This window comes from Ipomoea nil, unplaced genomic scaffold (genome assembly GCF_001879475.1).
Source record: "Ipomoea nil cultivar Tokyo-kokei standard unplaced genomic scaffold, Asagao_1.1 scaffold3016, whole genome shotgun sequence".
Taxonomy (NCBI): Eukaryota; Viridiplantae; Streptophyta; class Magnoliopsida; order Solanales; family Convolvulaceae; genus Ipomoea; species Ipomoea nil.
Window position 1 is genome coordinate 1,854,304 of NW_017619444.1, and position 115,593 is coordinate 1,969,896.

General features: G+C 37.4%; 1 protein-coding gene, 1 long non-coding RNA gene and 1 pseudogene across 4 annotated transcripts; 1 reads left to right on the forward strand and 2 right to left on the reverse strand.

Moving 5' to 3' along the window:
- Window positions 1–21,229: 21,229 nt before the first annotated feature.
- On the forward strand, window positions 21,230–24,703 carry LOC109163292. 3 transcript variants are annotated; one of them, XM_019312041.1, is made up of 3 exons: window positions 21,230–21,494; window positions 23,785–24,006; window positions 24,178–24,703. In XM_019312041.1, exons 2-3 carry the CDS (start codon window positions 23,824–23,826, stop codon window positions 24,412–24,414), a joined length of 420 nt encoding a protein of 139 aa, XP_019167586.1. In that variant the 5' UTR covers window positions 21,230–21,494; window positions 23,785–23,823; the 3' UTR covers window positions 24,415–24,703. The 3 variants fall into 3 exon arrangements, with proteins under 3 accessions (XP_019167586.1, XP_019167588.1, XP_019167587.1); XM_019312043.1 differs by having other exon boundaries at window positions 21,300–21,494; window positions 23,795–24,006; XM_019312042.1 differs by having other exon boundaries at window positions 21,300–21,486; window positions 23,795–24,006.
- Window positions 21,519–22,572, reverse strand: LOC109163293. The gene is made up of 2 exons (XR_002051245.1): window positions 22,535–22,572; window positions 21,519–22,487 (listed from the first exon to the last, which is right to left on the reverse strand). It is a non-coding gene; the product is annotated as an uncharacterized LOC109163293 (long non-coding RNA).
- A 9,577-nt stretch (window positions 24,704–34,280) lies between the features above and the next one.
- On the reverse strand, window positions 34,281–112,950 carry LOC109163269 (annotated as a pseudogene).
- Between the last annotated feature and the right edge of the window lie 2,643 nt (window positions 112,951–115,593).

A 115,593-nucleotide genomic window follows, 5' to 3' on the forward strand; every position in this document is an offset into this window, starting at 1 on the left:
TCGCATTTCCTTCCTGAGCACTTATTCGCACCTGAGTGCGTCCCTATATATATATATATATATATATATATATATATATATATATATATATATATATATATATATATATATATATATATATATATATATATATATATAATAAAGGAAAAGACTAGTAACGTCTTTACCCTCTTTGTCTTCTGTCTCTCATCCGAAATTCCCAATCTCTTATTCTCTCAACTTATCGCGAACCCCTAGTGCAGACGTCCAGTAGTCTCTGGCCAATCGCAACTGCACCGGCCAATCGCGTAGCGCTCACCGGCGAGAAAGGAGTTGCAGCCCTCTACTCCGCCAGGTGCCAACCCTCACTTTAAGGCCGAAACCCTCTCTCATGTCTTCCCGCAGCCCTCTCGCCTAACTGCCTCACACCAATTCGAAGTCGCTAGTCGTCGCTTAGCTAGGGGTGACCGCGGTTCCGGTTCTGATTCCGCAAATGGCCAAGGTTCCGGAACCTTATAACAAGGTTCCGGTTCCGGTTCACGAACCGACGATTTCGGTTAGAACCATCGGTTCTAACCGGATTTATTTAAAAAAAAATTAAAAAATATGCTTTTTTTTTTTAATTTTTGTTCTCTTGGCGCAAAGGCCAAAGACCAAAGTTTGGTCTTTGGCCTTTGCGCCAGACTTCAAGTCTCACGTCCCACTCTGCCCACTGCCTAATGCGGCAGTGTGGCAGACGGCTGCAGCTTTTAATTTTTTTATTTTTTTTTTTCCGGTTCTGGTTCCTTAATTACAAAAACCTTAACCGGAACCTTAGCTTATTGGTTCCGGTTACGGTACGGTTAGCACAGTAATGGTTACGGTTCGAACTGGTTCGAACCGAACCGTGGTCACCCCCTACGCTCAGCGCCTCAGCCTCCCGAGTCACGCCTTCACCGCCTCACAACCCTCACCCATCTCATATTCTCATCTCAGATTCTTGGGTTATTTTCCTTATTGAAATTTTGAAATTTGAATGTGTTATCAGTTATGCACTTATGCAGATTGGCACTTGGCAGTGTTGTATTGCTAAATTCTATAACTTCTGAACTTAAACTTGAACTAGTAGTTGCCCCCGTGCGTTGCACGGCCATGATATTATGATGCAATATATAAAGATTGTTATATTGAATATATAGGACCAATAAGATTTTAGATGTAATAAATAGACAAAATATAATTTATTAGCGTTCCATAAACAAAACAATTACACATTATTAAAGATTTCTTTGTAAATTAATTTGAATTTGACATTTACTTACCAAATAAGCTTTACTACGAAAGTTTATGCGAGAAAATAGTAGAAGAATGATTTTACGTACTTTTAATTATAATCTTAATCAGGGCCGGCCCTGGGCAAGTCTGCCCAGGGCCGCCGCACAGGGCCCCCAAATTTTGGGGGCCCCTTATTTAAAAAAAAAAAAAAAAATTATACTATGTATATATATCAAGCGAAATAGCGAATCACGGAAGCATGTGAAGCCGACAAAGTCAAAAACCTATTACCCTAAGCGACTAAGCCTTTATGTAGCGTATTGCGTACGAGTATTACGGCGGAGAGTGGCGGATACACGGAGTAGACGGACAGATCACAGAAGAGACGAGAGACAATTGTGTAATACTCTAATGTCTATGACTAGCACTCTAGCAGACTAGGTAATAGGTATGTGTTTATTACTTATTAGTTTTTTTTTTTTTTTTGAAAACTTACTTATTAGTTATTACTTTTGCTGTTTTGCAGATTCAATATTATTACTTCTAGTTTCAGTAATTGAGTAGTGCTATTAGTTTGTTAATTGTTACTTGTTAGTTACTGATTAAATGATTATGCAAAAATCAAAATTAAAATTAAATTTGCCAATTTGAGAATTCTCAAATTCAGTGAATAAATTATCACATAATTTAGTTTTATTGTTTGTCCAGGCAGTACAACTTAATGAATTGACAAAATTGACGTAAAGACAACAGATTCAGCTCGTGTGCTTCTGATTATTCAATTCTTTTTTTATCATACAAACTCTAAAGTTCTTTAATTCTCTTGACATGTAATTTAAATTATGTATTGTTTTACAATTCTTCTTTATTGTGTTATTTACTTATTTACATGACTTAATAATTCTGATTTCAGAATAATATATTTAAGAATTTATTTCTTGATTAATTATTTATTTATTCATAGAGTTTCTAAATAAATTTTTATTTTTCCTTTGGATTTTATGTCTTCTAGAAAATATTCATCTGAGTTTGAGAAGCGTAAAAAGAAAAGAAGAATTGAGCAACTAACTCAATCTCAAAAGGGGGCTCTTGAAAAATTCATTACAAAAAAAAAAACTCAAATAGATGAGCAAAAAGATGATGCCAATGAAAAATTATTAGATGCTAATCTTCATATAGAAGATCAAGATGATTGTAAGATTGAAAAAAATCTAAATGATAGTGTGTACAACAATGATAGGTATCACTGTGACAATGAAAATAATAAGAATACAATCTATAAGATGATTGTGGTTTTTTGTTTAGTTTCTATGGCAGATATGGATTTGAAGTCTTGTTGCATTTGAAATTTCCCGCCCTAGTGTTTGGCAGTTAATTTTTCTTTAAAAAACCCATGTTAAAAAATGTACATAATGTTATACATGAATGTACATAATTGTATAACAAATATACATATTGTTTTTTAAAAGATAATACACATAATCTAACATAATACATAATAAACATAAACTTTTAACCTAATACACATCAACTCTTAACATAATACACAAAAATTTCCTGATTCGGATGTACATAATTGTATAAAAAAAGTGTACATAATTGTATAAAACATATACATAATTGTATGAACAAATATACATAATCACAACAACTTCCTACCGCGCTTCCCAAAACGACCTCCATTTTGGGAGGCGCGCGGCGCACAGTGCTACGTGCGTCGTGGTGTAGAGTATAACGATTGCTATTATTTATATATAAAAATTACTTAAAAAGGGGGGCCCAAATTTAAATATTGCACAGGACCCTAATTTGTAATGGAACGGCCCTGATCTTAATACAAAACATATATAACTAAAATTATTAAGAAATAATAATTTAGCTGATCTTATAGAAGTTAATCATTATTACATTAACTATAGATACATATATTTGTGAACCATGAATAAAGTATACACTATTAATATTCTGAATTTACATTATTGCCATAATAAAATTTTATTATGGTATTTATTTATATTATAAAATAATGCATTTTTAGTAAATTTAAAACTATAGTCCACAAACATAAGTAATTAGACCAATATACAACTTAAATTTGTAAGTAAAAAAAAAAAAAAAAAAAAAAAAAAAAAAAAAAAAAAAAAAAAACTGTCCAACAATATATATTTACAATCAAGCTTATATATATTATGATGTAATATATAAAAGATTGTTATATTGAAGATATAGGACCAATAAGGTTTTAGATGTAATAAATAGACAAAATATAATTTATTGACGTTCCATAAACAAAACAATTACACATTATTAAATATTTCTTTGTAAACTACATTTTGAGTCTTTGTTTAAAAGACCTCTAGATCCCCCACAACTACATTGCATTGTTAATTGTTTTATCAATTTTCTACCCATGGAAGTAAATCAAAACATATTGTTAAACGACCGAATGTTTTTCAAGAAATGTGTACTCTTTTTATCTTAGTTAAAGAACAACTGCCCTATTGTAGGAGGTGGACTATTTGTAGGTGGTAACTTGATCTTTCCATGACTGCAACATAATGCCTACTAACATTACAAAATAAGTGTCAGTCATAACGTATTTCTTGGTGATAGATAATGATGTTTGAAATACTCCAACAAAGTGAGTTTGATTTTGATTGGACTATAATTCATTAATTTGAAAGGAACTTGTAATATTTTGTTGAACTAAAATATCAATTTCTACAAATACAAATAAAATAAATGTAATTCAATTTCCCCATCAGTAGTAAATAATACATTTAAATGTAGAAATATATACATCAAAGAAGTATATAATTAACATGTGAATTAACATATACATTCTAGATATAATTTACCTTTAATACACAAATAATATACAATATCAAATATTAAAAATGTATTATAAAATTATTAATAATTACACGTCTATAATCTTATAATCATATATATAATAAAGTCATATGGCCTTGTGAGAATTAAATGGTAATAATCAACATTTAATTTTCACAAGACCATAATAATATTGTTAATTATAATAACAATAACAATAATAATTGCAATAATAATAATGATAATAATTTCCACTAACAGTTTCTAATATATATATATATATATATATATATATATATATATATATGTGTGTGTGTGTGTGTGTGTGTGTGTGTGTGTGTGTGTGTGTGTGTGTGTGTGTGTTATATATTTACTTATTTATTTATTTATTTATTTATTTATTTATATTTCAATTTCTATTGACAAATTATTGTGTGAACGATGGTCCACATAATTGTATGGATCATGAATATCAAATACATTTTTAATATATTAAAAATACATTATTTTTATATTGAAAGTACCTTACATACATATATAATGTACCCTTAGTATATTTAAAATATACTTTTTTATTGCATGCAACCCCAAAGTTCATAAGTTTGAAATTAATATATGGCATAGCTAGGCGGCCTAATATTTAAGATTGTTGATGTGCATATTGAGGACTACGAAGACAAAGATGCGTTATTCGAGGATTCATCGGATACTATCCAACAACACTATCCAACTTAATTGACGTGAAGTAGGCTTAGTAACATTAAGATTATATTCTCGAATTATTAGTTCTCATCTTTTATTGATTACACACCTAATTCGGTAGTATTTGGAAGAAAAAATCAATGTTCGAACTAAGATTGTGATTTTGGTCTTTAAATGTCAATTGTATGTTGCTACATCTAGAGTTAGAAATCTCAAAGGTCTAAAAATTTTGATCCGTAGTGACTCTAAAATTGTAATTCAATTACTATTGTAGTTTACTAAGTTCTTAAAAATTTATATTATTAAATACTATGTACTAAATTTTTAATATAGTTTAAGATTTGTAGTAATCACCCACCTTAAATATTATTTTAATTGTAATTATATTTATGTTCATAATTTTATCATAGGAATTCACACATAATAATTATTAAATAACAAAAATTTTATATATATATATGAGTAAACCTCATCTAGGGTATATTTTTATTTTTGTGCATCGCACGGAACAAATACTAGTATGAAATATACTATAAAATGATTTGCCAATAATTCAATAATTATATAATTATAATTATAATTATTATATATTATATAATTTATATAATTATATATAATTAAATAATAACCATATATATATATATATATATATATATATATATATATATATATATATATATATATATATTGGGTAGATATATATGTTATCAATGAATTATAAATGAATTTTTGGCCCAATTACTAACCCAATCTTCAAGCCCAAAACCCAACCCAATGAATGAACAAATTAAAAATAATCCAATTCTATCGTTTCCTCCACTAACACCACCGAGGCAAATTATGCTATGCGCACGTGCGCACCTTGCAAGGTGCGCACGGCGCTAAAAAGGCGTCGTTTTCCGTGAAAACGACGCTGTTTTAATTAAAAAAAAAAAATTGTTCGAAACGCCGTTAACGGCGTTAACGGCATATTCGTTATGAAATTATGAATATACAGTTATGACATTATGAATGTACAGTTATAGAATTATGAATGTATAGTTATGGAATTATGAACATAGAGCTTCGAAAATTATGAACGTTCGGTATGGAATTATGAATATACAGTATGGAATTATGAATGTACAGTTATGGAATTATGAATGTACAGTTATGAAATTATGAATGTACAGTTATGAAATTATGAACATAGAACTCTGACATTATGAACTTACAATTATGAACATAGAGCTTCGAAAATTATGAATTTACAGTTATTGAATTATGAATGTACAGTTATAGAATTATGAATGTACAGTTATGAAATTATGAACACAAAACTGTGAATATATGCTCCTATAACGAAGCGGTTTGAAATTAAATTTAAAAAAAAAAAAAAAAAAAAAAAAAAAAAAAAAAAAAAAAAAAAGAGGGAAGATAACGGTGCCTGACGGCACCGTTATCCGTGCGCATGAAGCACGCTGGGCACGAGCCCACAGCATAACTATCCCACCACCGATTCGTCTTCTCTCTATTTCGCTAGCTTTCTCTCTGGTGATGTCCGAATCGCAGTTCTACCCTTGCTGTTCTTAGTCTCTATTTTCCGTTTTGATCAGTTTCTGAGATCTGTGTTTTTCTACACCCAATCGCACATCTAAACAGTTGATCATCTGCTTCAAAATAGCAGATCGGGAACTTTTACTACTGTATTTTCGTTTACAGCATAACACGATGATCTTAATGTTAAAATAGAGTTGGCGAAATCAGAGGAAGGATGTCGACTAAGCTAAGTAACTGATCCCTATCTCTATAATGCTATATTTGTCTTAGAGTTTTGCTATCCTTGACCATATTAGGATTTTTTTGATAAATTCTTAACATGCAAGAGAGAGAACAACACCGGACAAAAAAAAAATGGATCATTAACTCATCGGGGAAAGTATTGAGCGTGGGATTCGAAATAGGGAAATTTCCAAACTGGGATACCAATCAGGGAAAGTGCCTTTCCCTTAGGCGAAATTGATGTTTTGTAATTTCGCCTAAGTGTTTGGCAACATAAACATTAACGTATTTACAAAGCTATATACCGTATTAATTTAGTAATTGTGTATAATAATACCGTGTTAACTGTATTAATTTAGTAATTATGTATAATAATGCCGTATTAATTTTGTTCTCCTGTATAATAATGTTGTGTTGTTAATTAAATATTTAAATATAAAATTGTCGTGATATTTAGTAAAAAATTTATGAGTAGACAATAATACAAGTAAAAATAATAATTAAAAGTGAAACATAGGTACAGTATAATAAAATCATCGAAACGTGTAACAGGATTATTATTATACGTCTAAAGTGTAAAGTTCACCATAGACATGGTCATTAATGAAATATTTAACCGACCATGGATAAATATTTTCAACATGACATGTACCAATGACCAACAGGAGAACACTGTTGTCCTCCAAACTGAATAAAACGACATCGTCCTCGGTTGTATTAATATTAAAATGTGTTGTTATTTCTTCCCACTGTTCTGTGAAAAAAGTTAACGATGTGTCAAAATATAGGTCTAGCTTTCATGTTGAGATCTTGATAATTAATTTCTCTACTGCAATATTTTTTTGTTTAACAACATCAATCACAATAGCTAAATTATTTGAGGAGTTTGCATCAATTATTTATTCGTCCTTCTACTAATTAACATCAAATCAACAAAATAATCGAACACCTTAATTTATTTAACGTTTATTCTGCCTTTTTTTTTTCTAAAAAAATTGTAATACGATCGTTCAAACGTAAATACGTTAATTTAAACCTATAAATACATTGTTTTATAAGTAAATACGTTGATTTTTAAGTAAATACGACGTTAATACGTAAATACTGCACAAATACGATGGTTCAACGTATTTCAGAAATAGACATGGAAATTGTCTTTCCCTTAGGCGACATACCAAAAGTACAATTTCGCCTAAGGGAAAAACAATTTCCCTCTTTTGTATCCCATGTTAGACATTTCCTTTTCAGGAAAACCATGTTCAAATTCTTCCTCACCGGCAAAATGATTGTATACATAATTTTGCTATCCCTTTACTCCGTTTATTCCTTTTTTCTGTATGTTTACTTGTATATATATATATATATATATATATATATATATATATATATATATATATATATATATATATCAATGTTTGTATTCGAACAACTTTTTTCTTACTTTATATCTCATTTTGCAAAGTTATAGTTTTTTCCTTATAAGATTCTACTTTAGTGTTCATGTGTTGGTTCCTTTCAGTTAGGGTTTTCATAATTTAATCTAAATGCTTCGTAAATACTGTATTTATTTACTCGCGGATTTTGTAGATAATAATTTGCACAATTTTAGGGTTTGGTATTAAATCCTTCTTGTTTTAATATTTTTAACATAATTTTGAACATGCAATTTCTATAATTTAATCTCTCATATCTCTCATACATATATATTTCAGTGCAGGCAAGCAGACCCTAGGGTTATACCGTACTGTAAAATAAGCAGTTGATTGAGGTGAAATTACAAATTTAAAATGCATAATTGGCTTGCCTTTGTCTGATATGATATGCTTCCTCTTGCTACCTATGATAACTGAACATTTTATTTTACTCAATAGGGTTAATTTTTCTGTTGTTGTAATTCTGTTATGCTTGATAGATGTGTTTTTATAGAGATATATACTACTTGCAATGTTTTATTTTTTTCTCCTTGAACTAACATTTTCTTTCCAAGTTGTTGGCATATGATGAAATTTAAATTCCAATGCCATAATCGTAAACTCAGAATTCGACAGTATTGATAAATACAGTCATTGGACTATTCACTACAACATGCTTGACATATGATGAAATTATAATTCTGATGCCATAGTTTTAAGCTTTATTTTCACAAATCTTTACATTTGGCATATGGTGAAAATAGTATTCTGATGCCATTCTGACACTTTAATTGGTTTGTTTTATTCAAAATGATCTTTAGATTACACTGAATGATAATTAACTAATTGCCTAAATGTAATCTGTAATTTCATAATTTTGTTTTCTAAAGTTCATTTTTATTTGTTTGCAAGTGATTAATGTATTTTTTTTTCTAATCTGGCTCTGCTTCAATACAACTTTTGGAGTTGCTGGTAGTGATAGATCAATCTGGGGAATGGGGATCAGTAATTAATGATTCCTGGATGAATTGTGTATAGATACAATCAGATTAGTGTAAATCTACTTGTTTTCCCTATTTTTCATTTTTGTTGATTTTTGGGAAAAATCTTGACTTGTTTAAATCCAAAAAATATACTCAAAGGCTTAACTTAGAAACCTACCATTTTTGTTGGGGGGTTTGATAGCTTCTGTTGTTACTTGGATACATTCCTTTTTTCTCTTAAGACCTGCATATTTAAATAGCATGTTGAATTGTAGTATTGGATTAGAAGGAGAGCAGTGATTTACTTTTACATTAGAGGCAGAAGTGCTGCTTGTATTGGTGTTATGCTGCTGGTCTATTGGAGTGCCTGATAGTTCACTCTGTACTTTCATAATTTTGTTTTCTCAAAGTTGATTTTTATTTGTTTGCTAAGTAATACGTGTATTTTTTTCAACCTCAATGCTCAACTGATTGAAAATAAAGTTTTTTTTTTTTCTTTAAAAAAAAAACATCACTTTTTTTTTGGTGAAATGAGGTTTTTTTTTTCTTTCAAAATATGAAGTGTTTTCCTGATGATGGCTGTAAATATGAATGTATTTGAGACTTTACTATTTAGAAAGTATGCAAAATACATATTTGAACTCAATAAATTAAAGTCTGTTTGAGAATAAAGCTTTTTCTTTTTTTTTTTAAAAGCCTTTATTTTTTTTGGTAGGATTCAACTTTATATTTGTTCAAAATATGAACTGTTTTAATAATGATCGCTATAAATATTAAAGTACTGGATACTTTAATATTCGTGAAGTAGGAACATACTTCAACTCAAACTTCATTTGAATTATGTTTGAAAAAGTAGCCTTTTTTAGAAAAGCTACTGTTGCACCAGTAACAGTTGGATGTAGAGTTTTGTTACAATATAACCTCACCATCTTGCTAATCATCTTCCATCACTTCCTTAGACTGAAATCCTTGTCCACATCTAATTAACTTCAAATTGTTCAGGACAGTAATTAGACAACAGAGCTGTGTAATTTTTAATCTGCATCTCCTTGTGTACTTTTTTGATAACCTAAACCATTGAAAATATATTAGAAATCCATAAGTATCCAGGAAAAAAAAAAATATAATTCTACTTTGATGTAAAATTGTAATCTTTCTCTCCTTCCATTTTTTTTTACCTAATGTGATGGCTACCATTGATTTTGAAGTTATGGGATTATTTTGTGACGACTGCTTTGCTTATAAAGTTCAAAGCAGGTTCAGATTATGATCTAATCTGTAGCCCTATTTTTAAACTTTGATGATTAAAAATCAATTTTTGAAGTATATAAAAGATTAATTTATTCATATCTAACATATTTTTTAAGTTGTGATGCTTTATTTGATTTATTATTCTTCAAATCTGCTACTTTTTGCAATCAAGTTGATTCCAATTTTCTAAGTTTGATTCTTTTGATTTTTTTTACTCATCCTTAACATTTGATTCCAAAATAGAAAATGCAAACACATAAAAAATAGAAAGAAAAATATCATAAGAAAACATATAACAAACATATTAGGCATCAGAATAGGACAAAATCCTAAGTTTGCTTTTAACAGTGTATTACCATGTATGATTCATCATCTTCACATTCTTCTATCATTTTGAAATAGGATCATTTTCTTGATGAACACCAGGTGCAGAATGATTAACTCATTCACTCAACATGGTTACTGCTTCCTTTCCATCTATTCAGAGTTTTTGCATTGCAGTAAACTAACTGGATAGATTTCACTCTATTTTACCTATAAACATGATAAAATCAAAAAGAAAAACAAAAACAAAGAAATTACATGAATATAACAGAAGATAAAAATAAACAGCTATTACCAAATCCGAGTCAGTATGCTGAGGGCCAATCATAACCAAACATTCTCTACTCTTTGCCAAGATTTTTTGTTCTTTGTTTCTAATTTGCAGGTTGGTCGAACGGGAGAGATTGTGAACTTGTGAGTGAATATTGATATGAATGGAGCTTTATATAGATGCTGAAATTTGTTTTTCAATTTTGAATATTGTCTTGGAACTATGAAGGTTGTTGGAAACGTTTCAAGACCCAAGATTACATTCAATAGATTATTTTTTCGAAGCATTTTATGTATGCGTATATCTGTATTTAGCTTTTCATTAGAAGTCTTTCATTATTAGAAGTCTAATTATTTTACTTAGTAACCGAAATAAGTAGCATTGGAAGCCGAAAAGTCATGTAAACATATTTATTTGTTATATTCTATTAGCCAATAAATCTTAAAAATTTCAATGCAATATTTTGAGTTCCAAAACGGCACAGTTTTGTTTGGGCGGGAAATTGAAGCCATTTGATTGGCTGAAATCTTATGGCTTTAATATATAGTAAGATAAGATGTGTTATGTTTGTTTAATTGTTTATTTTAATGTGTTTTGTGTTTGGCACTTGGCAGTGTTATTGTTTCTGAACTTAAACTTGAACTTACATTAATTGCTTGTTTATTTAGTGTGTTTGGCACTTGGCAGTGTTATTGTTTCTGAAGTTATACTTGAACTTACATTAATTGCTTGTTTATTTAGTAATCAACTGTGTTTGGCATTTGGCAGTGTTGTAAACTTTCGGTTATTCGATCACCGTAATAACCGATCGAAACCGACATAATCGGTTTCGGTCGGTTATATATATGTGTTCGGTCGGTTTTGATCGGTCATGGAGGTCAAAAAAACACAGTCGGTTATTTGGTTATCGGTCGGTTATTGACCGTAACCGACCGATGCTCACCCCTAGGTTTCTATATAATATCCATCTATGTGGATGACATAAACATTATTGGGTCACACAAAGATGTTATAGAAGCATGGTTATGCTTGAAAAAGGAATATGAAATGAAAGAATTGGGTAAAATCAATCTGCATATCGAGCATCTCCCTGAAGGAATTTTTGTACACCAATCTAAATATGTAAATAAATTATTGGAGAGATTTTACATGGATAAATATCCAATAGTGGTCCAATCCCTGGAAGTGGATAAGGACCCATATAGACCAAAAGAAGATGACGAGGATATTTTGGGACCAGAAGTCCCTTACCTAAGTGCTATCAGGGCACTTCTTTACCTTGCCAATTGCACTAGGTCCGATATTGCCTTTTCAGTAAACCTGTTGGCTCGATTTAGTGCTGCTCCAACGAGAAGACATTGGAATGGCGTAAAACATATCCTCAGATATCTTCAAAGCACTAAAGATCTTGGTCTTTTCTTTGAGAAAAACCAAGACGCCCCACTAATGGGTTATTCAGATGCTGGTTATATGTATGATCCTCATAACGCTAGATCCCATACTAGATATGTTTTCCTTTGTGGAGGTATCACTATCTCATGGAGATCTGTTAAACAAACATTAGTAGCTACCCCATCTAATCATTCAGAGATCATTGCTCTGTATGAGACTTCACGAGAATGCATATGGTTGAGGTCATTGTTACATCGTATCCATAGCTCGTGTGGATTAGCGAGTATAGATGATACCCCCACTGTCCTATATGAGGACAATGAAACATGTGTTGCACAGATAAGTAGTGAATATGTTAAAGGAAATCTTACAAAACATATTGCATCTAAATTCTTTACCCACATGAACACCAGAAGAATGGTAAAATACTTGTTCAAAAGGTTCGTTCTAGTGACAATCTAGCAGATTTGTTCACTTAGTCCTTACCTACATCCACATTTGAGAAATATGTTCATAAAATTGGTATGCGTAGGTTAGGAAGGTTGTTATCTTCAGGGGAGCAACAACATCTCGGTGCACATGAATATCGGTCCAGAAGTTAGACAAGCGTTGCAATCCTGAAGATTAAACCCAGAAGGGTTATGGTTGTACTCTTTTTCCCTTAACTAATATGATTTTCTTAGTATAAGGTTTTTAATGAGTCAATCAATGCAACACATGATTATCCATATATCGTGTACTCTTTTCTCGACTAGGTTTTTCCCACAGGGTTTTTCTAGCGAGTTTTTAATGAGGCATGATTATGGAAAAATAATGTCCAAGGGGGAAGAGTGTTATAAAGCTACTATTTATGGACATTATTATTATTATTTGTATTTGTATTTGTAACGGCTGTAACAGTTTTGTACATTTATTGTAAGGATTACATTTATTTCCTATATATATCTTATACTCTTGTACTAAAGATTAGTAGCGGAATAAGAAATTTTTCTAGTTTTTCCATATCTCTCTGTTATTTACTTTTCCTATTGTTCCCCGCGTTCATCGAATTCAAGACTTAAGAGCTAAGACCTACAAACAAACCTGCAATATAACAAGTTTTAATTTTTAAATTTCCAGTCTCAAGAGTTTAACTTTTATATAATAATACTATTATTTTCTATGTGCGATGCACAAAAAAGTAGGTGCCCAATATTAGTACTTTATATTAAAATTTTAGATTTATTTAGATTTTAGATATTTAAATTCTTGTAAATAATAATAATAATAATAATAATAATAATAATATACATTATATATTGGAGTTATATGTTAGTTATTTTCTAATTAAAATATAAATATCAAATTTAATGTTTGACATTATTATATTAGAAAATAACTAACATATAACTCCAATATATAATGTATATTATTATTATTATTATTATTATTATTATTATTGTTGTTGTTGTTGTTGTTGTTGTTGTTGTTATTATTTGGACAGGAAGATAAAAGTAATTTTATGGAACATTTATTATGGAATCAAAAATAAAAGTTATATGACTAGATTTTTACAGAAAGTAATTTTAAAGATTCTTCAGAAGGTATATCATTACATTTATCTTACAAAAGGCATGATAAGCATTACAATATTTAGGACTTTTTTGACAAGTACATGTGAAAAATGATCTCTTTAGTTGAAATTTTGAAGTTTAAAAAAGAAAAAATCATGTCCATTTATCCTTCATGCTATGATGCTAATTTTCCATCAACCAATTAGGCCTTTTATTTATTTATTTATTTATTTATTTATTTATTTATTTATTTATTTATTTATTTTATTCTCCCCTTACTGTAATTGACCATCAACACCAACTGACATTTGTAACAGTCGTTATATCGTGGACCACGGTGCATAATTAATTATGCATCGCGCATCAAAACAACGTTGTTTCTTTAAGTAAAGAAATGACGCATTGTTAGTGTTAACGGAGTAACACTATGGTGTATCTAAACCGACACTGCCTCACGTATTATGTTTATATTATCAAATGAAACTGCATTTATATCAAAATGATACTGTAGTTGTGGTGAAATGAAACTGCAGTATATATAAAATGAAACTGAATAACATTTTACATATTTGAGTGTATATTGTACAATGAAGCTATAATTATATCGAAATGATCATGTAGTTGTATTTTAATAAAACTATAGTGTATATAAAATAAAATTAAATAACATTTTCACATATTTGAGTGTATAAATATCGAATGAAACTGTAGTTATATCGAAATGAAACTGTAGTTATATCGAAATGAAACTGTAGTTGTGTTGAACTGAAACTGCAGTGTATACAAAATGAAACTGAAGAACAGAGTTATTTTTTAAAGAACGGTGCGTAACGGCGCGAAACGGATTCCGTTTCTTTTCATTAAATAAAACGACGTCGTTTTGATGCGCGGTGCATAATCAATTATGCCAGCGGTCCACGATATAATTTGCCGCTTTGTAAATGCCTCTCCCTGGGATCAGAAGATACAGAAGCTTTGTCATATATGACGGGTTGTTGGGTTTGGGCTTGTCGGGATCGGATCATATTTGGTTCAAATTTATATTGACTAGATTTTAATATCAGAATTCTCCAAGTTATTGTAATGGGCTGGATTAAGTATCAGGCCTGGTTATTTTTTTCTCAAATTTTATAAGATAGGCTTTAACATAAAATATTTTGTAAATTTTAATTTTTAAATTGGATAAAGATTATTACTTTATATATCTAATTTAGATTTGTAAAAATAATCGTGTTGTAATAATGTATGTTTAATCATATTAAATATGATTAAATTTCAATTATTTTTTAAAATAATTATATATGCCGTGTAACTGGTAGAATTATTTTGCCAAATCATGTAAAATTTTAATTATATTATTATATAAATTTTGCTACAAAAAGGTCTAAAAAATTTTATTTGTAGTCTCTATGAAAATTGTAATTCAACTACTAATAATGTAGTTTACCAATAAATTCTTAAAATTTTGTAATTTAAAAACTTTGTATTCAACTTTTAATATAGTTTATTATTTTTAGTAATTAACCCTTAACTATGCACTTATTTTTAAATTTCAAATATTTATGTTCATAATTTTATCATAGCAAATCAACATAATTATTAAATAACAAAACTTAATAACATTAATAGTTTCTAATAACATAACATAATTTTATTATTTTAAAGGAATAAGGGTCAAATTGGCCACGGAACATAACGCATAAGTGCAATCAGGCCACTCGACCTAAAAAACATTCAATTAGCCCACTTAACAACGCAAATGTCTTCAATTTCACCACATAGCCGGTTTTCCCTTCTTGTTTCCGGTGGAGCGATGACATGACTGTTTACCTGGCATTAGTACCCCAACTTTATTTTGTTTATTTCCAGCGTGTAAACAAAACGACAATCAGCCCTTCATTGTCCGAAAGCAATCCCTAATTCGTTCGTAAGCAATCCCCAATTCGACAGCAATACCCAAATCGAAGAGTTTGAAGTGTTGAAGTTGGTTCGTTATTTGAAGAGGTTGAAGGCTTTCACTGCGCTTTTTCAATTTCTAGAGTGGAGGTATGTTTTTTTAAGTTATTTTATAGTTGGGTGTTGGATTTTTGTTTGAAGAGAATGAGTTATTTTATAGTTTTTGTGAAAAGCATACGACTTTATAGTGTTTCTATAGTGAAATCCTCACATGTTTGCTTTGATATAGTTTTGTTGTTGTACTATGTGGTCCATCCTTGTCATTTGGTCTTCAACTTTTAATGGAGTCTAAAAGGCATTCGCGTGGTCCCTAAATTCTAAGAATACAGTAGAATAATGATATTGTTTTTCAATGGAATATTGAGTCAGACTTGTGGTCCCTAAACCCTAAGAATAATGTAGAAAATTGCTTGCATTGTTGCTTTCAATATTGAGTCATACTGTGGTTCATAAACCCTAAAAAAATGTATAAAAGTGGCTACATTCTGTAATGGAGTCAGACTTGTAATGAATAAATTTTTTAATTCAATTGCTATTCGAAATGCTGAGAGTGGATTGCTTGTTGTTAGGTTCCCAAGTGATGAGCAGTGTTGAACTAATAATACACCATGGGGAAATCTTGTTAAGGATTTAAAAGTGCAGTACATAAATGGGGTTGTTTGGCATGTTGATATAGACCCTGATTTGTTTTCATACCCACACTTAGTGAAACTCATAAAGGAAGGGCAGTATGAAAAATAGAGACACTATATTATAAAGCAGTGCATGAGCAAATGGAGAAACTAAGAGTTTTGTGAAATTATGCAATTGTGTTAGACCTCAGTGTAATAGCAATTATATTTAAGTCATGTGATATATATATATATATATATATATATATATATATATATATATATATATATATATATATATATATATATATATATATATATGCAGTGTCTTACGGTGCGGCAACACCAATAGTTCAACAAATATGCACCACCAACGTTAGGAAAATACACCACAAAAAACAGAGTAAACAGAGCCCTGCATCACCAAACACACACCATTAGGTGTGAGTAAAAACACCATACACTGTTAAGAAATACACCATTGGGGGTGGTGAGTTATATGGTGTATTTTTTTGAGTCTGTTGTGTATTCTGTGATGTTTTATTGCATTTCATTGTGGTGTGTTTTTCTTACACTGTTGGTGCATATTGTTAACACTGTTGGTGTATTCTGGAATTCCGCCGCACCGCCGCACGGGAAGACCCCGCCGCATTTGAATTTATTACTGTTAAGTGTAAGGGAAAGGGAAAGGGAAAGGAGGTTAAGGGCAAGGTTAAGACCACCAAGGCTAAGGACAATGAAGCTAAGAAAACTGAGAAAGATATATGTAGTGATGACTACTATTATGACTCAGCAGACCCACCAACTCAAGAGTCAGAAGAAGAAGTAGTTACACAACATATGACACCTCCATCTAGGAAATTTAGGTTGCCATCTTATAATTCAGAGTGTGATTTCCCTGAGCTTGAAAAAGGCATGTTATTTGAAGATGCAAGGCAGTTTAAGACTGGCATGATAAAGTATGCAGTTCACTTCAAAAGGGATATATACTTTTACAAAAATGAGAGTATGAGAGTTAGGGTGAAATGTGTTTATGGATGTCATTTTCTCTGCCACTGTAGTTGGAAAGAAAGGTATAGGTGCAACAACAAATACAAGTTAAAATTGGTCACTCAAAAATGGTTGGAAGAAAAATATGAGGATATTATTGTGAAAGACCCAACAATGCAACATACCAAGCTTAGTGATCATATCCAAATTGAGTTGAAAATTAATTTGACAATGAGTATGGTGAGAAGGGCACAAAAAGCAGGGTTTTACACAGGGTGAATCTAGGGTATTCAGAACAGTTCAAGAGAATAAGAGATGCTCAAGAGTGTTTGAACTCTAATCCTAGAAGCACTGTACTTATCAAGACTGCTAGGGTAGTTCCAGAAGCACCAGCCATATTTCAGAGGACATATGTTTTCTTCCAAGCACTGAAAAGTGGGTTTCTCGCTGGGTGTAGACCTGTAATAGGTTTGGATGGTTGTTTTCTCAAAGGGTTATGAAGGGTGAGCTCTTAGCTACTGTTGGGAGGGATTCTAATAACCAGATGTATCTAATAGCCTAGGTAGTGGTTGAGATAGAAAATACATATTCTTGGAGATGGTTTTACAGTTATTGATTCAGGACTTGGGAATTGAAATTGGAAAATAATTTCAGATCAACAAAAGGTAATTTTAAAGTCATAAGAACTTATTTAAGTTACTGATCAACTGTATGTGGACACTAATTTCAGTTTGTGTTTGTTTTTCTGTAGGGTTTAGTGAATTTCATACAAGAGCTTCTGCCAAATGTGGAACATAGGAACTGTGCAAGACATTCATGCAAATTGGAGCGAGAAACATAGAGGAAATGTTCTGAAAAGACACTTTTGGATGTAAGCTAATGCAACCACTAAAGAGCAATTCAATGCAATGGTTGACTAAATGGGGTTAAAGGATGCACAAGCTAAGGCAGATTTGGGTAATTATCTTGCAAGGTTCTGGTGCAAGGCATGTATGAGAACTGAAGTGAAATGTGATTCAGTTGATAACAACATGTGTGAGGCCTTTAATGGAACAATTGTTAAGGCAAGGAACAAACCAATTGCGAAGATGTTGGAAGATATAAGGGTAGCTACCATGACAAGGATTGCAAGGTGTAGAAAAGAGGTGGAGAAATGGCCTGGTAACTTTGGATCTAGAATAATGAAAAAATTGAATGAGAACATAGTTGAAAGTATAGGTTGACATGTTGACTTCAATGAGGATGATGGCTATGAGATCAAGAAGGGAAGGCAATAATTCAAAGTGAAGCTACAAGGGAAAACATGTTCATGTAGATCATGGAACCTCACAGGTATACCTTGTGCACATGCATGTTGTGCCATCTTTGATCTAGGCAAAGATCCAGAAGCATACATTGATGATTGCTACTCCAATGAGGTTTACAAGAACATTTACAGTCTTACTATCCAGCCACTCAATGGGGAAATCAACTGGCCTAAGACTAATTGTGAAAAAAATATTAGCCCCTTTACCAAGGCTAATGACTGGTAGGCCGAAGAATAAAAAAAAGAACCAGAGAGCCTACAGAACCCCCAGTTGGAAAAATTTCAAGGCAAGGTCGAGTAATGACATGTTTCATTTGTAAATAAAAGGGACATCAAAAGAAAGTTTGTCCTGCAAAGAGTTCTATGCCAGCCACTGCTTCAACAACTGCCTCAGCCTCTAAATCTACCTCACAGTCTATGCAGCCACTGCCTCAGCCTCTGTTACTAGGAGAAGTAAATTGCCTGTGGAAAGATCTGGTGGCTTTGGTGTATACATCAACCCAAATACTGGAGCACAAATCTTAAATGTAAGTTAATGCATGGTTCTTAAATTCATGGTTATAAATAACATGATTAATGTATTAACATTTTTTCATTTTGTAGCCTGGAAGAAGAGGACAACAAGTGCTATCAGTTGGAGGGAAAACAAGTGCAAAAGTTGCCAAGAAGAAACAATATTGGAAACTTGGAGTGAAACATTCATTGCTTTTTGTCTATGGAGTGTGGAAACTTGTATTGACTAACTTGTGAATGACCTAATTTTTTATAACTGGCTTGTTGCCTAGTATTTTGCAAACTGCCTGGGAATATTATGGCTTAATGTTAATGGTTTAACCCTGTAAACTGACAGTGACTTAATGTTAATGGTTTAACTTCTGGTTCAGTATGGTTTATGTTTTCATATTATGGCTTCTGTTTAACATTTGAGTTGATGGCTTATGGTTAATGCTTTCAGTATGGTTTTAACATTTGAGTTGATGGCTTATGACTTGATACTTATAGTTTCATATTATAGCTTATGGCATAGCTTTCACTTGTAAGCATTCATAAATCAGTGAACACAACCATTCATAAACAAGTGAACAATTTGGTATTGTAAGCATTCATAAATCAGTGAACACACCCATTCATAAACCAGTGAACCATTCATAATTAACCATTCATATTCATAGACACTACATCTACAGAATACAAGCAAGTCCAGATTTATTCATAAACCTAACATTAAACCATACAATTGTAGCTAAAACAACTACAACTCCAACACCTACAAGTTTAACCATCTTTACAGTACCAATTTTCTTCATGGCTTCTTCAATCCTCCCTAATCTACTTTGGACCACCACAACTTCATCTCTTACACTTTCAACAATCATTTTAACTCCATTAAATCAATTTTGGTAGATTCATACTCCATAGCTCCCATTCCTTGCATCAAATCCTCAACATAAAGGAAAAGTCCACATCCATTGCCCTGAAAACACACGCAACACCCTAATGCACTGGAAAAAAAATAACAAACAACAAATATAAGAAATCTAACATTCCAATTTTGACAGCCAAAAAATTTTCTTCCACTATCTCGAGTTGTGCATAATGGGGATTTCAACCCACATTTACGGTACAAACATGGCTCATATTGAAAAGTATAATTGCGAGAAGGTATTTTTGGAGAACTTGAAGAAGACCTAGAATTCGAATAAGCCATTACAGTGCCATCTCTTCTACAACTGCGCCTATGGTTTCTTCTACACCGAGCTATTGTTGCCTCACCCTCTGGGGATTTCACAGACTAGATTTGGGTTACACGCTGGATAAGTAAGAAACACAAGGAGGAGTGATGTTAATGCCAGGTAAACAACCATGTCATCGCTCCACCGAAAACAAGAAGGGAAAATCGGCTATGTGGTGAAATTGAAGACATTTGCGTTGTTAAGTGGGCTAATTGAACGGTTTTTAGGTCGAGTGGCCTGATTGCACTTATGCATTACGTTCAGTGGCCAATTTGACCTTTATTCCTATTTTAAATTTGTAGTCCATGAACCACACGGTATATAGCTCAAAACAGAAAAATTATTGTATGGACCATAAATATCCGGTACATTTTTAATATATTAAAAGTACATTATTTTTTGTACTGAAGGTACATTATTTTTCTACTAAAGATACATTATATAAAATAATGTATCCTTAGTATATTAAAAACGTACTATAAAAAAATGTACCTTACATACATAAATAATGTACCCTTAATATATTAAAAATGTATTTTTTTATTTATGGTCCACACAATTGTGTGGACCATGGTCCATGCAATAATGATTGCTCAAAACAATAGTGGTGCTAGTCTGGACAAATTATTGTATGGACCATAACAAAAAGTACATTTTAATATATTAAATGTACATTATTTTTGTACTAAATATACATTATACAATATAATGTACACTCAAAACAAAAATAATGTACATCTCCTAAATACAATGTACATCATTTTTGTACTGAATGTATATTATTTGACAGTAGACAAAATATGGTCCACACAATAATGATTGGCTAGTCTGCCAATAGCCCATAACAAATTAATATTTAGTCGAATCCAAGCCCAATAAAACTCAATAGACAATAGCCCTACCCTCCTCCGCTTCTCATTTCTCCACTCTCCGGTCTTTCCGTCTTCGACTTTCGGCTTCTCCACTCTTCCGCTTGATTCGCCCTCAATATCACAGTCACACTGCTTTCTCCCTCATCTCTACCGCCTCACGCCCTCCGCCCTCTGCCCTCTGCCCTCGCTCCTCGCATCCTCAGACGCCAAACGGTAAGACCTCACTACGACACTCCCAGTCAGCAACTTAGCGGCGTACGTACGAGACTCAGCGATCGCAACTCGCCAACCACTCCGTTTCAAGGAATCAAGGTAAATTTTAATGTATTTGGTTGGTTTAACAATGAAGTCTCTGACTCTCTGTTCATGTTTAGTTTAATTATTTGTCTTTAGTTTAATTTTTTTGACTTTACTACTATTTCTGCTTCTGCTGACTGCTGCTAGCTTGCTACTACTAATTTTTCTCAATTTTCTGTATTTTTAGCATTGTTAAACCATAATTAATTTTAAGACTATCATCACTGTAGGTTTAAATTTATGATAGCTCTACATTGTTTCTAATCCTGGGTACTGGACAATGTTTCTATCATCATTCAATTCAAATCATATTAATGTACTGGACACTGGGTTTAAAACATTGTGTCTACTTATTTCCTTTGGATTTGGAATTACGTAGTAGTGCAAATTTGAATTTTTGATTATTAATTGTGGAATTATTTGTTATTCTTTCTGTCTTTTGGTTACCAACCGAAACCTACGGTCGGTTTTCTGGTGGTTATAGCATTCGATTTTTTATTATTGCTATTCTCGCTTTAATTTCTTATCTTTTTGTCCCGATTTCCGTTTCAATTGCTTCATTTCCTTGGATTTTTCTCTTCGGAATGGGTGAGATTCAATTACACTTTGAGATATGCTCTTTGTTTAAGAAAGGGCAAAGAGATGCCCTTTTTTCTGCAATTGGAACTAAAGGGATTAAGGATCGGATCAACAATCCTATATTTCATATGAGTGATTAAGGATGGGGATAAAGTTGAAATTTAAGAAACTTGATAACATTACAACTTACAAGTGCTCCATAGGGAGGTGGCTTTAGGGAAGACTAATAATGGGTGGTAGCCAAATAAAGGAAGATGCATGGGTCAGGGAGTGGTGGGATGAGTCTGATAACCAAACATGGGTAATTAAGCATCCCACATTAGTCTGGTAAACCAGAAAAACCTTGGAGTGATATAAATCTTACATGAATGGTTGTCTTCATTAGGAAATGTTGAGAATTCAGGTTCTTAAACCGAACCGAACTAATTCCTAACCAAAACCGAACTTTTTCAAACCAATATGAAACTGAACCAAACTATAATGTTAAACCGAATGGTATCATTTTTTTTAAACCGAACTGAATACTGAAATGCCCACCCCTAAATGCTCTATATAAACCTCAAATATTCAGTATAAACTAGTTTTTAGTAGACTTGAGGTGAAACAACACCTTCTAAAATAAAAATATGAAACAGTTCCCATTGTTTGATTATGGATGCTTGTATTCTTAGGTGTTATTGTTATCTGATTTTTATGGGTGCTAACATTTTTGTTGGAAATGGCTCATTTGTAGCCTGTTAATTATGCTGCTAAATTCAGTTAACTCATTTCATTAGCTTATAAATTTCAGATTGGTTAGAGTTGAAGATACAAATTTCAGTTTGGTTAATGGTTTGAGAAATTATAAAATTCGGTTTTGTTTAATTAATTGAGTTCAAAATTTACCAAGTGTGATTGTATAGATTTAGAAATTCTGGATTTCAGACGAATCTGACCTACATCCACTTCAAATGAGTTCTTCCTTTCGTTTGGCTTTTTAGTTTTACTTTCAAGTCTATAATAGTCATGTAAAGTTTCAAAACAAGATTATTTGGTTGTCTTATGATTCTGCCAAAGTTATTTCAAAGTATAATGGTGTGTGTAATCGTGTGTATAATAGTTGGGAGTGCATGGTGCAGTTAATGTGGGGGGAAATGCTTGAGGTCAATTTGTTATGATTTTTTATTTAGCATTTCTGTATGCTTGCTATAAACAAAGTTGGGATTATTTAAAAAAAATTATAAATATAAACTAAAGCGTCTTGGAATATCCTGTTATGAATATTTTATTGTTTCGTAATGGTAGCAAATGGTAGTTTTTCTCGTGGATGTCTGGAGCAGGATAGATGTATGAATTAAACTGATGTAAAATTAGTTAGTAGGACACTATTGAATATTGATACAACTTTTGATTGCATTATGGTGGATAGGTGAATAAGATTTTGTAATTGAAAGTGCATTTTGCCTGCGGACACATTTAGACAAATCCTTGTACTGGAATGGTAATTTTTAAAACTATATTTAGTTATGCACTTATGCTTACTTGATTTGGTGTGATTTGTATTAGTTGTATTTATTTGATTCAATGATTGTGATTCTCAAACTTTAAATGTTAGGAAAATACATTTACTGAAAGTCTGGTAGTGTTTTCCCTATACTTGCTTGTGCCTTTAAGCTTTTAAATGTTTTGCTATTACTTGCATTCTCTGTATGTTTGAATCTCTGAAGTCTGATAGTGCTTGAAATAGGTTGAGAAAGGTTTTTGAGTGAAGAAGAGGAGCACCAAGATGCCTCTTTATGACTGCATGCTTTTGTTGAAACCCAATATAATTAAGGAGGCGATGATAGACTTGGTTACTAAGGTGGGGAAGCATGTTTACACTAGAAATGGAGTACTCACAGATGTAAAATCTTTTGGAACTGTTCAGCTGGGCTATGGTATTAGGAAACTCGATGGCAGATATTATCAGGTTTGTTTTTTTTTTTTTTTGTTTTTTTTTTTTTGTTTTTTTTTTTTTGTAATGAAAAGAATAGGCGTGAAAGTAATCTCAATGGAAGTAATCCATACTCGAGCATTTTATAGTATATTACGATTTATGAGTTTCTCCAACATACTCGGTGCCTGTATTATTGTATTTCAGGGGACACTGATGCAAATGACAATGATGACACCTCCTAGCTTCAACAGTGAGCTGCAATACCTCAACAAGGAAGACCGTTTGCTCCGCTGGCTGTTGGTCAAGCACCGAGACTTCAAGCCCGGGTTGGAATATTTTGGAGAAAAAGATTCTAAGTTATCTATCAAAGTGTATCAAGTTATGGGTGATGATAAAGACGACGAAAGCGATGAAGACTCAGACACAGCCGACGAAGCGTAAAATGGCTGTTTACGTGTACGCTTCTTTTGTTTTCTGAATCCAGGTCTCCCTTTCTGCTTGTACTTGTACTTAATGCAGTGACACTTGGGGCATTTTAGTTTATGAGTTAAGGTTGCAGTAGAATTTAGGCCATGACATAAGAAGATTTGAATGTGACAATTTGCAGTACACAAATTAGAAGGGATTTTGCCCAGTGTTTTTAGAATAAGAAAAGTCTGAGATCTTGATATTTTGCTTCATAGCACTATGTAAGATCAATGCGTATATGCTTAGAGAATTTGAGATTGGATTGTATGTTCTCAAAATATCACGATACTTGTTATCTTAGTTAATTAAATTTATTTAGAAAAAAATCTATTACTTTTTTTCTCTTTATTTAATACTAGTATTTGCACCCGTGCGATGCACGGAATGTACTCGTTATAATATATGAATTATAATTTGCTTCATATTTGATAGTGTAAATTTTAACGTTGAATTAATGTTTGTATGAATGTTTCGGAATTGAATTAATTGATCACATTATCTTTATGTGTAATAATTTAGCTATAAAAATTTTTGTAACGGAATATATACGTAATATGTGGATATGTAACAATTTTGTTATATTGGTGCAAGAAGAATACATAATATAACTGTTTTGAATTACACATTGTTGAAAACCTCTATATAGACGGCATTAGTAGTAGAAAAACCTTAAGGCCATCAGGATGAGTGACTCGGGAAAAAGCCACGTACAATTGACCATGATTAAAGACTGGTTTTTTCAACAATAAGCGAACGTGAGTTAGTGTTTGACCCTGGCTTTTGTTGATAGTCATTACATATGCTAGCATTAACGGAAATTGTTTATGCTGTAACTTGAACGACAATCTCGCATCAGAAGGGGTGAGAGACATTCGTGGTATAAGAACTTTGTTTCCTTGCTGCGTTCCATTAACTATTCTTGCTTCGACAATATGATCCATCAATCTTGTAACGATGAGGCGCGTATCGTTGCAAAGACCAAGAGAGTTGTCTATGTTCCGCAGTAACATAACATGTGCACCAACATTTATTGTCAATGAATGATTAGGAAGTCCAGACAATCTCAAGCTATTTAAAAATTCAGGACTGTGTACTTGTGAGAGATTATCACCATCTGATTCTACCTTACACAAAGAGTCACAGCTTAAATACGTCCGAACTTCTGTAGTGTTCATGTCACGCATATACTGATTAATTTGATCAACATCTAAAGTCAATGAGATGATCGCTCGTCCTTCTAGGTGCGACTCTTCTAGCATTCTATACTTCGCTGTTGGGAAGATGCTTTCAGCTATAGTTGCAATTGGATCAGGTCCACACTTCAACATAAACCTTGGTGGAATATCGATCTAAAACAAACCATTGTTTACAAACCATGTAATCCCATCTCCGATGTCTGCAATCCATCTTGAGAACCAATCAATCGTTTGTCTATCTTCGTTTGAAGCTAAGCTCTGTAGTCTCATGTTCTTCGTGAGTCTCAATACCTTGCAATTCCTCCAGAGGTATGGAGAATTAATAGTGGCTCCCACAACCATTGGTCTTTCGTTGCTTTTGGAATAACTGGAAGAATCTGTCTAAAATCACCGTCCAATACTACTGTCCTTCCACCAAATGTTTTATGATCACTACCAGGTATGGTGAATCTCAATATATCCCTCATGGTTTTGTCTAAAGGGTCAAAATAGTATTTGTCTATCATCTGTGCTTCAACCCATATTATCAATTTGCTCCTGATTATAAGTTCGCAAAGGTCACTACGTTGCGAGATATTGTAGGTAGAATCTTCATTCACTGAAAGTGGTATAGCAAATCGAGAATGCGGCATCCTACCACCTGGCAATAGCAAAGATGCTATTCCACTTGAAGCAACGTTTAGAACAATAACGATTTTTTTTTTTATTTCCTTTTCCATTTTTCGTGAATTAAGGATCTTTTTTTTTTCCTATTTTACTGCTAACTTTTTTACTAATTATTATTAATATTATTAATTAGAACGGAGTAACTTTTTTCCTTTTCTATTCTTTGGGCGGGAATGCAAGAAATGATGATTTTGTTTTTAATAAGAGTATAGATAGACTATAGAAATTTTATAAATATATATCTTAATAATAAAAATTCAGTTACATTATATGATTTTTATAGGGCCAGTAACATTCAAAAATAATAATAATAATAATAATAATAATAATAATAATAATAATAATAATAAAAATTCAGTTACATTATATGATTTTTACATAAAATAGAAAAACATGTTACTTTATATAGACTTTATGGTAAATTGTAAGATATGCTAAAATTAAAATTACCTAATTAAAAATAAAAGATTTTCTTTCATGCCTCAACATAATCACATGTTATTTTCATCTATAATCAAATCCATATTCACCTTCATTTTTTTTTTTATTTTTTTTTAATATTATCATCTTCATTTTCCTAATCATCCATTTTAATTTGTAGGAAATCAGGATACCACATCAAACTGGAAATTACATAGGAGGATTTATTATTATTATTATTATTATTATTATTATTATTATTATTATTATTATTATTATTATTATTATTATTATTATTATTATTATTATTATTATTATTATCATCATTATTATTATTATTATTATTATTATTATTTTAATTCCATATCCTTATTATTATTATTAATTAGTCATTTTTTATATGATTTTCCTTTTTTACTTGTATCCTTGTTATGATTTTTTTTCAACAATCTTGTCTTTCCTTTTCCATTTTCAATGAATTAAGGATCCCTTTTTATTTTCCTATTTTACTGATTATTATTAGTATTAATTAATCATTGAATTCCGTTTCCTTTTCTATTTTCAGTGAATTACGATTTTTTTTTTATTTTCTTATTTTTACTGTTAACTTTTGTACTGCTTATTATTAGTATTAATTAATCAGTGAATTTTATTTTCTTTTCCATTTTCCGTGAATTAAGGATCTTTTTTTTTTATTTTCATATTTTACTGCTAACTCTTTTACTGATTATTATTAGTATTATTAATTAGTAACTTTTTTCCTTTTTTATTCTTTCGACGGGAATGCAAGGAAGGAGAATTTTATTTTTAATAAGAGTATAGATAGACTATAGAAATTTTATAAATATATATTTTAATAATAAAAATTCAGTTACATTATATGATTTTTACATAAAATAGAAAAACATGTTACTTTATATAGACTTTATGGTAAATAGTATGATATGCTAAAATTAAAATTACCTAATTAAAAAAAAAAGATTTTCTTTCATGCCTAAACATAATCACATGTTATTTTCATCTATAATCAAATCCATATTCACCTTCATTTTTTTTTTTTGAATACTATCATCTTCATTTTTCTAATCATCCATTTTAATTTGTAGGAAATTAGGATACCACATCAAACTGGAAACTACATAGGAAGATTTTTATTATTATTATTATTATTATTATTATTATTATTATTATTATTATTATTATTATTATTATTATTAATTTAATTCCATATCCTTATTATTATTAATTAGTCATTTTTGATATGATTTTCCCTTTTTACTTGTATCCTTATTATGACTTTTTTTTTTTTTCCACAATCTTGCCTTTCCTTTTCCATTTTCAGTGAATTAAGGATCCCTTTTTATTTTCCTATTTTACTATTATTATTAGTATTAATTAATCATTGAATTCCGTTTCCTTTTCTATTTTCAGTTATTTTTACTGCTAACTTTTGTACTGATTTTTATTAGTATTAATTAATCAGTGAATTTCATTTTCTTTTCCATTTTCCGTGAATTAAGGATATTTTTTTATATTCATATTTTACTGCTAACTTTTTTACTGATTATTATTAGTATTATTAATTAGTAACTTTTTTCCTTTTCTATTCTTTCGGCGGGAATGCAAGGAAGGAGGATTTTATTTTTAGTAAGAGTATAGATAAACTATAGAAATTATATAAACGATTATCTTAATAATAAAAATTCAATTACATTATATGATTTTTACATAAAATAGAAAAACATGTTACAGTATATAGACTTTATAGTAAATAGTAAGATATGCTAAAATAAAAATTATCTAATTAAAAAATAATTATTATTTTCATGCCTCAGCACAATCACATATTATTTTCATCTATAATCAAATTGATCTTCACCTTCATTTTTTTTTTTGAATACTATCATCCTCATTTTCCTAATCATCCATTTTATTATGTAGGAAATCAGGAAACTACTTCAAAATGGAAACTACATAGGAGGATTTTATTTTTATTAATAGTATACATTATTATTATTATTATTATTATTATTATTATTATTATTATTATTATTATTATTATTATTATTATTTAATTTCATATCCTTATTATTATTAATTAGTAATTTTTTTATAGGATTTTCCTTTTTTACTGGTATCGTTATTATGACCTTTTTTTTTTGCCCAATCTCGTCTTTCCTTTTTCATTTTTAATGAATTAAGAATCCTTTTTTATTTTTCTATTTTACTTATTATTAGTAGTATTAATTAATTAGTGAATTCTATTTCCGTTTCCATTTTCAGTGAATTGCGTATTCTTTTTTATTTTCTTATTTTGGTGCTAACTTTTTTACTGATTATTATTAGTACTAATTAATAAGTGAATTTCATTTCCTTTTCCATTTTTTGTGAATTAAGGATTTTTTTTCTATTTTATTGCTAACTTTTTTACTGATTATTATTAGTATTATTATTTTTCATCTATAATCAAAACCATATTCACCTTCATTTTTTTAATACTATCACCTTCATTTTCCTAATCATCGATTTTTATTTGTAGGAAATCGGGATACTACTTCAAAATGGAGTATGTATTATGATATGAGAGTACCATTATAATCATTATTTTTGTGTTTTACAAAATTTTAGAAAAAATCAAATATAGCGAGATTTTTAATAGGTTAAACAAACACTTTACTCAAGTTGTGATATATATATATATATATATATATATATATATATATATATATATATATATATATATATATATATATATTAATTATAAAAATGCTGTAAAATGAACTCTGCTTGTTAAAAAAAAAACATAAAAACTTGAATGTCATGTACAAATCTCGAAATCAACATACTAACTCTAAGTTTCAGAAAATCTTACAAAATTATCAAAATTACCGTCTTTATCATCCTCGATCGCATCTCTACAATCTTCCATAAAAACTGAACCAATAGGGTTCTGTTACAAATGCTCTTCCTCCTCAATTTCCTTTTGTTGAAGCAGAGCCTCCTTAAGTATCTTCAAACTCATACCAGACGATATAAACTGCAAAACATATTGAAGTACGTGAGAATATAGTTAGAAAAATATAGAAAATTCATACAAAAAGAAAGCAGAGAGTTGAGTCTAAGATTCTTTGATTGAAGAAGCCCTTGTATTTATAGGTAGAAAATACTAATTCAAAAGAAAAGTATAATAATTTATTTATTTAAGGGAAAGTATAATAATTTATTTATTTAAGGGAAAGTATAATAATTTATTTATTTAAGGTAATAACATTATTATTATTATTATTATTATTATTATTATTATTATTATTATTATTATTATTATTTATTTATTTATTTATTTAATTTCCATTTGACATTTACTTACCAAATAAGTTTTACTACAAAAGTTTTGGGGAGAAAATTTGTTAGGAGGATTTTACTTTTATATATAGGGAAAATTGCACTTTTTCCCCCTGAGTTACATACTTATAACACTTTTCCCCCCTCAATTATTTAGGTAAGCACATTAGTCCCCTCAATTATTCTAAAAGTGGTGGTTTTTCTCCCTGATATATTAAATTGACATTTCTACCCTTAAAGTAAACATTTTATTTATTTTACTTCTCCAACAAATTATTGCATATACGTAGGGATGACAACGGTTCGGTTCGAACTGAACCGAACGCTAAAGCAATCGAATTAAAAATTTTCGGTTATGATTCAGATCTATAACCCAACATTTGGATTTCAATTTATTAAAATTATGAATCAAACAAATTGGATCCTGAACGGCTGAACCGTGAACCGAGGGTTCCAGATCCGGTTCGCGATTTTGAACCGTCTTTATTTTAAATTTTTGTTTTTTATTTTAAAATAGTCTAAATTCAACAATAAATGTATTTTATTTTTTCAGTTCGGAACATGAACCGTTCGTTCCGGTTCGCGATTTTAATAAACTTTAAATATCGGGTTTCGATTCTAAATTGTCATTGGAATATTTCGGTTTGGTTTGAATCAAATTATGGTCATAATTTGTTGGAGAAGAAAAATAAAAAAAATATTTATTTTAAATATTTATTTTAAGGGTAAATATGTCCATTTAACATTTCAGGGGGAAAAACAGCCACTTCAATAATTGAGGGGGGAAAAGTGCTATAGGTATATAACTCAGGGGGAAAAAGTGTCATTTTCCCTTATATATATATATAGATTAATAGATTTTATTTAATTTCCATTTGACATTTACTTACCAAATAAGTTTTACTACAAAAGTTTTGGGGGGGAAATTTGTTAGGAGGATTTTACTTTTATATATATATAGATTAATTTCAGTTAATTTTTTTCCCTTCTAAAAATCAATGAAATTTTTAAATTAATAAAATTAATGACTTCTTTTGTTTAAAAGCTGAAAGATTGGTGAAAGTTGTGCAAATATTATTATCGAGTTAATTACTGATTTGGTCGCTCGACTATGAGGATATCACAACTTTAGTGCTCGACTTTTAAAATTGACCAATTGCATTCTCAACTATGCAACTTTTCACCGAGTTGGTCCTAAGTCCAAACTGTTTGACAAATGTTAAAACTGAAGATAAAAATGTAATTTCATTGTGTCTTTGCCCTTCTCAGTTCTTGGCTTCGTTTACAAAAAAAAAAAAAAAAAAAAACCCTAAATCCTAATCGGAAAATCTCAATCACAAAATCTTCGGCCTTTTGATTGCGGGTCGTTCTCGGGCCTTGTCCAAAAAGCTAACCCTAATAAATCAAATTGCCTTTCTTGTCGTTCATGGAGGATTTGCGAAGGGTTGGAATCTCAACGCCACCGATGGTGATTGCTCGCCTTTTCGTCGACGATCCTTCCTACTTGGCGTCAATCAATCTCTGCTGTAAAGACTAGACGATTGAGACCTTATACATCCAAGTACGAATTCATCTACGCTATCTTAGGCTACGACGGTGACGGGTATGGAAGTGGATTCGGTGGCTACGGTGGTGGCGGCGAGGGCCGTGGTGGAGAGGTTGTTTCAAATGTGGCGAGGAGGGACACTTTGCTAGGGAGTGCTCACAAAGCAGAGGCGGAGGTGGTGGTGGTCGCTACGGCGGCGGAGGTGGAGGAGGTTGTTTCAACTGTGGGGAGGATGGGCACTTTGCTCGTGACTGTCCAAGATCTCTGAGTTCAACCCAATCTCTACCTTCTCTGAACAAAAGAATTGAATCATGACATTTTCTATCACCAGAATTCCAGAAATTGATTATCCACTATCCACGGAGGAAGGCAATCCACCTACCGTTGCCACTGCCACCACCTGTATTACCTTCTCCGACGATAGTTCGGATTTAGCCATCCAACGCAAGCATGCGGCAATGCTAGACCCGAACTCAGCTCCAGATTCCACCCAATCCTTCCTCTCTCGTTTCTCTGAATCCAAACAATCAATTGAGTTGGAACTATCTCGGATCCACAAAACCCTAGACCCTCAATCCGACCCAAATCTCAAATCGGAATTGGATATGGTCTTAACTTCAATCGCTGCTCTCGAAAAACAAGTTAACGGTGAACAGAACCCAGCAGAGCGTTCTGGCGGTCTCTCCCCTCTGGGCAGCAGCTGGGCGAGGTCTTCTCCCCTCTGTTTTCCGGCAGTCTCGGCAATATGACAACAGGTGGCGGTGACGATTCCTTCCGGGTATACAACCTCCCTCTCTCGTTCGTCGACTTGAAGATGAAGAATATAGGAATTTTCTATTTTACCCTTGTATTTTGACGATAAAATAGACTGAGGACCATTTTGGTTAACGTTTCCATAGTTGAGGATGCAATTGGTCAATTTTGAAAGTCGAGGACCAAAGTGGTGAAATCCTCATAGTCGAGGGACCAAATCGGTAATTAACTCTATTATTATCATTATAAACGAATAACTTAAATATTATTTGTATTATTATTATAAACTAGTAACTTTAAATAAGGCCATTTTTGACACCAAGTTGTCCCCCTATGTGGGAGGTTGTGAGTTTGAACCTCAGTGGAAATGCACTATATTGTAACAAGTCAATAGTACTAAAAAAAAAAAATAAAAAAGGCCATTTTTTAAAACAAATAAGAAGGCTATAATTTATGGCATAATTATTACTTTTGTAATTGAATTTTAGAATCTCCCACTAAATAGTCAAGTACCTATTGAGACCATCTTCAACCTAAAACACTAAATTCTGCACTAAATTTTACACTAAAAGGAATATTCTCAACATATTCTTACACCAAAATTTTTTCATCTCCAACCCATTTACACCAAATTTTACACCATATATATGACGCGACACTATTCATCAACACCAAATTATTTGGTGATTTGGTGACAAGGTTGGAGCTCGTTCTACACCAAATCTGATGGTGAAATGGTGTTTTGGGGACAAGGTTGGAGATGGTCTGACATGACTGACCTAAGGGAAGTCTTACTCTTAGAGCAGCATGTCAATGGCCAAGCTCATTTCTCCGCTCAATGAGATATTCTTTCAGTTTAACTATAGCTCTTACAGTTCCTTTTCTTTTTTCTTTTTCTTCCTCCCAATATTATTTCCTTTAAGATTCATCTTGATGTTGATTTATGTGTTAACTTGCACACAGGAATCATGGATATTAGAGAAACACTTATGCCTGATTTCAAATGGAAGCACTTTGTCGACAGATTTTGGTCTCAGGTCTCTTGCCAAAACCTGGTGGTGATACAAACACTTTTTGAATGTACAAATGAAATGTTTTTTCTTAGGCTGTTTTATTTTTTATTTTTTTCCAGAATATATTAAAGCATGTGGTCTTGCTTATTTGATTGCTCAATACAGAGCATGACCCAGGTACACTAATAAGAATGGAAGAAGTTTGAAACTACTCTGATCCCTTTCCCTTATTTACTTAATCTCCTTTATCTTTATTGTAGAGCATGGACCTATAAAGAGAGCCAAAACTATCTAGCAGAGCCTGAGAAGCAATTTGATAAGGTAAGTTTGTTGCACTCCAAGGTTGGTTTTGTGTATTTTCAACTATAGTAATGCTAACTCCATTGTGACACAAATGTTGAAAACTCGATCTCACAAGACTGAATATCTGTGGGAACAGTATGATCAGAAAAATGGCAATGGGAAAGGTGCACAATTTACTGACTGGAAGCTCTAGTGCTTTTGAATTTTGATCATGTCACAAGGCAGTGCTGAGGTCTACCTTTACATATAGAATTACATTAAGTCTGAAATGAATATTGAGTAGATGACCTCTACTGCAAGGCCCTTTTATCTTCTCTTTCTCCCTTTTCCTTTTATTCAAGAGATGCTAATACAAATAATGAATAGTTTGTTTGATACGGAGATAATAGTAGCCTTGGGCACAAATGAGAGATGTCACCTAATTATTCTTGTAAGAGTTAATTCCAGCATTGGTCCTTTGACTATCATGATTTTCCACAATTGGTCCTTGACTTTCAATTTAGACAATTTAGACACTTGACTATCAAAATGATTCCAATGTTAGTCCTTCCGTTTCAAAGGGGTTAAGTGAACGTTAAAATGAGGGCTAAAACGGTCTTTTTACATGGCATCCTTCTTGTTTCTCAAGCCCAGTGAACTGCCATGCTTTCTGTACATCACTCTAGGCATCATCTCCATAACATTTTCTCTCATCATCCTTCTTTAGCTCTGGGAATGCTCATCAGCACATCCATAATACTCAATCCATTGAACACAACTTCCTCTTTTGCTATGAACACTGAGAACTACTGGTACTTCTCCACGGGCAAATGCCACTTATACTACTTCTTGGATTGGATCATGCTCACAAATCCCATTAGAATAGTCCACAAATTCACAAACTTTTTGGTGCCCAATGCCATTGATATTGACATTAGTGGTGTTATCACACTCCAGCCGGATGCTCCGTCGGATATTGGGATTTGCAGAGATTCCGCTGCCGCCGGCGAAGAGCATCACGTCAGTTCTCTTGGACCGTTTCACTCTGTTCATCCAAGACTCATAGAACGCTAAATTTGGAGGGTGAAACGAAGTGGGATACGGAATCGCTGTTTCTTGCCAATAAACGAAGTTTCGAAAACCGGTGGATCGTTAGTCACCGGTTGCGTGAAATCCCATATTTCTTGCCCACACAGAGGGAGAATCTAAGGGTGCAATGTAATCGTACAAATCAAGATCGTGGTTGAAGCTGGAGTTGGCTTCGGGGCCGAAGAGGTAGCGGAGACTGTTGCCGATCACCTCATCCAGTTCAAATCCAGACTTCCAGAGCGCCGCCGTCGTCGGTGATTCTATTGCGGACAGAGTCGCTAGGGTTCGTAGTTCGCCACAGCTTCGAGGCCGAAGAGGTAGCGCAGTCTCCTTCTCGTGGAAGGACAAGTGGAACAAGCTCCCGGCGACGGAGAGGGCGAGGTGAAAGCTCGTATAAAAAGGGTATTTTTATTTTAATCGCGTATATGGAGGAGAAGAAAGATGTATTCTACGCTATGAATGTTAAAAGACTATTTTAGCCCTCATTTTAACGTTCACATAACCCCTTTGAAACGGAAAGACCAACATTGGAATCATTTTGATAGTCAAGTGTCTAAATTGTCCAAATTGAAAGTTGAGGACTAATTATGGAAAATCATGATAGTCGGAGGACCAATGCTGGAATTAACTCTTCTTGTAACATCAGATAGCTATTATTCATATAGTGTTGCCACTTCACTTGACAGATCCACACATTGTTTTTTTTTTTTTTTTTTTTTTTTTTTGGGCGTAACTCAGGGTATCCACCATCAGACATGGTAACTAATTCCCTGGCTGAATTGTAGGCACCTCTAAGGGTAAGACAGCTGGCCTGGAGTCTGGAGATTTAAGGTTGTTCTATATTTAAAGCCAAGAGCCCTTGAAGTTTGGTTGAGGATGAATGAGCCCTTTCCAATCAATCATACATTATATAATTGCATCTGCAAACTGCTGAACGACATTTACTGATTTACTCCACCATACTGCTTTTGGCCTTTTGGCCTTGCCAATGCATCTATTGATAGGCAGCCAAGAAGACAAACCATATACTATACATACAATTATACCTTATCATACACTTAAAAATAGGAGCCTAAGGCTGTCAATGGTCCATGTTTTCCATTAAAAAAAATGTTGTTGCCTCGCAGTGATGAAGCATCATAACAACACGATTGATAAGCTAGAAAATGAAAGAGGGCAGCAATGTAATTTTGATGTACATAATTCTGTTACAACCACCACTCCCTCCAATATATAAGAAGGGACTGTATCATCTTCTCTGTAACTTTCATTATCATATTTTCATCTGGTTAATACAACACTTTCTTCCTTCCACCTTATCATGGTATCAGAGCCCTATAAGGGCTCTTACGCAGCAGTGGTTTCCGGCGATATGAACCAGCAAAAGCAGCCGGTGACTTCGATTCCCGCTTCTCCTCTTCTGGCAGAAGCTTTGTCCGTCATTCTGCAGAGGACCGCCGTTCACAGAAGTGCCAGCTTAGAAGAGATGGAAAATCCTTTCTATCTCAACTCATCAGATAATCCGAGTACAGTGCTTGTGAATCCTCCATTGCTAGGGAGCTCGAACTATGGAGCTTGGAGTATTTCAATGCGGATCACATTAGAGGTTAAGAACAAATGGTGCTTCGTTGAAGGAAATGTTCCGATGCCGGATCGTGACGGTGTTGATTATGGAGCTTGGAGGCGATGCAATCTGATCATATGCTCATGGATCTTCAGGTCAGTATATCCCTCCATAGCTGGTAGTATAATGCATTTGGATAGAGCGAAAGAGGTTTGGGAGGATCTCAGGAAGAGATTCTTGCAGTGCGATGCTCAGAGAATTTCTACTGTGTAAAATGAAATCTATAATCTCAAACAGAGCAATCTTATAGTTAATGACTATTACACAAAGTGTAAAACCTTGTGGGAGGAAATGAACACCTTGCGTCCACTGCCGATTTGCAAGTGCGATCCAAGGTGTTCCTGTGATCTTATTGAGCAGATTAGAAAAAGGCGCGACATAGATCGCGTCATTCGATTTCTCCAGGGACTCAGGGATGATTATGCTAGTTTGAAGTCCAACGTTCTTATCCTTGATCCTCTGCCAGAAGTATATAAAGTCTTCGTTATGGCAGAGAAACTAGAAAGGCAAATCAATTTGGTAAACTGGAACACAGCAAGCCTTGAAACAATTCAAGCCAACGCAGTTCAAGCTCAGAAATCCACTGGTGAAGCCGTTACTACCTTGAATTCTCCTACTGGTGAGATGATAGCTGCCATGAACTCTCATAATTCTTTCAATTTCAAACGAAATAACAATGCAAATAAGGGAGCCAAATGTACTTTTTGTGGAATGAGTGGACATACTATTGATAGATGTTATAAGAAACACGGCTATCCACTGGGGTGGATACCGGGATTTAAATCCAAAGGAAAACAGATGATGAGTGCTGCTGCTGCACCTAGCAACTTGGCAGATCTTGGAGTAACTCCTGATCAATTGCAAAGACTTATGAGTATTCTTCAAAATCAGACTGGACATCCATCAACCAACTCCACAGCAGCTGTCACTCTAATTCCAGAATTCAAGGAATCATCTCATGATGAGGGAGGCAAGTATTCTGACACTCATGTTAATTCTTTATTTTTGTGTGACACTACTTGGATTATTGACTCCGGGGCTACGGATCACATAGTATGTGCTCTTGAATTCTTTGATAAGTATCATATTGTGAATGGCCTGGAGGTGAATTTACCCACTAGAGAAGGAATAAATGTCAGACACATAGGTGATGTTAAACTTAAAGAAGGAATATGGTTGAAGGATGCTCTTCACATACCCTCTTTCAAGTTCAATATAATCTCGGTGAGTAAATTGTTGCAAGATGATTGTTGTGCACTAAATTTTGTATCCGGAAAATGCACTATTCAGGGGGCTCATGGGAAGACTCTTGGTTAAGCTAAACTAAACAGAGGTCTGTACCTGCTATTGGAACCACCTCAGAAGGCAGCTTCTCACCATCGTAGTTTAGCTATTCAATGTGATGATAGTCGGATATGGCATCAAAGGCTAGGCCATTTTCCCATAAATAAACTGCATTGTTTGAAAACTGTCAAAATTTCTACTGTAAAGCAGGAACCATGTGACATTTTCCAATTGGCTAAACATAAAAGATTTCCATTTACATTGAGTACTACTACTTCCATTGCTCCTTTTGATCTTATTCATGCAGATATTTGGGGTCAGTTCATGTTAAATCTCTGCATGGGGAACATTATTTTTTGACATTGGTTGATGACTTTTCCCGATTCACTTGGCCCCGTTTAATGAGGCACAAATCCGAAACTAGGCAGCTTATAAAGGGTTTTCATGCTTTTGTTCACACGCAATTTGGGGCATTGATCAAGACCATTACAACTGATAATGGACTTGAGTTCAAACTAGATGATTTTTTTTTTTTTTTTTTTGCAAAGAATGGCATAGTACACCAAACATCATGTGCCTACACTCCCCAGCAGAATGCCGTCGTTGAACGAAAGCAGCAACACATACTCAACGTAGCAAGGGCCATTCGTTTCCAAGCTTCTCTTCCCCTTGAATTCTGGGGGCATTGTGTTCTGCATGCCATTTTTATCATAAACCGATGCCCTCTCCGGTAATTGAGCTGTCAAATCCCTACTCTGGGTTGCATGGAAGAGAACCTGACTTCTCAAACATGAAGGTATTTGGTTGTCTATGTTATGCATCTAATTTCCCTCCTCGACATAAAATGGCTAAGAGGGGTAGAAAGTGTGTGTTTCTTGGGATACCAGCTCATGTTAAAGGATATTTGTTCTATGATCTTCAAGACAAGCTTATATTTGTATCAAGGGATGTTAACTTCCATGAGCAGATTTTCCCTTTTTCGGATAAGAAGTTGCATGAAGCTGCACACGAACTGCCTTCATTAGAGCCTCCCTTACCAGTTGTTCCAGTTGACTTCCCACTCTCAAACATTCAGCTTCCAAACAGTATGCAATCCACTGGTTCCTTAGACAAGACACCACATGATGATGAAGCAACAAATACATTTTTTAATTCTACTTCAAACAGTATGCCATGTGATGTTCAAACAACAAACTCACAGCCCAGTTCCCCTCATATTACTATTCATGATGAAGCCAGCAACATAGATGCTCAAATGCCTGAGGATATACGGCAGAACTGTGTTTCTGACCAGCCCAGGAGATCAAGCAGATGTCGTCGAATTCCAAGCAAACTCCAAGATTATTATTGTGAGTTTGTAGCTTCTAGATGATCTTCTCCCCACCATTTATCAAAGGTCATTTCCTTTGATGGTCTTTCCTCATCCCATAGAGTATTCTCTATGGCAGTCAGTTCTGCCAGTGAACCAAAATCCTATAATCAAGCCATCCGAGATGAGTGTTGGAAAGAAGCAATGAACTCTGAGATCAAGGCTTTACAAGACAACCATACATAGGAATTGACTGATCTTCCAGCTGGAAAAATCCCCATAGGTTGTAAATGGGTGTATAAAATCAAACTGAGGGCAGATTGCTCCATCGAACGATATAAGGCGCGCCTCGTTGCGAAAGGATACACGCAACAACTGGGAGTTGATTATTTAGAGACATTTTCCCCTGTAGCAAGGCTGTCCACCATAAGAACTGCTCTGGCTGTGGCTTCTTCTCACGGTTAGCATATCCACCAATTAGACATAAACAATGTCTTTCTTCATGATGACTTAACAGAGGAGGTTTATATGAGTTTACCACTTGGTTTTCAATCTGACAAACCTAATCAAGTGTGCAGATTGCTTCGGTCTCTCTATGGGTTTAAACAAGCGAGTCGTCAGTGGAATACTAAGCTGAGCACGACTCTAGTAACCAGAGGGTTTGTTCAATCCAAATCTGATCCCTCATTATTTACTATGGGAGATAAAGATACTTTTCTTGCTGTTCTAGTTTACGTGGATGACATAATAGTCACCAGTCCCAACTTGCAGCTGATTAATGATCTTAAGAGATTCCTGGATGTTACTTTCAAGATAAAAGATTTGGGACAGTTGGGATATTTTCTCGGCATTGAAGCACACTTGAGTGAACAAGGGCTGAACCTATGCCAACGCAAGTATACACTAGATAACTTGCAGAGGCTGGTTTTCTAGAATGCAAGGCAGTGGCTACACCCATGGTGCCAGGATAATCATTGCAGCGTGGTGACGGAAATTTGCTCGCTGATGCCAGTGTTTATAGACGCTTGGTTGGGCATTTATTGTATCTCACAACCACTAGGCCGGATATTACGTATGTTGTTCATCAACTTAACCAATTTGTTTATGCTCCCATTGACAAACATCTGAGTGCGGCTCATCGAGTACTACGTTATATCAAAGCAGCCCCGGGGCAAGGTCTCTTTTATCCTAAAAATGGTGATTTGCAGCTTAGCGTATTTTCTTATTCAGATTGGGCTTCTTGCCCTGAAACTCGGAAGTCTGTGACCGGGTTCTCTGTTTTCCTTGGCACTGCAATGATTTCCTGGAAGTCGAAGAAGCAAGCAACTGTTTCCAGGTCTTCATCCGAGGCGGAATACCGGGCATTAGCAGCTGCTACTTGCGAAGTACAATGGATTCTTTTCCTACTCAAAGACCTGCATGTTGAAATAAAGAAGCCTGCAGTGATATTTTGTGACAATAAGTCAGTAGTGGCTATTGGCGAAAATCATGTTTTTTCACGAGCGAACAAAGCACATTGAGATTGATTGTCATATCGTTAGGGAGAAGGTCTCACAAGGCTTGATTAAACTCTTGTCTATCCCTTCAACACACCAAATAGCTGATGGATTTACTAAACCTCTGCCTACTGCAATGTTCCAAAATTTCAACTCTAAGCTGGGCATACAAGATATGTACACTCCAACTTACGGAGGGGTGATGAAGCATCATAACAACACGGTTGATAAGCTAGAAAATGAAAGAGGGCAGCAATGTAATTTTGATGTACATAATTCTGTTACAACAGCCACTCCCTCCAATATATAAGAAGGGACTATATCATCTTTTCTGTAACTTTCATTCTCATATTTTCATCTGGTTAATACAACACTTTCTTCCTTCCACCTTATCACTCAGGGTTAGCTCAAGTGATATACAACCTGACTTAAAGTCATCACTCTAACAGTAGGGAGACTTATCTTCCTCTAGCGACTTTTAGACAAGATTGTTAAGGTAATGAGCATTAGCTTAGAGTCAACCATAGTAGGAGCAGGATTTGAAAGACTTGGTGCCAACCACCTCGGGCGAAGCGGATGCAAAGAGTGGTTGTGTCCATTGCTAGCTTAGTGTAAATACTAAGGCCATTGTAATGAAAAGGCACACGTACACTTTCCATTTTGTAAGAGATATTCCTTTGCAATACAATTAGTTAGCTCTCCGTGCACTTATCATTTCATCCATTAGTATCAATAATTTGGGTTTTTGACGTTATTAATGTTTTACATTAATTTCCCAGTATCAAAACAAATTATTTACTTATCTTTAAGTATGTCCATATATAAACGGTGTCTCATTCTTTCCAAAAGTTGAACCCCAACCCTACCAGGGCATTTGGTTGGAAGGGGGGAATTACGTGGGAAAGGAATTGCAATTTCATGGGAGATTAATTACTGGGAATAAAGTAGGAATTTAAATTCCAGTGTTTGGTTTACAGGAATATAACTACTGGGAATTTCAATTCCAATGTTTGGTATATATAGGAATTGAAAGGGAATAAGTAATATAAAGTCCAAAATGTCAATTATTGTTGTGGTATTAATTTTAGGTTTAAAAAAAGGAGGGATAATTTTGTCTCATCACTAGCTTTTTTTCTTCCTAAAATCACAGGAATTAAAATACCAAGGGGGACATGGGATTTTAATTCCATGAAAATGGGGGAATTACAATTCCATGGAATTGCAATTCCTTCCAACCAAACTAAGGAATTTTATAGCCTTTAAAATTAAGTGGGAAGGGAATTTAAATTCCCTCCAACCAAACGCCCTGTAAGTGTCCCCCACACCCTGGCTCGACAGAGCATCTGAGAGGTATCTACAAACTCATGAAATCAAAACTGAAGGTAAATAAATACACAAGTACAAGTTAATCATTTGAAATATAAGTCATCAGAATAGAAAACCTAAATGTTTGGTTATGAAAGGAAAACATTTTCTTTGAATTTGAGGAGAACTATATTTTCTTTTGTTTGGTTCATAGAAAACATTATTTTGAAAAATGAGGAAAACATTTTTCATGGTCCCCCTTGGTATTTTGTTTTCCATGAAAACAAGTAGAACAATTATGTCCTCACCAACTTTTCTTAATTACCATTATTATTAATGTTGTTGTTATTATTATGTAGGGGTATAATTATCTTTATACTCATTGTTCCTTACAATTCCAAACTCAACCAAACAATAGAATCAATATTTCCAGTAATTTATTTTCCACCAACCAAACAATGTAATTAATCTTTCCGGTAATTTCTTTTTCATGAAATTTCAATTTCAATTCATTTTCCGTCAAATATTTTCTGCGAACCAAACGGGGCGGATGAAATTCTCTTAAATCCATGTCAAATGTATAAAGATATTGTTTTTAAGTTGTGGTATTAACTTGATATTTAAAAGTGATTATCAAGTTAATGAACTTCAACTCTGTTGTCGTAATATTTTTGAATCAGGATGTGATGAAATGCTAGCTTCAACAAGTGCAAATCTTCTGTTATGTGACTCTTATGGAGATCTTGTTCGATCTTGTATTTCTTTTTCGCTTTGGAGTGTCATAGAAGTTGAAGATCCAGAATGCAGAATAGAGAGAAATGAGATGAAGAAAATGATGAATCTGATTATATATTTTAAAGAACACTATTCTTAATTGTGGCGGGTCGTAGAAAATGATGATCCTTTTCATCTCTGTTTAATTTTTAAATCAACCATATTTCGACACTAGTCATAAACCGCCTCGTATTAGACTAGAGTCCACATTGCTATGTGTATTTTGGTCCATGGTATAAGACCGGATCAAGGCCTGTGTGGTGGGCCATGACCGTACATCCATAATTTTTATACTGTAAATTTTTTTTTTTTTTAAATGTAGGTTCATAATTTTGTAATTTTGTTTTCCATTTGTTGTTAACATGATAGATGCATAATTTCTAAGCTGTAGATTCATAATTTCTAAGCTGTAGATTCATAATTTCTATACTGTAGATTCATAAATTGTATACTGTAGATTCATAATACCTGTAACAACAAATGAAAAACAAAATTATGAATCTATGTTTAAAAAAAAAAGGAATCTACAGTATAAAAATTATGGATCTACCCCTGTGTTCATCATTGCGCATGGTGAACACGTTTCCACAACATAATTTACTTGGACCCAAGACTTGGGTCCCGGGTCCCCTTTTCTGGGTCCAACCACCTAGCTCGGGTAGCCTCACCTGGGTCTCTTTCGTCCATTTTCAGTTTTCAGGTCTCTCTGTCTTTTTTTGGGCCAGTTCAAATATTTACATCAATTTTTTTTTTCGCTCTAGAGTGTTGTATAAGTTGAAGATGTAGAATGCAAAGTAGAGAGAAATGAGATGAAGATGATGATGTGATTATATATATATATATATATATATATATATATATATATATATAAGACAATATTCTTAATTGTGATTGGTTGAAGAAAATAATGACCTTTAACGTCTTGTTTAATTTTTAAATGAATCGTACTTTAACATTAGCCATAAACCTTATCCTATAGGACTAGGGTCCACATTGCTATGTGGACCCTAGTCAATGGTATAAGCTAGAATTGATGATGTGTGGTTAACTCATATTTAGCAAAACTTCCCCTGATTAAACTCTACAAAAGCAAAAATATAAGTAATTCTACTAATCCCAGCAAAATATCTACAAAAATATCCCCATTTATTCTTCTCCTAGTAATATAAAGATCTTGGTCAATAATTCTTTCCTAAAAAAGAATGAATTTCCGATATTTATGATTTAGTAGAATGCAGTTTGGCTGTTCGCCATTTGTAACTCTGGGAATGACTCTTGTAGGATATTTTAATCATAATTTAATACTCGTTAATATAATTTTTGGTTATATGAATTTAATAGTTGTTGATTTTTATATTTAAAAAATTCATTTAATTTTGTTAGTTGTATGTATTTATAATCATCTGGACTTTTAAGATTTTATATATATTTCTATAATCGTGCTATAAAGATCATCAAAAATTTTCACCATTTAATATAACATAATAAGTAGATTCATTTTTTTTTTTTTAAATGGGATTAATTGAAGCATGTGCTCCATCTCCTCTAAAAATTCGAAATAATATTATTTTTACTTCATTATTGCTTGTTTATATTGATTTTTATTTTTTCTATAAATTTTTTATCCCTAACTTTCTCTAATTCTCCCTAAATACATGAACAAAACAAATTTTTCATCATCAAATTTTAGTATATGTTTCATAATATTCATATAAATACTTATGTATTTTGATTTTTATTATTTTTATGTTTATATTCGTAATATATATTTTTTCCTTTTTTTAACAACAAGTTACTACGAATAGCGTACTACTGTTCGCAACAACAATTTGGGGTTACAAACAGTAACACCTTGTTGTTCGCAGTCTCAAATTGCTATTGCAAATAATAGTTCCTTGCGTGATGCCTAGCAATATATCAAGTATAATTACAATTATATATATATATATATATATATATATATATATATATATATATATATATATATATATATATATATATATATATATATATATATATATATTATAAATATTAGATTTTTATTTTATTTTATGCAACTTGTAATTATATTTTTAAATATTTTATTTGATCAATTCTTTTATTATAAATTTTATTATTCAATATTGTTATGAATTTTTAATGAATTTTTTTATGTTTATTAATAATATATATAAGTAATTAGCATATAAGTCTCAACATACTATGGATAAAAATAATAATGTTGAGAATGTTGATGTGGGTGAAGAACTACATAATAAGAAAATTTTATGATATATTATAAATGTTTTGTAAGAAAATTATAAATGATAAGAATCAAAATCATTGAAAGTTTATAAGGATGTATTCAATTTAGAATTTCAATGACTTTTTTAGACTTTTTAAAATAAAAAGTTGATAAAAGTCTATGAATATTTTTTATATAGAATTTTATAGAGTCTTATAAAGTTTTAAAAAGTTTTGAACTACTCTATGAAAGTCCATCAAAGTTTATTAAAATCTATCATTTTAATAAAACTCTACAAAAGTCATGATTGAATACACCCCCCTAAGTTGATAGTTGGATTGCACACACACACACACACACACACACACACACACATATATATATATATATATATATATATATATATATATATATATATATATATATATATATAATAATAATAATAATAATAATAATAATAATCAATGTATAAAAAGAATTTGGTTTTCTAATTTTATCCACATCTTATGCTCGACTTGTTCCTTTACGTTTGTGGACCAAAATTTTGTTTTATTGATGAAATAATAAGGGACGATATATCAAATTGTAGGAATTATTTCATTTTAACTAATAATAGAAATATAGATATAATTCATTTTCACTAATAATAGAAATATGGATATATATTGATTTTTATCGGTTCGTAGTCAATGGTCATAATTGATGATTTTTTTTTTTTTGAGAAAATTGATGATTTTTTTTTTTAAAATAAAAATTGTAGGATGCCAAAAATAGAAATGAATATCCTCATTATCTCTTAAATTTAATGCGCGTCGGCGGATGTAAATCATTAAGTATTTGCATTTTGTGAAGTATCATCCTCAATACAGTCATTGTATTGTATAAATAGTTGAAAAGCAAGCTAAGGGTGCTTAAAGCTGCCAGCTTAAACCCAGCAGGCCTGCAGGCCATTCACAATTTGGTAGCTAATTAAGTTAGGAGAAAAATTAAAGCTAAGGAAGAAGAAGATCAGAAATGGAGGATTATGAAGATATGGAGTACGGATGGGGAGCAGGGTCTGTGGCGGTGATGATGGTGATGATGATATGCGTGCTATTTTTGCCGTCGGTGGCGGGTTCGTGGTTGTTGCAGCCGCCTCCGTTCTTTGTCCTTGTTCTCTTTCCTCTTTTCATCGTCGCCATTGTCGTCTACCTTTCTCACGTCTCACACCCCCATTATTAACATATCTTCTCTTACAAATTCAGTTCATCTCTGATCTGCGTCAGATCATCAGTATGCATACTCTGTCTGACGAACTTGGCTTATTTAGTTTGTTTAAGAAAAGAAAATGTAATTAGCTTATGTACTCTAGCTACCCAATTCTCTGCCTTTTTGGACCTTAGCTTGCTACACTTCCCTAAATGTGTGGTTTTTGTAGGGGGAACATTTCCCTTTTTTCAATGCCTTATTGTTATAAATTTGTGCTATTCCACTATAAAGAAAAAGTTATTTACCCTTTTTAAATTTTCTTTAATATTTTTCTTCTATGAATTGACATGATTGACGCCATACACTTTTAATAAAATGTTAAATAATCTAATTAAATTGTACTACATTTAGGAGGGAATGAAGTTTTTAGAAAGGGTACGGGTACCTAGTATTATTCATTTGTAATTCCTACTTTTGTACCTTATAATAATTAAGTTATAACACAAATTTTTTTTTTTTAATTTTTAACCCAAAAAACACACACACACAAAATTGTTAGAGGAAGAAAACTTTAGTATGTTTGAGATGTGTAAAGTTTTTTTTAGGAGAGTAGAAAATGAAAAGACAAGACTAACCCTCCTTAAATCACATTTAGAAACTCTTATATATTATTGTAGTTAATTACAAGGGTTCAATCATGTATCATTGTCTAGAATTTATCATCAAGCTAAGAAACCAATTGAGCAGTACATGCAAACAATAATATTAGAACTTCACCTAATCATATGTTGATAACATCATATTAACCGGGTCTCAACTTGATTTCTTGAGGGATTTTGGTTATTGGCTGGTTTGACCAAGTTTAGCTATTTGACTCATCAATAAGCTGTTTTGGAGTGTTTGGTAAATGACTGATTGGCATTGGCTAATTGAGCCAATCAGTTAAAAACAAAAAAGCTAGTGCACGTAGCGTTTCTTCTTCAGCTGCTTGGAATTAATTTTGAAATTGACTAATTTATCCTTTGTAATCCATCATCTCTCACATAACATTTTCTCCTTCATCTAACATCGAACTCTCTTTCATCATACTCATCCGTCTTTGGTTCATCTGTTTTCCTACGATTTCTCCACCCACCATCAGTGCCTTCTCCATCCACCATCCTTCACACCGATCACCGCTACTCGCGTTCGAATTGAAGTCATCATCATCCAGATTAATAATAATAATAATAATAATAATAATAATAATAATAATAATAATAATAATAATAAACTACCACAACAAAATTGGAAAAGACTAACCAGAGCCATATTAATCCTTCCTGCCATCTCCGGTTCAATCGGCATAGTTATGGGGTCACTGTCCTGAGGTTCAGCTATAGAATTCTCAACGGGACGTCAGCGTTTTCTCAAATGATGACCCTTATCGTCTCTGTTTAATTTTTAAATGAACCGTATTTCGACGCTAGCCATAAACCGCCTCGTATTAGACTAGAGTCCACATTGCTATGTGTACCTTGGTCCATGGTATAAGACCGGGTCAAGGCCCGTGTAGTGGGCCATGGAGGTTAGCCCAAATCCAGCTGCCCTAGCCCCGAAGGTGGGTTCCGAGGCAAAATGACGATCACCCGGGGCTAGCTAGACCCTTGGACCCAAGACTGGGGTCTCGGGTCCCCTTTTCCGGGTCCAATCACCTAGCTCGGGTAGCCTCACTTAGGTCCCTTTCGTCCATTTTCAGTTTTCGGATCTCCCTGTCATTTTTTGGGCCAGTTTAAATATCTCCATCAATTTTTATTTTTTTTCGCTCTATAGTGTCGTATAAGTTGAAGATGTAGAATGCAAAGTAGAGAGAAATGAGATGAAGATGATGATGAATTTGATTATATATATATGAAAGGGATCAGGTGTATTTGTGGCTTTCTGTGCGGTTGTGCGATTGATTAATGTGCGTGAGTTTTATACTTAATGTGCGTGAGTCTTGTGTTTAATGTGCCTGAGATTTGAACTTAATGTGCGTGAGTGTGTAATGCTGATGTGCTTGAGTTTTGTACTTAATGTGCCTGAGTATTGTGCTTAATGTGCGTGAGGTTTGTACTTAATGTACGTGAATGTGTAATGTTAATGTGCATGAGTTAGGATGCATGCCACTGTAGATCGAGTCCAAGAACGCATGAAAATTCACCAGCACTTGCACGCCAAAATATGAAGAATCCCTTCACCTTAGTTATCTAGCAGCTAGGCTGACAGATGCTGAATGTTCATAGTTTGGTGATCGATCGAAAAAATAATCTTTTGATTCTGGGATCCCATGCCCACAGTTATTAATCCATGCATATATGCATCCTCCGGATACCGATCATAGGGTAACCCGTAAAGATAACACCTGTATATTTGTATGTTTAATTTACGTAGTCAAAATTAAAACAATAATAATCAAAACCACTCACGCACATTAAACACACAACTCACGCACCTTAGGCACAAGATTCACACACCTTAAGTACAAAACTCACGCACATTAACATCACACACCCACGCACATTAAGTACAAATCTCAGGCACATTAAGCACAATACTCACGCACATTGAGTACAAACCTCACGCACATTAATCAACCGCACGGGAACCTTTCAATATATATATATATATATATATATATATATATATATATATATATATATATATATATATATATATATATATATATATATATATATATATATATATATATAGGCTTCGAATCCGGTGCACCCCCTAATTATATGATCATGTGAGATCACTTGATATCCATAGATTGATTCCCAATCAATGGTTGAGATCATGAGATCTCCTAGAATAAAATAAAGATTTATCATTAAGAAAGGGTGTTAACAGTAATTCTACCTAGTGGCTTAATTATGGTTAAAATTATTATGGGAAGCAAAGCATGGATTAAGAGATATTAATACACTAAATATATATGGGGTGATACATCACATGGGAAGGGTAAAAAAAACGCGCGAGACATTCCAAGTGGGATGCCGGACAGGTGAGGGCGTAGAAACAAACATCTACCATCACATGTGTGTGCATTACAGGTACACGGTTTGTGCGTGTTTAGCATTTGTAATTGTTTTTTTATTGTCTTGCGAGTTACGAAGTTTTAACACTAAAAACCCAACAAACTGTATGTGTGTTTGTGCGTATATATGAGATTGCGACGAGTGTGGAAACCAACATATACACCAACCACTTTCGTTTTGGGAGGCCGTTTGGGGATAATTTGGTATGTACCGGTGAGTGCGTAGAAGTATACTATGTTGACCAAACTGATGGGTATAATGTGACAAATGTGAATGTGAGCTGCTGTGTATGAATATTAGAAACCGCAGCACATATGCGTATGAATGGGAAGAATTATTTTTTTCCAATTTCTGTATTCGATTTTTGGTTGTTGACGTTTTTGGTTTTGGTTATCTGTTATCCGAATTTTGTTGGTTAAACTTGTCATTTAATTTGCAAAGGACAAACGCCCAGTAGTAAAAAAATGTGACCGTTTAGCACCTATGAACTAAATCTGGTGGATGCGTGTGCCTATGTATGTTAGTGCATGTGGGTATAACATTAGAAACCGCAGCACATATACGTATGAATGGGAAGAGATTTTTTTTTTCCAATTTCCGTATTCGATTTTTGGTTGATGACGTTTTTGGTTTTGGTTATCTGTTATCCGAAATTTGTTGGTTAAACTTGTCATTTAATTTGCAAAGGACAAATGCCCCCAGTATTAAAAAAATGTGACCGTTTAGCACCTATGAACTAAATCTGGTAGATGCGTGTGCCTATGTATGTTAGTGCATGTGTGTATAACTTTATGGCCGGTTGGTGGTTTCATGGTTGCACGAGAGTATTTATACTTGTGCGTATTGCCTCAATTGCGTTGGTAGTGGTTGATGCATGATACTTGATGTTAGCACATCTGTTCTTGTTTTTATGGTTATTTTGAATCATCACAGTAATTAAGCTCTTTCATTTTGCTTATTTAATACATGTTTTCCTTGCTATTATCATTTAATTATGGTTCGCACTTGTTTTGAATGTTTTACGGTGTTTGTTAGTGTTTTTGAACCATTGTAGGTCAATTCTATGAGCAAGGGAAGTTCAAGGATGAGTTTGGAGCAATTTTGGACAAGTTCGGGACCCAGAGGACTCGACGCGTCGAGAATTTCCAGAAAGGTTTATGATCGAGACCAGCAGGTCTCGACGCGTGGAGAATTGGCTCGACGCGCCGGGCGCAGCAGGTCTCGACGCGTGGAGAATTGGCTCGACGCGTCGGGCGCAGCACGAAGTCGCGAGATATTTGAGTCCAATTTGAGTCCAATTTTGTACCAGATTCCTATTTCGTCTCAACTTTATACCTACTATAAAATCCCTCCTTCCTCAACCCTAAAAAACAGACCGAGAGATTTTTTAGAGTTCTTTGTAGACAAGAGAGAGAGAAATCAAGAGGCTCAAGTCGGCTTTGGAAGCAAGGAGGAAGCCAGGGAGATTTGGGAGAATCGCTTGGTTAATTCTTGTACTCTTCTGATGATTTGTAATCCTTTATTCATATTTGCTATGTATAATTTAGCCATGCTCGGCTAAATTCCTTAGGGATTTTTGGGTGAATTTGTTTATGAACCTATGTGCTTAGTTCGTTAATTTCTTAATATATTTATGTTTGGTTTTATGATTTGTGTTGCAATCTTGTTTTAATCTGTTGTTGTTGGTAGTTAAAAGCCTAAATTACTAGCTTCACAGTCATGTTTGTGTCACCAATGGGAGTTGGGGCATAAATTAGGGCACACACGATTGCACCTAATGGTTGGTCCTTGGGAAAGGGGAACTTATTAGGGGAAGTTTATTCTAGATTATTGCTCATCGGGAGATGGTAGTAATTAGGAATAATTGAATGCTGATCTTTGATCTTATTGGGTGTTTAAGCCATGGGAGTGGAAATTCACTAGGAATAGAGATTACGGGAGTAATTCGATTCCACTTTGCATTCCCATACAAATCTTAATTCCAAACCAAATATTACAAACGTTAATTGGCACTAGGTGATTAAACATTGTGATCCCAAGAATCCTATTTTGCTCTATTGTCTACAAAACCTTGCTACTTATTTTGTTCTGCTTGTTATTTTATGCAATCAATCAACCTTCAAGTTTTGTTCGGACTAGTTTCATATGAGTAACCTAGTAGCTAGTGATTAGTACACCACCTCTCTGTGGTTCGACAACCCGAATACTCCGGGTATTATTTGTTTGCCCCAAATTACAGCAATCAATTGGCGCCGTTGCCGGGGAGGTGGCGTTACGTACTGACATTAGTGAAAGCCTTACTTTAGGAGTCTAGTCCAATTTTTTTTTTATTTTATTTATTTATTGATTTATTTTATCTGCTAATCCATAACATGTTCCTTGTTCTTGAGTGTGATTTTGCTTTGAATCTAAGAACTTGGCTTTTTATGCATACACGATCTCGTGGGAAAGAAGGATTATTACCTTTGAATCTTGAGATTGAGAAAAGAGCCAAGTTTCTTAGGAAACAAACTAGGATGGCACAGGTACAAGAAAATCAAGCTGGAGGGAGATCAATGTCTGACTACCTTGCTCCGGATGTTGAGGAGCATGGTAGCATCAATATTCCAAATGTGGAGGCCAATAACTTTGCGATCAATCCGGCCATACTCAGCATGGCTGCGGCAGATCGATTTGGAGGGATGCCCACGGAAGATCCCAATGCTCACGCCACCAAGTTCCTACGACTTTGTGGCACTTTCAAGATAAATGGAGTCACTCAAGATGCTGTCAGACTTAGGCTTTTTCCCTTTACACTGAAGGACAGGGCTGAAGATTGGTTATCCTCACATCCAGATAACCACTTTGACACTTGGGACAAATTACATGGAGAATTTTTGAAGAAGTTCTATCCTATCTCCAAAACTCAACGGATGAGAAGGGCAATTCAAAACTTTAAGCAACTGGCAACTGAGTCCCTCACTGAGTCTTGGGAGAGATTTAAGGAATTGAAGAGGCAATGTCCACACCATGGATTTCAGAGTTGGGATTTGATGATGTCTTTCTATGAAGGATTGCTGGATAATTCTAGGATTTTGGTGGATGCTTCTTCGGGTGGTTCGTTCACGATTCTAGAGCCAACACAAGCTGAGGAACTATTGGAGAAAATTGCTATGAATGGATCTACTTGGTACACGGAGAGGTCTCCACAAAAGCTTGTAGGAGGAATTCATGATGCGGGGCAATTAGCCGATTTGTCAACAAAGTTGGATAATGTGGTCTCCTTGGTTCAAAAACTTGCCCAAATCACCAGCCAAAATCACAATTCAGGGGATTGTATCGACGAGTTAAACTCCCAAACCTCTATGGAGCAAGTTAATATGTTGGGATATAATAGGCCTCATCAACAGTCTTACCAACCTCAAGGGACCTACCATCCTAATAATTCAAGGAACCATCCCGGCTTTTCATGGCGCAACCCAGTGGGAGCTGCCAACCCTCAACACTTTGTTAATAGAGGTCCTATGGGTTATCAAGGTACTCAAGTTCAATCTAAATTTCCCGTTTCAGAGGCCCCACCACAATCGAATACGGACGTTTTGTTGGAAAAATTGATTAAAAGTCAGTTAGAGATTACAGAAAGGATGGATAAAATGGAAGCTCGCCAAAATTTGGTTGAAAGGCAATTAGCAAATCAACCTTCTATATCAAGTACTAAAGTCACAGGGAAGTTGCCAGCTATGCCTGAAAATCCAAGGGAGCATGTAAATGCAATTGTCACAAGGAGTGGCAAAATACTTGAAGAGCCACCCCTTCCAATCAAAGCATCAATTCCTAAAAAGACAGTTGAGGAGAAGATTGAAGAGATACTTGGTGGTATAGAAGATGAGCCAATTGCTGTGCAAAATAATCCACAAGTTCAAAAGGAAGTAGAGAAACCTGTGAGAAGGTATGTACCCCCATTGCCTTTTCCTCAAAATCGTGAAACAACAAAAGAAAGTAGGTGGAAAAAGTTTTTGGAGATTGTTGAGAGTTTGAAAGTTTCAGTTCCCTTACTTGATTTGCTTTCACAAGTTCCCTCTTATGGAAAATTTTTGAAAGAGATTCTAGCTAAGAAAAAGAAATATGGGGAACGAGAGATGGTAGCTGTGGCACAAGAGTATCAAGCGTTGACCTCGGGAATTGGGAGGAATATACCTAAGCATAGAGATCCGGGGAAGTTCACAATTCCTTGTGTGATTGGAGGCCGACCTTTAAAGGGATCCCTTTGTGATTTAGGAGCTACTGTGAGTGTTATGCCTCTTACTCTTTGTCAAGGGTTAGGGTTGGGAGAGCCAAAACCAATCCAATTCACCCTAGAAATGGCAGATAGATCCATCGTAAAGCCTATTGGAATCCTTGAAGATGTCCCAGTTCGTGTGGACAAGTATTTTGTGCCTTGTGATTTTATTGTGATAGATGTCCAAAGGAACTTAGACGTTCCACTCATTTTGGGGAGACCCTTCCTAGCCACTATTGGAGCAATGATTGATGCAAGGAAAGGGTCCATGATTTTTGACTTTGGGGAGGAAAAGGTGGAATTTAATGTTCTTGATGAGCCAAAAATCATTGAATGCAAGTCAATCTTGCACATCGATCCTACTCTCAAGGTGACACATGATGAGTATTTGCATTTGAAGAGTCTATGGGGTGATGAGATCAAACTCGCGGATCAACCAGGATGAGCACTCCATAACCAGGTTAGGTCGAGCTAGCGACGTTAAACTTAGCACTTCATGGGAGGCACCCCATGTTATCTTTTATTTCTTTCATATTTATTGCTTTCTAGTTTAATTTTATTGCTTTCTAGATTCATTTTATTTAGTTTTATTGCTTTCTAGTTCGTGATTATTTTATTGCTTTTTAGTTTTCTCTTTTCTCTTGTTCTACTTTTCTTTTGCATCAGGGACGATGCAAAGTTTTAAGTGTGAGGGGGAGGAATCATTAATTTGGGGATATTTCTAAATTTTTAAATTTTTTGCTTTTGCTTGGATGACTCATATGCTATTTTTGGTGAATAAGTTACTTGTCTTAGCATGCAGTTACAATTATTCTCTCTTGTTGGTTTGTGGTTTGTTTTAGTGGTGCTTGCTGCATCTCAATTTGTGATGGATGATTTGAGGTGTAACACATATTTGATCTATTCCCTTGCCAATAGCTTTGTTAACCACTTAATAATTGGATTAATTTGATCTTGTGTTTTGCATTGCTAGTGAAGGCTTATGTGAGATTCCGGTCATGGGTGTTTTGCTAGAACTTGCCTCATTACTCCCTAAGTGATGTCTAAGTTTTGCATGTTTTGAAGTGATTTAGGCCATTTTTGTTTAGCCATACCCTTTAAACCTGTCCCTATATATATTTTATCCTTCGTATCCCCATTGTGCCTTTTGTTTGTTCAAATAAGTGCTAAGCACTTATCCCCTCTTTGTGATTGTTTTTCTTTGATTTACCCCATTATTATAACCCTTAGCCCGTGGCCAAATATTTCCCTTCCACCCTTGAGAGAATGAAACTTTTATCTTTATCTTTTCCGTATGAAGAGTTTTATGGAGTTGTGCTACGAAAAAAAAAGCAGCCAGTGTTACAAATGCTCAAGTGTGGAGGTCATGAAAGTTTGGATTAAAGTTATCTTGCTATATCCAAAAGAAGTCCAAAGACAAAGAAAAGAATGAGAAAAAAAAAAAAAAGATTGAAAGTTTTTGAGTTTGGATCCCCACTTTACCAAAGAGTTGCTAAGTTCTTAAAAGAAATTTGCTCGGAATTATGATTATCTCATCTCTTCCAAATCTTGAAAAGTTTAGATAAATTGCGACATTCTCTCTTTTTGATTAATTTTTCCATACCACTTCTTTGTTAGCTATCACCCGTAGCCCCATTACAAGCTAAATAAAGTCCTATTTGATCTTAGCATGCATTCTTAGATTTGATCTAGGGGAGTATGAAAGGCAAGCCTATGGGATCTCATTCATGAACTGTGTCTTGCATAATCTCAACTGAGTACTTGTACACACTTGATCCTCACACACTTTAAATTCTTGGTGCTCGGTTATTGGCTTGAAAATGGGTCTCTTATGTGCCAAACTAATTTGATTCTTGAAGCTTGTTGTTTTGTAGCAAGTTGGTTGGTGGTTTGAAAGGTTGTGCAAGAGAGAGCATGAGTAATTTGTATGTTTTGACTTGTGATTTTATTCCTTAGTTTTGCTTGAGGACAAGCAAAAGCTTAAGTGTGAGGGGGTGATGTTAGCACATCTGTTCTTGTTTTTATGGTTATTTTGAATCATCACAGTAATTAAGCTATTTCATTTTGCTTATTTAATACATGTTTTCCTTGCTATTATCATTTAATTATGGTTCGCACTTGTTTTGAATGTTTTACGGTGTTTGTTAGTGTTTTTGAACCATTGTAGGTCAATTCTATGAGCAAGGGAAGTTCAAGGATGAGTTTGGAGCAATTTTGGACAAGTTCGGGACCCAGAGGACTCGACGCGTCGAGAATTTCCAGAAAGGTTTATGATCGAGACCAGCAGGTCTCGACGCGTGGAGAATTGGCTCGACGCGTCGGGCGCAGCAGGTCTCGACGCGTGGAGAATTGGCTCGACGCGTCGGGCGCAGCACGAAGTCGCGAGATATTTGAGTCCAATTTGAGTCCAATTTTGTACCAGATTCCTATTTCGTCTCAACTTTATACCTACTATAAAATCCCTCCTTCCTCAACCCTAAAAAACAGACCGAGAGATTTTTTAGAGTTCTTTTGTAGACAAGAGAGAGAGAAATCAAGAGGCTCAAGTCGTCTTTGGAAGCAAGGAGGAAGCCAGGGAGATTTGGGAGAATCGCTTGGTTAATTCTTGTACTCTTCTGATGATTTGTAATCCTTTATTCATATTTGCTATGTATAATTTAGCCATGCTCGGCTAAATTCCTTAGGGATTTTTGGGTGAATTTGTTTATGAACCTATGTGCCTAGTTCGTTAATTTCTTAATATATTTATGTTGGGTTTTATGATTTGTGTTGCAATCTTGTTTTAATCTGTTGTTGTTGGTAGTTAAAGGCCTAAATTACTAGCTTCACAGTCATGTTTGTGTCACCAATGGGAGTTGGGGCATAAATTAGGGCACACACGATTGCACCTAATGGTTGGTCCTTGGGAAAGGGGAACTTATTAGGGGAAGTTTATTCTAGATTATTGCTCATCGGGAGATGGTAGTAATTAGGAATAATTGAATGCTGATCTTTGATCTTATTGGGTGTTTAAGCCATGGGAGTGGAAATTCACTAGGAATAGAGATTACGGGAGTAATTCGATTCCACTTTGCATTCCCATACAAATCTTAATTCCAAACCAAATATTACAAACGTTAATTGGCACTAGGTGATTAAACATTGTGATCCCAAGAATCCTATTTTGCTCTATTGTCTACAAAACCTTGCTACTTATTTTGTTCTGCTTGTTATTTTATGCAATCAATCAACCTTCAAGTTTTGTTCGGACTAGTTTCATATGAGTAACCTAGTAGCTAGTGATTAGTACACCACCTCTCTGTGGTTCGACAACCCGAATACTCGGGGTATTATTTGTTTGCCCCAAAGTACAGCAATCAATACTGTAACCGGAGAGGTCGAGTTCGGTTGTGATGGCTGGTGCACGGCCGTATGAAGCCTTGTGCACCACGCCTATCATGAGTCGTACAGAATCTGGTCTTTGTATATACTGAACTTTGTGTTATATCGGTTAGTGAACGATAGACTATAGCCTTGTGCACTATGCCTTTAATGAGTTGCCATAATTGCGATCATTGTGTATACTTAGCTGTGTTTCAGTGGGTGCATCGTATGTTGTATATTTGTGCATGGCCCCTTAATTCTGTGCGAATGTCTCAATTATGTTTTTTAAACTGTTAGCCTACGTAGGGACTGTAGTAGTACAAAGCGGGTGCGTGAGTACTGTTATGGTTTTAAACTCCAGTACGAATAATACAAATCGTTACGCAGGTGACATAAGAATGGAAGTAGGAGGGATAAGCCAGCACTGTGTGATGGATGAATCCCAAGACGGTACGAGCATTTGGTTTACGGAATGTGACCCATCGATAAAACCAGCTGTCGATCAAGTGTTTGATACGTTGGAAGATGGCATCGCGTACTACAAGACATATGCATCCGTAACTGGGTTTGATGTGCGCAAGAGTTCCGACATTAAGAACAGGTATGGGATCATCCTCAAGAAGAAACTAGTGTGCAATCTTGAAGGGTATAAGGATGCAAAACCAAACACCACAACAGATCAAAATACCACCACACAAACAAAACGACGACGCCCGTCTATGTTAGAGTTGGGTGCATGGCGAAAATAGTTTTCAGAAGAGACAGTACAGGAAGGTACGTGGTCGAGAAGTTTGAAGAGGGGCACACCCACTGTTTGTGCGAGGAGAGTTACAAACCTTTCCTGAAAGGGAACAGAAAACTAGATATTGGACACCAACAATTCATCGTGAACTGCTCAAAAGTCAATATTGGGGCTAGTAAAAGTCATGACCTGTACGCCGAGATGGTGGGAGGTGTTGAAAACGTGGGAGCGACACAACAAGATTTCAAGAACTATAGAAGGGAGATTTTGGCGTACATGCACGGAGGAGATGCGCAAATGCTAATATCCAAATACCTAGATCTCAAATCGGACTATGACGATATGTATTTCGAATACGAGGCAAACGAGAATGACCAGTTGGCACGTGTTTTCTGGGCAGATGGTATGGCAAGAAAGCAGTATAGTGTTTTCGGAGATGTTGTGTCATTTCATGCTACGTACAAAACTAACAGGTACGCACCTCATTTACGGGCTGCATTAACGTTGGTGCGTGTATATGTTTGAACGCGTACTGGAGTGCGTGTAGGGTCCACGGTATGTGCGTTCCACTGCTACGGATATGAATGGTCCAAACGATATGTTACATTAAATGCTAATAAATTTATGGATTTGTTATTTGACAGTACGCAACCCTGCATTTTAGAGTTTCTATACGCTATATTACTATATTTATATTTATTTCACAGTATGTAACCCTGTGCGTTATATGCGTGTTAGTTAACACATTTCCTTGTGAAACAGGTACAGTCTCGTGTTCGTCCCATTCACCGGTATAGACCACCATAAAAAATGCGTAACATTTGTAGCAGCACTGATTGCGCATGAGGATGTCGACTCATACCGTTGGATACTAAAGAACTTTAGAAACGCAATGGGAAGCACACCACCACTCACAATAACCGACCAAGACCCGGCGATGAAGGTTGCAATTGCACAAGAATTCCCAGAAACTCGCCATCGTTACTGTATGTGGCATATAATGGCGAAGGTCACTGATAAAGTGAGTCCTGAATTAGCGAAAAATGAAGCATTCCGAAGAGAGCTGAATGATGTTTGGAATGACAGCTTGACTACCGCCAATTTTGAGGTTGCATGGAAAGAGGTTATAGAAAAGTTTGGCTTAATTGAAAATCCATGGCTAAACCGCATGTACGACGAGCGCGCATCGTGGATACCTGCATGTTTTGAAGGTGTTTTTATGGGAGGGCTATTGCGTACAACCTCACGCTCTGAAGCAGAGAACCGGATTTTCAGAAGCAACACTAGCAAACATATTTGTGTTTCGGAATTTTTTAACAGGATAGAGAGTACAATCTGAAAGCAACGCCTAACACAGACCGAGCTAAACGGTGCCAGCCTTGCACAGACACCCCCCTACAAAACCCAATTGCGCATCGAGCGAGCGGCAGCGTCAATATATACATTAACTGTGTTTTATGATGTGCAGAAGGAGATATGTGCCGGATGTTTTGATTGCCGTGTCTGTGGTGTCACCCCCAGTGAGGCCGGGAACACATATGAGGTCGAGGATAAGCACGATGTACGATACACGGTGTTCGTTGAACACGGGACAAGGACGACAACCTGCGAGTGCCGAATGTACATCCGGATTGGACTGCTGTGCAGCCATGCATTTGCAGTGTTAATATATGACAGGAACGAGGACATACCCCCCCAACATATCACACCCCGGTGGACACGAACCGCATTAACCACTTCACCAATCAAAACATGCAATGATACGCTCCAGCGTGGCAACCCCAAAGCACGAGGCACCAAAGAAGAAAGTGACGTGCTGAACACAGTGTATAGGTGCATAGCCATGGCGCAAGGAGATTCCACGAAGCTAAATCAAATACGCAATGCACTAACGGAAATTGAGACCACATGGTGCATCGACGGTGAAGACGACGTGGCCGTAGAGAAAGGGAAACGATCGATCAAAGAGACATTTTGTGGTGCCCCCACACCTGACACAATCACCGTGCATCCGCCCGCAGTATCAAGTACCAAAGGGTCAGGAAAACGAATGAGGACAGCCAAAGAAATCGCAATGAAGGAACAAAATAAGAAGAAGCGAACATGCAAAACATGTGGACTCGCAACCGGACACAACAGTCGAAGCTGCCCAAAAAAATAGAAATAATTTTATATCCGTAAATGCTATTTTGTGCACAACTGTTCTGACATTATTATTGAATTACGAGTTAATAAACATTTCCATTTAATAAACCTACCATCCCTGGACCCCGAATTTCCAACAAACATACTCACATAACAATACAAAGGCAATGCAACTCCCAGATCCCATAAACTGAAATTTAAAAAAAAAAAAAAAAAAAAAAACCCCGGTGCGTGACAGCAAACAACGCATGTGCGTAGAGAATGAGTCAATACTATATTGAGAAATTGAGATTAGCACCACATTGGTTGGATGATGCAACATTGATGTCGGACCCCGAATTTCCAACAAACATACACACATAACAATACAAAGGCAATGCAACTCCCATATCCCGTAAACTGAAAATTTGATTTTTTTTAAAAAAAAAAAAAACCCGGTGCGTGATAGCAAACAACACATGTGCGTAGAGAATGAGTCAATACTATATTGAGAAATTGAGATTAGCACCACATTGGTAGGATGATGCAACATTGATGTCGGACAACTCCCTGCGAAAATACCCCACGTGGATTTTAGAAATATAATTGAAAAAAAAAAAGAAGGTGCGTGAATGTAAATCACGGCTGTGAGTAGACAATGAGTGGCCGAAAGTAGTAATATACTGATATGGTCATCATCTGAAAGCGTCTGGTCCCATCGGTTTACTAATCAAAGTAATGCATAGCAAATTCCATACCTATACATGTTTGAAAAAAAAAAAAAAAACGGTGCGTGACTGCAGACTATGCGTGTGCATACAGAGTGAATCAAGACTCTATCGAGACAGTCAGATTAACACCATATTGGTCCGATGATGGACCATGGATGTCGGACAACTTCCTGCGAAATACCCCGCTTGGATTCCCGAAATATTAATGAGGAAAAAAAAATGTGTGCCTGTAAATTACGCATGTGCGTAGACAACGAGTGTCCGAAAGTATTAAATAGAATGATACGGTCATCATCTAAAAGCGTCAGGTCCCATTGGTTACCTAATCAAACAAATGCATGCCAGACTAGTATTTTGCGTAGGACGGCAAATTCTGGAGATTAAAAAAAAAAAAAAAACAACGTGAGTGCGTATTCTTCTTGTACGCATGTGCATGTATACTGACATTGATGCATCCGCTAGAAAAATAAATGCAACTTGAACGAACATCATTCATACGGAATAGTTTACGTGGAAATCCAAGATAAAAACACCACACAACAGTGCAATGATGACAGGCGTCTAACCCCACATTATTAGGAAAAGCCGAACAAATGGCAAACAAAAAAAAAATTGAAATAACCGAACGCCCCTTCAACGGACCGCAGCAACCGAGCTCTTAACACGGGCGGCATTTGCAGCTCTATGCGTGTTGCGTTGGAACAACAAAATATCGAACATGAACCTGACACGCAATTCTAATAAGGCACGCGCATCACCCCTACGTAGCCCGCAATCCCATGTAGAATACGGTTGCCCAACATAAGACTCCATGTGACGCAAGGGAAACACACCGCAATCGACTTTGTTCTTTGCGTCTCGCCACGATAAACGAACCCTACGAGGCACCAATTTTGACGCCTTCATATATAATGCGATCACCCCCATATCCTCAAAGAAAACGGACAGCAAATCATGCTACAAAAAAAAACCCCAAAATTTTAAAACGCAAACACCGGGAGCATGTATATCCGCGGGGGCCCAAAAAAAGAAAAAAAATGAAGGTATACAACAAATAAAGGAACATGCACCGACTGCACCTACCAACACCGTTAGGATGTGACCATATTTGTCGAGCGACGGATCCTCCGCGGAGGAATTATCAATGACGTCAAACCGCAGACGCCTGAAATCCACTAAAACGACATAGTAGTGGTGCGCTTGAAGTATGGGGAAAAAAAACTGCAGCACAAAGAAATGCAAGAAAACCCATTTTAAAAAATGAATGATAGCAAATGCGCATTAACCAAATGGACACAAACAGTTAACAAACCATGTCTATATGATCCCATGAATTATAAGGCGACAACTTCAACTCGTACTGCATGCTATCTGTAAACAACTGTAAACGACTTCCACGAGGAGCCGAGACATCAACCACCGTGTACAGCTACAATGTTAAAAACCCAATAAAAAATGTAAACACCGGAACATGGAAAATGAATATATAAAAAAATGACAACAAGAGACAAACCGTAGTCATCGTGGAGACGAAAAGCCTAGACGGTTCCCCAGCAACCTTTGACATTTCCCTAAAAGATAACACACAAGTCCACGCATTTAAAATGCCCACCAACACTTCATTACCTTCCACTAGGGAGACGAACTCGACCCGACGTGCTGACCGACCACGCCAAAGAAACAACTCCTCCTCCCTGATTATAAAACCCCAACAGAAAAAGGAAAATGAAATCACAAGTAAAGTAGGAAAAAAAAACTGAAGTTATCACAATTGAAATACATGTCAGCACGCCCCGATCTAGCAATCCAATTGTAAACATCTTGTGCGCTAGGTCCCTACACATTTTCCGCGTGTACAACACGTGAGTGTGTCCACCGTTCGTACGAATTCAAATCAAGAGTCCTCAACGCGTGAACATTATTTAAAGGATGCCGGGACTGCTTTGCTGGTGCACGGCATGGTTCAGAATCAGCAATGGAGCTACCAGGCCGCGTCCCTACACGAATACGCTGCACAGCAAACCGATCCCCAACCACCGTAATGTGTAACAAAAAAATAATAGACCCACATAAAATAACATATATTGGATAAATGTACACACCATTATACACCGTACCTCATTAGGGGTGAATGGGGTGCCGGGATCAACATTAACCCCCCCCCCCCCCCCCCCCCCCCCCCCCCGACCAATACGTTTTGTAAAAGCCTGTCCACGAACATCATCGCACGAAGACCCGAAAACAGGAACACCAGGCGAAAGAGCGCTGTGACCACCAACCTACCACCACAAAAATAAATAAATAAATAAAAAAGAAAGATGCTGTGTAAACCCCACTATTAAATATGTAAAGCACCGAAATGTATCAAGGCACACTTACTGGATGACATGGGGCCGAAGAACACCCCCGAGGCATTACATTCGTTGATTGTGCGGTATACTCACGAACAATCGCGTCCACCACATCCCAACATTGGGAAGGTAGATCCTGCGACAGACCATCACCCACACACGAAAATTGCTGAGACAACCCAAGACTGAACGATGGACGGAATGCATCATCCTAATAAATGAGAAAACCAGTCATACAACCTCCCCCATATATACAAAACACCATACCTAATTGCACACTGGATGAAGTAACGCAACAATAAAAATATGAAACTAGACAAAACATGTACGCATAACACCAACCATTCACCACCCGCACACACACCGTGCAGTACCAAAAAAATATACATAGTTACCCGCATGTCACTGATACAACCGCAAACCAACCAAGTCATCAAAATACACATCAAACCACCAACCCCCCAACAGCAAAAAAAAAGACCAACCCCAAAAGCATACAATACCACCCACTCCAACCCTAATTCCGCCTCCTTTTCCTACGACGGCGAACAACCTTACTTACAGCATCGGGCACACCACCTCAATCCCCCGCCTCGGGCGGAGCATCACCGGCAGTCTCAACGCACTGACCCGCATTCCCCGCAACATCTGCCTGCTGCCCGACGGGATCTTGCTGGTCTAACCCCGCATCAGCTTGTGAGACTTCAACGACAGTAGACTTCTGCTGAACAGCACTAACAACCGCATCGACCGTCTCAAAGTTCTCCGGGTTGTCCCAGATATCATCACCACTCAGCGCAGTAGCCCCCCCCCCCTCCAGCCCCCCCAGACCATCAGACGATGCACCACTGTTGGACCCAAACTGATCGGCAAGCGAGATGATCCTCCGAGCACCTGCAACAACTCTAAGAAAGTCCTCCGTCGGTCCTGTGTCATCACCATGATGGTCCATAAAGAGTATCAAATCGTCCATAGCTGCAGCTACAACATCGGCCTTTTCATCATAAATCTCTGCCACAGTCTGCAATAAAACACAAGATGGAGGTTATGCAACAATGCATCAACCACAGTACCCCCCCCCCCCCCACACGCACACAGCATGCCAACATCCAATAATAAGAGAAGACACACATGCTTATACTACAACGCATCCACCCTCCCACCTTGTACGCACCCACACACGCATCCAAATAATAAATAAAAAACAAACCACATTACCTGCATCGAACCAACATCATTACAACAACACAAAATAAAATAAAAAAAAAAACGAAACAATTTCAAACACCCCCCCCCCCCCACCCATAAAGCTAACACGTTTATAACATGACAGTGCATGTCTAACAGATTATCAAATACGCACCATTTACATTATTTCTAACAATCAACAATATCCAATATACTATAACAATAAAATAACATGCTTATACTATACCGCATTCACCCCACCACCCCGTACGCACACACAATCATTGTATTGTATAAATAGTTGAAAAGCAAGCTAAGGGTGCTTAAAGCTGCCAGCTTAAACCCAGCAGGCCTGCAGGCCATTCACAATTTGGTAGCTAATTAAGTTAGGAGAAAAATTAAAGCTAAGGAAGAAGAAGATCAGAAATGGAGGATTATGGAGATATGGAGTACGGATGGGGAGCAGGGTCTGCGGCGGCGATGATGGTGATGATGATATGCGTGCTATTTTTGCCGTCGGTGGCGGGTTCGTGGTTGTTGCAGCCGCCTCCGTTCTTTGTCCTTGTTCTCTTTCCTCTTTTCATCGTCGCCATTGTCGTCTACCTTTCTCACGTCTCACACCCCCATTATTAACATATCTTCTCTTACAAATTCAGTTCATCTCTGATCTGCGTCAGATCATCAGTATGCATACTCTGTCTGACGAACTTGGCTTATTTAGTTTGTTTAAGAAAAGAAAATGTAATTAGCTTATGTAAAACCTGTTAGTACCCAACAAGAAACACCCACAACCCCAACCAAAACTCAACGAATACCACACATGCACCCCCTAAACTGTAACACACACACCGCCGAGGAAAAAAAAAACAATGCACCACCACAACACGCATCATCCATACACATACACATAAACACAAACAGTAATCCAACCCACAACCACCACACAAACACGACAAGACCACCTCAACAGTAATGTCAAAAATCCATAAAAAGAATAATATGCACAAGGCGACACACTAAAACGCACACACCATATTAATAAAAAATACTGTGAACACTTCATTATCATTAAAGCCATGCGATACCAACATACCATTACTGTACTAACACTTTAAAAACCCTTGGGTATTCCAATCTGTTTTCAATTTCCGATAAAACTGATATGCATTCAACGGATATGCATTCACCAGTAATTCCAAAAACCAACACCAAATAAAATGCACAAAGGTGCAATCCCAACTTTGTGCGTATTAAAGATACATTCAACAGAATAATAACCTAACAAATTCATTATTTTTTTTTTGGACTGACCCTAATATACAACCAATTTCGAAAAAATATATGGATATATCTATACCTACGGATGCTGGAAGTGACCAAATAGAATTAAAGATACATTCACCAGAGATGCAATCAACATTAATCCCGAATTCCAACACAACAAAATAATACGCACATAGTTGCAACCCCCACCTGCACAAACCATGACCCCACAACCACCCCCCCTCATCCCTACACCCATCCCCGAACGCGACACCGGCAAAGACAACAGGACACACAGACAAAAAAAAAAACTTTCCACAGCCCTCCCCTCCCCCCCCCCCCCCCCCCTCAGCAAATTATAACAACAATAATACCAAACCCCAAAATACCCACCGTAACCCTGGCCAAAAACACCATTACCACCGCAATCCCACCCCCCCTCCATGGGCATCACCAGTCCGGCCACAACCCCCCCTCCATGGGCATCACCAGTCCGGCCACAACCCCCCCCCCCGCCCCCGCCCCCCAAAACCTCCACAAATAACAAAATAGACAAACCACCCCCCTCCCGACACATGCAAACACCCATACTACCCCCCATCTCCCCCCCCCCCCCAATATCACGGTGAACCGAACCACCCACAACCCACACACACACACCCACACCCTGCTATGGACCCTACGACCCGAAACAGCCGATACCCCCTACACACGGACCACCACACAAACCCCATACGAGAAACCCACAAAAGACCCACACAAGAAATTACAGAAAAAAAAAAAAACCCGAACAACCAGCCCGGTTCCCAGCAAACCCCATAGCCAAGAACACAAGAATATAAGAACAGAAACGAAAACAATCCAATACGATCGGTCGAAAAACAAAAATAAAGGGTTAATACCTCGAATTGGAGCATGCCCAACCCCCCTACGCCGCTTCGCACTCCTTGACCTCGTCCCTGCCATCACCAACGCCGGTACAAGCACAACACACCCCCTCGACTGAAAAATAACCTGCAATAAACCCACTAGGCAGCTCGTCTACAGGGATGATGAAGACCCTTCGCCTTGAAGCTACTCCTCCGAATCGACTGCAAGGTAAGAGAACAGACAAAAACCCCTAGTTTAATGTGATAAGACACCACCCACGCGCGAATCAAGGTCTTAACATAAATGGACCCATTGCAAAAGACACTAATACCCCTCGGCTTATTTACATAGAGACCACACGCCACTTTTTAATAACTCCATCCGTACCGTTATAATAATCTAACGAAGGGCCCAGATTACAACTCACAGACACACCAAAATAGGGGGGTGCACAGGATCCAAAATCTATATATATATATATATATATATATATATATATATATATATATATATATATATATATATATATATATATATATATATATATATTACATTATACTTGTTAATAGATAATTATATTTGTATTGGTAGCTTTGAATTATTACGTAGCTCTCCATTATTTTATGTTTTGTTTCTTGTATATAAATTCTACTATTGAATACACAACCATTACTTCAAACCTTCCTCTCTTTTCGTATCACGACAATTCATACACAGTATATAGGAATTATGGTCCGTTTAGAAAGCAGAAAAATGACTTCTAAAAAATAGTTTCTGGAAAATGAGTCATTTTTTGAAAAACATTTTCCTTTTCCAGTGTTTGGAAAACTGTTTTGATGTGTTTGGTTCATTTTCTGAAAAATGAGTAGAATGATATAATTAAATATTTTAATTATTTTATTTAGAAAAAAAATACATTTTAAATTTAAAAAAAAAAAAATTTTCTGGTTTCCGGCGGAACTGGGTTCCACCGAAACCATAGCCATGGTTTCCTGCGGAACTGGGTTCCACCGAAACCATAGCCATGGTTTCCTGCGGAACTGGGTCCGCCATAAACCATAACCTTGGTTTCCGGCGGAACTGGTTTCTGGCAAAACTGGTTTCCGCCAGAAACCATAGGAAACCAGTTCCGCTAGAAGCTTAAAAAAAATGAAATAGTAATGGCGGAAAATGACTTCCGCCAAATTTTGACGGAAGTCATTTTCCGCCAAATTGAGCACAATTTCTCCAGTCAACGGAAAATGTTTTCCGTTAAATGGATTTTCCAAGTGTAGCCAAACACCAAAGACCCGAAAAATGATTTTCAGAAATCATTTTTCGGGTTTCCAAACACAACCTAACATTCGAAAAACACACACACACACATGTTTATTTATTTATTTGAAATACTCATGATTCTTTACAAGACAGTATTTGTTCTATTCTTTGATAACTAGTGTCATCAAACTACATAGTAGTTCACATATATTTATTTATTTAGATATACTAATACATTCTAATCTGACGATAAACTAACATTCAAAACATATATCCAATATATATACCCATCATACAAAAGATATTAAAAACAAATAAATGAAAAGAAGGGGAAAAGGGAAAAAAATATTTGCAAATTAGATATCAATACGAGTATGCATAATGAGAAAAATTTTAAAATAACAAAATTCATTAAAAACATATACATTTAATTATATAAATACATATTCGATGGTTCATGATTTAAAAATCATTAAAAAAAATTAAAAATCAAGAAATAAAATTCAAAAAAAAAAAAAAAGCCATGTATAAACAAGAGTTCAAAACTTAGAAAAAAATGAGTTAATACCCAATATAGTCCTCGACTATAATGATTTTACTTAATTTAGTCCTAAATGTCTTTTTATGCTTAATTTAGTCTTCGGTTTTAATTAGTTGACTGTTAGAAATAGGATTCTAATAGTAATTTCTCATTGTTGCTGCTTCTCTACTACTTCTCTATTGCTTCTCTAAGGGTTGTGCACCCAAATCCAACTAAAAAAACTATTAAAAAAAATTGTTGGCGAATATTTATTTATTTAGGATTGAAATTGATTTGGGGATGAAGATCTCCATTCTTGTGTGGGGAAATTACCTAAGGTAACATTTCAAAATAAGCTCTTATTTTAAACTACTAGCTTATTTTTTTGGGAACATTACCAAACAAAGCTTATAGCTTATTAGTAGCTTAAAATAAGCTATAAGTTATGCCAAATAGAGCCATAATATTTTTCTAAATTCAACTCCATTAACCATTTAAACATATTAATATTAAAAAAAAAAAGAATACATAATTACTTTCAGAGTTCTACTATGGATACTCCCAAATTCTACTCTCTAATGTGGCAAATAAGGAATGATTATTTTTTCATCATGTGTGTCCACACAAAAGTGTGTATATCAAGAACTTGTGTGAAAGAGTAAAAGTGGAGTATATAAAATGGGAGTCCACCAAGTATTTTCCTTAGAGCATCCACAATATATAGTGGATAATAGTGGATTTTAGTTGGCTTTTGCACGTTTTAATGCACATGTGAAGGAGAGAGAAGATTTGAGATTTTTGCAGAGAGATCTAGTTTTTATTTCTACAGTGGCCCCACCAAAATGAAAAAGGTTGTTGCACTCCACGCATGAAGCGCACTAAAAGCGCCCAACCGGGCGCGTAATTTCCTTTGCTTTTTTTTTTTTTTTTTTCTTCTATCATCCCTTCTCTCCCCTACTCATCTCTGCAAAAATCAATTAAAATCTCCAACTAATGAGCATGTTCTTACATTTGTGAGTAAAAATATTCATAATTTGGTTTGTATCATGCATGATTAGTTTAATATTAAATCAAGTCACCTTATAATTATATAGTTAATCAATACGTCAAGAAATATTTTTAATCTTAAGAGCATCTTCATTAGTTGGAGTTTTTCGCAATTTTTTAGATGTCAACCAAGATAGAGGGTTGGGGAAAAAGGAAATAAAACAAAGAAAATAATAAAAGAAAAAGAATATGCAGGTCTTTTAAGCGCCTAGCCGACATGTGGAGTGCACGCGCCTGCTAGGCGCGACAAGTGCATTCATTGCACACCTATTGCATTTGCAACTGTTTCTAAACTTTTTTGTAAGTCATACAATAAATCACAATTTGCACAATATAACGTAGTTTCCTATTCTTTCTTCTTTCACCTTTCTCCTCCACTTAAGCTAAAAATACGAAAAAAAAATTAAAAAATTCCTCCTGGGGTTGCTCTAAGTACACTTAGACTAATTTTACTATTAAAACAAAATTATTTAGGATCACTAACTATGCTACTTTGATTATTTTGGTTTAATTATTTGGTCTTGTGGTGCTATTATATGAGGTAATTGACAAGCCCGCATAAAATAACATTCACATTTAATTTCTAGTCCATTATATTAATTTTTTTTTATACATTCTTACTTAACTAGCTAGTTCAAATTCAGTCTAAGCTATATTAAAATTATATATTTTATTAGATTCATTGCACAAGATCAAGTGTTGTTTGCACTATATCAACTATTATTTTTTCACTAACACGATTAATATTCTTGCCTTTCTCTATTGTTAGAATTTCCTCTCTCCTTGTGAGTGCTTTTTGGTTTTCTTGTCTTCTTCTTTTTTGCGAAATGGAGAAAGGTGGCATGAGTGGTTTAAGCGAGGCTTGTGCAGCTCTGGCCATTGTTGATGACGACGAAGGGGTCATTGTTGAGGAAGAGGATGTCCTGAAACCCGACTTTGATTACTGTTTTGTGGCGGATGGCTGAGTGGTCACTGATCGGCCAGTCAAGTTAACTATTTTCCAGGATGTCATGACTACGGCGTGGCAACAAGTTAAAGGTGTAATGATCCGCGAGTTGGGTTCAAATAGGTTTCTGTTCATATTCTATCACAAAAATGATATTTCCAGGGTTATTTCCGATGGCCCTTGGACATTTGATCAAAATTTGGTTTTGCTCCAGCGCATGGAGGACGGAGAGAATCTCATGGCAGTTGTTTTGGAGAAGGCATCCTTCTAGGTGCATGTGCATAATATCCATGTTGGTTTTAGGTCTGAGAAGGTGGCGCATATTGTGGGGAATTACGTAGGGGAGTTTGAACAGTCGGATCAACGAACTTTTGAAGGGAAATAAAGAGCTTTCATATGTGTGCATACAGCGATCAATGTTTTGAAACCTTTGAAAGCGAAGATGAAAATGAAGAAAAATGGAGGCGACTGGTTCTGGATTGATCTTCGTTACGAGCGTCTCCCATCCTTTTGTTTTCAGTGTGGCATTATTGGCCACGCAGAAAAGTTCTACTTGATTGATTTTGATAAGCCAGTGGTGGGGGTTGAGAAGCCTTACGGCTCGTGGTTGAGGGCAAGTGGCCAGTGAAGTGTAACGGTCCCAACGAACATGTTGTTAGTTTTCGAGTCTCCGACGACTTCTCCAACTGGCAAAGCTAAAGTGGCAGGTGTAATGGCTGGCAATGATGGAAATTTAGTGAAGGAGTCAATGATTCCTGGACCGTTACTTGCGTCTAATATGGTGAAGCTGAGTGACGTGGGGAAAAGTGAGAGAGTATGGGTCTTAAATGCTGATGAGGGATGTGAGGGGGTTGTTTTTGTTAATAAAAAAACATAGAAGAACTAAGTTTGAGTGAGCTGAGGGTAGTGGGCCGGGTGGTTGGACTAGCCAAATGGTGGTTGGGGAAAATAGTTATATTTCTTCTGAGGAGGTAGGCTCTGGATATTAGGCCCACTAGCACAAATGAGTTGTTTTAGTTGGAACTGTCGTGGGCTTGGAAACCCACTGGCAGTTCAAGTGTTGTTGGGCTTTGTCCTTCAAAAGAAGCCCGACATTTTATTTTTATCAGAAACTTTGAGTAATTTGAGTAGGATCGAGCGTGTCCGAGTGTGGATGGCATATGCGAATTGTTTTCCAGATGACGTGGTAGGTAGGAGTAGTGGTTTTGCAATCCTTTGGACCGGGGGATTAGATATTGAAGTAGTTGGGTACTCAAATCATTTCATTGACACTGTGGTCTCACCGAGTGCTGCTGGTCCAAAGTGGGGGTTCACCGGCTATTATGGGCACTCGGAGAGGTCTTGCCGGAGGCAATCTTGGGACCTCCTAAGGTATTTATCTACTCTCAAAACTTTTCCTTGGGTTTTAATGGAGGATATGAACGATATTATGTGTGAGAGGGAGAAGGTTGTGAGGATTCCTCACCTTGAGTGGCTGAGGAGGGGGTTTTGTGAGGTAGTGGTTGAGAGTGGTTTGCAAGATTTTCATTTCGAGGGTTGGCAATTCAGGGAGCGAGGAAGAGGAACTCCAAACTGGGTTAGAGAGAAATTGGATAGGGTTTTGGTTAATGGTCTGTGGCGTGATCTCTTTCGGGGTGCAAGGGCGTGGGCGGTAGAAGGAAGTTACATTGATCATATGCCTCAGTGTTTTGGTAGCTGAATCGATGGGTAGACGAGTGCTTGTGCGCCGACCTAGATACGAGAACTCTTAGGGGAAATTAGAGGAGTGTAGGGAGATTGTGGAGGGGGTCTGGTCGCGCAACCTAGGAGATCCTATTGGTGCGAGGCTGGAGCGATGTGGGAAGGAGGTTTGGGGGTGGGATAAACGGCAAAATAACGGGGAGAGTGAGCATTTGAAAAATTGCAAGAATCGTTTGGCTGCCTTGCGGGGGTTGAGAGATGAGGTGAGTGTGAGGGAGTTTGGGGAGGTACAAAGGCAGTATCTTTCTCTAGTTCGACTCAAAGTAACCAGTGGAGGCAGATGGCAAAGGACTTGTGATACGCTGGAGGAGACAGTAACACTCGTTACTTCTATGAGTCTGTTAATTGCCGCCCGAGAAGGAATCAAATCCATTTGTTGAGAAATTCTAGTGGGGCTTCCGCGTCTGGTGAGGACGAGAAAGCTGCTATTATTGTCGATTATTTCCAGAATCTGTTTAGTACAGAGGATGGGGATGATTAGCCAGTTCTGACTTGTCTTAATCACCGCATTTCAGATGACCAGAATGCTATGTTGCTACGGGCTATTACTTCGGAGGAGGTCCACACTACCCTTTTTGCTATGCATCCAGACAAATCCCAAGGACCAGATGGTTTATCGCTGGCATTTTTCAGACTCACTAGAACGTGGTGGGAGAGGATGTTCGTTGTGATCCTATTTGTCCATTATGTGGTACGGTTGAGTAGACTGCAGTCCACCTGTTTGCAAATTGCAGATTTGCACATGCTTGTTGGAGGCTTTTGAATCTAGAATGGGGGCTTGGTTGGGTAGATTCTATTCAGACTTAGGTGAATGAGATGTGGAGATCCTTGTCGAGGGAGTTGTGTGCGAAAGCTGTGATGATTTTGTTGGGCTATATGGGAAAATCGGAATGAGATGGTGTGGCATAATCAATGTTAAGACCCCACTACTCTGATTCATTCTGCTACTTTGTTTACTGCCAACTGGAAATCTGTCCATGATGTGTCTAGGACGGTGCTGAATTGTAATCATCAGACTACCCAACAGTTTCATTTTGGGCAATAGTGTAACACCCTACTTTTCTTAAACTAAATCTCAAATACTTAAATTCATAAGATAAACTAAACAAGAATAAACATAAGATTAAATAACTTAAATTTATCCAAACCAACAACGGGTGTCACCGCCACAGTCACCATACACGATGACTGCACATGCGAAAAGGAAGGGTACAACTAGAGTCTATCTCATCAAAAACTATATCCCCACTTGGGGAACAAAACCCCGGTGTTCAACACCATCAAAAGACCAATCTAAGATCTAACATCAGTTTAAACATCAATGTCTAAACAGAGTCTACATATAACATCTAACATCTCATATATACGCACTATACTATCTCGTGCGCGCTCAAACACTAGGCCCACCTGAAAGGGGTTAAGAAAACAATAGGAAATAAACCCGTTAGCAGGAATGCTAAGTATAAAGCCACTCAACCCTGTAAAGTACTATAGATATAGATTTTGATAATCATTTGGCAAACATACTTAAGTTCAAGTACTTTCAACACTTAAACGACAATCTCAATTCAAGCTCATCAACATTACTATATGCTCGCAACCTATTCAACATATAAACATGTTTTTACAAGTACTCAACTTAAACATATTCTCATGCTTTAAAAGATATTTCTAATCATGACTCAATACTCAAACTCATGCTCAAACTGATAGATAAAGAGATACTAAATAACTCAACAAGCAATCTCATGCTATCATGCCAACTCATAACATCAACAAAGTGTTATACTTCTCATCATACTTTATATGCAAAACATGCAAATCATGCAGAACATGCAATAAGATAGTCATGATGCTTTTTACATATGTATATGTATATATAATCTTGCTCTTTTGTAAAAAGAATACATTTTCTGTGGAGGTTTCTGTTGAGTCACATTGACTCGCTTTTCTCTTTCTTTCTTTCTTTACTCGCGGGCGAGGTAGGAACTTCACCAATATGTGAACGAACCTATTCGGGCTCGGCATCTAGCCGGCCTAATACTTATCTCGCCCACGGAACCACTCTCTTGGTTCTTATCTCAAACTCTGTGGAATCAGGTATTGTACTTGTCAGTGTGCACACCCCCTGACTAGGATTCTAAGCCTAGCATGTAGTATTCAACCAAGGAACTCAGGAATATCGACCTCGTTACTTCATAAATCTATCGGTTCGCAATGTCCGATTCTTTCCTTTCTCAAACTTTCTTTCTTTCTCTTTTCTCCCGAAAGGACATAGTCCTAACGTGCCTCCAAAACACTATTTTCTCACCATAGATAACATATAGATAACATATAGATATATCTCATGCAACTTCTTTAACTTATGCAAGCTTATGCACATAATTCTCAACAACTTCTCTTTCTCACATTTTGGAAATAAAATATCATGCAATCTTCTCAATGGAACTAGTACTGATTTTCCAAAATAAATATAGGTTTTTGAAATAGATCTTAGGCTTAATTAGAGCTAATAATGCACTTTAAGCAATGAGTGTAAAACATACTTTGCATTTCAATCATTGTGAAACAAGAAAAATCATGCACTTGCTTCATGCTAAAATCTCAACACTTAACAAATCTTCTCAATAAATGAAATCAAGTATTGATCATGTCAACTCAAAACTTACTCAAACACTAGCAATTTTATTTACTGTGTAAGCAATGGAATCATGCACTGTTCTCTGCCAAATTCTCAAATACTTAGTAAAACTTCTCAACAAATACTATCAATATTTAGACATGCTTCCCAATTCAAATAGTAATACTCAGATGCTTCAAATCATAAGCTGATATACTTCACAAACAACAATAGGGAATTCAATTCTCATAATTCTAAATGTAAATCATGCTTTCTAACTCCAAATCCAACGAAACTAACTTCTACTAGTGCGTCGTAATGAGCCCAGGTGTCCGAGCCTTAAGGGCCCACGAGACCCGGTCCGAACAACGCGTAGCTAAGCCACAGAGGGCCCGGCCTGAACTACCTTTGGCCTAGCGGAGCTTGGTGACGGGGCTTGGGAATCCCCGCCACTTGGCTCCGCAAGGCTACGGTGCAAGGCAACGGATCTATCCAAGATCCATTGCCTTGTTCCGCCCCTCAATGGAGCTTGCCAACGGACCATGCCAGGGTCCGTTGGTTGGCTCCGTTGGGTGATCTAGTGCACCATACATCTCCTTCTTCACCTGTTACACAAAATCAGTGCAATCCAACACTCCCAAACCTCAATAAATCAAACATAGATCAACAACAACTCACAAATAGCTCAAAAACAACATTTATCTAGCATTTCTACACATCTATTTCTCATTCTAGCAATTCACAAGGTAAAAAATATAGTTTGGGAGTCCATCGTTTATACCTTAACTTCTTTTTTTTCTTTGTGTGGATCCCTTCTTCCTCTCTACTCAACTTCCACCACCTTCACTTCCTAGACTCCTCAAACAAACCATACAAATAACACATAAAGAGATTCCCAGATATTAGAGACAACAGATGTAAAACTAGAAGGAAAATGGAATGAATGGATGAGATTGAAGGCTAGAACCTTACTGAGAGTTTTCTTCTTCTTCTACAGAGAGTTTGGAGAGGCAAAGAAAGAGATCAGGGAAAAACAATGGTGATACTATTCTATTTATATGGGTTCAAAACCCTAGGATGATCTTCAATGATTGGTGGAGGGCAAAGAAGGAATTTGACTTGTTTTAGCATATCAGACAATAACTTATAGAATTCTCATGGTTCACCTTACATCATGGACCATAGTTCAAAAAGTGATTTTTGAATAACTTGGGGTCAAAAATAGATTTTCTAAAAATAGTTTCTAGTTAAAACACTTGATTCAGGTTTCACAGGTTCCTTTCCGGTTTCACTCAAATTGACTTTTTGGGTCAAAACTTGGTACATAAATGTACCTGAAATTTAAGATTTTTGAAATAGAATATTCTCGGTGTTAAATTTATTTAAAAAAACTCAACCTAAAATATTTAATTCATACACCGTTTTCGAAATAAATTTTTTTGAGAGAGTGAAAATGACTATTTTGGAATTTATAAAATAGAATTTAGAAAAATTATTTTTGGGTTGTCACAAATGGTCCCGGTAACACCCCGTGTTATGGTCTCCGTATCTGGATTAATTATTTAATTAATTCCATTACCATATAATTAAAAAGGATCTAATCAGACTAGAATCCCCATTAATTAATTAGTGTGGTCCACGATGGACCATGGACCCTTATCCTTAACCAAGTTCTTAATCCTATAAGGAATAGGATCAGTGGACCTTTACCATTCAGACCCTAGCTAGTTGGGACTCCTGAATCTATATATAGGGACTTAGGAAGCATTTAGAAACCTTACCACATTTAATTCTACCACACAAGATATTCCCGGAGGGAAACCTACAGAGGAATCCCCCTGCCACCAAACGTAGAAGAATCCACGGGAAGAAGATCTTAGAGAAGAACCTTAGTAGCTAAGGATATTGATTAGGGTTAAGAGGTAACCATGTCTCAACAAAACCCATTTTCCTTGCTATATCGTATTCATTGGCTCCTTTGATAATCGTGTGTGCAATTCTGTGATTGAGTCATAGCGCTTTGCCTAGGATTTATATTGTGCTTATTTGATAATCTTGATCTTCTTGATATTGTGATTGACTATATGTACGATCTCGTATTTTAATTATGTCTAGAGCCCTAGGGTTTTATATCGTGAATTTCGTATTATGCATGATCGGGTATTGAGTCTAGCCTAGGACTTGTGTTTAGGACTTTGCATATAGATTTCTTGGTATTCGTGTGGTTCCGGATGCTCCTGAACAGTTATATGATTAATGTTGAGTCTTGCCATGTTTAGGAGTCATGTTAGAACGTATTTTGTATGATTCTTGGTTTGTCTCCGTTAATTGAATACGTGGTGTTGTCGTTATGTGTTTGAATGTGTCTGGACATGGTTTCGGGTTCCACGAGTGATCCCGGGGCCGAAAGTTGCCTGTGTATCAGTGGGGGGTAGGTGGGGGGACTGGCCACCCGCCACCTACCCTTTTCCTGAGGCGCTGTTTCCAGCGGGCAGCCGGCGGGCGGTGGTCTGCCTGCCGGCCACCCGCTGGAATGACGAGTGGCCGCCGGCGGGTGGTCACCCACCCGCCACCTACCCGCTGGAAATCAGTCAAGGTTCGTGATGTTTTCCCCTGTTTGTTGTTTCCCCGTGTTCCGTTGCGTCCCGTTGTACCCCGTTTGTTGTGTATGAGTCTCGTTTGGTGTTTTTGGCATCGTTCTAGGAATTTATGTGTAATATGTGTTGTTGCTGTTGTGTCTTGATTCTTACTTGATTATGTGTTAATTGATTGGGTGATGATGAGTATCGTGGTCATTGCGCAATGACCGGTGTGACTGATGATAATGATGTTGATAATGAGATTGTGATTGGTCGAAATGAATTGTTGGCGGTTGGCACCACTTGTGCCCGGTCATTGTATTAAAGGTACAGGCCATAGCGGTGATTGTGCTGAAGGCACACACCCACCTTAGACTTTCTTGCCGTTGAGCATAGGTCAGGTTATAAGTGTTGCGGTGTCATGTTAGAGCTATATGCACTAACCCCTTGATATTGGCACTAGAGGTGCGAATCATTGAATGGCACTGCGACACCATCTTGATATGTTGGTGGTTGATAGGGGGTTTGTCGGTGGGGGCATGTAGTTGCTCGGAGGCATAACGGGTGGTGATATAAGGGTGGCCTGGAGGTATAGGTTGGAACTGATATAAGGACGGAGGGGAGCTTCAAGGTTGGAACTTGGTATAAGGTTGGAGGATGAATTGTGTGCTTTGATGACTACTTGCTAATTGATTGTATTGAATGCCTTTGTTGCTCCTACTTGTTATTTGTATGCTTATCTGTCTGTCAGGTCTTGTATTGCATGCTTAGGATGCCTGTTAGTTCTTATGATTATTCTATGATGTTGAGTTTATTAGTATGTCATGAGTCTTGATCTTGGCTTTAAACTAGAGTCTCAGCTCGTAAGTATATATGTATTCCAGTTTCAAAATGAGTTTCTTATATCTACCAGCATTATTTGCTGACGGTTGTTATACAGAATGTTTTTCAGGGGATGAGCATTAGCTTCGGAGCGCGCTAGTTAGAGCCTTGGACTTAGCTTAATTAGCCTTAGCTCAGTAGTTGGCCTGCATGCCTTGGGATTGTATTTGAATATTGATTTGAGGATTTATTATGCTTGGTTAGTTTAGCCTGTGCACCTAGGTTCTCAAACGTAGGTGTGGCATAGCACCCCGACACTTATGGATTCGTCTTTATTTTATAAGTTTTAAATATCTCAAAATTTAGGGGTGTTACAGTCCCATCCGTCGATGGGCTTTCTAAAAGTAAACATTGATGCTGCTTTGGATTTCGCAAATAGAAGGACTGGTTTTGGATGGGTGGCGCGGAGGGATGGTGGAATGGTCGAAGGGGTAGCCATGAAGAGTGTGGAAGGGCTGTTTTCAGTGCGCGAAGCGGAAGCGATGGGTGTTTGGGAAGCTCTTAGTTGGATAAAGGGGAAAGGGTAGAATCGGGTGATCATTGAATCTGATGCTCAGGTGGTTACAAAAGCGGTCGCCCGGGGTGGTAATTGCACTCCTTATGGTGGTCTTATTGATGAGATTCGTGTGCTCTTGGATCAACTTGATTCAGTTTCCCTTCAGTTTGTGCACTGTGAGTTAAATACGCCAGCACATATGTTAGCTAAACATTCCTTTTGAAAGTCAATTACGGTATGGAGTAAAAAAAATAGAATAAAAGTGGAAGTAATTATTCTTATTTCTATTTTTGCCTTTAAGAGAATTTTTTCCCCCTTCTTGGGTGTTAAAAATGTCCTAAAAGCACCATTTAAAGAGAAATTTGTAAAAATTCAAAGGTCTATCAAACAATTGAGAATGCTCTCTGGAATGCTAGAAAACCTTCAACCGGCCGAAACCTCAACGGAGGAGGCCAACCTCCTTCAGCGTAGCAAAAAGAAAACGAAGCGAGTCTTCTCTGATAGAGAAGGCGACACCATGGAGATAGAGACGGAGGAACAAATCGGTGATATAGGTAACTCAAGCCTTTCGGTCGATAGGGCGAACGTATAACCCAACCAGAATCAGAACATCCCGGTGGCTTCTTTCAAGACGGCGCTCACTGGAATAAGTGATATCGGAGGAGGATATGTTGACGTCGTTTCTGATGATGAAATAAGTGATATCGGAGGACGATTTGTTGACGCCGCTTCTGATGATGAAACAGGAGACAAGGAAGACAGCGACCTGAACTGCCCGGTGATCAAGCTGAGGAAAGAGGAGAAAACGAGAATCAAGCGTAGATGGTAGAACTTTGATCATCAAGGTACTAAGCAAAGTGATTGGATACAACTACTTGCTAATGCGCCTCAGAACCATTTGGAACCCAAAGTCAGGAATGGACCTCATAGCTCTTCAGAATGGCTATCATCTGGTCAGGTTTGCATCTGTTATCGATCATGAACATGCCAAGCTTGGCGTTCCTTGGACGATTTTGGATCATTGTCTCGATGTCAAGGACTAGGAACCAGATTTTGATCCTATGCGAGATGAAACACAAAGGCTACTTGTCTGGGTTAGATTTCCCTGCATCCCAATAGAGTATTACGAGTATGATTTTTTTATGAGGTTTGGTGCTAAGATTGGATGTAACACCCCCAAATTCTAAATATAGAAAACCAAAGAAATGTGGAAGTGAACTAAGGCAAAATACTAGCAAAAACATCTGAATAAAGCTTAAACTGAAATTTAATGCTGAGGAAGCAAACTAAATTCAAAAGAGGGTGTTATGTCATACTTAGGTTATTCTAAACCCAAATGCACAGGCTACAAAGGTTCTATCTACAATCCAAATACAAGGTACAATACAACTAACTATAGAAAAATCTAGGTTCTACTTCAATCAACTATACCATCCATACTAAACAACACTCTCTCGGGAAACATCTCTAAGCCAACCTAAAAACATTTTAGAAAAATTAGCGAATAATGCTAAGTAAATCCACTCCAACATGTAAAACTGCGTACATATACTTTTATATTCAAATAGGTTTTTGCAACAGTATGACTACATTATATATCATACCAACGAACTCAGCTGAAGGATTCCAAAGATAGATACTCAATCAATAAAGCTCAATTCTAGGAGCACTAGGCTCATTTCAAGATAGACAAGGGAGACAAGCTCATATCAACTTAGATTCAAGAGATCAATACCAAAGCATAAACAAGATAGAATTCCAAGAGTTCTCACATCAACAAGTTACAGTGGTATATATATATACATAGTTAAGGGATTATATATCAAATAGCTAAATGCAATATAATATATCCAACCTTTACACCAGCCCATCCAAAACACCAGTCCAACCTTATCCACCAAGTGGAGCCGAAGCTCTCGCCACCAATACAAATGGAGTCAAAGCTCCTAGCCATCGATACAAAAGGAACCGAAACTAATAGTAATCAATACAAGGAGCTGGAGCTCATATTCCACCAATCCAATAATATAATATATATTCAAAGAAATGTATATATATATATATATATATATATATATATATATATATATATGACCACATGTAATGCACAAGTCAAATGGATATCAAGGGACTAGGATTCGAGATAGAATAGCAATTCGTAATTGATACAAAGGAAAGCACAATGTACTGGAATAACTCAACAATGCACCAAAGGCTAACCAACAATGCACCAAAAAAATAACGTATTGGACAAGACTACACAGCACTTGACGGGGGTGACTGGCGGGTGGGAAGTACACACCCAACCGTAACACACACATGAGGGTGATTGGCGGGCACCAACCACCCGCCAATCCCATCCATCCCCTCCTTGAGAGGTTGGCTCACAGGTCCGTGGGTTACACCTGCAAGGCCAAAGAGTGAGGCGAGGCATAACAGATTATCAGCTTAATGCAACAGTACTTCATCAACAACTCAGTCGTGAAGAATCAGACCAAACAATAGCAAAAAACCATCAAGAACTCTCAAAAACAAGGCTAGAATGCTACCAACATCAACAAGGAATTCAAGAGCAAGGAGTATGGCACAATAACAACACAAGAACACTTCCCAAATCGAGGCATAACTCAAGAATAACAACAAGAACATACTTAATAGATTCAAGAACATCAAGAACATTTATTAGATTCTAATGGACATGGAGTTTGCCTTTTAAGCTAGCAAACCAAACCTCAAACACCAAGCAAGATTACCCTAACATCTCTTCTTCCTCTTGAACCTCTAAGAATCCCAAAATCCCAAAATAGAAGAATAAAGATATGCAATAAAGATCATGAAATATGAAGGGGAAATGCAAGATAGAAGATGATCTTACTTAGTCTTGTGATGTAAATGAATAAAAGAAGAGTCTTGGTGGAACTTCTCTTGTAGAAGATAAAGGTAATTTTCTATTGGATGGGGAGGATGAAGATGGCGTGAGAGTGGAGTGGGGAGGAAGACAACTGTAGGATATTTTAGTTGATATAGATAGGGTAAAATGTTAGATACACAATAGTATATGTATTAGGTTGAAGAGATATATGAATGGGTTATCTTATATGATAAATGGGCTATTTTAATACATACAATATGCATGGGTCAATATTATACAAGTTGGGCTATCAAATGTATATAATATAAGTAGGAAATAATGCTAAGGTCCAAGAATAGTTTAGTCTTAGGATATTGGGTATATAATAATAATAATCCTTAGGAATTTGGGCCTTTAATGAATTTATGTAAGTTAGGGATTCATTTGTACAAGGAGGATTAGGTTAAGTTGAAAGACTAATCCCTTCGAGAATTATTACGGGATATAATTTTCGAAATGAAAAACACGGGGTTTTACATTTGAACCCCAACTAAGGTTGACCATGCTACCAGCATGGCATCTCGAGGTCTCTTCATCAGGGTTTGTGTGGAAGTCGACATCACAAAGCCTCTCATTTAAAGCTAAGGAACAAGATCATAACGATTGAGTACGAGGGGCTACATCTTGTGTGTTTCAAGTGCGGTAAGGTTGGACATCGAAAAGAAGGGTGTAACATGGGGGAGAAAAAGGATGGAGTAGAGACATCGGAGAAGGATGGTGCTGAACAGGCCAGTGGTGGTGCGACGGCGGCTGATTGGGGGAAGGATCTCACATGGAAATCCGGCGGGAATCAGGCGAATATCTTGGTAAGTCAGGGACCGTTGAATGACAAATATGGTTCCTGGATGATTGCGAGTAGGAAAATCTGGGCCTTCCAAAATAGAGGAAATATGAAGAAAGGAAATAATAGAAATAACAATGGTAAGGAGGACAACTCGAAAGGAAAGAAAGGGGAGAACCAAGATGGCAGCACCAATGACTTCAACAGGGAAGGGTTTAGAATCTGGAATAATTCCAGATTTGGCTTTCTAGAATATTTGGAGGAGGAATTCGAGAAAGAGGCCCATGAAGAAGAATTCATTATTGAAAGGCCTGATGGCCCAACTGGAGCTATTTTGTCTGGTAAAGGAAAAAGCCACAAGTTCAAATATCAGAAGCCCACATAAACAATGACAAAACGAGGCAGAATAAAGGAGGTAACATAATGAAATGAGATGGGAATAACAAGGCCAGTGGGTCAAGGAACTCGGGAGGAAATAGAAGACCTTCAAGACTGGATGCCGAGACAGATTGCTACACGGTTGTTAGAGGATACGAGAAAGGTAGCCAGGTTGTCTGAATGATGATTACGGAGTAAGGAAATGTGGTAGAGGAAATCCAGTCTCAAAGTGTGGACGGGACTGATCACCAAGACCCTCCCGATGATGTTGAAGAGGTTACCAAGGTTGGTGAGGCTGGTGTGTCCTCAGTTAACATGGTGGTTGACGACACCCTCCTGTCATCGACCGTTGTCGTTGGTGGTTTATGTGTTCTTCTTGAGTGCCGCTTGCTGTGGGTTTTCTCATGAAGATTCTTAGTTGGAATGGACAAGGGGCCGCCTCGAGAAGCTTTAGGCATGCCTTTCTTCAGGTTATGAAGGAACATAAGCCCGACGTGGTGGGGCTTATGGAACCTAGGATTTTCAGCTTCGTCACTGATTATGCTTGCAAAAACTTCGGTTTTGAAAACTGGGTTAGAGTATAAGCAGTTGGGTTCAACAGGGACATTTGGATTCTTCGAAGGAACAACCTCGACATGGAGGTCTTGGCCACTAATCATTAGTTTGTGCTGGTTAAGATTAGGCAGGGCACTAATAATCTAGACCTGGCGTCTTTTGTGTATGGGAGTCATTCGCACAGCCTAAGACAGAAGCTTTGGGAAGGGGCGTGGCTCACGATCGGAGACTACAATGCCATCACCGATATCGACGACGTTAGCAACAAGGACAATTTCTGGAATCACATATGTGCAAGTATGAGGGAGTGGATCTTCAAGGAAGGGCTGATCGACCTGGGTTTTTCTGGAACCAGATTCACTTGGACGAGAGGCAACGATACTTCAACCTTTACTAGTGTCAGGCTTGACCGGGCTTTGTGCAACATTGATTGGTTATCCAAGTACCCGGAGACTAAAGTTAAGCATTTGGTGCGGATTGGCTCTGACCACTCGCCTATCCTTATCGAGACGGAGTGCAAGGCTGCAGGAACCAAGACTTACCCCTTCCAATTCCAGGCTGCCTGGACAACATCCCGACTTTCACAAACTCGTGGAAGGTAGTTGGAACAGCAACATGCCGCTCGAGACCAACCTCCGCACCATGCAAAGGAGATACACTGACTGGAATAGGACCGTGCTTGGAAGTATTGAGAAGCGGAAGAAGCGACTAACCGCTAGAATTGATGGAATTCAAAGGTGCATGGACAACCAACCTAGCAATGGGATTATTGAACTTGAAAAGAAACTTCGGAATGAGCTCGAGGAAACTCTTTACCAAGAAGAGTTAAAGTGGTTTCAAAAGTCCAAGGATGAGTGGATTCACTCGGGCAACTGCAACACTAGATTCTACCACACAGCCACTATGGCCCACAGAGCCAGGAATAAAGTTTATGGTCATAGGGACAACAATAACGTCTGGGTCAACGATAGAGAGAGCATGGAGGCCATGATTCAGGGTTACTATACGAGGCTCTATACCGCGGAGGACACCTGCGATCCGAGGGGAGCCATTACTAGGGCTTTTCCTAGTATTGAGAACAGTTAATGGAATATCATGAACATGGAGATTACGAAATACGAGGTGAAAGAATCGCTCACGGCATGGCCCCGCTTAAAGCGCCTGGGCCGGACAATTTTAATGATATGTTTTACCATAAGTCCTGGGATATGGTCGGGGATATCATGTTTAAGTTGGTGCACGACTTCTTTAATAATGGCTATTTACCTTACCGGTTAAATGACACAAACATTTTCCTCATTCCCAAAGTTCAAAACCCCGAGAGAGTCACTCAAATGAGACCCATAAGCCTCTGTAATGCGACTTACAAGTTGGTGACGAAGGTCATGACGAACAAAATCAAAAGAGCCATGCCCAAGTTAATCTGTCCAAACCAAAGCAGCTTTGTGTCGGACCGCCAGATTACGGATAACATCGTGATCTATCAGGAGATTCTCCACACGATTCGGACAAACAAGAGCCAACAAGGTTACATAATCCTGAAGATTGATATGGAAAAAGCCTACGACCGCCTGGATTGGGGTTTCATTCGTTCAACTCTCCAAGATATTAGGCTTAATAGAGATTGGGTAAAAAATATCATGCACTATGTTGGAACACCTACGATGTCGATTCTCTAGGAAGGAAAAAATCTCAAAAATTTCAAATCGAGGCGCGGTGTTAGAAAAGGGGATCCAATCTCCCCGTACCTTTTCGTTCTGTGTATTGAGAGACTGGGCACATTATTATGGATGTCGTGGCACATGGTCGCTGGAAAAGGATCAAGGTGGCTAAAGATGGCCCGAGCATCTACCACCTTTTTTTTCACGGATGATATGGTCATGTTCGCAGAAGCCAACGAAAATCAAATGCGCACGATCATGGAGTGTCTCAATAATTTTTGTAAGTTTTCTGGTCAAAGAGTTAATAAACTCAAGTCTAATGTTTTCTTTTCTAAAAATGTGTGTAGGGTTGAAGCGGAGAGATTTGCTGCATTAGCCGAGATTCCCACAACCGATGATCTTGGGAGGTACCTTGTGGTCCCTTCTCTTCACGGGCGCATCACCAGTGAACACTGCAAGAGTATTTTGGAAAGAGTTCACAGCAGACTCGAGGGTTGGATGACACACTATCTTAGCTTGGCAGGTAAGGAAGTTCTAACCCAATCAGTGTTTAATGTTATCCCTTCCTTCGCCATGCAGACTATGTGTAACACCCCACTTTTCTTAAACTTAATTAACAAACTAAACCTTTAAAGATAAGCTAAAGCAGCGGATTAAAACAACTAAATAAACATAAAGAGGTGTCACCGCCACAGTCACCGCCAACGGTGATTGCACAGGCTATAAAAGGAATCTAAAAGAGTCAAGCTCAAAGTACTACAACCAAACTTGGGGAACAAAGCCCTGGTGTTCAACACCAACAAAAGATAAGGTAGTCAACTACAAATCCAAAATAACATAAGAGTTTAGACTACAAAGCTATCTAAGCTAAACTAGTCTAACTCGTACTCTCTTTCTTACGAACTGGGCCCACCTGAAAGGGGGGTTAACACACAACAAGTAGAAAACAAACTCGTTAGCACGAAGCTAAGTATAACGCCACTCAACCCTGTAAAGTAATACAGTATATACTTTTGGAAAACATTTGTTTCACATTCTTAGATCAAGCAAACTTAGGGGGGTGTATTCAATCATGACTTTTGTAGAGTTTTAAAGACTTTTAAAATGATAGATTTTAATAAACTTTGATGGACATTAATAGAGTCGTTCAAAACTTTTTAAAACTTTATAAGACTCTATAAAATTCTATATAAAAAATATTCATAGACTTTTATCAACTTTTTATTTTAAAAAGTCTACAAAAGTCATTGAAATTCTAAATTGAAGTTCATAACTTTTTGAATACCACGTGACTTTTAAAGATTCTCTAAAAGTCTTAATCGAATACCACATGACTTTAAAGACTCTTTAAAAATCTTGATTGAATACCGCATGACTTTTAAAGACTCTCTAAAAGTTTGAATTGAATACCCCCAAACTTTTAAAGTTCATAAAAGTCTTTAAAACTCTATGAAATTCATGATTGAATACACCCCCCTTAATCACTTAAATCATACTCTGGAATTAACTTCTAGATGCTTGCAACCTAATTAATGAATAGGCATGCTTATACAACAAACAACTCATCACAATTTCAAAACTTGTAAACAAGTCTAAAGCTTTCTCAAGTACTCATCAATCTCATGCTTTCTCATATAATAAAATAAGCAATCTCATGCTATCAAATATCTCATAAGCAATCTCATGCTATCAAATAACTCATAAAGCAAACTCATGCTATCAACTTCTAATCATGCAATCTCGTGCAAGGCATATAACTCATAAGAAATCTCGTGCTATCAACTACTAATCATGCAATCCCGTGCAAAGTATATAACTCATAAGAAATCTTGTGCTATCAACTACTAATCATGCAATCTCGTGCAAGGTATATAACTCATAAGCAATCTCGTGCTACTAATCATGCAATCTCGTGCAAGACATATAACTCATAAGCAATCTCATGCTACTAATCATGCAATCTCGTGCAAGACATATAACTCATGAGCAATCTCGTGCTACTAGTCATGCAATCTCATGCAAGACATATAACTCATAAGATGATGCTATAGTATAAGTATAGATATACATATACACTCTTTTGTAAAAAGTATACTTTTCTGTGGAGGTTTCTTAGAGCCAAAAATGACTCGCTTTGCTTCTTCCTTTCTTAGAGTCTCAATGACTCGGTTTCTTAGAGTCGCAATGACTCGCTTTCTTAGAGTCGCAGTGACTCGCTTTCTTAGAGTCGTGATGACTCGCTTTCTCTTTACTCGTGGGCGAGGCAGGACTTCACCATAATGTGAATGAACCTATTGGGTTCGGCGTCTAGCCGACCAATCTCTCATCCCGCCTAGAGAACCAATCTCGTGGTTCCAAAACTCAAACTTCTGTGGAATCAGGTATCGAACTATCAGTGTGCACACCCCCTGACTAGGATTCCAAGCCTAGCGGGCAGTTTTCAACCTCGTAACGTGGGAATACGCCGCGTTACATGATATCGGATCACAAAGTCCATTTCTTTCTCTTTTACTCCGAAAGGACATAGTCCAAACGGGTCCTCCAAAACAAGATTTTCCTCACAATAGATACATATAGATATCACTCATGCAACTTGAATCATGCAACACTTTTCTTATGCAAATATGCACAAAACTTCTCAACACATTCTCAATATGACAAGATGATGACTTTCCAAAATGGATGAGTTTTTTGGAAAATAATACTTAGGCTCACGTTGGCCACTTATGCACTTTTTAAAACATGATATGCTCAAGATACAACTCACTCTAAAACATGCTTCAATTTCTACTCACAGTGAAATCTCAATAATTCGATAAATCATGCTTGTTATTCATAACTTTGACAAATCTTCACAACAATCACTTAGCAAGTATTTAACATGCACTTAGAACTCAAAGTACTCAGCTTAGACTCATTCTCTATATAATAATATTCAAGATAGACATGCTCTGTTCCCTTCAACATTTAGGAACTTGACAATAATCTCAATGAATCATAATATACACTTTAAGCATGTTTTTTTAGCAAAACTTTAACAAGTAATGTTCATGCTTCTCTATTTAACAATAGATAATAACATGCTTTTCAGATAGATGAACAAGCACTGATGCTTCTCATTTTTCATTCACTACTGGAACAACTTCTGTAGCAATTTCTTTCACAAAAACTAACATTGAGAGCACAATTCTTCACCAAATTCAACGAAATCAAAGCCACAACGTGCGTCAAGACGGCTCCAAGGTTCCGAGCCACAAGGGCCCGCAAATCCTGGCCCGAAATGACACGTAGCTGAGCCACAAGGACCTGAACACTACACAGCTTCTGCTTGGCAGAGCTCTCGGGAGGGGCTTGGGATGGCCCGCCTTCTAGCTCCGCCCTTCCACGGCTAGGGGCCACGACCTTCACCAAAGGCCGTGCCCTGGGGCCGCCTACTCACGGGGGAGGCCAACGGCTCCTACCTAGGGCCGTTGGCTAGGCCCGTGAGACTATGACAACCCAAAAATTTAATTTTCTAAATCCAATTTTAAGAAATTCCAAAATAGCCATTTTCACTCTATTAAAAAATTTTGCGATCAATCGGTGTTTGAATAAATTATTTTGAACACATTTTAAATTAATTCAACACCAAAACTTATTTTAAATCCAAAATCCTAAATTTTCGAGTACTTCAGGTACCAAGTTTTAAATTGAGAAACCAATCTGAGTGAGACCAGGAGAATTCTGAGAAGCCTTAAACAAGTGTTCATCTAGAAAACGTTCTGAGAAAATTCCTTTTCAACCCCAAAGTATTTTAAATAGCAATTCTAGCCCTTAGTCCATGGAGCATGGTGGACCACTAGACATCAAACTCTTCCTAATTCATTCCTAAGCCAATGGAAATTACACTTTTGCCATCAACAAATCATTTGGGATCAACCTAGGGTTTTGTGCTCCTATAAATAGAACCCTTATCAGACATTTGCCTCTTTGATTCTCTTCCTTGTCTTCCCCAAGCAAAACATTGCAAAGAAACACAGTAAGTTTCCATTCATCCACTATTCTCCTAGCTTCTTTGATTTCTAGCTTCCATCTCTGAGAACTTAGCTCTTAAGGTTTGTTGTGTCGTTTGTTTGCCATGTCTAGGAGGTGAAGGAAGGTGTATCTAGTTGGGAAGAAGGAGATATCCCAACAAAAAGGAGGAATCTACAAAGGTATAACCCCATGAACTCCCACTTTAATCTTTGGCTCTGTGAAGCCTAGTTTCTTGAATAGAAATGAGTAGAAATGATAGATTTTTGTTGTGTTTGAGCTAGGAAGTGATATATTACTTATCTATGATGTGTTGGTAATGTTTAGGATGTGTTGGACTTGATTGAAAGTGATTTGCAAATGAAATGAATCATCTGGTGCACACACAGTGTGCACCAGATGAATGTAACGGCCCTAGCCGCGACCCATCAGGGGGGCCGCCGTCTAGAGCCGTTGCCTAGGCCCGGCGTTGTGATGGCTTGAGAGGGGCGGTCCATGAGGAGCCCCGACCCCTGGTCCCTGAGAGTTGTCTGTGTTGTGGTCGGGCCCTTGTAGCTCAGCTACGTGACATTTCATGCCAGGTGTCATGGGCCCTTGTGGCTCGGTACCTCCGGGCCGTCTCGATGCACGTTTTGACTTTGATTTCGTTGAATTTGGATTAGAAATGAGCTTGTTATGATGGATTTATTGATGATTTTGCTTCACATTATGTATTTTTGAAGTTCACTATAATGAGAAATGCTTTGCTTTGTTGCCCTGATGATTATTTATTTGTTGAGTAGAGAAGCATGATCACTATGACAATAATATTTATTAGAAAAGCAAGATTAGAATGTGTTGTTCGATCAATGGGATTTTGGAGTATAATTTAATGATAGAAATATATAGAATTTGATATGTTGCAAATCGAGCATGATATTGTGTTCTTGAGAACTTTATGATCTATATGACTATATATATGAATTGGAAGCATGTTGTATAGTATTTAGAATTCCATATGGTCAATCCTTTGCCTTTTAAATCTTTTCCAGGATTTTCTTGTCCCAATTCAAACTTAAATTCAACTCTTATCCAAATCTTTTCTCGTAGTTTCTTTCTTTTTCTCGTTTTCACTTCTATTTCGGTAAACAACTCTTCTAGTTAAACATTAATTGTTTCCTAACGATTTCATCCTTACTTACACTTATTTCATTCTTCTAATCTCTTGTTCGCTAAATCATAGTATTCAAGCCGATACCTTCTCTAAAGCACTCCTAATTAACTTTTATTTTCTCAAAATCTTAGACTAAGCACAACTTTCAACAACTTGCAACAATTTTGTCAAGTATACACACCAAATTAAACATTCATGCAAGAAACAACACACTCATTCCAAATTAGAGTGTTACCTTTCTAAGATTGTGGCCACCGGCCTGAGTCTGTCCCATGACCATGATCCTCCTTGGTCCAGCTCCTCCCATACGTCCTTGCTGCGCTCCACCTCGTCCATGGTTCCCATTCTTGTGTGGACCTCCTCTCGGTGGATACCCACGACCCATAGCTTAATTCGGTGCCTGACTGATCGGATCTCTAGGTGGCTGGTCCGGGATCGTGCCATGAGATCCCTCCGTCCTCGGATATCGACATGTAGCAGCTCTATGGCCCGGTCTCCCACGCTGGAAACAAATCACGGGCATCCCTCCACAAGTGGTCCTAGGATGGTCCTTGCCACATCTCGGGCACATCGTACTCCTCTCACTAGGTGGTCCTCCAGCTCCAACCCTTTGTCTCATCGCCAGATTTTTCCTTTCCCCGGCTCGGTTGTCAAACCTGCTTGTTGGATTGAACCTGTGCCCCTTGTTTGATTGTGAATCCATGCCCTCATTCTTTTTCTTCAATCCCTGCATGGAATCCCGATGTAACTGTTGAATCCTAGAGTAACCAGCAGCTGCGGCGTATGCTTCGGTCAACGTAGCAAACCTCGTCACGGAGAATGACTTCTGGGCATCATAGTGTAACCCTCGGATAAACTTATGAGCCCTACTAGCCTCATCAGGTGCCAAGGTAGGAGCGAATCGAGATAACGCCACAAAGCGGGCATGATACTCCTGGACAGTCGAGCTTCCTTGCTCGAGATACAAGAACTCTTCATACTTAGCAGCTTTAACATGCTCCGGATAGAACCTCTCCCTCAGTACCGTCTTGAACATCTCCCAGTCAAACCCCTCTCTCGCCTGAGCAGTCGGTCGCTCCATTACCCACCAATGATCGGCCTCCCCCTGAAGGTAGCACACAACAACATCCACTCGCTGATCCATCGGGCATCCTACCACGTCAAACAGCTTGTCGAACGTACGGATCCAACTCTCGAGAACCTCCAGATCCTCCTGGCCTAAGTAACTCGGTGGATTGCGTCCCGTGATTCTCCTAGACATATCTCCGCCACCATTGTTCCCATTTAACACAGCGGCCCCGATAGTTTGAGTCAACTGGGTGAGCTGGCGCAGGCTCTCTGTCAAGTCAGTAGATGATGAGACACTCCAGGTCCTGAGGAGCGAGGAGACTCATCTCTAACTCTTCGCGGTGGCATTGCGATGTCCTATGAACATGACCAGAACAGATCATTCTTGTTAGCACGACTAAGGGTTAGCTGATTCTAACTTTTCTATTCTTAAGACAAAGCTCGCAACCAGCAAGGCACACAAAGCAAACAAAGGCACTTCTTCTCAACTAAATTAACAACTTTTCAAAGGAAAACTCTTCTTCTACGCTTTAACATTCAAACTTTTGGTTTTTCACATTCAACTCCTCAGTTTTAACTTTTCTACTTTGCTCACAACAGATAACAAAAGCACAGAAAGCACATTGATAAAACACATAGGCAATTACAATAAAGCAAGGAACTCACAACCTCACCGCGTTCCTAATTGTTACTTAGGGCATTTCTTAACACCGAATCTCACACTTAACCACTGAACTCGAGGCTTTCTCATCTTAAGTCATCACTTAGGGTTCTTTCCCTAATCTTATCCTTCTTGGATTTCATTTAAGTTCATCCTCTTAACTTATCCTACTTAGGATTTCAACTTAGAGGTCATTTCCTATTCGGTCCTTCCTAGGCTTTCCACTTAGAGTTTCTATACCTAATCCTAAAAGTCAAACTTCCTAAGTCTCCCGCGGTTCGTCCCGCTCTGATACAAACTTGTAACACCCCATTTTTCTAAATCTTAATTACATTTCTAAACCATCATTAACATAAACTAATGTTAGGAATAAAGTGTAATGGTTTTGATATGCCAAATTTGTATTTGTAGATCCCCCAATTTTATTTCATAGGTCTAGTAGAGTCTTAGACCATGATCAGGAAATTATTTAATTATGAAAAGAGAAAAACAGAGGAAGATGGATGAAAATAGAAGAAGAAAATATAAAGCCGAAAATCAAGAACTTGTCTGGAGAAAATGACAAATTAAAGAAGAAGATGAATGATATGAAATCACGTCAATGCTACTCAAAGAAGATATCCCAGAAGAATTTTCGTGAAGAAAATTAATGTTGGAAGAATGCAATAAATTGACTTGGAGATCAAGCATCTATGGAAAGAAAGGAGTACATCAAATATGATTGGAGATTTAATCAAAAGTTGTACGGACGAAGTGGATGATGCTTGATATATTATGCAAAATGGCTTAAGATCAAAACTCACCATCAACAATTTTACAAGGTAAAATTTGAGAAGCCAAATTAAATTAATCTGATGGAGTTCTCAATTGCACTTGGGAGCCGATTTCATAGCAATTGAAATTGGGAGCTAGTTCGCATGAGAAGGTTGTAGTATGGGATGCAATTTCAAGTTGGGGACCGATTCAAAGAAGTGAAATTGGGAGCCAATTGAGGTTGTAGTATGGGATGCAATTTCAATTCAAAGAAGACATGGAGATCAAATTGAATTGAGATGAAATTCAATACCAGGAGCCAATTGAGGTTGTAGTATGGGATTCAATACCAGGAGCCGCTGATTCTTTAGCCAATTGAGGTTGTAGTATGGGATTCAATACCAGGAGCCGCCGATTCAAAGAAGACATGGAGATATTCTTTAGCCAATTGAGGTTGTAGTATGGGATTCAATACCAGGAGCCGCCGATTCAAAGAAGACATGGAGATCAAATTGAATTGAGATGAAATTCAATACCAGGAGTCAATTGAGGTTGTAGTATGGGATTCAATACCAGGAGCTGCCAATTGAGGTTGTAGTATGGAGGTTGTAGTATGGGATGCAATTTCAAGTTGGGGACCGATTCAAAGAAGACATGGAGATCAAATTGAATTGAGATGAAATTCAATACCAGGATTCAATTGAGGTTGTAGTATGGGATGCAATTTCAAGTTGGGGACCGATTCAAAGAAGACATGGAGATCAAATTGAATTGAGATGAAATTCAATACCAGGAGAAGTCTGGGAGCCAATTTCGAAGTCAAAGTCAATAATTCAAATTGGGAAGCAATTGAAAGCACCAGGAGCAGATTGGGAGCCAATTGCAAGTCAAAGTCAATTGGGAGCCAATTACAATGGAGAAATTCAAATTGGGTGCCAATTACAAGCCAATTGAAATTGGGTGTCAATTACAAAGTAGAAATTCAAATTGGGTGGAAGTTTAAAACCAGTTTGAAGTCTGAGAACACCCAGACGTGAGAATGAAGAACATGAAGATGAACTTACAGTGAAAATATTCTCACAAGGAAAAATACTAGTTTAACTAGTATGGGATTAAATTGAAGAATATTTTTAAATCCCAAAGATACAAGGACCACTTCAAAGCTAATCAGAGAAGCCGTTCTACACCCAGATATTTCCACTCAACGTAAAACCAGAGGAAATATCAGATGAAGTTCAAGAACCCATTTACATGGAGATGAAGCTCTAACAACGGCTAGCTTATCCTTTCTGACATCTTTGCAGAAGATAAGATAAGATCTCTGACAAAAAGATACAAGATTTCAAAAATGAGAGCGTCTCTTTCCAACGGACAGATTCTCATTACCAGCTATAAAATGATGAAGATATGAAGACTTGAAGATGGGGAACTCACGAACAAGAGAGCAGAAAATTCGAAACTCATCAAGAGATCGAATCGAGCAATTAAGCTTGAAAAGAGCATAGAGCAAAAATCTCATTTGGTACAGAGCATACCAAAAATCTTCAAGTGAGAAGTGAGAAAAGAAAAGAACTCAGAGAGCTTCAAAAGAGAAATATTCTGAGAGTTCTTAAACAGAGCAAAGCAGAGCAAAAATATCAAGTGCTTTACTTGATATATTTACAGAGAGAAAACACTCAGAGCTATCAAGAGAAATCATTCCAGAGTGTTTATCTTCATCAAAGAGACCTACGCATCATTGAAGATCATCTACTGAGTCTCAGAAGTTGGAAGCAAGACAACACTTGTTTTGGAGCAAAACAAGAGAAGGGAGGAAAGTAGCACGGAGCTGTGAAATCCTGGATTGTCACACGGAGCTGTGAGATCCGAAGCAGCAGTGTCGGAGGCACTGGGCGTGATTGGTGTGGGCTTGGTGATCAAAGCACCAGATCACGGGATACGTTTCTACCGGAGTGTGGAAGACGGGGGGAAAGTAACGCGGAGTCGTGAAATCTTGGGATAGTAGCGCGACGACGTGAAACTCGAAGCAGCAGTGTGGTGTCACTGGGCGTGATTAGTGCGGGCTTTGTGATCAAAGCACTAGATCACGGAAATTCATTGTATCTTGGAACCAAGGAGTGGTAGATATAGTGAATTGCTCTTGGAGATAAGAGCAAGTGGAGTAGGAGGATTACACCACCTCGCGAACCACTATAATTGTCTTGTGTTCTTTACTGCTTTCTTTACTTACCGCTCTTTACATATTCGCTCTACACGAGATATACTGCTCACACAATCTCACACACACTTTATGTTTATTTATTTCCGCTGTGCACCATACTCTAACAATCTACTTAAGAGTTTTGGTTTATCTCTGGCTTAGCAATTGTTGTGTTGTGCGAAAAAGTTTGACAGTCTATTCACCCCCCCCCCCCCCCCCTCTAGACTTTCACCTTACCTCTTTTGGGACCAACAATTGGTATCAGAGCAGGCTGCCTATCTAAGTCAATCTCTTTATAAACTGGGACCAACAACTAAGCAGCAGATAAACAACTTAATAAGTAAACTAGTGGGAGTGTCACCGCCACAACCACCACTCCGTGGTGATTGCATAGGCTAAGGATGGAACTAGAAATAAAACTAAAAGAACTATCATTCATAAAACTCAATCGAAAGTCATAAGGGGGAAAATCACACCCCGATGACTACATCATCAATCATCATCAAACAATATAAGTCTATAAATCCAACGAATAACATCATGAAAAAAGTATTAAGATTTTAGACTACTAGGAATACTAGACTAGTCAAAATCGATCACTTCTCAATGATGAGCCCACCTAAAAGGGGTTTTACAAACAACACATGGACAAATAGGAAAACACCCGTTAGCACGAAGCTAAGTATAACCACACTCAACCCTGTAAAGTATTATAGAATATACTTTGGAAAAACATTTGATAACATTCATAATCAACCATCTCATCAGGTAGGCAACTATAGTTACATCACAGACTTTCTATATGCTTTCAACCTATAATATCAACATGCATGCTTCAAAACAATGATTTAACAACACAAGCATTCCAACACATAAGTTTCACAACAACTCCTCATAAAGAACTCATGCTTACAAGCGAATTCATACTACTATTCAATACGAAAACTAACTTCCTGCTTTCAAATTCTCATCATGCAAACTGGATATAAAAGACTTCAAAATGCAACGAAGCAATCATACTCATAAACAAACTCGATTAATCATTCTCATTATGCAAAATCATGCAATACTATACTCATATGCAAACTCTTGCAAGTACTATACTCAAATGCAATCTTGTGCAATACTATACTCAAATGCAATCTCGTGCAATACTATAAATATACTCATACACTCGTTTGTAAAATAGAATACTTTCTGTGGAGGTCTCTTTGAGTCATGAAGACTTGCTTGCTTTCTTTCTTTCTGTCTTTTCTTTGAGTCGCAATGACTCACTTCTTTCTTTTCTTAGAGTCGCAATGACTCACTTTCTTTATAAATGGACGAGGTATGAACTTCACCATAGTGTGAATGAACATATCCGGGCACGGCATCTAGCCGACCTAATACTCTGCTCGTCCACCGAACCACTCTCTTGGTTCTATGCTCAAACTTTGTGGAATCAGGTGTAACACCCCAGATTTTCAAGACATTTAAAACTTATATAACAAGGATAACATCTCATTAAATCCCAAAGTATAATATAAGCGTACGGGGTGCTATGCCACACCTGGGCTAGAGAACCCAGGTGCACAGGCTATCTAACTAATATCCTCTGAAATATAAATGCATAACATGGCACGCAGGCCGAAAGGGAAACTACTCTACTTCTACGTTCCAGTCTAGCGCGCTCCAGTGCTCTAATCCTCTGTGCCTGAAAGTCAAATATATCTGTTCAGCGAGAGATGCTGGTAACCCACTCCAACGCGTTGAAATACAATACATATAGAGATATATATAGATATACGAAAACCATTTTGAGCATGAAGATATATCCTACGAACTCTAGCTTTTAAAACCGGGAAGGACTCGACAGATAAGGCTAGACACAAGCAACAGTTATAACAAGCGTATACAATGGGCAAGGCAGATAAAGTTGAGCACAATTAATAATCATAACCCAACATAAACAATCCCCAGCATAAATCCCATAGTCACATCCCCCCAAGATACCCATAATCACCACTCATCCATATCTCATCACATAGCACACTTTGTTGGCGCCACAGGACCAATCGCATGCCCATACATGAGGGTCAGCGCATATAGCTCTGACACGGCCCCGCAGCACCCTGCCCCGTATCGCAACACGGAGGTGTCGATCGCAACCAACCGATGAACCGCAGCTCATCATAATGTTTGATCGCAACCAAACAGTGGACCGCAGCCCAAGAGAATGTCATCTGACCGCAGCCAGGAAATATGAACCGCAGCTCATGTAGAAACGTTTGATCGCAACCAAACGGTGGACCGCAGCCCAAGAGTGTAAATCTGATCGCAGCCAGCTTCTGAACCGCAGCTCAGGAATAACCAATCCGATCGCAACCGAATTAGGGTGTCATGCACACATAACACATAGCAAGCACATGCAACCCACATTAACACATTGGGAAGGGGAGAAAGCGTATAACAAAACCTATGCGTGATCCTTCACATACTAAGAATGGTCCTAAGGGGTTCATACTTCTTCCACCTAGGTCAACGGGATACCAATTCAACTAGCATGCAATATATAAGACTCATAAACCTACGAACGGTACCCGAAACATCAAACTAGACACGGCACGATGAACGGAGTCCGTTGGGACACCACGGGGATCGGGGAAACATCAAACAGGGAAGTTGGGGTCCCGAATGGGGGAGATTTCCAGCGGGTAGCCGGTGGGTGGGGGGCCACCCGCCGGCTGCCCGCCGGTAAGCACTGTTCCGGGCAGCGGGTCGCCGGCGGGCAGCTGCCCGCCCGCCGGCTGCCCGCTACCGGAGACGTCCCTTCTGGCCGCAGGTAGGTGGCGGGTCCCCTACCCCCCACCTACCCCCCGCTGACTCTTTATACACAAAACGCCCCCGGAACCATCGTGGAACCCGAAACCATGCTTATACACTTTACAACGCACTTAACGATCAACACGTAGACAATTAACGGATCAAATACGAGAGACGTACGGCACATAACCTATCATGCTTTTCTAAACATAATCGACACCCAAACATGCGATTTCCCCACCCGATACACCAAGAATAATATCATACGATACAACCTAGGGTTCTAATTACTTTTACATCAACATGAATACGGTTCGTCTTCTAATTACAAGATTCGGTACAAATAACACATAAGCATCAAGAACGCCATACAATTTTCAAGAACAACATATAATCATCAAGAACTCCACATAATCGTTAAGAACACCATAATTATCAAGAATCTCCCAATATCAAGATCACCCATGGAATTATCCCATCAATCATCAATAATAACATCACAAATCATCAATACACAATAATACGGGGAAATCCTACGGGGGAAATCATAGCTATGAAAATAGGTTTTGTTGAGACATGGGTTACCTCTTAGCCTTAATTAATTCCTTGGCTATGAAGGGTCTTTCTTTAAGCTTTCTTGCTTTCTTGATTTCTTCTAAGGGGATTCTTGGAGCTCTTTTGGGGTGGTGGGGCGTTATTCTTGTAGGAGTTCTAGGTGCCTTCTAGGTTCCTTATTTATATATCTAAAGGTCTTATTTAGGGTCTAATCCTTTTAGGACTAGGGGTTGGGTTTAGGGATGAGGGCCCATGGACTATGGTGGGCCTTTTTCCCTAATTAATTATTATAATTTATTCTTTCTCTTGGGCTATGGGTTAATTAATTAATTGGTTTTAGGGGCCGTAACACGGGGTGTTACATCAGGTATCGAACTATTAGCGTGCACGCCCCCTGTCCCAATCCCGGAGAGTATCATGCCCGCTTTGTGGCGTTATCTCGATTCGCTCCTACCTTGGCACCTGATGAGGCTAGTAGAGCTCGTAAGTTTATCCGAGGGTTGCACTATGATGCCCAGAAGTCATTCTCCGCGACGAGGTTTGCTACGTTGACCGAAGCATACGCCGCAACTGCTGGTTACTCTAGGATTCAACAGTTGCATCGGGATTCCATGCAGGGATTGAAGAAAAAGAATGAGGGCATGGATTCACAATCAAACAAGGGGCACAGGTTCAATCCGACGAGCAGGTTTGACAACCGAGGTGGGGAAAGGAAAAATCTGGCGATGAGACAAGGGGTTGGAGCTGGAGGACCACCTAGTGAGAGGAGTACGGTGTGCCCGGGATGTGGCAAGGACCATCCTAGGACCACTTGTAGAGGGATGCCCGTGATTTGTTTCCAGTGTGGGAGACCGGGCCATAGAGCTGCTACATGTCGATATCCGAGGACGGAGGGATCTCATGGCACGATCCCGAACCAGCCACCTAGAGGTCCGATCAGTCAGGAACCGAATTAAGCTATGGGTCGTGGGTATCCACCGAGAGGAGGTCCACACAGGAATGGGAACCATGGACGAGGTGGAGCGCAGCAAGGACGTACGGGAGGAGCTGGACCAGGGAGGATCGTGGTCATGGGACAGACTCAGGCCGGTGGCCACAATCTTGAGAAAGGTAACACTCTAATTTGGAATGAGTGTGTTATTTCTTGCAGGAATGCTTAATTGGGTGTGTATACTTGACAAAATTGTTGCAAGTTGTTGAAGTTGTGCTTAGTCTAAGATTTTGAGAAAACAAAAGTTAATTAGGAGTGCTTTAGAGAAGGTATCGGCTTGAATACTATGATTTAGCAAACAAGAGATTAGAAGAATGAATATAAGTGTAAGTAAGAATGAAATCGTTAGGAAACAATTAAAGTTTAACTAGAAGAGTTGTTTACAGAAATAGAAGTGTAAACGGGAAAAAGAAAGAAACGACGAGAAAAGATTTGGATAAGAGTTGAATTTAAGTTTGAATTGGGACAAGCAAATCCCGGAGGACCACATCTAATTTTGAGCCGATTTGAAGATTTGACAAAGTCAGAGGACCGATTGCAATTGGAGCCGAATCGCTTCAGACCGGATTACCTGACCTGGGGGCGGGTCTAGGCCACGGGCTGGAGCAGGCCCAGTTCCGTGTAACGGGACGTGGTCACGGACCACGTTTCGGTCCGTGACCTGGGGCTGTGTCAGTCGCGCTGACACCAGGCCTTGGGGCGGGCCACTTGGAGGGCCGCTGCCTAGACCCACCGCTTTTAACCCTCGATCAGTTTTTCCAAAGCAGAGAATCCAAGTTCATCCCCTTCTTCTTCCCTTTTTGCGCTGCATTCCACCTCAACCCCAACCAAAAACCTATCTCCTTCAAATCACCATCTTTAATCATGGGAACTTCAAGAGTGTCTTCCACAAGCTATCCTAAGTGCAAGAAAAATACTAGTTGGGTCATCCACTTCAATTTGTGCGATTTCAAGTCAAGAAGCTTTGGACCACAATGGCAAAAGGAAAACAACAAGTGGAGGGAACCAGTCAAGAAGGCCCCACCTACTCAGTAATATGAGGTAAAACTTATTTTCCTGAGCACTTTTTTGAGGATTTTAATAGTATACTGGAGAGTCAGGGTTTATTGAGGAAATTTTTGAGGATTCAAGAAGAAATTTATCCAGATTTGGTGATTGAGTTTTATGAAAACTTGTCCACAAAGCATAAGAAGGGTGTGACTATGATTACCTCTAATGTGAGAGGTACAAAAGTCGAATTGACACCACATAAGTTGTCCAATTGGTTTGACCTACCATTAGATGGAATGGACATGTATGACCGGACGAGTGGGTTGCCCACGAAGGGTTGACATACCATGAATATTTGGGATATATGACTGGAAGTAGGGAAGAATTCCCTAAGGAATACTACCCTGAGAGACCCACGTTGACTGGAGAGAAGAAGTTGTTGGTATTATTGATAGAGGAGTGTTTGTTCCCGTGTAGGAACAACTCCACAGAGATTGGTAGTTGGATTTGTACTATTGCTTTCATGTTGAGGTTTAGACGTGCGATAAATCTGCCAGTTTTGATCCTTAAGCACATGTCTTACTTTAAATCAAAGAACAGGAAAATTTTGCCCTATGGTATGATGTTAAGTTGTGTTTTTAAGAAGATGAATTTGCCCGAGTTGGGAGAGAGGATACAAAGAACCACTAGAACGACTTTGAATGCCGCCAATCTGAGATACTATGAGCTGTACCAGACCAATGATAACATGTACCTGACCCTGGCCGACATTGCCAAGAAACCTTTGGATGAAAGAATTTCTCTTGTGGTTAGTTTGAATGTGCCACAAAGAAAGTGGCTGAATGTTGGGATTGAATCGGGGCATATAGCTAAGGCTAGTGGTGAAGGGAATTCTATGGGAGCCGATCAAGGAATGGGGATGAGTAATGAGGGAGCACCAGTTGCAGCTACCCCGTTGAGAGCACAATAGGGATATATGAGTGGGCCTCGAGGCCCCATTACGAGGACTTGTATGCCATGATCAACAACTGATTTGACAATCTGAGTGCTCAAGTCAATTATGGATTCGCAAATTTTGATCAAAGGGCAGCTGTAATGGAAGAAAGAATGAGAATTGAAAATGTGCAAAGATGGACTCCCTACGGATGGGATCCGAGCTACAAGCCGCCAGGAGGTTCTTCGGGAGGCTTTGATCAAGGTAACTAGTTAAGCTTTTAAGCTCAGCTAATAGATTCGTTATGTGTTTAGTTGCTTAAGTTTTAGCTAAGTTAGGCGAGAACTCAGAGATTCCTTAACCTTTCCAAAATATTCCAACAGAAATTCACAGCCTCTTTATTATATCTTCTTTTACCCTTCGAGAATTTGATCCATTTGTTTCTTCTAAGTTTCGGGACGAAACTTCTTTTAAGGAGGATAGAATGTGACAACCCAAACGTTTAATTTTCTAAATCCAATTTTAAGAAATTCCAAAATAGTCATTTTCACTCCATTAAAAAATTTTGCAATCAATCGGTGTTTGAATAAATTATTTTGAACACATTTTAAATTAATTCAACACCTAAACTTATTTTAAATCCAAAATCCTAAATTTTCGGGTACTTCGCGTACCAAATTTTAAATTGAGAAACCAATCTGAGTAAGACCGGGAGAATTCTGAGAAGCCTTAAAAAGTGTTCATCAAGAAAAATTTTTGAGAAAATTCCTTTTCAACCCCAAAGTATTTTAAATAGAGATTCTAGCCCTTGTGCCATAGAACATGGTGGACCACTAGACATCAAACTCTTCCTGATTCATTCTTAAGCCAATGGAAATTATACTTTTGTCATCAACCAATCATATGGGATCAACCTAGGGTTTTGTGCTCCTATAAATAGAACTCTTATCAGACATTTGCCTCTTTGATTCTCTTCCTTGTCTTCCCCAAGCAAAACTTTGCAAAGAAACACAGTAAGTTTCCATTCATCCACACTTCTCCTAGCTTCTTTGATTTCTAGCTTCCATCTCTAAGAACTTAGCTCTTAAGGTTTGTTGTGTGGTTTGTTTGCCATGTCTAGGGGGTGAAGGAGGGTGTAGCTAGTTGGGAAGAAGGAGAAATCCCAACAAAAAGGAGGAATCTACAAAGGTATAACCCCATGAACTCCCTCTTTAATCTTTGGCTCTGTGAAGCCTAGTTTCTTGAATAGAAATGAGTAGAAATGATAGATTTTTGTTGTGTTTGAGTTAGGAAGTGATCTATTACTTGTCTATGATGTGTTGGTAATGTTTTGGATGTGTTGGACTTGATTGAAAGTGATTTGCAGATGAAATGAATCATCTGGTGCACACACAATGTGCACCAGATGAATGTAACGACCCTAGCCGCGGTCCATCAGGGGGGCCGCCGGCTAGCGCCGTGGCCAGCCGGGCCTAGGGCACGGCCCTAGGAGAGGGTCGTTGCCTAGGCCCGGCGTTGTGGCGGCTTGAGAGGGGCGGGCCATGAGGAGCCCCGCCCCCTGGTCCCTGAGAGTTGTCTGTGCAGTGGTCGGGCCCTTTTGGCTCAGCTACGTGTCGTTTCGGGCCAGGTGTCACGGGCCCTTGTGGCTCGGTACCTCGGGGCCGTCTTGACGCACGTTTTTGCTTTGATTTCGTTGAATTTGGATTAGAAATGAGCGTGTTATGATGGATTTATTGATGATTTTGTTTCACATTATGTATTTTTGAAGTTAACTGTAATGAGAAATGCTTTGCTTTGTTACCCTGATGATTATTTATGTGTTGAGTAGAGAAGCATGATCACTATGAGAATAATATTTATTAGAAAAGCATGACTAGAATGTGTTGTTTGATCAATGGGATTTTGGAGTATAATTTAATGATAGAAATATATAGAATTTGATATGTTGCAAACCGAGCATGATATTGTGTTCTTAAGAACTTTATGATCTATATGACTATATATATGAATTGGAAGCATGTTGTATAGTATTTAGCATTCCATGTATATCATGTTTCAAAAGTGCATAAATAGCCAACGTGAGCCCTAGTACTATTTTCAAAATTCATGAGCATGTGGTGTATCATTATTTTGATGCATTGAGAAGATGTTGAGATGTTGCATGCATGAGATTGGTGCCTGGGTGATATTTTATATATTATCTATATCGGTGAGGTTTTGGAAGACCTCGTTTGGACTATGTCCTCTCGGATGATTTTATAGACATTGCGGTCCCAGTATATGTAACACGGTGTATTCCCACGTTACGAGGTTGGAAACTGCCCGCCAGGCTTGGAATCCTGGTCAGGGGGTGTGTAACACCCCGAAAATTTTAAAACTTTTTGATCTTATAATATGAAAGCAATTCTATTAAATTGATGTCAAATAAAGCATTCTAAACATAGAGTCAGGGGTGTTATGCCACATCTGAGCTAGAGAGCTCAGATGCACAGGCTATTCTAACTAACTATCCTCAAATATTGTCATTACATCATCAAGGCACGCAGGCTGAAAGGAAAGACTAACTATCTAATCCGAGTTCTTCTAGCACGCTCCGGAAGCTAATCATCTGTGCCTGAAAGCCAAATATATCTGTTCAGCGAATATGCTGGTAACCCACTCTAACGCGTTAAAATACAATATAGGTAAATATATATACATAGATATAGTAAAACCATTTTGAAGCAGGAAGGTGTATACTTAGGAGACTCTAGCTTTAAAACCAGGATTAGACTCGACAGATAGGGATAAACACATTCAACAGTGATAACTGATTATATAGCGACAACATCATATAAACAGGTCACAATTCACTTTCATGTCATTCATACCATCATTCAATCAATATCCTTGTCACACAAGCACACTTTGGTGGCGCCACGGGACCAATCGCATGCCCCAAACATGAGGGTTAGCACATATAGCAGCATACACCCGCAGCACCCTACCTCATACCGCAGCATGAAGGAATTAACCGCAGCCAATTGCATAGACCGTCGATGGATTCAACGGCGGACCACAGCCCTACACACCGCTGACGCGTTGAGTCGGTGGACTGTGATCCTCTTTTGGAGACTGCGACCCTACACACCGTTTGACGAGCTCAGTCGGTGGGTCGGAGTTGATCATAGCCCTACACACCGCCTGAAGGATTCAGTCGGTGGACTATGATCTTTGGGGACTACGACCCTACACACCGCTGGCACAAAGACTCGGTGGATCGCAGCCGACCATAGCCCTACACACCGCCTGACGAACTCAGTCGGTGGACTATGGCCTTCCTCGTGGCTTGTAGCCCTACACACCGCCTGACGCGTCCAGTCGGTGGACCACAGCACACGAGGCCCATGAGGTGGACCGCATTCCTAAAAGTGAGTTACTGACCGCAACCAGGATGATGAACCGTAGCTCATGAATAACCAATTTGACCGTAGCCAAGAGTCATGCACATATATCACGTAGCAAGCACATGCAACCCACATTAACACATAAGGAGGGGGGAAAACGTATAAATAAAACTTATGCGTAGTTATCCACACACTAAGAATAGTCCTAAGGGGTTCATACATCTTCCTCCTAGGCCAACGAGTTACCGATTCAACTAGCATGCAATACACAGAACTCTTTTATCCTACGAACGGTACCCGAAACATCAAACTAGACTCAGGCACGACAGACGGAGTCCGTTGGGACACCACAAGGTTTGGGGAACATCAAACGGGGAAGCCAAAGTCCCAAAGTGGGAAAACTCCAGCGGGTGGCCGGCGGGTGGAGGACCACCCGCCGGCGACGAACCTCCGGGCAGAGGGTGCCCGACGGGCAGTTGTCTGCCCACCTGCTGCCGGCGGCGTTAATTCTGGCAGCGGGTAGGTGGCGGGTCCCCCTACCCCCCACTGACTCTTTTTCAATGCTTGGGTCCTGGGATCCTTTGTGGAACCCGAAACCATACTTAGACACTTTTAAACGCAAACGACGACACCACGTAGTCAAATAACGGATCAAAACCAAGAATCACATTGAACACAACCTATCATGACTTCTAAACATAATCAACACCCGAACATGCGAATTCTCACCCAAACATACACCAAGAACATCACAATATAAAATTCCCAATTTAACCTAGGGCTCTAGTCCCATTCAAACCATCAAGATCATAGTTCATCTTTAATATCAAGAAACATCAAGATTTATCAAGAACATCACACAATCATCAAGATTCTCTTATCATCATCAAGATCATCAAGATCACACATAAAATCATCTCATCAATCATCAAGATCATATCATAATTACCATAGAAGATTTCATCAAGACACAAGCATATAGAAGGAGCCAAAGAAGAAGATTATAGCAAAGAAATTAGGTTTTGTTGAGACATGGGTTACCTCTTAGCCTTAATTAAATTCCTTGGCTATGAAGGGTCTTTCTTTAAGATCTCTTCTTTCTAGATTTCTCCTATGGGAATTCTTGGGAATTCTTGTGTGGTGAAAGTTATTGTGGTGTGGGTTCTAGGTGCCTCCTATGCCCCTATTTATATATCTAAGAGTGTAACACCCCGAAATTTTGAAACTTTTAAAACTTATATAATAAAAGGTAATTTCTCATTAAATCCCAAAACTAAACATAAGAGTGCGGGGTGCTATGCCACATCTGAGCTGGAGAACCCAGATGCACAGGCTACTAACTAAATATCCTCAAAGCAATGCCAATACATAATCATGGCACGCAGGCCAAAAGGAAAACTAACTAATATACGCTTCGGATCTCTAGCGCGCTCCGGGGTCTACTCATCTATGCCTGAAAGCCAAATATATCTGTTCAGCGAATGATGCTGGTAACCCACTCCAACGCGTTGAAATACAATATAGGTAGATATATATATATATATATATATATATATATATATATATATATATATATATATATATATATATATATATATATATATATATATATATATATATATATATATATATATATATACACGTATATGAAAACCATTTTGAAGCAGGAAGGTATATGCTTAGGAGACTCTAGCTTTAAAACCAGGAATAGACTCAACAAATAGGGATAAGCACATTAAACAATGATAAACAGTTATATAGAGACAATATCATAAAGAACATGTATCTAAGGTCACAGTTCACTTTCAAATCGTTCGCATCATCATTCAATCATCATTCAAGTCACACAAGCACACTTTGGTGGTGCCACGGGACCAATCGCATGCCCCGAACATGAAGGTCAGTACATATAGTACTAACACGGCCCCGCAGCACCCTACCTCATACCGTAGCATGAAGGGGTTGATCGCAACCAACCGTATAGACCATTGACGATTTCAACGGCGGATCACAGCCCTACACACCGCTGACGCGCTCAGTCGGCGGACTGTGATCCTCTTTAGGGGACTGCGACCCTACACACCGCTTGACGAACTCAGTCGGTGGGTCGTAGTATATCAAAGCCCTACACACTGCCTGAGGGACTCATTCGGTGGGCGATTATCTTCGAAGACTACGACCCTACACACCGTTGGCCCATACACTCGGTGGATCGCAGCCGACCATAGCCCTACACACCGCCTGATCACTCATTCGGTGGGCTATGGCCTTCCTCGGGCTAGTGGCCCTACACACAGCATGGCGCGTCCAGTCGGTGGACCATAGCACACGAGGCCTAGGTGGACCGCAGCCCAAGAAGTGAATCACTGACCGCAGCTAAGAAAATGAACCGCAGCTCATAAGTAACCAATTTGACCGCAGCCAACTTCTGAACCGTAGCTTAGGAACACCCAATTTGATCGCAACCAAATTGGGGTATCATGCATCACATAACACATAGTAGCACGTTTTAGCACATTGGGAAGGGGGAGACGTATAAATAAACTTACGTGTGATCCTTCACATACTAAGAAAAGTCCTAAGGGGTTCATGCATCTTCCTCCTAGGCCAACGGGTTACCGATTCAACTAGCATGCAATACCTAAGACTCTTCTATGCTACGAATGGCACCCGAAACATCAAACCAGACTCATGCATGACAAACGGGGTCGGCTGGGACACCACGGGGATTGGGGAACATCAAACGGGGAAGCCAAAGTCCCGAAGTGGGCGACGACCAGCGAGTAGCCGGTGGGTGGAGGGCCACCCGTCGGCTGCCCGCCGACGACAGAGTTCCGGGCAGCGGGTGCCCAGCGGGCAGTCGCCTGCCCGCCGGCTACCCGCTGCCGGCGGTGCTTCTTTGGGCAGCGGGTAGGTGGCGGGTCCCCCTACCCCCACTGGCTCTTTATCAAAATAAACGCCCCGGGATCCTTTGTGGAACCCGAAACCATGCTTAGACACTTCCAAATGTAAATAACGACACCACGTAGGCAATTAACGGATCAAAAGCAACAATCACGTAAAACACAACCTAACATGACTTCTAAACATAATTATCACCCGAGCATGCGAATTCCCACCCAAATATACCAAGAAAATCCCAATACGAAATTCATGATTCAACCTAGGGCTCTAATCATATTTAAATCACAAAATCATGCTTTATCTTTAAAAATCAAGATCATCAAGATTTATCAAGAACATCCCACAATTATCAAGAACCTCTTATCATCATCAAGATCACACATAAAATCACCACAACAATTATCAAGATCATATCACAATTATCATAGAAGATTTCATCAAGACACAAGTATAGAATAGGGAGCCAAAGAAGAAGATTATAGCAAGGAAAATAGGTTTTGTTGAGACATGGGTTACCTTTTAGCCTTAATTAAATTCCTTGGCTATGAAGGATCTTTCTTTAAGATTTCTTCTTTCTTGATTTCTCCTATGGGAATTCTTGGAAATTCTTGTGTGGTGAAAGTTATTGTGGTGTGGGTTCTAGGTGCCTCCTATGCCCCTATTTATATATCTAAAAGTCCTAATTAGAGTCTAAATGGTATGAGCTTGCCAATTATATTCCTTATAGGACTAAGGGGTTGGTTTTAGGGATAAGGGTCCATGGGCTATGGTGGACCCCTTTTTAGCTAATTAATGGATTTTAGTTCCCTTTTTAGGGTATGTAATTAATTAATTAGTTTGGTTTAGGGGTTGTAACACGTAGTGTTACAAAGAGTCCCAATTAGGGTCTAAATGGTATGGGCTTGCTAATTCTATTCCTTATAGGACTAAGGGGTTGGTTTTAGGGATAAGGGTCCATGGACTATAGTGGACTCTTCCTAATTAATTAATGGAATTTAATTCTCTTTTTGGAGTAAATGATTAAATAATTAATTGGTTTAGAGGCCGTAACACGGGGTGTTACAGGGTGTGCACGGTAATAGTTCGATACCTGATTCCACAGAGTTTGAGCATAGAAACAAGAGAGTGGTTCGGTGGACGAGTAGAGTATTAGGTCAGCTAGACGTCGTGCCCGGATAGGTTAGTTCACACTATGGTGAAGTTCCTACCTCGTCCATTTATAAAGAAAGTGAGTCATTGCGACTCTAAGAAAAGAAAGAAGTGAGTCATTGCGACTCAAAGAAAAGAAAGAAAGAAAGAAAGAAAGAAAGAAAGCAAGAAAGCAAGTCTTCATGACTCAAAGAGACCTCCACTGAAAGTATTCTATTTTACAAACGAGTGTATGAGTATATTTATAGTATTGCACGAGATTGCATTTGAGTATAGTATTGCACAAGATTGCATTTGAGTATAGTACTTGCAAGAGTTTGCATATGAGTATAGTATTGCATGATTTTGCATAATGAGAATGATTAATCGAGTTTGTTTATGAGTATGATTGCTTCGTTGCATTTTGAAGTCTTTTATATCCAGTTTGCATGATGAGAATTTGAAAGCAGGAAGTTAGTTTTCGTATTGAATAGTAGTATGAATTCACTTGTAAGCATGAGTTCTTTATGAGGAGTTGTTGTGAAACTTATGTGTTGGAATGCTTGTGTTGTTAAATCATTGCTTTGAAGTATGCCTGTTGATATTATAGGTTGCAAGCATATAGAAATTCTGTGATGTAACTATAGCTGCCTACATGATGAGATGGTTGATTATGAATGTCATCAAATGTTTTTCCAAAATATATATTCTATAGTACTTTACAGGGTTGAGTGTGGTTATACTTAGCTTCGTGCTAACGGGTGTTTTCCTATTTGTCTATGTGTTGTTTGTAAATCCCCTTTCAGTTGGTTCTAGCGTTGAGAAGTGATCGAGATAGACTAGTCTAGTAGTCCTAGTAGTCTAAAATCTTAATACTTTTCTTATGATGTTATTCGTTGGATTTATAGACTTATGTTGTTTGATGATGATTGATGATGTAGACATCGGGGTGTGTTTTTCCCCCTTATGACTTTCGATTGAGTTTTATGAATGTTAGTTCTTTTAGTTTTATTTCTAGTTCCATCCTTAGCCTGTGCAATCACCACGGAGTGGTGGTTGTGGCGGTGACACTCCCACTAGTTTACTTATTAAGTTGTTTATCCATTGCTTAGTCTATGTTAATGATGGTTTAGAAATGTAATTAAGATTTAGAAAAGTGGGGTGTTACAGAGACTGTCTGGTGCACACTACCTTGTGCACCAGATAATCTCTTTCACCTGCAAAGATTATTCCAAGCATTCTAACACTTCCAAAACTAAACCTCAACAACACAACATAGATCAACAATAGATCACTTAATAGCTCAAACACTTCAGTAATCTTGCATTTCTACTCATTTCTACCACAAAATAGACTTCACAGAGTCTTATAAATAGCTTGGGAGTGGGTTATACCTTTGAAGCTTTCTTCTCCATGCTTGGATTCCACCTTCTTCCCAAGCTAGATTCCCCCTTCATCACCTCCTAAACATCCCAAACAACCACACAACAACTCACTACCAAGTTCTCAGAGAAAGGATGAAGGCTTATGAAGAAAATGAACGGATGAGAAGAGAAGTTAGAAATCTTATTGTGTTTTCTTCTTGTTTTAAAGCTAAAGGTTAGGAAGTCAAAAGTGGAATCAAAGAGGCAAAGTATGATAATGGCTCATTATATAGTAGCACAAAACCCTAGGGAGATCTCTCATGATTGGGGGAGGGCATAAGGGTAAAAGTTTGGCTAGAAATGTTATCAGACAAAGTTTGGATAGCTTGTGGTCCACCATGCTCCATGAACCAAAGGCTAGATTTGCTATTTAAAATAGTTTGGGGTTGAAAAGGGAATTTTCCCAAAATGATTTCAAGATAAACACTTGATTTAGGCTTCTCAAAATTCTCCCGGTTTCACTCAAATAGGTTTCTCAGTTCAAAACTTAGTACACGAAGTACCCGAAAATTTAGGATGTTGGTTATAAAATCAAGCCCCGGTGTTGAATTTATTTAAAATGGCACAAAATAATTTATCCAACACCGATTTCATCGCACAAAATTTTATGGAGTGATAATTGGCTATTTTAGAATTTTCTTAAAATCAGATTTATAAAATTAAATTTTGGGTTGTCACACTATGCTTCTACCCAAGGAAGTCTGCGATGCCATTGATAAGGCAACCCGTAGCTTCCTTTGGGGAGGAGAATGGTAGAGTAGGAAAACCAGCCTTGTCAACTGGAGAACTGTGAGCCAACCGAAGAAAGAATGAGGGCTAGGCATTCAGTCCATACGTTACCTGAATACTTCTCTGTTGGCAAAGCCAGGTTGGAGGGTGCTCAAGGAAGGCGAGAAGACTTGGGCCCAAGTTATCATGAAGAAATACATGAAGAACGGGGCAAGCACTGCGGCCATGAAAAGAAAGAGAAATGACTCTAATATGTGGAAAGGTATCTATGATGCGGCCAACATCTTAAATAGGAGCTACGAAAGTTGTAAGGAACGGGAATGACACCATGTTCTGGACTGACTACTGGCTTAGAGACTCCATACTCAAGAGTTGGATGATCGGACCATTGAACATAAACGAGGAAATGCTTTAAGGTGGCCGATGTTTGGGACGATAACGGAAGGTGGGATTGGGACCGCATTAGCGTGGCTTTACACCAGGAGAAGCGAAGCCAGCTCACGGCGAAGGTTCTACTGAGCGACGACACTAAGGGCGACATTCTGGGATGGAGACCCAATGAGAACAACATGTTCACCACAAAATTTGCCTATGACCTCATGACTAAAGATAGAAGGGAGATGGATAAGGAGGGGTGGAAAAATGTCTGGACCTTGCGCACACCTAACAGGATGCGAATGTTTATGTGGCTAGTCAAGCAAGGGAAGATTATGTGCAATGGTCTGAAGCAAGCTTGGAACCGTGGTCACAACATAGTGATTATTGAAGCTGACAGCGCCACTGCTATTGGCTTGATCAGGAAGGAATATGATTATGAGGGCCTAGAGAGGAACCTTGTTGAGTTGTGTAGAGCCACCAAAATTTGGAACTGGGAGGTTCGTGTCAGGCACATTCCGAGGGAACATAATAAAGTGGCCGACTTGATCTCCAAACAGGCTCTTAACGATGTTGAGGAGGATCATGTTTATGAGCATGCCACTACCAGCATGCAAAGGTACTTAAGTGAGGATGAACTGGGGATTCTCGGGGAAGCCAACAATGTGAGGATCAGATATTGACTTTGGATGTACTCCTCCTTTTTTTTTGAAAAAAAACAAATGAAGAGAAATTTGTAGCTTGCTAAATTGTACTCCCTCCATCCTATTTTACTTGTCTTACTTTCATTTTTAGTTTGTCCCAAAATAGTGTCTTCTTTCCAAAATTGAACATAAATATCATTCTATATTTCTCAATTTACCCTTTTGACTTTTTCAAATTTCTAAACAATTAATGAGGTAAGTACAATTGTACTTTGTACAAATGACACCTACTTTTGAGTGGTAAAATTGGAAAGTCAGTAATAATTTGTTTTGTTGCATTAAAAACCGTGCAAAAAAAATGTGACAAACAATTAGGGACGGAAGGAGTATTTTGTTAGTGAAACAAAAGAAAATGAGTACAATTTCAGTCACATTACATATTGCATTGTAGAGATAACCAATTTATTAGTGCCAGTGTATATTAAAAAATATAAAACATTTAGGCCCTGTTTGGTAACATAGTTAGCTAATCAGTCAATTTTAACTTATTTAACCACTATTAGTTGTTTGACTTGATTAAACAATCAATATAAATGTTTGATTAATTAACTTTTTGTAACAACTTATTGCTCCAAAATAATAAAATTCAAAAAGTTGCTCAAAATAATTTTTTCATTCAGCTTTTTGAGAAAGTAATTTTACATATAATCAGCTATCAGCTAGTTAATTACACTTTTCTACAATCAGCTAATGTTATCAACTAGTCAAACTCACTAACCCAATCAGCTAACAATTATTTACCAAACACTCCCTTAATATTTCATTTAGTACTTTTAACAACAACATTTAGTGTTTGGTGCAAGTTATACACTTTAGAATAAAGGTAGAGGTGTCAAACAGGACCATCTACTATTTCAAAGTGTTCAATTCCCCCACCGTCTAAAATATGTTGTAAATAGACACACTTACCTCCTAAAATTGTTCGTTGAGCTTTTTTTGCAAGTTACCTCCAGGTTGCCCGTCCAACTTGGTAACCTGTAATTTTATTAAAATAAAAGTGTGCGCTGAGGTGGAATTTAGTTTTTAAATCTTTTCGCCACCAGAGGTCGCCCCGTATTTCTCAACATAATCCTGCTGAACTTAAAGCAAATTTGTGAGTGTGTTTCAGTATAGTAAGACAGTCAGCAGTTCAATTTGCATCATCTCCAATATTTGAACTGACGTATACATTTCAAAAGTAAAAAATTATCAATTAGAGCATTTCTCTTAAGAAATTAGAGCTTTGGGAAGGGCAAACAAATTACAGAGTGCAATTATCCCTCTCATACTCCTAACGAACGGTGGTAATAGCGAAAAAAACAAAGGAACGGGACATTGAAGAGTGAGATATCACTGATTCCATACCATATTAGGGGTTCCAACCCGAGGTCGCTCAAATGCAGCGAGCGAGGCTGACATTTCCATGAATCAATCGAAGGTGAAGGTCATGGCAGCTGGGAGATCACAGAGCTAAGCTCAGGCGGAGATCTAAAGGAGATGCGTAGGTTTGACGAAGAACAGATCGGAGGAGGAGATGCAGCAGCAGCAACCAAACCAACAGAGCTTTATTTTCTAAGTCCATCTTTTTGTTCGCTTGTGATAGAGAGAGAAGAAGAAACCCAGATAGAGAGAGATAGAGAAATCGTAGGGGCAGTTTAGGTTGATCTCCGAATCAAGATCTAAAAATGGACTCTCTAAACAAGAAAATAGATGACCGAATCTGGAGTTCGCTTCGGGGCCGAAGAGGTAGCGGAGGCTGTCGAGGCCAGCGTAGTACAGGAGGTAGACGGCGGCGGCGTGTGCGGGATGGGAGGTGAGGCAAGGATACTCCAACATACGGCGGTGGAAGACGGGCTCTGTAACTTGTGCGCCAATTGTTTTATTTTGCCAAATTGTTTTACTTATTTTTATTATTTTAATGCCATGTAATTATAACCAGGCCACGTCATCAAAAATGGGTGCTAACTGTTATGATCCCAGCAACTGACTGGAGGATTAGCTTAGCTCTGTACGACGTCGCTTGAATAAAGGGAACGATTAGTGGTTAAGCTGAGAAGACCGAACGACACCATTTAAATAAGTGGTTAGTTGAGTTTGTTGTTAGCCATACGACGTCATTTGATGCAGAGTAGTTAGTTGAGATCAGTTGTGTATTAAGCTTGTAAGGATCAGACTGTAATGGCATCAAAAAACCTAATGCAAACATCATAACTCTTTTTCATCTCTCAAACCTTTCTACTCTCTTCTTCCCTAATCCTTCTTAAACCCTAGAATCATTACATCTGATATCAGAGCTCTCAAATGGAGGCACGATTAAATCAATTGGAACTCGTGGTGGCAGATTTGAGCCTCCAAATGGATTCACAGAAGAAATCAACACATGAGCTAGTTGAGAAATTAGTTGCTCAGATGGATAGCAAGATGAACGATTAGAAGAACGAAATTGTGGAAACAATCCGACTTAATCATCCTCCACCACCACTGATGAACGTCATCCTGGGTGGTTCCTCTGTTAATGGAGTCAGACAAGAAGCTCCGGCCAGTTCACTGCAAGGCCAAACATCACAGTCCAGAAGAGCTGGAAAAGCTCCGGCAACCCCAGTACCACTAGCTGGGGAGGATGGATCAAAAGACGAAGGGGAACTCGAAGGATCCAATATAGCCGGAAAAGATCAGTTCACTACACTCCGTAAGCATGTATCAGACTCTCCTATGATGAGATATGGATATGATTTCTCCCCTTTTGATTATGATCAGCCACGATTGTGGATTAGTAGATGTGAGAGATTCCTTCTAATGTCACACATCCCTAGAATCGAAGTAATGCATGTACTCTATGTCAACTTGACTGGTAGAGTAGGCCTGTGGTATGAAGGATATTTGACTGGAATAGAGGGCCCTTTTGTGTGGTCACATTTTGCTAAGGCCATAGTGGAGTTGTTATGGAGGATTTTACTGGCCTTAGACAAGTGGGGGGAGTTTTAGAATTCACAGACAAGGTTGAGGAGTTGAGAAGTCAGCTTGTCCAGAAACATCCTACACTCACTGGCTTGTATTTCCTGGAAGCCTACATGGCTAGACTTAAGCCAAACCTCAGATGCTTTGTGAAAACTATACAACCTAAAACACTAGCAGATGCCATGTGGCTTGCCAAACAATTTGAGAAAGGGTTTCAATCCAATAAACAGCCTAAACCATCCTACCATTACTACACCAAACCAACAACAACCCTGTCACCACCTAAACCATACACTTCTAATCCCAAACCTACCAACCCCCAAGGTTCCACAGCCTCTAATAGCCTGAACACTACTGCTAAGATGCCTGAAGGAGCTAAGCTCAAGTCACAATTGAGAGAACAGAACAAATGTTTTAGGTGTTTTGAACCATGGCAACCTGGGCATAGGTGCAAAGATTCTATTGTAACACCCCACTTTTCTATCTCTTAATCACAACTCTAATCCAAACATTAACATAAACTAAGCAGCGGAAATTAAACTAAAAAGATGACTAGTGGGAGTGTCACCGCCACAACCACCACTCTGTGGTGATTGCACATGCTAAGGGGTGAAACTAGAAATAAAATAAATATCTGGCATCCAAATAAAATACTGAAAGCATAAGGAGGAAAAACGTCACCCCAACAGTCTACATCATCCTCAAACTATAACATCAATAATGAGTCTAAAATCCAAAACAAAGTCATCAATAACTAGAGTTTAGACATCTCAAACTACGAGACTAATCTAACTCAATCTCTTCTCACTGCTGGGCCCACCTGAAAGGGGTTTTGCAAGCAACACATAGACAAATAGAAAAACACCCGTTAGCACGAACCTAAGTATAACCACACTCAACCCTGTAAAGCTTTCTAGATATACTTTGAAAAACATTTGATTTCTTTATAAACAATAAACTTATCTGAATCATCTTTAGATCTAACACATATTTTTTAAATGCTTGCACCCTATTATCAGTTGGCATGCTCATATATATATAAGACTGTTCACTTAAATTCATCAGCATATAAACTTCTCAAATAACTTAACAAGCAATTCATACTTACAGATAGGATCATGCTAATAAACCATATAACAGGTGTTCTCATGCTTTCATATTCTCATCTCATAATTCGATAAACAAGACTTCTAATACAATAACACGATTATAAATCAACATTCTCATTATGTACTCTCATGCGATACTTTACTCAAATGCAATCCTGTGCAATACTATAATCATACTCATGTGCAACCCTGTGCAAAGCTGTAATCATATGCAATCTTGTGCAATACCATAATCATACTCATATGCAATCTCGTGCAACTATATACTCATACTCATGTGCAATCTCATGCAATAATATACTCATACTCATATGTAATCTCGTGCAACAATATATATATATATATATATATATATATATATATATATATATATATATATATATATATATATATATATACACACACACACACACACACACACACACACACACACACACACACACATATATATATATATATATATATATATATATATATATATATATATATATATATATATATA

Excerpts from the sequence above, each read along its gene's own strand:
- LOC109163292 (XM_019312041.1), top strand. The coding sequence starts at position 23,824 with ATGCCTCTTTATGACTGCATGCTTTTGTTGAAACCCAATATAATTAAG. Across the intron at positions 24,007-24,177 it reads TCGATGGCAGATATTATCAG|GGGACACTGATGCAAATGAC; the intron begins GTTTGTTTTTTT and ends ATTGTATTTCAG.